The sequence below is a fragment of the Ascaphus truei genome, chromosome 5 (genome assembly GCF_040206685.1).
Source record: "Ascaphus truei isolate aAscTru1 chromosome 5, aAscTru1.hap1, whole genome shotgun sequence".
Taxonomy (NCBI): domain Eukaryota; kingdom Metazoa; phylum Chordata; class Amphibia; order Anura; family Ascaphidae; genus Ascaphus; species Ascaphus truei.
In genome coordinates, this window is record NC_134487.1 from 56,104,212 (window position 1) to 56,248,390 (window position 144,179).

The 144,179-nt window shown below is 43.0% G+C and overlaps 3 protein-coding genes across 3 annotated transcripts; all 3 read left to right on the plus strand.

Moving 5' to 3' along the window:
• The first annotated feature begins 25,182 nt into the window (after positions 1-25,182).
• On the plus strand, positions 25,183-64,890 carry TRABD (TraB domain containing). The gene is made up of 10 exons (XM_075599841.1): positions 25,183-25,456; positions 42,320-42,377; positions 43,748-43,826; positions 45,045-45,211; positions 46,670-46,810; positions 48,647-48,757; positions 53,122-53,261; positions 55,006-55,178; positions 56,686-56,797; positions 57,826-64,890. Exons 2-10 carry the CDS (start codon positions 42,354-42,356, stop codon positions 57,995-57,997), a joined length of 1,119 nt encoding a protein of 372 aa, XP_075455956.1. The 5' UTR covers positions 25,183-25,456; positions 42,320-42,353; the 3' UTR covers positions 57,998-64,890.
• A 9,659-nt stretch (positions 64,891-74,549) lies between these two features.
• On the plus strand, positions 74,550-110,135 carry SELENOO (selenoprotein O). The gene is made up of 9 exons (XM_075599844.1): positions 74,550-75,138; positions 87,413-87,616; positions 91,042-91,222; positions 93,142-93,272; positions 93,899-94,179; positions 96,774-96,918; positions 101,798-101,983; positions 102,715-102,871; positions 105,287-110,135. The coding sequence occupies exons 1-9, from the start codon at positions 74,585-74,587 to the stop codon at positions 105,479-105,481; spliced, it is 2,034 nt and encodes a 677-aa protein (XP_075455959.1). The 5' UTR covers positions 74,550-74,584; the 3' UTR covers positions 105,482-110,135.
• A 13,904-nt stretch (positions 110,136-124,039) lies between these two features.
• On the plus strand, positions 124,040-127,592 carry LOC142494379 (angiopoietin-related protein 5-like). The gene is made up of 6 exons (XM_075598927.1): positions 124,040-124,344; positions 125,350-125,374; positions 125,811-125,902; positions 126,052-126,172; positions 126,939-127,124; positions 127,216-127,592. Exons 1-6 carry the CDS (start codon positions 124,234-124,236, stop codon positions 127,509-127,511), a joined length of 831 nt encoding a protein of 276 aa, XP_075455042.1. The 5' UTR covers positions 124,040-124,233; the 3' UTR covers positions 127,512-127,592.
• The last annotated feature ends 16,587 nt before the right edge of the window (positions 127,593-144,179 follow it).

A 144,179-nucleotide genomic window follows, 5' to 3' on the forward strand; every position in this document is an offset into this window, starting at 1 on the left:
GAAACAGCCCACCAAAAAGGTCTTATAACATAAATTTATGGGGAACTGGAAAGGGCATCAGACGCCCCCACCCATGATTACATGCTACATTGGGCAGCAGAAGTGAATATAGTTATAGACCGAGAGGACTGGCAAAGTATTTGGGAAGCAGCCTCAGGAACTTCCATATGCACCACAATCAAGGAAAACATTTATAAAATACTGTTCCCCTGGTATCTTACTCCAGTCAGAATAAATCAAATCTACCCCCTGGCCTCCGATCTATGCTGGAGAGGCTGTGGACAAAAGGGAGACATGGCACACATTTGGTGGACATGTCCAGAAATTCAGAAATACTGGGAAACCATACAGTCTATAATTTAAGAGGTCACAGACCTCACCATACCCATTGATCCGCTGACCTACTTGTTGGCCAGGCCAATAGAGAATAGAAATTAATCTCCTTCATACTCACGGCGGCTAGATGTGCGGTGGCCGCCTCATAGAAGAAGGTGTCTCCCCCCCCCCCCCCAAGCAAACTGTCAAGAAAAGAATCCAAGAGGTAATGTTCATGGAGAAACTATCAGCCTTCTTGAAAAGGACAACGGTTTCCTTCTACAAAGTATGGGAGCCATGGTTGACTCGTACAGCAAATTAACCTTGCCTCAACCCCCCCCCCCCCACCACCACAATTAAGGATAATCGAGACAAAGGAGAGATTCCATACAGGAAACTGAGGAGGATGGGACATCCCCCACCCCCCACTCCTTTCTCCCCCCTTCTTTCCCCCTCTCTTTTTCTGTTTCCCCCCCCCCCCCTCGCTACCCCCTACGGCACGGGAAGAAGAGCCGGGGGAATGCGGAGACTATGTCAATAAAAAAAGAAAAAGCTTGTATTAGGCTAAGATATATTTGTCACACTGTATGCTGTATCAATGCCTAATAAAAAAATTTGAAACAAAAAGGACATCCCGAAAGATGTAATTGATAAAGTCCTGAAAAACCGCCGGGGCATTGCATAAGCCGATGGGCATCACAAGATATTCGTAGTGGCCGCTACGGGTGTTAAAGGCGGTCTTCCATTCGTCGCCCTCCCGGATGCGAATAAGATTATACGCCCCGCGAAGGTCAAGCTTGGAGAACAGGTTAGCACCTTGAAGTCTGTCGAAGAGTTCAGAGGTGAGTGGAAGTGGGTAACGGTTCTTCATCGTAATGCAGTTTAGTCCCCGGTAGTCTATACACGGTCTGAGAGTACCGTCCTTTTTCTTGACGAAAAAGAATCCAGACCATGCGGGCGAATTGGAGTGCCGTATAAAGCCCAGCTTCAGGTTCTCACGGATATATATTCGTTCATGGCTTCTGTCTCAGGTAGAGAGAGGAGGTAGGATTTGGATTTGGGCAATATGTATCAAGGTACCAAGTCTATCGGACAATCGTATGATCTGTGAGGAGATAGTAGCTCGGATTGAGTTTTGCTGAAGACATCCAGAAAATCAGCATACGGAGCGGGTAAAACTCCCTTAGGGTTGGATGTATTGGCTAGCAGTTGAGGTGGAAGTACAGCTGGTGGAGATGACTCCTCTGACCTTGACCTCCAGATAATGGGATCTTGGGATGTCCAGTTGATGTGAGGATTGTGCTTCTGCAACCATGGTAAGCCAAGGGTGACTGGTGTTCCGGGAGCATGGATTACATCAAAGGCCAGGGTCTCCTTGTGGGAATGGGAGGAAAGGGTGAGGGGGCAAGTCTCCAGGGAAATGTATGCCGGGATGAGCGGACAGCCGTCGATCCCGACCAAGGCAACGGGAGACTTCTTCCTAATGAGTGGAATCTGGTTCTGTTCAGAGAAGGTTTGGTCCACGAAATTTCCTCCTGCGCCGGAATCGATAAATGCCGCAGTGGAGGTGCGAAAGGTAGGACCAGAGAGGGAGATGGGAATGGTCAACTTTTTGGGAAGTTCCTTCCTGGAAAGGGGACAAGGAGATTTAGCACCCAGGGAGAGCCCCTTCGTACTCACTGGGTTTGGTCGTTTCCCGGGCGTAGTGGACATTCACGGACCAGATGCTCGGAGGATCCGCAGTAGTAACATAACCCGCCGGCTTGGCGAGCTAGTCGTATCAGTGCCCGGGACGCTGGACTCCAACTTGCATCGGCTCCGGAGCCTCCAGAGCAGGCAGCGGGGAGACGGCAAGTCCTGTGGTTGAAGAGAACCTGGGAAAAGGAGCGCAGCGATCTCAGCTTCCTCACACAGAGAAGCAGCCAATAGGAAAGGCTGTGGGAGAGGAATATTTAAGAGGGGCTGCAGCAGCATGTGGAGGCAGTCCTGGGGAGAGCCTGAGTGATCTCAGGATGTACTGGCTGACACAGAGAGAGACAGAGACAGAGAGATGGTCTGTTGGCGTGTGGGACAAACAACAACCAATCGGATTACTGGTGTCCTCAGTTACAGATAAGGGTACTGAAGGCTTTGCGAAGAACAGGCCTGCCACATGTTACACCCACAGTTTCTAAGAGCTACAACGTTGTACCAGCACCAACACAAGACCAAGTTACACCATGCGTGTTTTGTTTGTTTACTAGTCGATACATACAGTAGCACATCCAGTGCTTCTTAATATTAACTCTTTAGGCACCGCATACATGTCACGCATCCAGGGTTGCCGCCTTCTATTGAAGGCTAACGCAGAGACTTTTTGCAATAAAATTTTATTTTTTAAATTCATTTATTTTATTTATATATCTACTTCTCTTACCTTCTCCGGCGGCGGCATCTCCTCCTGCAAGGTCCCGTCAACATGGCTCATCACGCGTGACATCACGCCATACGGTTTCAAGTTGCCATGACAACGGGATGCCTCGTGGTGCCGCATTGTCACGAGACGTTCTGTTGTCATGGCAACACGACGCCATTTGATGTCGCGGAGCAATGTTGACGGGACCCTGCAGGGGGAGATGCCACCGGATAATGCCACCACCAAAGGTAATAGCAGAGGCCCCGATCCAATGGCTTGGATAAAGGATTTACTTAAATTACCCACTTATGAGAATAAACAGATAGTAATGACCTAAATAATTTATCATATTGGATGTAGCATTGGGGCTTCTTTGTCTAATGTCAAAATAATCCACCAGGTCAGACATGGTGTAAACACAATGGGTTTATAGATCTGGATAACATTTAATTAATTTATTCAATTTGATGCAGACGCTAGTGGACACAGTAGGAAGCGTACATAAATTAAGCTTTATAAACAAATCTCTATGTTGATTGAGTCTATAACTGTCAATGATCTAGTGAGAATATTGATCAATAGGGAGAATCAATCACCTTTTATTAACTGACCATTGAACTACTTGATGCTCTCTGTTATAGTTTATGGGGTCACAGGTCGCCGAGCACCTCCCTCCTTGGGTATATTCAGGGATGTCGCTAGTAACTATAGATAAGGATTCAGTGGTGAGTAAATCAATGGAAACACTGCCAGAGAATGATTTGTTGGATATTTGGAATCTATCAGCCCTCAAGGTTATTTCCTTTATCTATAGTCCCAGTCAGTTATGTCATACTTTACAATAAAGTATCAACATTTCAGTGTAGTAATTACACCTTCATCAGGACTTGAATTTACTTCACAGAAACGTTGATATTTTAGAGTAAAGATTTTTTTTTTGTATACAAGTCTGGTGGACCTTCCCCTATTAAAAGCCTGTCGATAATTTCAAAATAGGACGCTATATATTTAGGAAAGGGAAAAGGTGATATGGTAGACTTACAAATTACTCAGTGGTATAAAGGATTAATGAAGAATTTATGAAACAGACACAATAAATGATTGAAGGAGTAAAATAACAACCAACAATGAAGATGCAGAGGGTGATGACCAGCATGGAGAACAACAGATCTGTTGAGATAAGTAGACAACTAAAGATGTGTCATACGAGTGAGGACCAGCGGGTTTTAAGAAACATAGAAATTGATGGCAAATAACAAATTGATGACAATAACAGTTGGCCAGACTACTCATTTTCCTATCCTTTATATAAATTCAGACCCAATTAAATCTTTGAGTGTATTTCTTTCATATGTATTTCAAATGTATTCAAATTGGTGCATAGAAAAAATGACACAACGGTCAGGTAATTTATCAATTGCATACCTCCCCACCGACTCTTCTAGCATGTCGCAGTTTTCACCATTGTGTCCAGTATTTTTGGAGAAGCTACCTGGCAAGCCTAACAGGAAGGATCTTCTGCTGATCTGGGATTTATCACTCTGCTACATCCAAGAGACTTATTACAGGCTCCTACGATAGACGTACCCAGAACATGTTTCGTGCCACACGCTGGTCCTGGGGGAAGCTGGCTACCAATGCCAGGCAAATCATTTTTGCGTTCCAGTGTTTTAATAAAGAGGTATTTTATATTTTAATGAAACAAAGTGCGTGTCACTGCACTGGAGGCCCCAACAGGGAAGAGTGAAAGCATGGCTAAAATGCTTTTTTTGCAGTGTGTACGTTAGGACATACAGATGTAGCAGCACTTATTGCTTCCGGCACTGGAGCAAACTGCATGACGGCGATTTCCCAGCGCTGGAGGATTATTGCGGTGGGTGGTCCGATCTGGAAGCATGGACCTCCCACAGCGATGTTGCGGTAGACACTGCCTCCAGACCTGCAGCTTTTTGCTTTTTCAGCCACGGCTCAAGAAACAGCGAGTCCTGCTATATCTGTATCTATGCCATGAGTTCTCAAACTCTTTCTCTTATGAACCAACCTATGGACATATCACACAATCTGCTTAATATGTATAGCATTAAAGGCATAATCTTTACCAAACGTGTTATTTTTTTCTTGAAAATTACACCATTACTATGGTAGCTACAATAAATGAAACATTATAGTAACATGAGCGTCTATTCACACCTTTAAGTACTAGGAGTAATTTAGCATCATGTGAAATAAACAAATGCAGGGTAGACAGTGGAGCTAAAATTAATACTTCTCTCACGGCAGATGCTGATCCGTTCATTTAGAACAGAATTTATTACATGAAAGACAGGCAATGGTGTAATTAAAAAGTAGAGGAGTGATGTGTGCCTGATTTCAGGAAAGCCTCATTCTGTTAAATTATCGGGAATGCTCTTTGGAATTATGTACTATGTATCCTCTAAAATCAGAAATAATAAAAAAAAAATGTTTTTTTATTCAACTATACAACTCTATTTAGGTTGGACTCGATGGACATGTCTTTTTTCAACCTCATCACCTATGTAACTATGTAACTCTAACATGTTTAAATTCAGTGCCATTGTGCTTACTTACCTCCCTGGATATTGGACAACATTCACTACAGCGTTTTATGAACTTCTTGCTCAACAAATTACTGGAAGATGAGTCCTGGGATCTTAGAAGCTCAATTAAGCCTAAGAAGAATGATCATGGTAACCCATTAAAGATGTTGTTCTGGGAGGGAAGGGGAGAGGGAGCGTGGGTTCCGCTATGTGCTACCTCGGACAGGTAGGAGGAAGAAATTGTGCGGTCTGACTGCAAGTATGCTACAAAAGAAGATTTCATTTAGATTTCAACCAAAAAAGACATTAGCAACTTAATTGCACAAATAAAACACACTATTAGAAAAGATATTGTAGAAATAAAAACGACCTGACAACTGGGCGACCGAGTCACTGAACAAGAGAAGGGCAAGAAAGTCTTGTTAAACACGCAAGACAGATTTAGCAAACAACTCTCCACCCAACAGAAACAAATGCCGGAGCAACAATAAATCAGGTAGAAGACACAACCTCCACTTCAGAGGAGTCCCTGAAACAGTGCTGGCCCTAGATATTCTGCTATACCTGCAGAACGTCCTTGCCCCTATGGTGGAAAATATCCCGGTGAGGCCACTTTTAATCAATAGAGTGCACAAGACTCTTAAGCCGAAACCAAGTGGAACTGACCCACCCTCCGACCTCATAGTACAGATGCACTGTTTTAAAGGACAAAATGGAGGTAATGGGGAGAGCCAGAGAAATGGGTCAGGTCCGGTTCGAGGGACAGAAATTAAAATCTTCCAGGACCTTGCCTATTCTACCATGCAGTGCAGACTGGAGACGAGGGAAATCACAGAACACCTGCAGAAAGCCGGGATAAAATATAAGTCGGGCTTCCCCTTTAAACGAATAGCCATGCACCAAGGAAGGGATTGTGCGGGAGCCGTCGGAAGTGTCCCAGCTCTGAGAAAATCTTGATTTACCTGCTCCGACTACAGATTGTGGGCCAAGCAATGACAGACTGGGAGATGAACCTCCGCGCAGGTAGTGAAGGAGAGAGAAGGATCACACCTCGGCCCTCGGGACAGCAGTACAAGAACGGATGATTGAGGCCAGCACAAGTCCAGCCTGAGGGCAGATCGATAAGGCAGCTTCTTTTGCAGCTACATAACGATAAACAGTAGAACAATCATACATGTAATTATGGGACCCATGTAAAGCCTTTGTCAGACTGAGGAGAAGGAGAGGGCCAGCGGAGTCAGGAGCTACGTACCATAATGTATACTGCTTAGGCCCCCCCCAAGTCCTGTTCTGCCACGTAGTGCAATGTGGCCTGCGGCCCAATTACAAGTTGTTACCCACAACCTATATTGCACAAGCTGCAACTTAAAAACTCTCAATGTACTGTATAATTTACAGTTTACAGTTCATAGCTTAAGGTTTTAGTTTTATAATGTTTTACAGTGTCATATAATGCTTTATACTGTTCTAGAATGCTTTTTAACGTGTCATAAGATCCTATAACCGGACATAATGTGTTGAACTCAAATGCACAAGACCCTGGAGCTCCCCAACAGCTCAGGTAGAGCCTGGGCTAACCTGAATTTGCAGCACTTCGGTTGATAGAAGAATATCATGCAAATTATAATCACTTGTTAGATGTTAGATATAACATGATGTTCGGTGCATATAAAGCAGCTTCCAATCTATGGAGGTAGCCAGACAGGTGGGTGGCCAATTCCCCCTGAGATTAGCTACTTGGCATACGAACCAAGCATACAGGATATACCGAGTAGCTGACATAAGGCATGGGTAGCTTAAAATCCCAGAATGCGTGTAGGGGCTCGAGATGGGCAGTTGGCAACAGCCAATGTATTTTATGTTCTTATGTTCTGACCTTGCTGGTAGAAACGGGCAACCCAAGGCCACGCAAAGATTTAAAACTAACTTGAAATTGACCCCACCCAAGTTTGAGACTATTAAAGTTCAGGAGCAGGGGCGCGCGCGTGACATCACAGCGCATGCACGTCTGCTGAAGAGCTCCGTGCATGCCGCTGCCTGTAATTGATTAGAGACTCCGATTGGCACCTCATAACGTGGCCAAAACAGAGGCAGAGGACGGGGGAACAACTGGACATGTACCTCCGGAAGGACAAGCAGGTGAGCGCCCCGGATTTGTCCCGCTTTGGCCATAAACAGCCCACGATCCCAGCTGAAAAAACAAGATGGCGACGTGGAAGGCAGACGGGAGCGCGCATCACTGGGTCCTGGGAAGGAGCAGGGTGAAGAAGCCAGAGACACAATCATTACAAAGCAAGATTTAAAGGAGATGCAGTCCATGTTCCAGTCTGCTTTGGACAAAGCAGTGCAGGAATTTAAATCTGAAATATCTGCCCTGTCTAAAAGAATCACAGATCTGGAGGGTAAAATGGACGCCTCCCTGCAAAATCAAGTGAACACAGACGAAGAAGTCCTGAGGCTTCATGAGGAGGTAAGAGCCATGAGAGAGCTTGAAAATAGGGAGTGAAGGCAGACTCAGTGACTGCGGAGGCACTGCAGCCTTATCTTAAATGGCTGTTTCTGTCGATTGACCCCCAATTAGAAGACAGCGAACTGTTAATTGACAGAGCTCACCAAACGCTGGGTCCGAGATTTGACAACCCTAAAAGAAGCAGGGATGTGGTGCTGCGGCATCATCAATACGCAGCTAAAGACAAGATAATATAGGGGAGCAGAAACCGGGGTTCCAATCTACTTCGATAACTCCCCCATTCAGATTTTCCAGGATTTGTCAAGAATGACCATAGACAGGCGAAGAGGATTACGACCGGTAAAAGCGATTTTACAAGAAAAGGGAATTTGCTATCAGTGGGCCTTTCCGTTTTGCCTTATTGTTAACCAGTGAGGACGGTAGGCCTCGCTTCGCTACCCGGAGGAGTCTTCTACTTTATTTTCGTTGCTGGGTCTGAAGCCCAAGAGCAGACCGGATCAACAAGGCCAATCCCAGAATAATGGCTCAGATGAAAGGAGATCGGCTGAGGGAATGAGTGCCCGAGGAGCGAACAAATAAGACCAGCCCAGCAGGTGGGATGTCCCATGGGTGTTTTTCCCCTGGTCACCAGAGCCTAGAAGGGTCCATCGGAGCCCATGAGGGTTTATCCGACAGATGAGTCCACAACCCAGGATTACCAAAAAAGCCCACGTTGGAGCTGTTTTGTTTTTGTTGCTCTGTCCCTCTCTGTCTTCTGTCCTTTGATTTATAGGTCCGGCTATCGAGGCTTTGTGCCCACTGTCTAAGCAACGAGACCGACTCTGCGGAAGAGAGTGGACCCCTCCGAGTATAGAAGAGACTAAGATCTGTTTGGAGCAGGGGAAAGAACTTTCGTTAGCCCGGAAAAATTAACAATGACTGTTGTTTTAAGTAAGGTAAAACACAGGTGCAGTGAGGAGATGGAGACTTTAGTAGTGGTGGTGTGTGGGGGTGAGTAAGGAGTCCAACATGCCTGACATTAGGGCGACCCCAGTAGGGCCATATGCCCCCCAGGCCAATCCATGTAGGGACTGGCCCGCAAAATTGGGATGAGTGGCTGGTTACGCTCATCTTTTTTTCAGAGTTAATCTTTGTTTTTTTTGTTCTACAAGTTCCTGATTTGGGAAATCCCCCCCCCCCCCATCCTTGTTGTTTTTTGCCCTGTTCTGTTTTCCACAACCATCGAGATTTTTTGAGCACTTCTTTCACAATAGAGAGAGTACCGCGATATTGGAAATGACTAGTCAAATGCCTTTGAAGGTAGTATCTAAGAATGTTAAGGGCCTGAACAGTAATGGTAAACGTAGATTGGCCCTAAAAGAATTAAGGAGTCTGAAAGCAGATATTGTTTTTCTACAAGAAACGCATTTTGACACTCAGGATCCCCCAAACACTTTTAGCGGGGTGTACCCTATAGCACTCTATTCGTCTTTACAAGCAAAAGATGAGGGGTAGCGATTTTGATAAAGCATGGTATCCCGTCCCAGATATTGGAGATTAAGAGAGACCGAGAAGGGAGGTCCCTTGTGGTCCACGGTCTACTTTCAGGTCTACATATCACCTTAGTGAAGGCATATGCACATAATGAAGGACAAATTGATTTTTTTTAAAGTTAACACTGGAGTCTCTCGGAGCCATCCGAGAGCAGCCAATAATTTTAGGAAGAGATTTTAATATGTTCCCAGATCCAGATAAATCCACTCGTCCAGGGCAGTTACACTCTCCAAAGACTTATAGTGTATAAAGGAAATTTAGATTGTTAATTAAAGAGTTTGGTCTTATCGACGTCTGGCGGCACTCGCATAAAGGTCAGAGAGATTATTCTTTCTACTCAATCCCACATGACTCCCACTCTAGAATTGACAATATATTTGTAACCCCAAATATAGGCTTTATTACGTGGTTGGATCACGCCCCTGTGACGATTTTGTTTGACCCCCCATTTGCCAAGAGCCAATCATTCCACTGGAGAATGAATGACTCATTACTAAATTATCTGAAAATTAGCGCACAAATTGGAGACTCACTTAAAACTATTTTCAGATTAATAATGGCTCAGTAGAATTGACAGCAATATTATGGGAGGCGCATGAGGCTACAATTAGAGGACAGCTTATCTCAATTGCATCCTATAGAAAGAGAATAAAAGTGGAAAAACAAAAATATTTAAATGGAAAAAATTCTAATGTTCGAAAGTTCACATAAAAAAAACCCGTCGAGGAAAATGCATAAAATACGGAGCCAGGCATGGGAGGAGCTTAAGAGATTGCAATTGGAAGATGTAGAGAGGGCTCTTAAATGGACCAAACATTCTCTGATAAGGGAGATAAGGCAGACCGTTTATTGGCAAAAAAATCTCAGAGGGATCAGGGCGAGGGCTTCAGTCCCCGCTATTAGGATGAAAGGAGGAGGAGTCACATACAATCCCGCAAAGATTGCAGAGGAATTTTCTACATTTTATGCGAATCTCTATGATCTAGATAATCCAACCCCGAATGCAAAAATTCCTGGCTCGGTCCAAATCGAGAACTATTTGAGAGACTGTAATCTCCCAAAAAGGCAGAGGAGGATCATAAAATTTTAAATGCAAAAATATCTTAGGTCGAGCTTGGCAGGGCGGTTAGTTCTTTAAAGCCCTCAAAAGGTACCCGCCCCGGACGTTTTTTCAAATTTGTATTATAATTTTTTTTATAGGAATTCTAGGGCCTTGTCTGCTGGATTTATTTAATTATTTCCTCAACGGAAAACAAATCCCCCCGCAGATGACGAAGGCCAATATAGTGATGATCCCTAAAAAGGGAAAGGATCCTTTATGTTGTGGTAGCTACAGGCCAATCTCACTTCTTAATACGGATCTGAAAATGTATAGCAAAATGTTGGCAAACAGGTTGAATCCAATTCTTCCTAGATTAATACATTATGATCATGTGGGATTTGAGAGTGAACGCCAAGCGTCGGATAATACAAGAAAAAATATTAATGTTATTGACCAGATACATAGGTCTAAATTGAAGGCGGTGTTGCTGAGCCTGGATGCGGAGAAGGCGTTCGACAGGATAAGGTGGGATCTCCTGGAAAAAACGCTTGAGGCATAAGGATTTTCCAGGGTCTTTTTACAGGGAGTACGGGTACTCTATGAGTCGCCGACAGCCACTTTGAAGCTTTTTTTTGGGGGGGGGGGGGGGGGTGAGGGGAATCTGGAATCTGATAAAGAATGGTACAAGAGAGGGGTGTCCCATCTCTCCTCTTCTTTTTGCCTTAACAGTTGAGCCTCACGTGGCTACTATAAGAGCCTCCCCAAATATACAAGGGATCAAAATAAAAGAGGACTACTATAAAATGTCACTACTCGCAGATGATATTATTTTAACAATAGCCAATTCATTGACATCCCTCCTGAATTTAAAATCTTCCCTTCAGAGATTTGGTGACCTGTCTGGGTATAAAGTTAATATGGTAAAGCCGGAAGAGTTGATTTGGGAGTTTTTTGTTTATAAGATATTGTATAATATGTCATGTGATTGTTGATGCTTGTAAAGAATTTGGATTTAAAATGGTTGCTTCCCCCCACTTTTTCTTTTTTGTACCCTTTCTCCTCCCATTTATGTTTTAAAACTTTAATAAAAATAGAAGTTACATTTTTAAAAAAAAAAAAAATAAAAAAAAAATGCAGTAGCATATGTACGCTGATCTGGTTGATGTGATAACTAAACATGTCAATTAAGTTACTATCTTGAATGTAAAAGGAGCCAACTCAGTCAAAAACAGAGAAATAACTCTGACAGAGTATAGAAGAATGGAGGGTGTAGTATTAATCAGGAAACGCGCTCCAGGGTTCTCTGACCATAATTATAATCAAGCTTTTCTAAGCTCAGCAAGAGTAATCGGCGTCTGTATACTCAGTGAAAACCTGCCCTTCCTGGTTAAAGACTACAAGGTGGGCCCAGAGGGTCGGTATGGTATATAATACTCAAAAGCTCCCTAAGAATCATCACATATACCTTCGCTAACATATACGCCCCAAACCAGGGCCAGAATTAGTTTTTGGAGCGCATACTAACAATAGCGGATGAGTTTACGGAAGAGCACCTTGAGGTGGATAAGACTTTAATGTGACACAAAATCCAAGCCTAGACAGCTCGGCAGGGAAATCGACACTGTCCAAGCAACAAATGTGATCTATAAAGTTATACACCTCCATGAACTATTAGATATGTGGAGAATATTGAATCCAACAGGTAGGGACTACTCTTTCTACTCAAACCCCCATAGAAAATAGTATATTCTTCTATAAACCCTAATAGAGGAAACACACCTGGAATGGGTCAATGATATAAAAATAGTCCCTATTACATGGTCTGATCATGCTCCAAATGAGATGATGAAAAAAAAAAAAGGAGGGTTTTCTAAAGACAACTGGACATAGACGCTGAATAGAGGCAAAGAAAATCAAGCGCAAATACAGTTTTATATTAAACCCAGTGAACATACTAGTGATAAAAAAATTTATTTATACAACTGGAAATAGTGCTGCTCCAGAGGTGGACTCAATCCAAGTCCATGTAAGATACGCAGGAACAGAAGCGCAAATATATCTAGGTTTATGTGAAAAAACAAAAAAGGAAAACACATAGATCAATAGCGTTTTCAACATTAAGTATAAAAGTGATACGCTTTTCGCTCAACTAGAGCTTCCTCAGTGGTTAAATGTAAAATGAACCCCTGAGGAACCTCTAGCGGAGCGAAACACCTACGGTGAGCATTACAGCCTGTTTGAAGATCCCCAAGTATCTGAAGAATTACACACAAGTTGGTTACTCATCACAACCGCACTGCCTTTACCACTCGCGGAATATGTGAGTGAGATATTTATTATTTTTTCTTCACTTTTTTTAACTTATTTTTGAAAACGCTACTGCACTATGTTTTTTCCCCCCACATAAATCTGGATATATTTGCACTCCCGATCTTCTGTTCCTGGACATAGACGCTAAATGAAAATTTGTTCAGGATCCCCAGTCTTTCAGATAACATTAGGAACTCACTAATATACCATAGTTTTTCCGCCAATACCAGGCCAAATCTACCTCGCCGGCAATAAACTGGGAGGCGCACAAGTGTGTAATTACAGGGGAATTGATCAGACCTGCCTCATATAACAAGAAACAGAGAGCGCTAGAACTAGATAAACTAATCCCCAAAAAATTCAATGAAACATAAGAGACATCAGAGGGCAGAAGCAGGTCTGGAACTGGTACATCTCGGTGGACAGGTTAATTATTAAATCATATGACAGAGAAATCCATGCTCTGAACAAAGCAACTCGATTATGAAAAGGGGAACAGAACAGACAAATTATTGGCAAGGAGGTTGAGGAAAGTCCAAAATACATTCTGCATACGTAGGTTCACCGAGAATGAAACACGGGGGCACTACATTTGACCTCAAACAAAGAAAAGAGGAATTTAGAAAGTTGTTCTCTAATCTGTATAACCTACTTTCACAAACAGGGGACAATTTCCAAGAGAAGAGAACTTCCTATTTACAACAATTAAAAATGACTAAATTAGATTAAAAAGCAGCTGACTTGTTGGCCCAGCCAATATAGACGGAGGAGATATGTGAGGTCCTTAAGTCTATGACAATGGGCAAAAGCCCGATCCAGATGGTCTCTCCCTCAAAAACTATAAGGAGTACCCAGATATACTGAACACACATATGAGAGCGGTGTTCAATTCAACTAGATCTTGCCCCTCTCTGCTGACCCAAATGCTAGAAGCCAACGTCACGATCATCCACAAGCAGGATAATGATCCACTACAGTGCTCCAGTTATGGACCTATCTCGCTACTGAATGTAGACAAAGATACATGCCAAAATATTGGTAAACAGACTGAAAGTGCACACCACATCTTAGATCAAGTGGAATGTATTAGGAAGCTAATAAATATCAGGCACTATATCCAGAAGAAACGGATCCCCATACTATTGTTCTCTATATACGCTGAGAAAGTACTCGATAGAATTAAGTTGGGCTTATATGAACAGTGTCCTCGAACATGTAGGAGTTAGTTGTATACCAATCCAACAGCTATGGAAAAAAAAGAAAACCAGCGCCAAAAAATAAAATGTCAATAAATTCCAAACCATAAAGGTGAAGTCCAAATGGAAGTCCTTAGATGAACAAAGGAATTGTGCTGACGACTCTCCTCCCAGACCGTGCAATAGAGAAAAGAAAGAAAACAAAGAAAACAGATTATGGTGCAGTATGCCAAATACTGTTGACTTAAAACAGAACCAACTGACAACACATAACAGACATGACAGACAACACACCAACACTAGCAAGGCTGAAATATATAATAAAACTACTTTATTAACATAACTATGGTTGAGTTACGGAGGTGGAATATCCAGAGGGGTAAAACTGAAATCCTACTAACAAGACCCCGGTTGGGTAAAGGCAGTTTGCACAGAAATGATGGTAAAGTCCTCCAAAGATGGCGACCGGAGCTCCCTCACGGGCGTCCCCACGTGATGTGGGTGGAAGGTGAATCACTCGAACTGCAGGGCTTTCCGGCGGATATGACGTCACGCCCCTCACTGCTCCTATCGCGAACGCGATCTGATGCTCCCAATACGGGTATCCTCTCACGCTGCTCTGCTCTGCCCCTACAGCAGCAGTATGTGGGGAAAAGGGAACACTGCTCCATATTTGCTGTACCTGTCCAAATATTAGGCTCTTCTGGTCCAGTTGAAGAAAAGCAAAAAAAAAAAACCCTAATAGTGTAGTACAGCATTTAAGAATTTTAGTGATGCATAAAAAGCGGCGATATATGCACGTACAAAAAAAAATATTGCTACAAGCATGGAATAAATGAATAAATGGTTAATTTACTAGACAAAAAAAAAAACATGGTGGTATAAAAAAAACTGTATGGAAGTATTCTCCAAGAGCAGGCGGATCCTTGCACCGGCATCTGATCAGGATACAGTAATGTTAGAAAGCAGGTAAGGATTGAGTCCCAGGAGTAGTGCAGGATGCTGATCTCCTTTAGTCAAAACCTAGTGTTCAGGTCCCGAGAGAAGATATCACTTCACGCCGCTCACGCAGATGGAGACAGGTGGGTTCTCACACAACTCCGGGACGCTTAGAGCTGGGACCCGCTGCGCCCGGCGGCGCGGGTTGGCTGCACGGGCTTTCTCCACCAGCAGGGGAATCCTCCCTAGCCGGTCCCGGTCCCCCCTGGCTGCACAGCTCACTACACGCTGTGACGCGTCAGCCGCTAAGGGATACAAGAGAATTGTAATCCCCAGCTTCGACGTGTCACGTGGTGTGGCTGTGAGCCAATGAGGAGGGGAGGCTTCGGGAGGAGGAGAGGCTTCGGGGAGCGGGGAGGAGTGTGGAGTGCCTGCCTCTGTCTGTGTGTGTGTGTGTGTGTGTGTGTGTGTGTGTGTATGAGTGCCTGCCTGCCTGCGTGCGTGTGAGAGTGCCTGCGTGTGTGTATGAGTGCCTGCGTGTGTGTATGAGTGTGTGTGTTGCTTGTGATTACTACTCCAGCCCGAGCCCGTGGAGGGAGGGAGGGAGGGAGGGAGGGGGGAGAGTAGCGAGTCCTTCCGCTCAAGCCACGCCCCCCCTCCCGCCCACCTCCCGCTCCCTACCGACCGCGTATCGCGGTCTGTGTATGTCAGCGCCCCGCCTGTCTGCAGTACGGGAGCGCTGACGGAGGGAGCGGAGCCTTAGCCTTACAGATGACGTCAACTTCAAACCTCGTCCAAATGAGAGACGGGCAATTCTGGGCAATGTCACATACAAAAGTTATGACCTTCAGAACAGGCACAATGTTAAGAATGCACTCAAAAGGCAATAAAACACAAAATTAAATGCAACGTGTTTCGTAGCGTGACGCTACTTTATCAGAGACTAATTTGGTAATGGTAAAATGAACTATTTGAACCCATCCACGGATTGGTTGATAAATACAGGTGCAATCAATTGGAACTTCAAAACATACAAAAACATGAGAGAGAGAGAGAGAGAGAGAGAGAGAGAGAGAGAGAGAGAGAGAGAGAGAGAGAGAGAGAGAGAGAGAGAGAGAGAGAGAGAGAGAGAGAGAGAGAGAGAGAGAGAGAGAGAGAGAAAGAGAGAGAGAGAGAGAGAGAGAGAGAGAGAAAGAGAGAGAGAGAGAGAGAGAGAGCGCTATTGTGGTACACACACCTATCTTTGATTAATCCAAAAAATGGCATATACAGTACAACAGAATTGAGCAAGGAAGAGATAATTGATGTTTTAAGAGAATGCCACTGGCTTATTGACCATCAATGAATAGCTAATAAAGAGAAATAATGTCAGTCTTCATTTAGCCCTAAAGGGATTAGTGTTCTGAGTTGGAAAATCCAATAGAGCTCTTGTTTATAGACCTTTAATCTCTATCACTCCCTTCCCATCTATTTGAACTTCTCGGATACCTTTATATCTCAAAAGAGAAGGATATGGATTATGACAAGCTTTAAAGTGACGTGAAATACTATGCTTGTCAAAGCCAATCATGACGTTACAAACATGTTCAAGGATTCTTCTTCTTAAGTGCCTCTTGGTCCTCCCTATATATTGGAGGCCACAGAGGCATTCAAGAAGATAAACCACATCGTTCGTGGTACACGATTATATATATATATTTCTTGATATTAAACACTTCATGTGAAATGAAAGATGTAAAGGTGTTCATATCTGCATGAAGATATCTACAAGCCATCCATTCTGAACAGCAGCAGACCCTTTATCCACAAGGGAAGTTTTTTGTTTTTTCCAACACTAGCACCTGCCGCTCAATTTGTTAGAGCAGTGTTTCCCAACTCCAGTCCTCAAGGAACCCCAACAGGTCAGGTCTTTAGGATATCCCTGCTCCAGCACAGGTGGGTCAGTCAAAATGACTGAGCCGCTGATTGACCCACCTGTGCTGGAGAAGGGATATCCTTAAGACCTGACCTGTTGGGGTTCCATGAGGACTGGAGTTGGGAAACACTGTGTTACACTATTTTACACTCATACTTGCACTATTGTATCAAGTGCCCTATGCACGCTTATTTATAATTGTTTTTAATTAATTACTATTTCACTTGATATATTTAGAGCGTAACATTTGTTTTCTCACTTCTGGTCCAGTGTTGGATACTATCTATGGGATTACAAGGGTGAAGGTCCCGGAGGATCCGTGGTTAGTACTGCTCAAGAGAGACATAATCCCTAGTTAAAAGCTCAAGAAATCCTTGATCTTACACCTGCTGAATGCAGCAAGAGGGGTTATCCCTCTCTATTAGAAGCAAGCCACTACCACAAGCATAGAGGTGTGGCTGGCCCGAGTGTGGGACACCTGCACAAGGAGAGGCTCACCCATGTGTGGTTAGACACATTTGGAAAATATGAAAGTACTTGGGAACCATAGCATCGATGCGAGTGCTCACCTTGATACCGTGAAACCCGAGGGGCAATGATTAGCCGATAGTGGCACAGCACACACGGTCAAACGGCCGGAGGAGAAACGGAGAAAACAAATAAGGGAACTACTCCCCAGTCATGGGAACTGACATATTAAGAGTATGGAACCCCAAAAATAACACGAGACTGATGCAAGTTAAATAGTGTTTAATGTTCACACCAAGGTAATTAATGGAAAAACAAAAAAAAGGGTCTTTAAAGTCTGCAGAGCAAGATGCAAGGTAGTGGTAGGCAGGGAAAGACAAAGAGCAAGGGACAAGAGAATAGCCAGACTAGAAGGCGGGGTGGGGTTTATATACCCTAAACTAAAATGGCTGCTGACCTCATGGAAAATTCTAGTTCCTACTAGCCCTGGGCCTACACTTGATTCATCTGTGCACCCACATAAGTATACGGGGAGTATTGTGGGAGGGAAGCTTGAGAAACACACAAACAAAAATATATACAAAAATAATTAAACCTATACAGTAAGTAGACAGAGGCGAAAGACAGAAATAGAAGCGATCCTTGTATACCTGGCTCCCTTCCAGCCCCCTGACCAGAAAAAGCATTGTAGAAACGAGGCTGTCAGACTTTCTGCCAATAGGGTATAGATCGCAAACAATTTTACTTTCTCTGTAACAGTACAGGCACACACCCGTACAATATAATTTGGTGAAGTAATGCTCTGTGCTTATAGTTTATTTTATTTTGTTATATCTGCAAGTTAATGAGGTCTCTAACCCGGATGGGTGGGGACGACAACAGCATGTAATATGAAGAAGCTCTTTCTTTTTGTGGTATCTGGCTGTATTTCTGTATTTGTGCTTTTTTAATACTGTATTTGTTTTTTTGTATTAAAAATGCCTTCATAAACAAATAATTTACAAAAGATGTTGTTCCGCTTATAATTAAATAATTAATTAAAATAAAGTGTCATCATGTGTGTACAAAAATAGTGAAGGGTGAAAATCATCAAGAAACGCAAATCATGTGGAAAATAAAGAAAGACAACAAACTTATGGTGCAGTATTGTGTGAACTTTGTGTGATAAATGGCTGTGGTTAGGTGCTCAGAATACTCACAAACGTGAGAAGTACGCAGGCATATAAAGGTATCTTTAACCCATGGGATGAGGCCAATTAGTAGGATGGGAACCGCACTGCTAATCAGGTATACTGTAGCGCTCTGGTACACTTGCGTCCCCTTAGAAATAAAATGAACCGGACATAGTGCAGACTGTACATAGAATATTTATAAAAACAAGCAAAATCCAATCAACTCACATGGTGATGGAAAGAAACAAGCGTGTAGATCACAAAGTGGATCTCTGCAAGACCGGGAGAGTGGTATCTCTGCTTTTCCTCTGTTCAGCTATGCGTGTCACGGATGCGTCTCACCGAGGACCGGAAGTGACGTCATCCGCTCTCAGAGGTTCCAGTTTCGTCTCAGGGCATCACTCTACGCGTTTCACCTTGTAGGTTTCTTCAGGAGTGATTTTCCATAGTGTATGAGCAACTTATATACTCTAATCTCTACTCTCATAGGTGGGGAGTGAATTGGATAATGGAACACATTTAATTGAGATGGCCAAATGCTGCTGATATAGACAATTACTACATCTAGGTAAAAGCAATCAGTATATCTACATAGATGCAGGTGATACAAGTTAAAACATTTAATATATGAGTACTTGATTAAAAACATGTTTACACATAAGATATAAAAATGGCATTTAATAGCCATTGGTGGATAGCCTAAGCTGTAGGCAAAGTTAAATCTGTTGCATCTGAAATATGCACAGACCCAAAAATCCTAAGGATATGATGACATTTATTACTATCCCTAAAAAAGCTAAAATAAATAAATAAATAAAATACATAAAATATAATGACGCAAATTAAGTAGAAGGTTTAAATTTGGATTTTGATCTTAAACCATTTTTATAACATATATAAACATCATTATTACTATGGTTTTTGTCATATCCACTAATTATGTTTCATCTTTGTTCTTTCCATTAGATATTGTTCCTTCTACTTAATTTGCGTCATTATATTTTATGTATTTTATTTATTTTAGCTTTTTTAGGGATAGTAATAAATGTCATCATATCCTTAGGATTTTTGGGTCTGTGCATATGTCAGATGCAACAGATTTAACTTTGCCTACAGCTTAGGCTATCCACCAATGGCTATTAAATGCCATTTTTTTATCTTATGTGTAAACATGTTTTTAATCAAGTACTCATATATTAAATGTTTTAACTTGTATCACCTGCATCTATGTAGATATACTGATTGCTTTTACCTAGATGTAGTAATTGTCTATATCAGCAGCATTTGGCCATCTCAATTAAATGTGTTCCATTATCCAATTCACTCCCCACCTATGAGAGTAGAGATTAGAGTATATAAGTTGCTCATACACTATGGAAAATCACTCCTGAAGAAACCTACAAGGTGAAACGCGTAGAGTGATGCCCTGAGACTAAACTGGAACCTCTGAGAGCGGATGACGTCACTTCCGGTCCTCGGTGAGACGCATCCGTGACACGCATAGCTGAACAGAGGAAAAGCAGAGATACCACTCTCCCGGTCTTGCAGAGATCCACTTTGTGATCTACACGCTTGTTTCTTTCCATCACCATGTGAGTTGATTGGATTTTGCTTGTTTTTATAAATATTCTATGTACAGTCTGCACTATGTCCGGTTCATTTTATTTCTAAGGGGACGCAAGTGTACCAGAGCGCTACAGTATACCTGATTAGCAGTGCGGTTCCCATCCTACTAATTGGCCTCATCCCATGGGTTAAAGATACCTTTATATGCCTGCGTACTTCTCACGTTTGTGAGTATTCTGAGCACCTAACCACAGCCATTTATCACACAAAGTTCACACAATACTGCACCATAAGTTTGTTGTCTTTCTTTATTTTCCACATGATTTGCGCTTCTTGATGATTTTCACCCTTCACTTGCCTACGAGGATTGAAAGAGCAGTCCTGCATCAAGTCACAGCAGCATTGAATACACGTGGTTGTATAAGTATTACTGTTTATTTTCTTATCTATTTTTAACACTGTGGGTTTATTTGATGTTGATTTAAACCATATACACTGAGCGCCACATTTTGATAAGTTTATACACAATGTACAAAAATAGCACATGCCAAAATATATCAAGCCGAAGGTAGATTTTGATGTAAAATACAATATGGTTGAAATATAACTCGTTGTAAATACTCCCTGAATCTTTCATCTGTTCATGAAGTATTTATATCAAAGCATTTTAATATTTGATTTCAACTAAGGCCAGATTATGGTGCAGCCAAATTCACAAATCACTTGGGCTGCAGGAGTGTGCGTGGCGGCGCGCTCGTTCTCACGCAGTCGCACAGGGACAATAATCCCCACCTAATAGCTCAGTAGGAAACCATGTTGAAGAAATAATGGCTTTATGCTTCCGTTTCCTATATTTGATGCACAGTTATTGAGAAAAATTAGTTACTGCGGACCTGACTGCTCAATCCCACGTGCCAAAATGAAATGGTATTAGTTTTACTCTGGAGCAAAGGGACAGATTAATAGATATATGAACCGGTTAGTGAGATAAAATTCTCACTCGAGTCCATATAGCTTGCACTCTAAGTACATAGATATTGTAGGAGATATATAGTAATCTCAGAGAATATAAATATTCCCGCATAGAGAATATCTATTATATTATAATAATTCTCTTATGCACCACTGATTTATTAGTAAAAACAATAAAGTTTTATTATTACACATGAATATCGACGCTAAGTGAACTAGTATTTAGTGTTATTTAAAAGTCCCCAGTGGAGAGGCTACTGTGCGAATATGGATCTGAGCCAGATATAGGTCAAAGTAGCCTTTATAATGGTCCAACGGAACAGTATTCCTATCTTGGTAAATCTCCTCAGGGATAGGTAGTGTCCGTGGCACTCTAATATAAGGTAAGTGTTAACAGAGCAGTGATGAGCTATGAGTTTGGGATCATAATGTATCCCTGCTGAGCGTTCCATGCTGCAGCTCTCACTCACACATACACACAGTGTGTTCGTCGCTTCTATGACGTATCAAGTGCTCGTGCACGGCCCGCGTGTCTGTGCACGCATCTGCCGGCCGGAACGTGACGCGCGCGCTCCCGTGCACTGTTCCCTGTACCACAGCGTTCCAGACGCTAGCGCGGTCAATTTGAACCTTTTCTCCGGTTCGCAGCTATGGCTGCTCCCCCCTCCGCGTGTAGCGGGCTCCTGGGGTACTTTTACCGCAGCGTACCAGACGCTAATGCGGTGAGTCTGGGCCTCCACGGCTCTCAGCTGCAGCTGCTATGCACCCTTTCTGTTCACCTTCGTTTGGTACTGGGGCTTCCTTGCATGTAAGCTTCCACGCCCGCGGCTGCTCCCCACCCCACGGATGTAATGGGTTCCAGGGGCTCCCCCGACTCTAAGGGGTCTCCGTCTTGCCACCAGCAGGGCGCGTCGATCGGAGCTTCAGGGCAGAGAGGCTGAGACCCTGGATATCTGCACTAGGTGCAGTAGGTGAGTCCCTTACAAAATAAAAAATCCTACTCCTAGCTGTGAGGACAGGAAAAAGACTAATGTGCAGGTAGAGGGAGGGGCCTTATATGGCCTACCTGCAAAAGTCTACTTCCTGTCCTACCTAGAGTGAGAAGGGATTAACCCAATGGTGCCCACTGCCAGGGTGATCAGGAAATAAAACTTTGTTTTTACTAATAAATCAGTGGTACATAAAAGAATTATTATACTAATAGATATTCTCTATGCGGGAATATTTATATTCTCTGAGATTACTATATATCTTACATTATCTATGTACTTAGAGTGCAAGCTATAGGGACTCTTGAGTGAGAATCTTATCTCACTAACCGGTTCATATTACTGCGGACCTGGTAGATTTTTTTGATGTAAATAAAAAGATAAATGACACGTAGAGATACAGACTTTTAATCACCTCATAATATGGGGGGGTCCCATTGTGCTAAACGATGATGTTCCCAGCTCCAGGGAGCCCCGATTGAAAGTAAAATTGAATTTTATTTTGTTGTAGTTTCTTGCTGGGAAAAAAAAAACACATTACAAATATGCTGCCGGGGTCACCATTAGAAAGCAATAACGTTGCGGCTTCTGTTGGTAACCAGGCTTTTTGCTATGGCTGACCCGGCAGCCATATTGAATAATGATGTAATTAATACTTTTCTGGGAGATTTATGGGATCACTTAGCAGCTAGCCAAAGCCATGAATACCACCAGACAGCATAATCAAACTGCACAAATTGCTGCTTTGAATTAAATACAGCAGTTAATAACGAGGTTTTAGGACAAGTAAATATGGTTCTTGGTTTAAGTGTGAATTTCACATTCATCATGAGACTTAACCGTCACTTTTTATACAATTAATTAAGAACAGAGATCATGTCTGCAATGTAAATGAACCTTGTTACTCAACAGATCTGTAAGAAGATGTTAAACTGGCTAACGTATAAGATCCTTAGAATAACAAACATTGTTATTTTTATTTGCAGGCACTATTCTTTTGCGGGAGATCTCCGACTGTCCTAGATTACAGAGTTTTGATGTCGCTGCCCTCTTACCGACATGGGGTTGTGTGGGTTTGTGGGCCCTTTCTGCTGCACTGCACCTATATTCATTTCAGCAGAAAGGGAATTCTTTTATCTTGTTTGTAGAATATATTTACATCAGTATTACATAGTACGATGGGTGAATGACACAACAGGAAGTAAACAACCTGCTCAACTTGATTTTCAAATGTTACCGCTTTTACAACATCAATAAAAAAAATTCTACCAACAAATGCAGCGTAGGTGTTAGCTAAAGAACAAAAATCCAGTTTTAATATATGGAGAATTGTCACGATATATAAGATGACTTAACATTTTCAATGCCAAAGAGAACGGCAAAAAGATAGTTAAATTGTTTAACCCACTCAGTGGCCTATTTGATTTTAGATTACTTGCACAAGGAGTAAACCTTCTATGTCCATAATTATCTGGCCTGTGTTACCAGCACAACCGAGCACTAAACTTGTAGTAAGAAGGCTGGTAAGTGTCTGGAAGGTCTTGGAATATAAAACCCCACTTGAGAAAGAGGTTCTGCCTGAAGCAAGCAACTCATCCGTCCACCTTCACTTCCCGCTTGGACAAATCTTGCAAACCCACCCGAAGCTCGCCCTCACATATGCTGTAGCTGCAACAATCCAGGGACACAGATGTAGCTCCACACTAGAGATGGGCGATTTTATTTTTGCGGATTTGGATTCGTCTTGGCCGGTACCTTTGTTTTTTTAATCACGGACAATCCTCTGGTGGATTTTTAAGAATCGAATCAGCGGATTCCGGACTCTATTGGCAGATTTAAAAAAAAAAAAAAAAAAAACACCACCAACAGATTGCGGAATCCGTGGAGTGGATTCTTAAAAATACACCAACGGATTGTATCCACTGGCAGTTTAGTCCTGGATGGCAGGTCTGCACAAATAGGTCAATAAACTGTAGGAAGCATGGAAAGCTTGTTAGTTTGACCAAGTGGGTAATTGTATAGAGGACAAGTTGTTAAAGCTGTTTGTTTTTTTTGGGCTGGGGGGGTATTGCCATCCAAAAATAGTACTTCAGAGTATATAGAACTTGCACCTGAAGCTGCACTCTCAGATCAACCTTCAACTCTATTTTCAATATATTGCAGGTTGAGTTGACCCTGTAAATAATTCTCTGGATTTATGTCAGAAAATGTTGTCTCAAAAACAAATTACCTCCCCCCAAAATGACGAGAAACACAAAAACAATTGATCCCTCTCTGAATTGTAAGGGTTCACCTAGGATTATTAAACAATGAAATACATCACTGCCATTGGTTCATTTTCCTCCCACAGTAGGTTGGACTTCAATTTCAGTCAAATCCTTAGTAATGTGGGGCCCTGCTAACCAATTACAATATAATGGCAACCATCACACACAGTGTTGGGCTGCGGCCCCACTGGCACTAACCACACTTATGCTTGAGAGCGGTGACGTCACCAGCTTTCCAAGCATGAGCACCGACCGGGTGTCCTGTCTATTTTGCAAGCGCACGCTTGGGGGCATGTTGAGCACGCTTCAAACTCTTTTTTGTCTCCTCAAGCACTAAGCTTGGGAGATAGTGTATGCCCTCGCACCGCGTGAGCGGGACAATTTAAATTGCATTAACTAAACTTGGCAAGCGCCGCGCGCTGACCAAGCAGGGGTGCTCAACTCCAGTCCTTAAGGGGTCAGGATTTATGATATCCCAGCTTCAGCACAGGTGGTTCCAGGACTGGAAAGACAGCCACCTGTGCTGAAGCAGGAATACCTTGAAAACCTCACCTGTTGGTGGCCCTTGAGGACTGGAACTATAACAGGACAAATATGTGCAAATTCTAAAAATACAAAAAAGCAACTTCTGCTTAAATCATGCACCAACAATGACATGAGACACGCAGTGACTTTACACAGCACTTCCGTGACTGTATAATAAGAGTATCCACCGCTGCTGACACTGTGCTGTGACGCCCCGGGGATTTTTTCATGACACTCCGGTACTCGGCTTATTTGAAATCACGATGTATTCACGTGATAAAATATACATCATATAACGCAGCGCCGCTAAATACACACACCGGAGGAACCGGAGCACGCGTCGCACCCCAGCACTGCCCCGACCCGAGTGCCGTAACAATGACACACCCCTCCCTCCATCATCCCCGACGCGTTATCCTTTCCCCGCCCATTTACTCACCAGCAGGAGTTCTACCATCCGTCTTCTCATTGGCTCTAAAGTTCTGCTGACAACCCCGTCGGTGACTGGCGGGTAGAACACAGCTGAGACTGCGCTACTGGGAGATTCTGGGACTTGAAGTTTCCAGCGCACACATCCGCTCCGTACAAGCTGGGGGGATACGTTGATAGCCTGTGCGGTCAGCTTGTGGAACTACAAGTCCCGGCGTGCAGCGCGGCTGACTCTCCTGGTTCCCCTCCTGAGAGATGACTGGTGCAGCATGTGGTTCGGTGAATGTGCTGCAGTTCCAGCTGAGCTCTTGTTTCCGGGCACGGAGACACTGAGAGCTGCCAGGGAGGAACCCGGGGTGGGGGGAGCAGCACTTTCTGTCTTGTGACTGGATCTTGTGAGTCTTTTGCTACAAAATGTTTTCCAATGTGGTGCCCCCCTAGACACTCTTTATAGATCAGTGGTCAACTGGTCACTCATAGGCAGAGCTACTTTAACATTGAACCCCGGGCCACAGCCAGGTGCTCTGTGATTAGCAACTGGGAAGTTTTCCCTCTGTTCCTTATGGTTGCTGGTTGTAACCAGTGTCTTTGCAAACTGTTGCAGTTTATCTCACCAGCATTGGATGTTTATGATTAAATATTGTATTATTCAACAGTAACTATTTTTTAATACCAGGTAGAACAGGTTGTTGCTAAATGCCACATCAGTGTCGGGTTTAAATAATCATAGACTGTCCTGTCCATCTATTATTTAATATAGTGCTGCCAGTGTACACATTGCTGGGTATTGTTGATTTTAATGTGTCTACTGTAACAAGGAGCAGAGAGGGCAGTGCCTTGCTAATGTTCACAGTCTCCATCTGCCATTTAAATGGTAAGGTCTTTGGGACAGGGACTCCTTCGCCTATTGTTACTTTTACGTACGAAGCGCTTATTCCTATTGTGTTATATTATTATGTCAAGTGTATTACTGCTATGTACATGGATGGTGCTATATAAATAAAAATATACATACATATATTTCACATGTCACAGGCCAGTGTCTTAGTTCTACATCTATTCATGAAAAAGAATGGTAACAATATTGTTCCCTTATTTACTGCTGAACTTAAATGACCATGTTCCTTCTAAAATACAAAAATACCAGAACTTCTTGACATTTACCCCAGGGCAAATGTACACCTTATTTTAACTTTACTAGTAAGATATTTGAGAATAACAAGAAGTGTATCACTGCTGTCACCAGGTACACTGCATGCTGCAAAACAGCTGGAAAATCCAGCAAATATTCAGACCCCCTCAGCAAGCTGGTGTATCTGTATAAAGTGGCATTTGTATTAAAATAAGGTTAGAAAGACAGGTGCACTATTTCCAAAGTGACTCCATGTGATATTTTGCCAATTGCCCAATTTTCTGATTTTAATCCCTCTGGTTCACTTTGGTCCTGTATTTCAATGCAGTATTTTACGTTTCCTAAGTTAATAGTCCTAATCGGTTGCTGCATTCACTGTAGTTTTTTATCTGATCTTAGTGTTTATTATGCGGCTAAATAAGATTGTTATACCAAGATCAGCGTGAGACTTCTTCATAGCTATTGTTCTTTGCAAGCTTGTGAGTTGTCATGTCTCTCTGCTTTTTAGTGTCTGAAGTAGAGGTCTCCATAGCTTGTCTACAACTTGATTATATGGCTATAGAACTATGGTGGCATTAACCTACGCTTATCCAGGGCTAACTATAATGTACACAATTGTGTGGCCTCCGCCAGAAAACATATGGGTGACTGCCACAACGTTGTACTGGTAATTGTTACCAACTTAATGATTAACAGAAACTGCGGCTCCACATGTTAAAGATTAAACAAATACTGTGTGTGTGTGTGTGTGTGTGTGTGTGTGTGTGTATCTATATCGCATAAATATGTTGCTCAGACTTTTGACAGCAAAGAGGTTAATTTACTAGGCTCTTTACGCAAATAATTCTCATGTTCGGTTCAACAATATCAAGTTGTAAAGAATTCAGCCACCTCTGTGCTCGGCGCTTCTTTTGTATAGTTACTAACCTTCCTTTGTACATGGTGCAGACTGTAAGCCATCTACACAAACTACTGCAAAGAGATTCAATGAGGATGGAAATACCTATTAAACCCACCAGACACTTTTTGTTGTGTATCTCTTATGGGTAATACGCTCCTTTTTCTTCTTTGCAGTATGAGTTTACTGTACTGCTTGCACCTTTGCAGGTACAGGTTACATTTTTTATGTGCAAGGTAGCTGTTTTTTTATTTTTTTATTTTCCTATAAAGAAAATAATGCTTTATAACCTGCTGATTCATTTTAACGGAGTACTGAAAAGTAACGTCAAAAAATAAATAAAAACAGGATGCTGAGAATTGCTGAGGTGTTTCTCTGCAAAAACCTTTTAGGGGAGAGACAGCACTTTTAACTGGTAAAATGGCTTCCGACAGGATTAGTATGTATTTTGCATCATAAAGCAATGGCTTTTATAAGCTTTTGATATGTCTGACATGGATTTTATGCCCACAAAAGAATGCAGGATCAAATCTTTCTGTTAATCCTGATGGTGCCATATGTCTGGGGAACTAATTTTTAACAATAATGTTTCATATTTCACTCTATTGGTGAGGGGAAGAAATGACCGGTTACATTTTTTTTAGTTTACGCCAGTTAATGTGTTTTATACGGCAGTTAAATATTCTTTTTTTTTTTTTTTAATGTAATATTCCATCAGGAATCGTGTTGCTTATTGAATAGCAATACCAATGGTTGTACTTTAAAATGGTCATTTACTTTAGGGTTCATATACAGTCCTTATTCATTTTTTTTTCTTTTTAACCTGTAATATCTCAGTAATGGTTTTTGTTTTTCTGTCCTCGCTCCTGTCTAATCTCACAGGCATGTTTAAACTCTCCTTGACTTGCTGGCAGCAGAGATCTGGACCTCCCACTAGCCACTTTTGAGCTCATATTTGTGCCCTCTCCTTGAAGTGTATGTGGCATTTGTTAGCACAGCGAGCTGAGTTTCCTGAAGTGACGCTTCAGTGCCACAGGGGATTGCATTGCATTGGGTTCCAGGTCTCTGAGGCCCTTAAGTGGTAATGACTACAGCTGCTGTTTGTTGTCTAGTTTTGCGTTTTTCAAGCTCCTCTGTAGCACTAAGAAATGCAACACATTGCTGTTATTCCCTAGTCTAGGGAGGTGGGTGACACATTATTTCCACTTATTCAGCAACTCTGCCATGTATGTGAGACTTTGTATGAATGTACACACACAGTTGGTTCCGTATTCGTTCCCTTATAAAAGTTTTTTTTCTTCAAATTAGCTGCTGTAGACAAGTGATTGAGAATCAGATAATAGAATCCACATCCACAATAGTTCCCCGGCACAATGTGCGGCCTACAGGGGTCCTGCATTGCATACAGGGGTCCTGCATTGCATACAGGGGTCCTGCATTGCATACAGGGGTCCTGCATTGCATACAGGGGTCCTGCATTGCATACAGGGGTCCTGCATTGCATACAGGGGTCCTGCATTGCATACAGGGGTCCTGCATTGCATACAGGGGTCCTGCATTGCATACAGGGGTCCTGCATTGCATACAGGGGTCCTGCATTGCATACAGGGGTCCTGCATTGCATACAGGGGTCCTGCATTGCATACAGGGGTCCTGCATTGCATACAGGGGTCCTGCATTATAAACCCATGTTGGATGTGCACAACACAAATACATTGGTCTCCCCTCAATGAAAACAGACTTCAGAATGGAAGTAACATTATTTATGGCTGTGACTTTCAAGGAGTTAAGTGATTTCGGAGCAGTACGGCTACAAAATATAAAAATATCCAACCCTCTAACTATTTCACTGGAAAAGAAAAAAAGTTTGTGTGTCTAATCATCAACACACAGGATACCGCAATCAACTCTGTCAACAATCAATGATATCTATAACCAGTGTGTCCCCTGAATAAAACAACAGGACTGGTGGTGCTAACAGGGGAAAAAAAAATCCTATAAGAACTCAAAAGACAAAGAATCCCCCTAGGAAGCACTTGGATATATCAAATACAACGATAGAAGTGTTAAATATAACAAAATAATTTTAATTCAAATCAAAACACATCTAACATTAAATACTAAAATAATACACACAAAAACAGAGTAACCTCCTAAATATACTATACATTAGTGGACAAAAACTAAGGAAACTACAAAAAGCAATTAACTAGAAGTGGCACCAGAGTTAATTGAAAACTTAAGTACCCCAAGTGATCATGACCGACCGGTCATAGAAACTAAATACCCTGTTTCCTCGATTCTAAGACGCACCTTTTTTCGGATTTTCACGTCTGAAAAATCAGGGGTGCGTCTTAGATTCGATGTACTAAAAAAAAAAATCGTGTGTGCCGAGCACGCGCATGTTAAGTGAAACTTCTTTGACTTTTGTCACAGAAATTGTATTTGTGTTGGTGATGTTTTTAATTAAAAATCAAACAATTTCATTGACAAAACGCAAATAAATTTGACTTGGAACACGCGTGCTCGGCACATATCCCCTATATTAGCTATTTGCACTAACTGTGAATTCCTTGTGTGACAGTGTGTGTGGGTGGGTGGTCTGCGCTCCGTGTCCTTCTCCTCTGCTGCCCATGCGCGACACTGCCGAGCTCCAGAAGCCTCTGCGCATGCGCGCCGGAGAACTCTGCTTCTGCTTCTGAGCGATGCTAGCCGCTTCTGCGCATGCGTGGCATCCGTCAGCAGCGCCATCACTTCTGTGCATACGCGGCATATGTGAATGGCGCAAGACAGTATGGCTACTTCTGCGCATGCGTGGCTTGTTGAAGTTGAGGCGGTGTTCGCTGCTGCACATGCGCAGTATGCGCAAGCAATGCCAGCCGCTTTTGCGCATGCGTGGCATCCGTCAGCGGCGCCATCACTACTCCACATGCGCGGCATATGCGATCGGCGCCAGAAAGTTATGTGGCCGCGGACGAATGTGGACATGGAGGTAAGTGTTGGCCTCATCTGCCAGCACTGACGTCACTTGTGCCTTCAAACGGCCGTTAGGAGCTACGCCGGCGGCTATCGCCGCCGCATGTGACATATTTTATTACATTTTCACAGCTTACATATCAGCGGGCGTGTGGGGGGGGAGCGGCGGCCGTTAGGGGCGGTGCCGGCGGCGGCATGTGATTTTTAGGTTAGCAGGGCGGGTGGGAGCATGTCATTGTTGGGGTCAGGCTAAGCCAGAACACAGCCCGGCCTCAACTGCCAGCACTTAATTCATGACGTCACATCCGTTCCATTTTCTGTCTCCACAATGCATTTTTGTCCCATTACGAATGAGGTGCCACTAAAGAAGTTTCACTTCAAAAAAAGTGTCTACAGTACTAACCCCCTCTTCACTTACCATGTTTCAGGAGAGGTCCAATGTCCGTGAAGGACGAAGCGGGCGGCGGCAGGAGAGGTCCCACGTCTGCAGATGGTTGGAGATGGACAGCGGGCAGGAGTGCAGCTGCAGGATAGGTCCCAAGTCTGCAGGTGAATGAAGATGAGAAGGCAGCGGGCGGGCGGTGGTGGCAGGGGTGGGAGATCATAAGAGCAGGAGCAGAGCGGCATAGGGGAACGGCTTGGGAGGTGCACACTGCAACACCGGAAGTCAGACACCGGTTAACTTCCGGCGTTACAGTGTGCTTCTCCCAAGCTGTTCCCCTATGCTGCTATGCTTCTGCTCAGAACGCCTGCTATTATGATCTCCTGCCGCCGCCACCGCACACCCAGCCTCTGCCTTATCTTCATTCACCTGCAGACTTGGGACATGTCCTGCCGCCGCACTCCCGCCCGCTGTCCATCTTCAACCATCTGCAGACGTGGGACCTCTCCTGACGCCGCCGCCCGCGTCATCCTCCGCTGACATGGGACTTCTCCTGAAACATGGCAAGTCAAAAAGTTATTTTCCTCAATTTGTAAGGGCCAAATCGATGGTGCGTTTTACAATCGATGGCGTCTTACAATCGAGGAAATACGGTAGTCTCAACCACAGGAGATCATAATAGTAATGCTAATGAGGACTGACCAGATTTAGAAATGACATGAGTGGGTCAGCTGGGGAACTCCTCTTAACATGGACTTTTACACTTCTAAGGACGCTACCTTATTCTGAACCAGTTACCAGTAGGTCTTAATGAGAGTCTGGACACTAGACAATTGTCTAGTATCTGGTTTTTCTTTTTCAAATTTCTTTTTGTCCAGTTTCATCATTTCCCCCCTTTTTTTTTTAATAGTATTTTAAAACTTTTTTAATTGAGATTTGATGAGATTTCAGATTTATAATAGACTTTATTAATATTATATTATGTTCATTTAATATTTACATTTATTTCAATAGAATCTGGTCTTTTTGTTTTTTTTATTGTATATTGTTGTACCTTTTTTAAATAGGCTATACATGTGTATTTTTTTAAGTTATGATTGTTTGCAACACTTGTCCATTCTACTGCTTATTTTATTGTTTATTTTCTATGTTCTCTTGCTCATTTTTCACATTTGTGGAGTCGAATTATGACTGATTTGGGTCTATAAATATTCATGGCTACCTCCTTAGAACACACCTCTGATGAAGTCAGCGCATCAGCTGTCAAACCGCAATGGGCTTACGTCATCACGTGATCACCGATCAGCTGTGAAAGGATTCCCTTGGCTGTGGCTGTTTGTTCACTTCTACTGGTGACGAAATTGAGAGCTATATTGCGGGGAGAATAACCGTGAGGTCTGGCTATATGCTTATGGGCTATTGGCCGTTATTAACGTTGGGCTCCTGTACCATCCGGTTGGTGAACGAAGATAAAAAATACACTGTGCTTTTCCCGGATCAGTTCATTTTGGCCTCCTTGCTGTATATCTGAGGGGCTTAGCTGACTGGTTAATGTGTACGCTTTCCAGGATCATCTACCTCTGCTGCGAGATTGGTCCCATACTCATTTCTCCATGCAAGTGTTTTCTAAAACTACCACAGGACTGGTTACGTACTGACACTTTTCTATCAATATCCTCAGTAAGGATTGCACTAGCATTGTGCTACATAATATCTACTTGTATTGCATCTTTCCAGCCATCTATTTTTAGTGAATTTTTTTTTTCAATTTGACATGACTTATCCTCCTTTATTGGGTGTTCTTCAGTATTTGATCAGACAATTTATGATATCCTTTATATGCATTTTTATACATTGTATTTTATTATGTTTATTGCTTCCTATTTCACTTTTGTCATATTGATATAGGGACTTTGGTTTTCTCTGTATTTTTATTAAACTTGTCCATATTGAGATTTACTATTAGAGGATTGCGCTCCCTTTTTTTTCTTCACATTTATGGATTAGGTTTATCCGCATCAGAGCAGCATCCCTCTTTAGTACATGCTTCCCCCTTGATCACTACATGTTTATGTTTTATTCATTTGATTGGACACTTTATCACGTTTTTTATTCACATATATTTATTTGAGCGCTGGTTCCTATATACAGTTAGGTCCGGAAATAATTGGACACTGATACAAGTTTTGTTATTTCTTCTGGGTACCAAAATAAATTCAAGTTACAGTTAAATAATGAATATGGGCTTAAAGTGCAGTCTATCAGCTTTAATTTGACGGTATTCACATCCAAATTGGAGGAAGGGTTTAGAAATTACATCTCTTTAATATGTAGCCCCCTCTTTTTCAAGGGACCAAAAGTAATTGGACAATTGACTCAAAAGCTGTTTCATGGACAGGTGTGGGCTATTCCTTCGTTATTTCATACTCCATTAAGCAGGTAAAAGGTCTGGAGTTGATTCCAGGTGTGGCATTAGCATTTGGAAGCTGTTGCTGTGAATCCACAACATGCGGTCAAAGGAGCTCTCAATGTAAGTGAAACAGGGCATTCTTAGGCTGCAAAAAAAAAAATCCATCAGAGAGATAGTAGGAACATTTGGAGTGGCCAAATCAACAGTTTGGTACATTCTGAGAAAAAAAATAACGCACTGGTGAGCTCGGCAACACAAAAAGGCCTGGACGTCCACAGAAGACAACAGTGGTGGATGATCGTAGGATCCTTTCCATGGTAAAGAAAAACCCCTTCACAACATCCAGCCAAGTGAAAAACACTCTCCAGGAGGTAGGCATATCATTATCCAAGTCTACCTTAAAGAAAAAACTTCACTAGAGCAAATACAGAGGGTTCACCACAAGGTGCAAACCATTCACATGCCTCAAGAATAGAAAGGCCAGATTAGACTTTGCCAAACAATATCTAAAAAAGCCAGCCCAGTTCTGGAACAGCATTCTTGGGACAAATGAAACAAAGATCAACCTGTACCATAGAAAAAATGGGGAATGACCCCCAAAATATACCGAGGCTACTACCCAGGTTGTGATTATATCAGTCCATAGAGCAGGGAGAAAGACACCACAGCTTCTTAAAGCATTGCGGTCACAGCTCCTCCAATCAGCCAAACGCATTGAAAAAGTAAAAAACTTTATTGACTCAAACAGTGAACATCAGCAGAAAGATACTCTGACGCGTTTCGTCCAATGGTGGACTTTTTCCTTTTCCTTATCAACCTGTACCAGAATGATGGGAAGAAAAAAGTATGGAGATGGCTTGGAAAGGCTCATCATCCGAAGCATACCACATGTGTAAAACATGGTGGAGGCAGTGTGATGGCATGGGCATGCATGGCTTCCAATGACACTGGCCCACCATTAGGGTGTACCTTTATAGAGGTATATCACTTATTAATATTTTAGCGCTTCTCATACACCGTCTTTTTTTCTTCCAATAACACCTGGTCACTAGTGTTTATTGATGATGTGACAGAAGACAGAAGCAGCCGGATGAATTCTGAAGTGTATAGGGATATATTGTCTGCTCAGATTCGGCCAAATTCAGCGAAGTTGATTGGACGGCGCTTCACTTTACAGATGGACAATGACCCAAAACATACTGCGAAAGCAACCCAGGAGTTATTTAAGGCAAAGGGGAATATTCTGCAATGGCAGAGTCAATCACCTGATCTCAACCCGATCGAGCATGCATTTTACTTGCTGAAGACAAAACTTAAGGCAGAAAGACCCACAAACAAACAACTGAAGACAGCTGCAGTAAAGGCCTGGCAAAGCATCACAAAGGAGGAAACCCAGCTTTTGGTGATGTCCATGCGTTTCAGACTTCAAGCAGTCATTGCCTGCAAAGGATTCTTGACAAAGTATTAAAAATTAACATTTTATTTATGATTGTGTTAATTTGTCCAATTACATTTGAGCCCCTGAAATAAGGGGACTGTGTATGAAAATGGTAGCAATTCCTAAACGTTTCATACAATATTTTTGTTCAACCCCTTGAATTAAAGCTGAAAGTCTGCACTTCTATTGTATCTCAGTTGTTTCATTTCAAATCCTTTGTGGTGGCGTACAGAGCCAAAATTATGAAAATTGTGTCAGTGTCCAATTATTTCTGGACCTAACTGTGTGTGTGTGTGTTCTATATTGTAGCAATCTGTCACGACTCGCGAACTCCGTACACCCGCACATACTTCCGGCCCGACACCTGCTTGCAACCTTCTGTGCTGTCCTCCTCCGTCACGCGCCTCTCCCCGCACGCGCAGTGCGCTCCCCTCGGGAGCGTCGGTCCCCGCTGACGCGCTGCACAGGCGCAGACCACGCACCGTGGGATTGGAGAACAGAAGCGAGACGCGTCACCGGCGTGTGACGCGCACGCGCAACCGGCGTGTGACGCGCACGCGCAACGCCCCCGAGCAATGAGTCAAGAGGAACTCATTAATTCCAGTGCTGCCAGCTGTCTCTTACCTTCCGACCTATCCCTGCTCCTCGCGAGGGTTACGCCCCCGCTCCACCCCCTGGGGTGATTGGTCCTTACCTGCTACTTATGCTCAGCTGTGCCACTGGCACTTTGGCTGAGCATAGACTCTGTTACCTGGTGTTTGCCTCTGCCTCCCTTGTCTTGTTACCTTGCCCTAGTTCTGCTTACACGTGTACCGACTCTGCCTGCCTTTGGAACCCCGACCTTGGCTTGACCTTTGACCATCCGTATCTCTCCTGCCCTGACCCTTGGCTCTGGACTCCGACCATCCGCTCTTCTCCAGTTCTGACCTTGGCAATAGTACCTCACTCGCTCTGGACCTCTCCCGCATCGGACTCAGCAAGTATACGTTTACTCTCACTTCTCCTGCCCTAGACTCGGCCAGCAAGACTACTCTAAATTCCGGACGGGGTCCCCGTGTCTGTGACTGGTGGCTACTATCCCATCTCGGCACAGGGGTCTCGTCTAGTTTGTGGCGAGCACAGCGTAACACAATCAGGAGAACAAAAAATAAAAGCATGAAAATATGAACTATGGATGGCCATAAGAATGTCACATTTAGTTCAAGCTAATTTGCAACCTTATAATAAACTTTGTTTTTGGTGTGCAGTACAAGACTACAGGTTTTCGTGTGTGTGTGTATATGTATACACACACAAACGATGGAAAACCTGTAGTCCCCTAACCCTATTAGGGCTTCGTTATACTATATGCTTACATTGAAGGAGTTTATCCTAAACCTCAGTTTATTATGCCAAACAGGACTTGTTTTTTCTGATGCACTGGCTTTCTACACAACCTTGCAAATTAGCTTGAACTAAATGTGACATTCTTATGGCCATCCATGGTTAATATTTCATGCTTTTATTTCTTGTCCTCCTGATTGCTACAGTATAAAAAAAAACAGGAAGAGACAGGGAGTTCAGAAAAATACCCTGTGTGTGACTCAGACGTCTGTCAGATGGGTTCATTGTGTCCTGTAGAAATCCAGATTCTTTTATGCCCTGGTTAGCAGTACGTACTTTGCACTGAAGGGGTCACTTACTCTACGTCACGGGTGGCCAGCTCCAGTCCTGAAGGGCCACCAACAGGTCGGGTTTTAAGGATATCCCTGTTTCAGCACAGTTGGCTCAGTGGTTAATTAAGTCCCTTGGGCTGAAACAGAGAGATCCTTAAAACCTGGCCTGTTGGTGGCCCTTGAGGACTGGAGTTGGCCACAACTGCTCTGTCTGCTTTTATTGTTCATTGCTAAAGGGCCGTTCTATACAGGTTTTGGCCGTGTACGTGCCACATGCTTTTCCCTGTATATAGAGCCGGGAGGTGTGTGTGTGTGTGTGTGTGTGTGTGTGTGTGTGTGTGTGTGTGTGTGTGTGTGTGTGTGTGTGTGTGTGTGTGTGTGTGTGTGTGTGTGTGTGTGTGTGTGTGTGTGTGTGTGTGTGTGTGTGTGTGTGTGTGTGTGTGTGTGTGTGTTGGTGTTGTGTGATTGAAACAAGTCCTAAATTAGATTTATTTATTTTTTTAAAGAAAAAAAAAAAAGTTTCATATTTGACACACGCGCGCACACACACACACACACACACACACACACACACACACACACACACACACACACACACACACACACACACACACACACACACACACACACACACACACACACACACACACACACACACACACACACACACACACACCCATCCATACAAACACACATACAAACACACATCCATACACACATACATTTGAGCGCCGGTAGCAGCACAAAATCATCTTTTCCCCGTCTTCGCTGCTGTCGGCTCCCCGCTCCCTGCTGTGCGCGCACGCGGCGCCATTATAGAAAGGCTGACTGACGTCAGCCAACTAAAATTCCGCGCGCCCGGCAGTATATAACAGCCCAAATAGTGATCACAATCTGAGATCCCATTCAGACAGCCACTTCCCTGCCAGCGAGATAATCAGGATGGGCAGTATCCACGGATAGTGGCATCCTATGGAGAACATTTGTGTTTTCTAGTGACCTATTCCTGCATGGTTCATGGGGAGAAAAGTTTAAGCAGTCATTTTTTGCCTATCCCAGCTGTTATTGTGAAATCATTCTTGTAGCCGGGGCGTTCCTGAGGCATCAGCAATGCAGCCTTGTATGTATGTATGTATGTATGTATGTATATCTTTTTATTTATATAGCGCCATCCATGTACATAGCGCTTTACAGCAGTAATCACGTGACCTAATATAACACATAATGGGAATAAGCGCTTCAGACGTAACAATAGGAAAAGGAGTCCCTGGCCGACGAGTGTACAATGCAAGTGGGAACTTAGACAGGAGGGTGTTCTGGTAAGTGCGTCTGCAAGGGGTCAAGGTCAGTGCATATGAGATGTATAGCCTGAGATGTATCAGCCAGCTGGAGCTCTTAAGAGAGAAGAATTTTGTAAGTAATAGGAAGCCAGGAGAGTAAATTCTACAGTGATTCTAGCAGCAGCATTTAGAATAGATTGTAGGGGAGGCAGGAAGGCCGGACAGTAGAAGGTTACAATAGCCGAGATGGGAGAGAATGAGGGCCTGAGTTACAGTTTCAGCAGCAGAGCGACAAAAGAATGGGCGTATCTTTGCTATGCAGGAAAAATGACAGGTTTTAGCTACATTGTGAGAGGAGGATGTGAGGGAGGAGTCTAATGTGACACCTAGGCACCGTGCTAGTGGTTTATGATGTTGCTGCCAACTAGTAATGCAGAAGGGGGCAGTAGGGCCAGGCTTGAGAGGGTGTATGAGGAGCTCCGTCTTTGACATGCTAAATTTGAGTCGGGCAGAGGGCCACCCTAGATGATATAGCGGAGAGACATTCAGAGTCTTGTACCTCCTTGAGGAAAAGGGAAAATGGGAACAGATCTGATCAATCCTTTCAGTTCCAGATTAGCCCCGCTTGAAACGAGAGGGTTAAGATGCTTTTAGGATAGCAATGAGTGAACAAAAACGAAATACATCTATTTTATTTGTAATCTCACTAGCGGACAGACCTGCACATAATTATCAGATGTTTTAAAGAGTGTGAACATTGTCATAGTATTCCCACGGATATGGGATAGAAACAAAATGATGACTCTGATTCTTTGCGGTGGCATTTGGGTCTATGTGAACAATCTTTGTTTGTAAACCCGTGCATGAACGTTCATTCCTTCGGATCTAGAAAAACAGTGGCTGTGATTGTGCTGAGGGGAGAATAAACTGTGTTGCAAATCTGATACCATCCTCTCCTTGTGTAAAATAACTGGTAGTACACCGCTCACCAAATAGCAAATAATGTAACCGGTGCAAAGGGATAGTACTGACATCGCAAGTAAGCAGGAAGACAATAGGTAAATCTTCCACAGATCCCAGATAGCTGCACACAGGCTAATAGAATATATTGTACAGATAGAGTAGCTTGTATTGCTACAGGGGGTGGATTGAGGGGAGGGGGATCCTGGTAATTGTACCCAAAATTGGGATAGAACAATCACCTAAAATGCCCTATGGGCAAAACAATAAACTTTTATTAAACATCTATGTAGACGCACATTGTCACGACGCAAAAAGTGTAGTGAGTAATAAAAACAACTAAATTATCATTCCTCCGGTACTATTACACTAGTTGTATAATAGATACCCATTACACCCTCCCAGGGCTTTAGGTGATTCATCAGCATATATTGCTAGTTCTCAATTAGGCATATTTACCTCACCGCCCACTACCCCTATCGGAGCCACCTATGGAGGTATCTATTTAAGCAGTGGTATACCTCATATTAATCCTACCACCACCTCCTTATACATCCGTGCCTGTGTTTTAGTTGTTTTTATTACTCACTACACTTTTTGCGTCGTGACAATGTGCGTCTACATAGATGTTTAATAAAAGTTTATTGTTTTGCCCATAGGGCATTTTAGGTGATTGTTCTATCCCAATTTTGGGTACAATTACCAGGATCCCCCTCCCCTCAATCCACCCCCTGTAGCAATACAAGCTACTCTATCTGTACAATATATTCTATTAGCCTGTGTGCAGCTATCTGGGATCTGTGGAAGATTTACCTATTGTCTTCCTGCTTACTTGCGGCACCATCCTCTCCTTCCCAGCGGTTTCCTTAATTAAAGCAGCAATAGATACATTACAAAACAAATTCTCTCTTTAAAGATATCTTCCCCCTTTTTATATGTAAAGCGTGTGACACTGCATACGTCTACATTCTTACCCAAGCTGGCAATTGTGTGGTGCTCCTGTTATAAATCTGTAAAAATCCTGATTGTGTGCCTAACCTAATGGCCGACTTTCAGTTTCAATCAATCCTTCAGTCGGTGTAACTCAGCAGCTACAATGCATCCTAAGGTAACATTAGCTATTGTTACAGCTCAAGGTGTTGGGAACATTGCCACTTTCTTTCCTGTTTGTGATCATTTGTTGCCAAAGATCTTGCACTGCTGGGGAGGTGGGTGAAAACCTGCCATAGAAATCAAAGAATGCTTGAAAACTCATTAAAAATGGCATCAAGAGTTGGAAACAAAAAATACGCTGTCGCTATTTAATATTACAGAACTGATTTATTTTTTTAAACCTATATTTCACATGTTTTACGGCTTTAAATTAGTTTAGAATTGTAGACTGAGTTCACTCTGCCATCTGAGTTCATGTTTGACACCCACCATCAACTTATTTATGCAAAGAAACGGAATTTTCCTTCCTGTATCTCCGGGGGTTTCTCTGTATCGCTTCCCTTTGCAGTATTTACCGCATGGCGTACACCAGCAGACCTAAATAATCAATTCTATTGATTTGAGTCATTCCGATGGTATGTTCACTCTTAGTCGAGGTCACAACCCGCTGTTTTAGTAGTAACGATGTTTCCCCGGCTCCCATCTATCTTTCCATTTTTGGCGATGCTAAAATAAAATCATACACTATTCATTAATGTGCATTCGATTTCAGCCATTCCAGCTACCTCCTCATGCCCAGTTTCTCCCCGTTCATTTGTGATGTTATAACTATCTTTACTGTTTTGCTGGTTAATCCAGTCGGCAAAGATGATGTGTGGGTGGAGGAGGCTTGTAGCAAAAGGGATAGTTTGTTTCCCCATTATCTGTCTGGTTGAGCAAGAATTTAGGTTTCCCAGATATTCTTCACAAAACAGATGTGTAAAAAAAAAAAAAAAAAAGGTTACAGGGCAGTGAGTCTATAACCACCAGTACACCTCACGCTACAACTACATGAGGGCCCCGGGTATACAGCGGGTTCCGTTCCAGGGGCCCGCCAGAAAGCAAATCCGGCGATTTTCAGTTGTTTTTGCATGCGCAAATCAGCATTTTTGCTGTTCTGCGCATGCGCAAACTACGGTATGCGCGCGCAAACTACGGTCTGCGCATGCGCGCCGGGCGCAGCCACCTGTTCTGCGTATGCGCGATTCAAGAACCAAGATGTCGGCCCCCTTCTCAGTATCGGCGGATCGCAGAGAAGCGGGGCTCTGCTGTATGTTTAACATATTTATAAGTACATCAATAATCAATATCTCCATTTCCAGCCCTTCACTTAGAATGGTTTTCTCCATGTAAAAGTATGAACTTTCATTTTGTGTGTGTGTGTGTGTGTTAATGCAGCTAATGTTTTGTATATATTTAAGCAATAATCCCCGAAGAATAGGGCATTACTGGCCAAAAATGCCCTGACTGGAAGAGTTGAAGGCCAGAGGCGAAGCCGAGGGAGACTTTAACCCAGCCAGGGCATTATTGGCCAGTAATGCCCTGTTCTGAGGGGATTATTACTATTATAGGCTAAATGTAGGCTTATTTATTTTTTACATTTTTTTTCTTTTTCATAAAAAAATAGACAATTTTGTGGTCATATTGATTTTTATCAGCATGATCGTCTACATTATTATGCTTTTATTGCACATGTTTATTAAAATGAAATTGTACATACACACCCTCCCTCTATATACACACACTAAAGCCGCCCCTCTAAACAAACACTCTGCAACCCCCCTCTATAAACACAAGCACAATCTGCAGCCCCCCTCCTCTACACCCACAAAACACACTGCAGCCCTCCTCCACCCTCTATACTCACAAGACACACACACAGCAGCCCCCTCTACACCCACAGCACACACACACACTGCAGCCCCCCTGTAAACCCACAAAAGTGCATACACACACACACCAACAAAGCACAATCTGCAGCCCTCCTCCACCCTCTACACCCACTGAAGACACACACTGCAGGCCCCCTCTACACCACGCAGACACGCACGCAGATGCGCACACACCAACATACAGACTGCTGCCCCCCTCTACACTCGCAAAACACACACTAGCAGCCCCCCTCTACACCCACAAATACACAATAGCAGCTCCCTGTAAACCCACACACTGCAGACCCCCACACACACGCGCGCACACAACACTCTGCACCTCTCCTCCACCCACAAAACACACACTAGCAGCCCCCTGTAAACCCACACACTGCAGACACACACCAACAAAACACCCTGCAACCCTCCTCCACCCTCAAATCACACACTGAAGACACACACTGCAGCCCCCTCTACACCCACAAAACACACACAGCAGCCCCCCTATAAACCCACACAATGCAGACACACACACAACACTGCACCCCTCCTCCACCCACAAAACACACACACCCTGCAGCCCCGTCTACTCCCAGTGCCTTGCTGATGTCTCCTGTCCAATTACCTCCCCTGTCTGAGAGCTGGTCTCAGTCTTTGTGAATGAGAACTGAAAGCTGATTGGCTGAAAAACTTGGCAAGGTGCCAAAAATGCTGGGCCATTACTGATTGGTTAAAATTCCAGGCATTATTGAAATCCCTGCTTTCTGATAAAATTCTGGGCATTATCCAATCAGAGAGCAGGTATTTCAATAGTGCCTGGAATTTACCAGCTTTAGCCTATAATAATATATTGACAGGTATTTGGCAAGCCAATCTTTTCCAACTTTTTTTTTTGTGTGTGTGTAAGAAACCCTCTCATTATATTGTGAAATTCTGCAGAATCCCAACCCTCTCTTATAGCGCAGCTGAGATCAGATGCATTGTAAGGAACCCCCCAACCCGCTCTAATAGTGTCTGAAATCAGATGCATTGTAAATTCTTCTGTATTTGGGGGAATATGAACTGACAATTGCATGGAACCCCTTTTGAAATATACTGGGTTAATGCATCACATTGGTCCAGGATACTGCATGTTTCATTAAGTGTTTGTGTGTTTCCCATGACATCCTGTATTTAATATTACCGATCAGGTTTTGTGTCAGGAGTTGATCTCTGTTTTTCTTTTGGAGTAATAACAAATATGTGCTGTGTTTATTTATTTCTTTTTTCTTCCTTTTTGCGCAGATCCTGATTGGTGACACGGCACAGCACACTTGTAATGCAGGAGGGGCAACAGCAGGAGGTAGGTTATCACTGCGGTGCTCTTACATGTTAAATGCACTCGCATTACTGAAGAACCATGGGAACCGAACGTTTGTTCAGCAGACGTGCAGCCAAGGAGAATATTCCATTAAATTATCACATTACTCTCCTATTAATAATATTTTACTCTCATATGTTGCTACCACTGAATGCAAAAGTGAACATAGAACGTTGAAAGCACTATGAATTCCTGCCCTGAAAAGCTTACAATCTAATTATTGGTGTGTGAGGCAGTAGTGGTTCTTTAAAACTGAGATCTCTCGCATCAGAGGCAAAGGCTAAATCTGTGAGGCTGGATTTTGAAATACTTTTTCTTGTTCAACACCTCTTAACAAGATTTTAATGCTGTCTGCTCTGATTTTCCCATTTTGGCCACACTTCAGAGATACCAGCTTATTTTTTTAGGCTCTTGTAATGTAATGTACAAAATAAGTGCTAGTATCATTTCATATACAAGAATGTTTTGCTGCAGTGGAATGGTCTTTTGAATATTATACAGGCATACCCCGGTTTAAGAACACTCACTTTAAGTACACTCGCGAGTAAGTACATATCGCCCAATAGTCAAACGGCAGCTCGCGCATGCTCCTGTCAGCACGTCCTGAACAGCAATACCGGCTCCCTACCTGTACCGAAGCTGTGTGCAAGCAGGGAGACTATAGAGCCGGTTACAAATGCGTTATTTACATCAGTTATACACGTATATCATGTTTGCAGTACAGTACATGCATCAATAAGTGGGTAAAAGGGAGTGCTTCACTTTAAGTACATTTTCGCTTTACATACATGCTCCGGTCCCATTGCGTACGTTAATGCGGGGTATGCCTGTAAGTACCTAATAATATAATTTCTAAGTAGCAAAGAACTGTTTGTGCAATTACAATGTGTTTTAGTAACATTATAGGATATAAATGTCTTAACTATTTTATTTCTCTATAGAAAATATATAAGAATGGTTGCACCATATATTATATACCGTACCATTTTAATATTAAAATATCTAAGGAGAAATCAAATAAAGGGTTTTTAATGACCTGTTTCATAGTCAAATGTATTGGTCTTTGCTAACATGCAGTTTAATAGCTATTCCTCTGTCCATGCTGCTTGTATGAATTTTTATAGGTGCACTATAAATACGTATGTACAGTATGTTTTAATCATATACCTATTATTATGCATACAGCCTAAATGAACCCCAACAAAGTAATTGATATATTCCTTTTGTCTGGTTTGCACAACTTACCATGGTGAACAATGCAACACATTAAGATGCCATTTCTCTCGTAGTGTTAAGGTGTGTGTAGAACAGGTGGCCTTGTAGACAGATTTAGTAGTTTGTGCTGATTGCAGGTTGATGCGGGTCCAATGCCATCAACAGATGCTTCAGAGGATGGGCAGGCTGATTCCTCAGAAATACCACCCGACATCTGTAAGTAGTCCGAGAAACATGCTTCAGTACAGCTCCTTGAAGTGGGAAGCCATGACATGATCTGTGATTGATTGTTCCTTCAAGTCATTTGCTATCACTCATTTTCTGGCATAGCAGGTGCAGGACATTACATGATTGGGGCAATGCCTGGCATAGCAGGTGCAGGACATTACATGATTGGGGCAATGCCTGGCATAGCAGGTGCAGGACATTACATGACGTGGGGCAATGGCTGGCATAGCAGGTGCAGGACATTATATGATTGTGGCAATGCCTGGCATAGCAGGTGCAGGACATTACATGATTGGGGCAATGCCTGGCATAGCAGGTGCAGGACATTACATGATTGGGGCAATGCCTGGCATAGCAGGTGCAGGACATTACATGATTGGGGCAATGCCTGGCATAGCAGGTGCAGCACATTACATGATTGGGGCAATGCCTGGCATAGCAGGTGCAGCACATTTACTTGATTGGGGCATTGCCTGGCATTGCAGGTGCAGGACATTACATCACTGGGGCATTGTGGGTGTTTAACATTACATCAGAGTTATTGCATGACAACTTCCCTTTAAAATATAAGTAAAATATGACGGCCACAGAAATGTATGTATCTTTGACCTTACAACAAAATTTCCATTCTCTACTTTTCCACTGGTTGGTCTCAAATGTTTAGCGTTCTGCAGTATCTTTTGAATTGAAGGGTATTTATATTCCGCGGATGGAAACATTCCTTCTCCATCTCATGCTTTCCCCCCCAATCCCATATGAGGAAAAAATCATTGTTGGAGATACATTAACTTCCATTCAAGTGGATGAAAGTCAATAACTTCTAACTCCTCTCTGTGCTCTAATACTGAATTGAGTTGTATATGCCCAGACTAACCTCCTACAGTAAAATAAATTTCTCTGCTGTGTGTTCCAGCCTCTTATCACAAGTGGTTAAACGCTGCCATACACTACAGGATGTTTATTTTCAAGGGATGAAAAATGCCACGCTGTCTCCTTCTGCAACACACACATATTTACTCCGGTCTCTTGGCACTGGAATCAGTAATCACTTGGTGACTCTTCTGTCAGTAAATTAGGCTTCCTACAAAGAAGACGAAAAAAAGGGTTTTGGTGGAAAAATGTATTTCAGGTTCCTACTCCTTCAATGCCAGATGGGCTGGCAACATCCATAAAATAACCTTGTAATTACGTGTTTCTCCACTTAAGCCGATGCGGACGCCTTTAGAATCCTGTGGGAGATGAAAATGAAGAAAAGACAGACGAAGCCGTCCCTTCCAGACACTGTGACGGAGCTGGTCACAGAGGATGGAAGCAAAGTGTATATTGTAGGCACTGCCCACTTCAGTGATAGCAGCAAACAGGATGTAGTGAAGGTAAGAGGGGAATATATTTCCAGTTAAGGGACCAGGCAAATCCATGTCTCTTTCTTTCCCTTGTGTTAACCCCGTGAGTGGTATTCAAGAGGTATTGATTCTGTGCTTGATTGTAAGGAAGTTAATGGTAATACTTTTTTTTTTTTTTTTAAACATATTTGAAAAGTAATGAGGTATATTCAGTCAGAACAGAAAAAAAGTGACTTTAAAGGAGCCGAACCGCGTTTTATTTCGGCTCCGGAGACGCCCTGCTTCCCGCGATACTTGACTCCGTAGGGTGCGCCAGTAGAAGCCATTTCACGATGGACAATGTAACAGCTTAAATGTCCTGCGGGCCAATAGGCAGCCGTGACGTCATTCCTTGCAGCTTTCTATTGGCCCGCGGGAGCGGGGCATTTAAACTGAAAAGATATAAGCACTCCTTACGGAGGTAAAGATCTCGGGAAGCAGGGGGTCCGAGGAGCTGAAATCAATGCAGTTCATCTCCGGAGGCTCCCCGCTTAAAAAAAAAATCCATAGCCACGAGGACTCCTGCTTCATAACCATTTTTCTCTTGGAAAAGTAGTAGAAGTTGGTTTGGAATTTTAAAATGGGGGGAAAAAGTGGTAGAACGTAGTGCTACAAACTACTTTCACCTTCCAGCCATGGCTTTAACCCTTTCACTGGCGGATGAGCCAGCAGCGCACTCCTTCACAATGGCGACGAAACAGTCTCTGTGGCCCTCCATTTGTCGGAAAATTGCATTCACTTCCTTCGCTTTTCCCCATCGCTGGAACTTTCCACCCAGACATTGGGAATCATTTCCTTTTTTTCTTGTTTAGAACTCACCCAGGGGGAAAAGATGCTGCTGCTGCTATGTCAATTGAAGATTGGTGTGAACACCCCAATCCAGTAGGCATTGTCTACCTAGAGACTAAAACAGGGGTGGCCAACTCCAGTCCTCAAGGCCACCAACAAGTCAGGTTTTCCGGATATCCTTGCTGCAGTACAGGTGGCTCAGTCAAAATAACTGTGCCACCTGTGCTGAAGCAGGGATATCCCTAATATCTGGCCTGTTAGTGGCCCTTGAGCACTGGAGTTGGCCACCCCAGGACTAAACAAACATTTTTGGAACCCTAGAAAAACTTGGCCATGACCCCCAGTTGCCCACCCCTACAACAGACCGGAATGTACTTTCCTACTGGTTACTCCTACAGGTTGAGGTGCAGCAGGCAGACCTTAAAGTGTTTGTGTATCTGCTATGTACCTTAACTTTTTATTTTCTCTTCGGAGAATGAGTATGGGTATTGTTAAAGTGCATAGATCTACTCGTCTCAATGCATTTTAGCATGGTTTTATTTTCAGGTAGGTGTGTATCATGTTTCCTGCATAAATGGGGAATGCTGCCTTCACCTTGTTGTTCATAATAAAAACATGCTAAATGTATCCATGTAATATTTTGATCCAATATATTCCCAGACGATCCAGGAGGTGCAGCCAGACGTGGTAGTGGTTGAGCTCTGTCAGTACCGAGTGTCCATGTTAAAGATGGATGAAAAGACTTTGCTCAAAGAAGCCAAAGAAATAAACCTGGAAAAACTTCAACAAGCAATTAAACAGGTACAGTACACGTCTCCATAAACGTGGAGGTGATGTTTTGGCTCACTTCAGGCTCCAACTCTTGGCATTGTAATTAGTGACCGTGCCCATCAGAAAGTATGTTTTTGACCCAGAGGAAGGCAGAAAGCAGCCAGTAAATGCAGAACACAACCAAAATAAGTGTGGAAAGGATGAGTTGTGGATTCTCAATGGTTATGGGTTTCTTAAAAATTAACCTTATCTAATTAATCAACTCAAGAAGGTGTCAGTGGCTGAGTTAGAAAATTAATGGGTTAGAAGTGTGTGTGTGTGTGTGTGTGTGTGTGTGTGTGTGTGTGTGTGTGTGTGTGTGTGTGTGTGTGTGTGTGTGTGTGTGTGTGTGTGTGTGTGTGTGTGTGTGTGTGTGTGTGTGTGTGTGTGTGTGTGTGTGTGTTGCAAATGCACGCCGATAAAAGCAAACACGGGTCGTGGGTGAGCTCGATTATTGAAATATTCTGATCGTACAGGAGTGTCTCAAGAGATTCTGCAGGGGGAGGGCCCTTGCAGCCTTTTTATACACATGAGTTTTTGTCTAAATTAAAACAAGTTGGTAGGTAGAATGCAATATCTCCTCCTTATTCTAAACCAATCATTATAAAGGTCACTAAATAAGTAAAAACTGGGTTAAAACCTCTTGGTACAATGAACAAGGTATATTAGGATATATCTTTATCTCTAAGTCTGAATATGCTGCAGAATACATGCTTCCCCCTCATTTCTGGGCATTGAGCCATAGGCTGATTTTGTCCTTGAGTCTCCTGGTAGCCAAACTGATACAATTGCAACATACACATTCTTTCACACAAGAATGATTGCAGGAACACAGCAAGACAGAGACTTGTGAAGACAAACACAGACAAAATGGAGACACAATGGATTCTGCACACCACCAATAACCTCATCTCCAGAGACGACCCCCCCCCCCCCAGTCCATTTCATCAATATGGCATCCATTTCTACAGTATGTTCATTTCAACACTGTTAAATCAACAGGTTAGTTGAAGAAAGCTGCAAACCAGAGCCAATCACCTCTGGGTAGAACCTCTTTAGTTTTTGTTTTTTTAAAATAGGTGAAGCCCAGACACTTGGCCCCCTTATTTCTCATCCCTCCCACGGTTTACGTTATGATTCTGCCTAACCAATCTATATCATTTCTTTAAACAACATTTGCAGTGCAGAACTAAATCCATAAAGTCACACTCACAAGTCTGATGATGAACAGTACAGATTACTGGGAAAACATGCTGTGCCAAGGGGGCTTCCGAGGGTGTAAATTAAATCTGGGCACAGGCCTGTTAGGGGACATAAAGAGCAGCGGGCAGTTTCGGGAGTGTGAGCGGGGATCACTGGGCAGTGTTGCACCTTTTTACCCTTGGTGTTCGCGTGTTGTTACCTTCCCCTGAGCATCCATAGGTACAGATACAGTGAATACTGATACAAAACAGTGACTAGAATGCCAGACATTAACTTGGGAGATGGGGATTTTGTTGCAGAATTGTTGTTGTTTTTTAAGGTGTAAAGCTCCTATTGTACTGTGAAGCTGTTTGTCAGGGAAGCTTTAAGAGCCATTCACAAATGGGGGAATAATGCTTCCTTGACCAGCAGGAAACCACTTTGTGTTATTGATGACAGAGAAGCACTAAACAAGTACTGCTATCTCTGTAAGCGGGTTATAAGAATATGGCGCACATTCATCCAGTGCCAGTATGGGTTATTATTTGGTGGTATGAACAAGGGCCATGCATACTGTTTTTGTTCCTTGGTGTTTAAATTGCTATATACAATACTTCTAAAAGGGATTTCTCCTTCTCGTGGCAGAATGGAGTCATGTCGGGCCTCATGCAAATGCTTCTGCTGAAAGTGTCTGCTCACATCACAGAACAGCTGGGAATGGCCCCAGGAGGGGAATTCAGAGAGGCTTTCAAGGAGGTGAGAGTCCTGTTTGTTACTTACCACAGTATCTGCACAAATGCATTCACCCTAAAGGTACACTAGTAAAGGTCAGGCTGCTGATATCCCATAGTAATTGTGTATGGATGGTTTAGTTGAACAAAGCAATGCATTCCAGGCACCTTCCTCGGCAAAGGGGTCACAGGTGAATTGTAAGAAGCTTCTCTTTATGTATAGGTGTATATGTGACAAAACCCCCAAACAGCAAATACAAATTCAACTTGTGAGCACATTCACATGTCTCAGACAGGTCCACAACCTGCTTTTCCCCATTATCTCTTGGCATACAATGCTTTCACTGCAGAAAGGGATTCTGGGTACTGATACACAAATGAGCGCAGTGCGTCCCTTTTTGCTTCTGATCCATTGTAACATGGACCCCTATGAGCTTATGCCAGCCGTATTACATGGCCTTTTCAACACATGCTGGGTTAAAAAAGTGCGTAGCCCGTAAATCTAGTCAGACGGCTGTTTCAGCCTTTTGAGCTGAAGTAGATCTAGTTAGCTTAATTGTTAACCCCGTATGTTGGTGTGTACTGCAGTTTTCTGTGTCAACATTACCATTAAATCCAATAGAAAAGTATTCCAAGTTATTTTCTGCGGATTTCTGAAACTTTGTCAACTACAGAATGGAGGTATCAAGAACAAGCTACGGCTTTTAGGCGACCTTGTTTGGTAATTGTTGCCATAGACATATAGTACCCACATCGTGAGATACAGAATCCGCCATTAAGTCTTACTGATCTTTATACATCGGAGTAGGAAGATTGTATTTTTTCCAGTGATCTTCCAAAGTTTGAACGCTTCCAATGTGGATTGCTTTGGAATGACCCACACTGCTAGAGACTATCTGCTGTATATTCTGTACTGTTGTTAGGTTCACTTGCTCACATTTGAGCCATTTGTAATGAATTGTTGTCCCATAGCCTCCCAGTGCAGTTGTACTGCTTCTGTCATACATTCTTTTGTAACAAATTGATTTTATGTTCTGTACGTCTCTCGAGTGAGATGTTGCTCAATTTGTGGACATTGGAGATGAAATCGGGATCCCAGGTAATACCCCTGCCTACATAGTGATCACATACACATATATAAATGCAGCAGTGTATGCATAGTGATTACATACACATATATAAATGCAGCAGTGTATGCATAGTTATTACATAAACATATAAATGCAGCAGTGTATGCATAGTGATTACATAAACATATATAAATGCAGCAGTGTATGCATAGTGTTTGCAAAACCACAATAAAGGGAAATAAAGTACAAACGACAAGGTTAATAGCAGTCGGTGATAACGTAAGGCAAAGGGAGACACTCCTAAAGATCTTGCAATCTAAGAGATTTCTTCCTAATTGCACTTTGTGACCCCTAAGCAATGCATTGTTGGCCTCTACAGCTCATAATTGGAGTATGTATGGTATGTATGTACTGTATACATTTTAAGACTGCGTATATTTCTCAATTGACTATGAACTGGAACAATGCACTGAACTATTCAGTTTCCTAGCTCAAATATTTATACATTGTGAACAAACACCAGCTTCTCGCATATCTTCAGAATAAGTCAACAACCTACAAAATACATTCACTCCTCCTCCTTGTGACCTGTTCACTGGCAGTGGCGAGAGCAACACGGTGCAGAGATCTATAACCACAGAAATAGTTTTCAGTCTGCCCATTTTCATACGTATGTAAAGTCTCACCCCCTGCCTGGCACCTGTGTGTCTGTCACAAGTAGTGTTAACTTCATTACTGCCTCCTCCCCCTTTGTCAGGCTTAAAGGGACAATTAGCCACGGACGTTCAGCCGCTGAGGGACAGTTGGCCTCAGGCGTTTCGGCCTTGAGGTAGGTGTTACGATTCTCTGGGAAGGAGCGTTGGGGTTTTTAGGGCAATGGGTTCAGAAATGTTATGGTTATAGGTTAAGGTTTTTTTTTTAGGGATAGTGGTTATAGGTTTTTTTTTTTTTTTTTTTAGGATTACGTGCTCAGTTTTTTTTGTTTTAGGGTAAGGGGTTATGGCTAGGATTTTTAGGGTAAGGGGGTTATGGTTAGGGTTTTTAGGATAAGGGGTTAGGGTTTTAAGGTAAGGGGCGTTAAGGTAACAATTACATGTAGCGGCGAACTGTTCTGGCGAGGAAATTGTCGCGGCTAATTATCCTAGATGCCTTTTCGGAGGCTGTTCTATGAATCTACTACCCTTTCTACTTTAGAGTATTATGTCCTGTTCTAGTATTCCTCCCCAACTTCACTCTGAAATGGTAAAGGTGACTGTACCATTACTTACTTTATATCTAAGGCATATCCTGGCTTACCTCCGTAATACCATATTTTTTACCCCCCTACCACGTCCTATAGGGTATTCGAAGTAGGGACTCGCTGTCCTCTTATTTGTATGTCAGACTCTTATCCTCCTGTGCAATGAAGTTGTCTGTATGTGTTGATTACCCAGTACTGTATGCAGGACTCTGGCCTAAGAAATGAAACATTAACACATACTAACATGAAACATAAACTAACTTACGATATATTACTATAGAAAATAAACATAATCCACTTAGTTAAGCAACAACAATCAGCATATATACACATCTATTTAAGGTGCATAGATAAGATTTTAACATATAGGATACAAATATATAAATAAACCAATAACCATATAGTTTGATAAGATACTAAGGGGCTAATTCTATGTGCTCTGGCTGATAAGGATGTTTTTGGATGAAAATCCCAAGTGATATCAATTTTTTTGGGGGGGGGGGTAAAAAACTAGCTGCTTCAGAGCAAGATACATTTGAATTATAGTTGGGCGATACACATGGGTTTCAGAAAAAACGGGACCCATTTTAATTTTCATCCTCTTGCTGAAAAATCACTCACAGGTCTGTCTGTCCAAGTAGATTATTACACTTTAAGAATTATTTAATAAACTAATAAATATTCTTTGGAATTGGTGACTGCATGATGACCTCATCAAGTGCAGAGTTACAAGTGGTGCCGAGTAAAGAAGATAAGCACGTCAAAGTAATTGACCAAGCAAGAATTGAGGTCCTAAAGGCTTACATAAAATGTTTCCTGATCAGGGATGGTCGCTAGCACGCCTCAAAAAACAAATTTGTATCGTTCAGGAGTGGGAGCAGCTGGATCAACGTGTTTGCAATTAGACAGTGGCATTCTGGTCTTCAGGTGCGCATTTCAGCAGAAGGACATTTTTAAACACAAACTTCGAACCATACTTTTAACTCAAACTTTATAGTAATCTTTGTGTTTCAGATTTGATTACAACAGTTTTACACATTTACGAGATACGAAGGATAAACTCCTATTTCCTGTATGAACATGAACCTACCGCAGTGTATCTGCTACTTGTTGACATAATACAGCGACATCAATTTAGTTAACGTCAGTTGATTTGTCAACATTGTGCTTCTTACGTAGTGTTAATCTACATAAGAGACCTAACATTGTGGACATTTTCATGGGGGTTGAGCGAAGAATATATAAGATATAATGAAAAAACGAAAGTGGTCCATTTTTTCCTGCACGCGGTGTAAAACTAGGGTACAGCGTAGGATCGGCATTGATACTAATGTAATCATTGGTGAAAAACACCTTGCGTAATCAGCTACTGACATATATTTCATAAACACGCGCTTTACCAGAAAATAATTGATCCAAAATTGGTGGTAGGATGTTGTGGAATGTTTGCTGGTTAGAACATCTAAAAAAAAAAATGCTGATGCTTTATTTTTTTTCATTTATAAGAAGTGGGGGACACAAAATCTGATCTTTTTTTGTTCCCCTCTTCACATCGTTATTAGTTCTCCGGTGTGGGCTGTCTGTGCTGTTAACAACTGTATTTGACAGCATAAAGCGGGTTGGAACTACACACTGGCTTTCTTGCAATCCCTCTCTTAGGGAATCTGACAGTAGGTGGAAGTGTCCGCTACCTGCTAGACACAGGATAGGGTTCTGCTTTCCCAAACTGTGGACATGAACCCGGGGTCGGCGCGCATAAATTCGGCGCCTCAGGCGAGCGCAGAAAGCCACCACACCCAAGAGATTGCAGAGCCTTTTACCTTGTCCAGCCGGCATCTCCTCCTGCTACGTGGCGTCATGTTACGTCACATTGTCATGGCAACACCACGCCATGTGCTATCATGGCATCACGTTGCCATGATAACGTGACGCCATGTGATCGGAGAAGATGCCGGAGCACGCAGAGGCACCGATGGCACCACCATCAAGCTGTCCCTGCATGAACCTCCATCATTCTAGTAATGTAATACTATTGTTATTAACAAATCCGTAGAAGTAATGATTGTATTTTATTTGCAGGCCAGCAAAGTGCCTTTTTGCAAGTTTCACCTGGGGGACCGACCTATTCCTATAACGTTCAAGAGAGCCATCGCTGCACTTTCATTCTGGCAAAAGGCCAAGCTCGCCTGGGGCCTCTGCTTTTTATCTGACCCCATCAGGTATGCAACTATTCCAGCTTTCATAGCCCCGCTGTATGATATGTCTAGGACACCTGCTGAATTTGCCATTAACATGCTGGATCTTTGGCAGCGTGATGTATATTACAGTAATCACATTGTCCTGACATCAGGAAAGGAGGAGGATAACCCTTGTCTTCTGGTCAGAACAAGTTTCACTGAGCAACGTTTTGGATCAGCCCCGAGACACAAAGTAAACTGGTAGGATGTTCGGTGACCACCTAAAGGGCTGTTGGCATGTCAGTGAACATCATAATGGCTCTGTAAAGGTTGAACTGTTCTCTCCCTGAAAGTTCGTATATTCACTGAATTAAATAGCAATGCTGTTCAACCAGAAAACGATATTTTTTAGGCTGTGCGAATTGAACACGTTTGGAAACTTAATGCACCGAATCCCTCATATTTGTTCTCAAGCATTTAGTTTTATTTTTTCTTCAAATTGATTCAATTTTCTTACTCAGTTTACACACCACATTATTATATGAGCTTTTTATAAAAATATTTTCTGGTTTGCGTTCCAAATTTCTTTTACTTGTCTATTTTCACCATAATTAATTATACAGTGCGTTTGACATTTTCCCGATGCTTCCTGTATTATGGAGAAATATTGATAAACATTTTTCAATGACATTGCCACCGCTGGGATTTCTAAAAGCCACTTGGGAATTGCTGCAGCAATATTTCCTGAATTAAAGCAGCAATACTACTTTCAACCTTTTTAAAAATTATATCTATTATGTGACCATGTATAATTCCACATTCTTACCTAAGCTGCTATTCGTTTGGTGCTCCTGTTCTAAATCTGTACAAATCCTGATTGTGTGCCTAACCTAATGGCTGCCTTTCAGTTTTACTCAGTCATACAGTCAGTGTAACTCAGCAGCTACAATGTATCCTTATGTTACTAGGGTAACATCTATTGTTATAGTTTACAGCTGAAACTGATGCAAAGGTTGTGATCATTTGTTTCCAAACAGGAAGGAAAGTGTTGCAAAGATCTTGCACTGCCGGGGAAGCGTGCTAAAACCTGCTATAGAAATCAAAGGATTCTTTAAAAATATAAAAAATGGCATTAAGAGTTGAATAATAAAAAAAAAAAATTAAAAAGTCACTAATACTACAAAACTGATTTTATTTACAAAAAACATGAGATTTCACATTTTTCTTGCTGCTTTAAACCGGTCTGTCCTCACACATCATAACACAGAGGAAAGCGTCACCAAAGATGCGATATGGATATTCTTTTTAGTCTGCATCACAGATTTCATTTTGAAAGTATGAAATGTAATAAATGGTAAATAAGGGGTTACATGAGTGAGTGCTTCCACATTATTGTAACCTCAGAGTTACTTCAGAGAGAGAGAGAGAGAGAGAGAGAGAGAGAGAGAGAAATCTCACCTGAATAGCCATTGCATTCATGAAGCTGGGACACACTAAAGCATGGTGAGTGCCGTGTGATTATCCCCTGCAATGTACAGTCCGTGTCGGTGATAATGACATTGCAGTGACGCCATCATTAAGCTTATATTGATATTCTGAGTTGTGAAACCGCTTCACTGGTAGCGGAAGGCCGGCCCTTCTGCAGTGAATGGTTTCATAGTTGCTGCAGCCTGGACATATAGCGTTGCCAGGAACAAACACATAAAAAGTCAGCGGCAACATAAGATCTGTTTTCTTTGCTCATCCAGCGTTCTGTAACGCTGAACTCTTCCTTTTTTTCCCCCAGTAAGGATGACGTGGAGAAATGTAAGCAGAAGGACTTGCTGGAGCAGATGATGGCCGAAATGATTGGTGAATTTCCTGATCTCCACCGCACCATCGTCTCCGAAAGAGATATTTATCTCACCTACATGCTGAAGCAAGCGGCTAGGAGAACAGAACTACCTCGTGCCTCTGAAAGTAATTACTGTACCATCTAGCGAATGTGTCCTTCCTGTGTGAGCAGAGCATTACTGAACAGTTTCCCTATGTTGGCAAAAGCCAGTGCCCTCGAACAAACACTGTTTATTTAAATAGACCTCTGCTGCACAAGGAGTAATAGCGCAAGCACAATGCCAGACATCAGCCTGAAACATAGAAAATAACGGCAGATAAGAACTACTTGGCCCACCTAAGTCTACTTATTTTCCAATCTGCTTTTAGATCTCTTGGTTTCTTTCATGATGAGAATAGCCTGGCCCCACCACATTTCCCCTTGAACCTTTCACCGTCTTGTTCTAGCACTTATTTCTGTGAGATTTGCTTCACTCCTGTACCTTGTTGAAACACTTGATAGTTTTGAATACACTGTATGAGATCAAATGATATACTATCTCTTCTATACACATTTGGCTTGTATGGATAGATGGTTTTAAAACTAAAATGATATATTTGGTGTGCTGTAGGTACATGCTGCACACCTTAACGTGAAGAAAAAAAACATATAGAAATGAATCAAAGTGTGTGTGTGTGTGTGTGTGTGTGTGTGTGTGTGTGTGTGTGTGTGTGTGTGTGTGTGTGTGTGTGTGTGTGTGTGTGTGTGTGTGTGTGTGAACCCCCATCTACACACACACAGTAGAACACATTATTTGATTAATTTCTTTATTTTATTTTTTTTCTTCACATACGTATGGGTCATTAAGTTCAATCTCTTTTGGCCAGAAACACATTAAGGTAGATACATGGACCCTTTTCACACTAACAAATATATAATTTAATTTTTAAAACCATCTATCCATACAAGCCAAATGTACTGTCTTCTATAGAAGGAATAGTTGTAGTTTCCCTCGCACCTGGGGCCGTTTGTGACTATAAACTATATACCTGTACTGTACTTGCAACCATAAATTAGAAATTTAAGGATGTGACTATAATATAAGAAGTAGATCACCACATTTTAGATGACACTTAAGTGTCTTTTATATATAGCTTTTAAAATGTGTCCACGACAGCATAGCTCTGGACAGGTGTGTGTGTGTGTGTGTGTGTGTGTGTGTGTGTGTGTGTGTGTGTGTGTGTGTGTGTGTGTGTGTGTGTGTGTGTGTGTGTGTGTGTGTGTGTGTGTGTGTGTGTGTGTGTGTGTGTGTGTGTGTGTGTGTGTGTGTGTGTGTGTTACTCGTGTCTGCAAAAAAAATCTTTCTGCGCTTTATAAAAAAAAAAAACAAAAAAAATCCTATTTATTGTTAAAGTACAGTACATAGCGTTACGAGCTATAAAACCTGGTGGCTGAGAGCAGCAATCCCACGCTGGAATGCCCTTTGTAGAAAATGTGCCATTTTTTCTAGCCTAAGAAAGTGGTACTGCGTTTTTGTAAGTGCTTTAACCAAGGTATGTGTAGTTGTTCACTTTGTTCTAAAATGCTTTGTTTATTTTGCCAGTCACAAGGTGGTAAAAAGCAAGCTCACATCTCTCCTTCTCCTTTACTAAGATGAGCCTAGAAAAAGCATCCCGTCTGTTGTGGTTGGAGTGGTCGGGATGGGACATGTACCTGGAATAGAGAAGAACTGGGCAGGTGATGTGAACATCCACGAAATCATGAGGTAAGGCCTTCATTGGGCGGTCTATTTATCCAAGTATCTGCGTTGCAAAACAAGGGAGCAAAGAAAGCTTTAAAAATAACACGGTTCAGCATGACCCTCGCTCCAATGAGTAAAACACTCACTTGTTAGTAAAAATTATACACACATACACACACGTTTTGTGTATTTTTTTTGCTTTGTTTAGACATTCCTTCTCCTGCTTTCTTACCCTTCTCCCAAATGATCCAAAGTATAGCCTGCTAAGCATATTCTACGCCAGGGGGGCACAAACTTTTCAAGTAAGGACAAGGTAAGGCAAGTTGCAGAAGACCTCACGCAATCCCCTGGCATTTAATTTAAATGCATTGGGGATGAGCGCGGGGCCTCTGCAACCACTGCGTGTCCCCTCCCCTCCACCCCCCCTGGAAAATCTTGTGCACCCCTGTATCTAGGCAATAATGAATTGGCACTTGACAGATTGACAGATACATTGTAATACCTTAGAGACCAACACGAGCGCTCAACATACTGTAGATAAAATTGTTGTGTACACAGTTTGGAAACCTCACAGGTTCCTAAGTGCACTGATACCTATAAGGTTTTGAAAGGTTTGTACACTATATACTTTCATCTATTAAGAGGTCTCGTGTTGGTTCCCGAAAGGGTATCACTTCTTCCAACAAATCTACACTTCTCCAGGAACTGAACAGCTGCTAGAACTTCTACAACTGTCCTAAGTAATAAGGTGGTAACTGCTGCAAAACGGCATGCAGCCGCAACCCTGATTTCCCACTATTTATTGGACAAGGCCAGTGTGGCCGGAAACGCCCCGCCTAGGGGGAATAAATAAAGTGCACATCATATTTGTTATTTCTAGGTGCCTGCGAAAATTCCCCTTCCTAGTAACCGAGGGCTGCTTTGCATATCTGCTTCACAGCAACATTTATCTGTGCCCCTAAATGTATGAAGTAGAAGTCAATCTTGTTTATATTAAGTTTCAATTCTTAAACCACGGTTATGACACTAGGTTTGCATTTTGCCTTTTGCAGTGTGCCTCCCCCTTCAACGCTGAGCAAGATTATCACTTTCGTAGCAAAAGCAACTTTTTTCGGACTCGCGGGTTATGGCTGTTACCGTGTCGGTAAAAGTACTGTCCAGCTGATCCTCACCGTGCCAGCCACACAGTATTGCCTTCAAAAACTGAACCAAATACACCTTTGAAACAGGAGCGCGAAATCTGACCGGTCTCAAACACCCGTGTGGAATATGGAACACTGGCAGCACGAGGTCACCTCCCAGGGTTGGTACTGGAGCTGGTTTAGCGGGTACTGTTAAGAGGATCGCCCTTATGTTGCACCAGCCTAAATGTGCTCCTGCAGATTAGTTTTACTTACAAGCAGACCGCTGAAGAAGAAATAGCATTTTAGGAGTTGATAGACATAAACTTTAATATGACTTAATACTTTGTTTACGTCTTTGACCTAAGCAACCCAAAAGGTACCGAATTGTACGTTCTCTGATCTATGCTGCAGGAGCGCATGTGTAAGTGTTAAGGTATAATCATACCAAATGGTGCCAAGCACCAAAAAAAAACAAACTCTTATTTCTAGAAAATGGTTTCAAAGTTGTTGTTTTTATTAAAATATTTCTAGGTAGTGACATTTGTGCGGTTCACCACTATGCCACAATGTGTTGAAATATATATATTAAATAACGTTTCCAGTGCCACTTACTCTTCCAGTTTGATATAAATCCGCAAGTAATCTGCACTGCCTTTGGCCATCTGAGCCCCTGCACTTAACCATGTTCCTGTAGTGATCAGCCTGAACATGTTCCTACTGCCATGTTTTCTCCTCCTCTCGAACTAAATGTGAGCCCTGTGCTTGGAAGCGAAAGGGTTAAGGACGCCTCCTGTTATGTGGGCAAAAAATGTGATTTCTGCAAGCAGGTTCACAAACTCTGGGGTTGTTTTTATGTAAAGAATCTACTGTATATTGGCCCTGGACATTGTCACCACAGTCCAGATGGCCCAAATCAGTAATGTCTTGAACTTAAGTGGCCGAGTAAGTGGATCAACTTCTTGTAACAGCTTTACAAGAAAGAGAAATGTTTTCCTTAGAAAAATACAGCTGATTGTCACCTGTAACCTGATCAGTATCAGTTAGTCACCAATTATGCATCTGTACGCTTGGCTCAAAAGCTGTATGCTGAAGAAGTAAATAAACAGTGTCTGTCTAAAGCATTGACCATCGGCAAAGGCTGTGGATTGGTTCACGTATAATACTTCAAGATTGTTTGTACGACAATCCACTTGATGCCATTGGGGTCTTTAACGTATACATTATATAGCTCTTTGGTAAAAACTGGACTATGAAGTATACTTTAAAAATAAAGGCTGTTCTGAGATCATTTTTTTTTTTTTTAAATACCTAGAGAAAATAATTTTTTTTTTTTTACCCTGTTGATATGTCGCTGTTCTTTATCTCATAATGCTGTACTACCACCCTTCTTCCCACTGTCTCAATGGCAGCCCCCCGCTCTGTGACATTTGGTTAATAAAAAGACTGCTGCTACGTTTTTATATTGTTTTGCTGAGGTTATGCGAGTTGAGCTCGGTGAACCAAGTCGAGAAATGACCGGTGGCTGCCACCATGTTGAAAGGAAGTGATGCATTTTACATAATCCCAAGCACCATAAAATCCGAGAGCATGAGCGGCGGTGGAGAGGTGCAGTCGGGGTAATAGAATGGCAGAATAGAGTAGGAAGGAATATTATGAGCCCAGGATGTGTCCAACGCTCTCACAAGCTCGTACTCCTCCAATTTCTACTACTCTCCATAGTACCCACGCTCTCCCACCCCCTGTGGGGTAATACTTTCTCACAATCTTCCCACCTACCAAGTGGTGGCCCCCAATGGTCTCCTTCTTTTTGTTTGTTTGTTTGTTGTATAGAGCTTTCAGTCTTTTATAGTTTTCTTCTTCTTCTTCGTACACCTGAAGAAGCAGTTTTAGGTTTTGAAAGCGCTGCAAACTATAATTTCATTGATAAAGAACTCTACTGTTGGTCTGCTGAAAGGTATCAGCCTACAATGAATCTGCATTCTTTAGGACCTGCGGGTGAAAGCAGGGAGGAGGAGACGAGTTACATTATAAGATACGTCACCTTTTAGATACATCACAAAACAAATTCTCTTTTTAAGATGTTAATGCTAAACCTTTTCACTATTCAACAAAACTAAAGCTAGTTAGAATGGATTATTATTTTACTGAATAAACAAAGCAAAGTTTCCCAAGCGAGATACAAAGTAGCACTCTACCCACAAGTTTCTTAGTGCAAAGCTCTTCCATTTGTTAGGGCGCAGTGACAGCAGCAATACTACTACATCCCCCCTTTTTATTCCCTTTTTATATGTAAAGCGTGTGACTATGTATAATTCTACATCCTTACCTCTGCTGGCAATCTTTTGGTGCTCTTGTTTATAAATCTGTAAAAATCCTGATTGTGAGCCTAAAATAATGGCCACCTTTCAGTTTCAATCAATCCATCAGTCAGTGTAACTCAGCAGCTACAATGTATACTGATATTACTAAGGTAACATTGTCTATTTTTACAGTTTTACAGCTCAAACTGCTCGGAACATTGGCAACAAATTATCACAAGCAGGAAAGAGTTGCAAAGATCTTGCACTGGTTGGGGAGGTGGGCTGAAAGCTGCTATAGAAATCCAAGGATGCTTTAAAACTCATTAAATATGGTGGCAAGAGTTGAATCAAAAATAAATAAACAGTCCCCATTATTTAACACTTCAGAACTGATTTAAAAAAAAATAAGATTTCACGTTTTGCTGCTTTAAGAATGCCATGTTTTCAGGTCCCATACGGCCCCGATGAAAAGTTACATATGGCACCTGAAGCGCTGCATTCTTCACTGCGCTGTAATAAATGAGAGCTTGCACTAACACTTGTGAGTAGAGCGCTACTTTGTATCTCGCTTGGGAAACTGCTGTATTGTTTTTTTTTTCGGTTTATCTTGTGCTTGCCACAGTTTTCCTCCCCATCATATTTTTCTGATTTATTATTTTACACCATAGCTTTTTTTTGTTTTGTTTTTAAAACGCACTCGTTGTTGGCTAAGCTCCAAATTGACTTTTTTCTTTTAAAATTCTTCCTCCCAGTCCATGCCAATAGTGATTTGTAAAGTGAAATAAAGCTTCCTTAGAAATAACTGAATGTCGCACATGTGCCAACCCTGAAACTCCCCTCCTACACTATATACTATATAGCCTCTCCAGCTACAACCATCTCGAGTGCTTTGTTGATTGTCATTCAACATTAAAGAAACTGGAGGGGTAATAGATTAGGAAGGAGGTAAGAAAACTGCATATTTCTCTTAACCCCTTCTAAGGCAGAGAGGTATTAGATGATAAGGGGCTAAGCATACCTAAGAGGTCTATCAAGGCAATTTTGACGCAAAACCGGGGCACTTTCATCCTGCATAAAATATTTTGCACCTTGACGTGTGTTCGGAGGAGGAGTTGGAGGAGAAACATGGTGCACGTATGCGATGTCTGCGTCTCTTGTGCATCGTATTTTTATCTTTTTTGGCCAAAACAGCTGCCGTATCTGAAGTGACGCGAGTCTAAAATTTGACATCAGAAACTTCTTGCATATGATACAACTGCTCCTAAAAACTTAGCAGTGAGTCGAAACCTACTTTTCTCTACGTTGATGCTTAGACCTGTGTGTCTTGGATATTGCTTAAGTAAGGCTCATGCAGACCTGTAGGGATGTACCGGGTACTACCCGTTACCCGGCGGCTTTTCAGCTACCCGGAAATTACCCGGACCCGGCAGTTGGAAAGTGGTGCCGGGTATCCGGGTAATGTCAGGGTAGTTGAAAAGTATCTCTTACTTACCTGCTGGAAGCCCGCGGTGACATCTGAACAGGTAAGCAGAGGTGCGGGGGCGGTGGGGCAGCATCAGCGGTCAGTGTGGAGCCCGCGCGGGAGCTGCAGGACTCCAAACTGCACTGCGAGCTGGGACCATGTGACCGGAGCAGTAGAAGAAGCTGTCCAATAGGAAAGCTTCTTCTCCTTCTTCGGTCACATGGTCCCAGTGTGGCTGACTGACTCGCTGATTAAGGCTCAGGCTCACCGACTTTTAGCATTAGTGGTCTCGTAGACTCCTTAAAATGCATTTCTTGGCCAATAACTGCCAAATAGTACTGATTTTGGGTCCTTACGGCTTGCTTTTTACATAATAATAATGTATATTGATGCAACAATTTATTTTAGGGGCTACAATATTTTGACTTTATCCAAACAATGAATGGATTTTTTTTCATACAATAATAAACGTTGCTTTAATGTTAGCTACCCAAAGTCTTTCTGTTTGCAAAACAATTTCTAGTGCCTGCTCCCTCCTGTCCTAAAACCATTTTGCTATACTTTTTATGTGCATGGAAATGCTAATATTTGTATGTTCTATAATCTGCCTTTTTGTTGCATACCTAAAGATTTTAGATGTAACTTTTAAAGCTATTTCTAGCCTGTGTTGTTGAGTGTATTGAATGTTTCACTTTGACATTGGTTTTTCGTGTGCCTCAGGAATTTATTAATACAGTAAGAGAAGGGGAACCTCAGGGAGGGACCTTTTAATAAAATTACTGCATCGACTGTTTTTTTTTCCATACTACCAATAAAACAGTAGGTGCCAATATAAGATGTTCATATGCAATGTATTCATTTTTAAATCTGCAGCCCATCAACATGCACATACTTTTGTTGTGAAAGCCTTTCTTTGTTATGCAGACTATTTGATAGGTATTGTACATTTTTCTAAGAACCGCTTTAAAATGTTCTGCTTGTTGAAACTTTTGGAATTGCTGCAGCATCATTTTCGCCAGTTTAAGTACTGTGGCCCATATTTACGAAGCGGTGCTGTTCCATAAACCCGTTCCAGCGCTGGAGGACCCTGTATGGCTCATTCAAGTGATTTGGGGTGTACGGTCTCTTACGGCAGAGCACCACTTGGTAGATATGGCCTAATGTGTTGTATAGTCCTGGTAATTGCTGTGGTTTTGTTATTTTCCCCATTGGGCGTTTGAGTCAAAATTTTTGATGCATTAAATGCTTTCACTGCTACAGGGGCAGCAATGTGTTACAGGCCCACCTGGCAACAAAAGGGTTATTCCTATCTTAAGGGTTAAACACTTATTGAATTAAGAAACCAATACTGTATGAAAACAAATGGTGCAAAATGTGACACGGGTCAGTGTTTTTTCATTTCAGTTCCTAAAAGGGAATACACTGTTTATTCCTAACTTGTTCCAGTGCTCCGAACTCTTAGTAGTGTCAATTGGAATTGGCAGATTGCTTCATGTATCCTTCTCCCCCCTTGCAAGTATATTTTTACTTGCCAAACTGTTTAAGGGAATTCGCTGCAAATATGGTGTTTCTTCTCAGCCATGTATATTCGCGGCGTGGGTCTAAAATTGGTGTGCAACTCCACTCCTCAAGGGCCACCAACAGGTCGGGTGTTAAGGCTTCAGCACAGGTGGCTCAATCTGTGGCACAGTTGAAAACATGACCTGTTAGTGGCCCTTGAGGACTGGTGTTGTTCACCGCTGGTCTAAAAAAGTGACTTGCCTACTTTCCTGTGTCTGCAATACCACCATCCGCCACCGTACATTCAATTGCAAATTTTATACATTCGATCCGTGCAGAAGTTCCAGACTCTGAAATATGGGGAGAGACCTATATTAGTATAGTCCCAAGTGTGATATATATATATATATATTATATTTTTTTTTGAAGCAGAAAGTGGCACTGTGCTCATTTGCATGTCATTCCCCAGAATCCCTTGCTGCAGTGGAAGTGCTGGGTGATAATGGTGAAAGGCGGGGTTGCAGACCTGCCTAAGACATGCAGATGAGCATACAGTTGTATTTACAGTTGTATTTACATTTGTATATATTTATATATATATTCCTGAAACCTTGGAGGGCACACTTGAGATACATGGGAGATCTGCAAAGTATATTGCAATGACCGATGGTATTTAGCACAGCTGTCTTTCCACATGTTTCATCAGAGGTTCCAGGGGATATATAGAGCTCTTGAGACTATACTTATATAGGTCTCTCCTCTCCAACCCATATTTTAGGGACTGGAACTTCTGGGTGAATCGAATGTGTAAACATTAGAAAATCCACTGTCCTAAACATTCGCAGGCGGATGTTATAACTGTTCTGTAAAGGGAAAATGACGGTGTTTTTTTAAAGCATTTGCCCACATTATTAACTATCCAAAGCACCTAAGAATATCCATCTGCAAATTAACTCTTGTTCAAAACCTTGCAAACAATTTGTGGCCTTGAATTTTTTTGACACATTTGACCATCTCTAATTCTCATCAACATAAATAACTAACTTTTTCAGGCTAGCTTTATTCTGGAAGTATAATCTGTTTATTGACATTTTAAAATTTGATAAGAAAACATAATAAAATATTCCAGGCTGATAGCATTGCATTGATTTTGCACACGGTTTCCAAACCACCCAGAGATTTGCTTTTATTAGTTTTGTTCTGAATGTTTAAGAGGTTTTTTTTTTTTCTCTCCAAGAATTTGAAATCTTGCATTAATTTACAGTATGCTGGCATGATACGTCCCTTTAACTCTGAGAATTCTGGGTCGTTGATGCGTTTATTGTTCTACAGTTTAAAATCTAGAATTGCAAGCAAATGAATGACCATATGTATTACAACCCGTAGTTACTAATAAGGGTGATCTTTTGTGTAATTTAGTTGCTGGATTTGAATAAAATGCAGATATTCTTAAATTCCCCAGCTTGGCAAATGATGTGATTTTATACCATGCCTTCTGATTTTATTTCTCTTAGGATACATTGTTCTTTATTTTTTTTTAAATTACACTTTGGATGATCGTAACATTTGTTAAACCCATAGAAATGATGTCCCCGTCCTTCTTAATCTGTTAAACCATAATGTATGTTTTGTTTGCCCGAGTCTTATAAAAGGTCCAATAGCAGTGTGCCTTTTTAAAGTTTATGGGAAATATGTGATTTATATGATGACAATAAAGAATTTAACTACCTATTTGTGATGATGGTTTGTACAGTATTTGTGGGATCAACCATTCTTGCATACAAAACTTGTATCGGGGGATCATATGTACGTCCACATTTTACATACTGAACCACAGCTTGTCATGATCGTTCAACTGGTAATCTGTCCAGCACACTGGCACAAGAGTGGCCCCGTAGAGTAAAGATTAAGAAAGCCTTTATGTAGGTTTCCCTCGTGTTGGCAAACTACAGTTGTCCACAACTTCAATAGAGCTACTTACTGAGCTCCCTATGTTAACACATAGATGGATGTTGCTTTTAGCCTTTTCAGACTGAATATGCACAATACTGTAATACTTGGTTGGACTTCCCCATCAGACTTCTTGGAATCTAGATTTTAAAATGTGTTGAATTGAAGTAATGTCAGACAGCAGCGGGGAGTACTACCCACTAACTTGAGTGCAGAACTTTAAGGATGATTGGCTTCTAAAAGGCTTTTTGAAACACAAACGCCACAAACTTTACAGCCTACACTTAAATCCAGCTGAAGCGCCAACAATCTAGTAGTGTATTGATTGTTGGCGCTTCCACAATGTACAATAGTTACAGAACAGCACTCCAAAAAAGATAAGTTCAAACTGTGTGAATATATTATATATCACATGCATGCATGCAGTATGTGTACAAAGAAGCCCCAATGCACATCCAATGACATATTAATGGTGTGCACTCAGAGGTAAAAAAAATAACTAGTACAAAGATTCAGAGTGATTTTGTATGTGGTATTGAACCTAAAAATTAACTTAGACACAAACTGTACAAATCTAAAATCAGTAAAACCAGATGCCTGTATCTAGTAAGAGGGTTGGGGATAGGGAATATTAGCTCAGACCAGCAGTATTGTGTAAAGCTAGCTGATACGGAGTGAGAGTATCTTCATGTTTGGCACCTTCTATAGTGCCGCGCGCGCGGAATGTCAGTTGGCTGACGTCAGTCAGCCTTTCTATAGAAGGGCCGCGCGCACGTCAGGGAGAGGGGAGCCGACAGACAGCGGCGAAGATGAAGAAATTCATCTTTTCGCGCCGCTACCTGCGCTCAAGTGTGTGTGTGTGTGTGTGTGTGTGTGTGTGTGTGTGTGTGTGTGTGTGTGTGTGTGTGTGTGTGTGTCAAGGATTGTAAAACAAAAAAAAAAAATATTAAACTTTTTTTTTCTTTAAAAAAAAAAATCTATCTAGGACTTATTTTCACACAACCCATGCACACACATATACTCACACATATTCACTAACCTGCAGCTCCCAGCTCTATATACATGAAAAGCATGCGGCACGTGCACGCGCGTTCGCATTGGAACGCACGGCCGCATGCTGTACAGGCATACCCCGCATTAACGTACGCAATGGGTCCAGTGCATGTATGTAAAGTGAAAATGTACTTAAAGTGAAGCACTACCTTTTTCCCACTTATTGATGCATGTACTGTACTGCAATCGTCATATACGTGCATAACTGATGTAAATAACACATGTGTAACAGGCTCTATAGTCTCCCCGCTTGCGCACAGCTTCGGTACAGGTAGGGAGCCAGTATTGCTTTTCAAGACGTGCTGACAGGCGCATGCGAGAGCTGCCATTTGCCTATTGGGCGATATGTCCTTACTCGCGAGTGTACTTAAACCGGGGCATGCCTGTATAGAACAGCCCTTAGTGTGTTTCTTAATTGATGACCAATAGGCAAGTAAAGCATGCCTTATAATCGGCTGTATGAAGTAGGTAAATCAGAAATGACATGCTAGGTAAAAAAAAAAAAAAAAAGAAGTTTAGCATATCTACTCTATGATCAATAGTGATGGCACAGGTGAAGGTGACTTGTGACTTGCAACTGGCCCAGCCAAACAGAAGACTCTGAATCCACGTGTGTTGGTATATAGCTGTATCATCAGAAGAAAGGCCTGGTGGTAGACGGACATGACATCAGCAGCAGCCCGACGTGCATTTTGCTTACTAGCTATTTCAAGGGCGTGGCCTCAAGTGATGCATGCAGTTTCTTATATACCCCCGGTTATGTTACAATTGATCTTTTCCGATTGATGTGACAAGACCAACATTAAATAAAAAACAAAAGTATATACATGAGTCAATGATTCATTACATTTAATATCCTCACAAGAACCCAGTAAAATACAATTATCAATTTAAACTCTTCGAGGATACATTATCCAGAAGGAATATCCATCTGCTCTCACATAGTAACAACAGTTTATCATTTTCCCCTCTTCGAATACCCAAGGTAATTTTGTCAATGCCAAATGCACTTAAATCTTTGGAGGATCCATCATGGCAAGTTAAATGTCTCACAATACTAATACGTTGTTTGCCTTTAATTAGATAAGTTTTAGCATTTTTAATATCACCAACATGTTCTAATACTGTCTGTCCAAGTTGTAGCGTTGTCATGCCCACTTATCAAAGATTACATGTTCATCTTGGGCAATAAACAACATTGGCAGTGAGACAATTAATACATACCTTAATACAGTAGGCTGAATTACCTGAACTAATCAGTGAAATTCATGATTTTGCACAAACTGACAGACCTTACATGTTGCACATTTATAAGGGCCCAATGTCTTTTTCCCTCTTCGGGGGTTCTGTTAACATAATGACTCTGTACAAAAACATCTCTTAGATTCCTCAAACATCTAGGAGTCATTTGGACTCTATGACCTAAAGTTATACAGTATGTAGGTCATCAACTCATGAGAATGTGCCAATGGCATTGTATCAAACTAATAGAATCCCATTGGTTGTGAAATGTAACGGATAACCCCCATAGTATTATTCACCTGTCTCTTTCGGAAAAATAAAGACTCTCGTAAGGTATGTTATGATTCATTTTCAAAACACTGCTTTAATAAATCTGCAACTATAGCCGCTTTCCCGAAATAATGATTTAAGTTCCTCTGCTCTAGTAAACTCCAAATCATCAGAACAATTTCTTCTGACACAGAGGAACTGCCCTACCGAAATATTCTGAATAAATGATCGTGGATGATGGTTGGCAAAGTGTAAGAGGCTCTTAGTAGATGTTCGTTTACGGTTGATATCTGTTGCTATAATACCATTATCCTATTTTGACATCTTTAAATCAAGAAAACAAACTGATTCATGAGGGCACAATAGTCAAATGAATATTGTATGTATTGTTATTTTACTCATTGATGAATTCCTAACACTGACCAACTGTACGATCCTAAAGAATCAGGATATCTACAATATATTTTGGAAAGTTGTTTGCCTATTCGCTATGCATTTGGACACCTCCTTAAGATATCGTAACCAGATTTTGCATGATGGTTCCTGAGATCAAGGAGCAGGTTTTTGTTCGTTTGGCTACAATTGGATACATTCTATAAGTTATTACAATTTCTCAAACTAGTCAGCAACTGGGTGTTGTACCTGGTAGATTATGTATCTGACACGTGACATCATACTGGTGACATAATGCACATAGCCTGGTGGCAGATAAAGAGTCAGATAGCTATAAGGTTTAGAGAAAAATGAGAGAACATACACCGCTCAGCAAGGAATTAGCAAAATGGTAATGTAATTGTGCCCAAGCTGACCAGGATAGATGGACATGTAGTGCTATCTGATCAAATAAGGATATACTACACCTGGGGCAAGGGAAACTTATGAAGAGGTCACACATTCCACCAACAAAGAATTGTGCTAATGGTGCACATCCTGGGCTTTTAGAACATAACTTTTTATTCATATAAAATACAGGGTGGCAACAGACATAAACAGTAAATAGTGACAATTTTGAAAGTAAAAGGAGTCAAAAAGTTACATGCAGAGAAAGTGGTTGTAACACTGGGTTGTAGCCACTGTTGTTGTGAGAATAGACTAGTAGGTGGTAGTGCCTAATAGGAGTGAATAACTGTCACGCGCTCTGGCTTGCTCCGAATGATGAACACACTGGAAAAGTGTGCATGGGCTGAAGGTGAGGCATAAAGAGCATCATGGGACCACTAGGGAGGTTGGGGCTCAGGGGCAAAGAAAGCAATCTTACCCCTGGCAGCTCATCCGTCCTGGGTCCTGCAGCGTGCATCCGGCAGGTAAGTATGAGGAAATGAAGAGGAAAATTTGGTGCAACAGCAAACAACCAAATGACGTCAGATCCGCAGTTAAACACAGTAGCTTTATTGGTATGGACACACACAGGTAAAACAGCAGGCTGCAGCACAGCCTCCTCCTCTACGCGTTTCACGCCCTGCTGGCGCTTCGTCTAGGAGTGAGGAGAGTGACTGCAAGCCCAACATTTAAAATACAAACCCCGCGAAAAGGGACTTGATTAAAACTAATTCAGCTGTGTACCCCCACAGAAAACAAGTCTGTCTCAGTGATCACATAATTAGCATATATTGACCACATGTAGCTAGACTAAACAATTATTATTCCATTTTTACATATGTTACATTCAAGGAACATATTTTGGAAATCTCTGGATGGTACTAATTGCTGAAAAAACATATAAAGAGTTAATAAACGTTGCAACATAGAATCGTGAAACATAGTCTTTGATTAATTGTACTCTTAAAATTGTATGGTACTCTATTGCACAAGACTTCTAATGACAACTGTCAGCATGTAATAATGTGTTCGTAGCATTTTCTTTACAGAATATGTCCGATTGAATGCATTTGGAGTTATCCACATACAATTTAAGATCCAAAAATGGTATCTTATTTATATGATAATTATATGTGAGCTTCAGGTTCAATTGATTATCTGACAGGTAAACAAAGAATTTGAGCAACCCGACTTCCCCACCACTCCAGACCATCAACAGGTCATCAATATAGCGTTTGTAAAACGCTATATTGTGCCTAAAAGGATTATTATCTCCAAACACGTGGGAGGCCTCCCACCAACCCATAAAAAGGTTGGCATAGGATGGGGCAAAGGATGTCCCCATGGCAGTCCCACGTGTTTGGAGATAAAATTGCTGATTGAACGTGAAGTAATTATGCGTGAGGGAAAAACGGATACTATCCAGAATAAAAACAATATGTGCAGGGGATAAATTGGATTGTGATTCTAGAAAAAACCTGGTGGCTGTAATGCCGTGCTCGTGATGTATGACGTTGTAGAGGGAGGCTACATCGAGAGTGACCCATAAATAAGATGTATCCCAAGTGAAAGGTGCAAGAAGTGATAAAATGTGTTTGGTGTCCATAACATAAGAAGGTGAATTGTGCACTAATGGTTGAAGGAAGTGGTCAATGTATTGTGAGAGATGTTCACCCAGGGAGCCAATACTAGAAATAATGGGTCTACCTGGGGGTGCAATGTGTGTCTTGTGTCTCAGACGATTTTATATTAGTTTTGCTACGGAGGCTGCACAGAGAGAGACGGGGGCCAGCTTCATACGGTTCCCGCAGTAACGCGAATACCCGGAAGTACAGGAGCTTCGGAGCTACTGAGTGTTCAGTCCCAGTGCGCGGGACGCATCATTCTGACCGAGAGACTCCTTCCCCTTCTTCTTAGCAGCTTGCCGCAACACTGTGAAGCCCCGCCGATTTGTACGGACTGCATTTTATTTATATGTAAGTAACCTATTGCTTGTTTACTTACTATTTAGGGTGACCGTTCGTCCCGTTTTTGCCGGGACAGTCCCGGTTTTTGCTGGGCTGTCCCGGTTGCCCGTCCGTCCCGGGAATGTCCCGGTTTTTCTCCCTGGTGCGCGGGGGGAGTCGGCGACGGTGCGTGGGGGGAGCGAGCAGCGGCGCCGAGGAGGAGGAGGATGCGGCAGCCGGGTAATATTTTTTTCATGTTAGAATGCCGGGGGGGGGGGGGGGTGGCTGGGCTTAGAGAGAAGAAGCAGGGGATTGGTTGGAGGTCAGAGGATCTCGGGGGCAGGGCTTAGTACCGGGCCGGATGGAGTGAGCTGCTTCTCAGTGAGAGAGAGGTAGTGTGTGTGTGTGTCCTGTCTGTATCGTGTGTGTGTGTGCTGTCTGTCTGTGTGTCTCCTGTCTGTGTGTGTCTCCTGTCTGTGTGTGTGTGTCATAGGAGGAGCTGAGGGGAAGGTATGAGGAGGGGGAGATATGAGGAGCTGAGGGAAAGGTATGAGGAGGGGGAGATATGAGGAGCTGAGGGAAAGGTATGAGGAGGGGGAGATATGAGGAGCTGAGGGAAAGGTATGAGGAGGGGGAGATATGAGGCGCTGAGGGGAAGGTATGAGGAGGGGAAGGTATGAGGGGGGGAGATATGAGGAGGGGGAGATATGGGGAGGGGGAGATATGAGGAGCTGAGGGGAAGGTATGAGGAGGGGATGGGGAGGTATGGGGAAGGTATAAGGAGGGATGGGGAAGGTATGAGGAGGTTTGGGGGAGGGGAAGGTATGAGGAGGGGGGGAGGTATGGGGAGGGCGAGATATGAGGAGCTAGGGGAAGGTATGAGGAGGGGGAGATATGAGGAGCTAGGGGAAGATATGAGGAGCTGAGGGGAAGGTATGGGGAGGGGAAGAGGAGGTATGGGGAGGGATGGGGCAGGTATGAGGGATGGGGCAGGTATGAGGAGGGGAGATATAAGGAGGGGGGGAGAGGGTAGGTATGAGGAAAGGAAGGGGAGGGAGAGGTATGAGGAGAGGAGGTATATGGGGAGGAGAAGAGGGGGAAGTATGAGGGGGCAGGTATGGGGAGAGGAGGGGGAAGTATGAGGAGGGGGGTATGTGTGTGTTTGTCACTGTGTGTGTGTCACTGTGTGTGCACGTATATTGGGGAGGGAGGTTGAGTGGGGAGGGGAGAAAAATACATGGGGGTGGGGGTGTAAGAGAGAGGGGGGGGAGGAATGGGTGAGAGGGGGGGGGAAAGGAATGGGTGACTGGGGAGTGTGAGGTGGGGTGAGAGTGAGGAGGTGTGTGAGAAGGGGGGTTCTCGCAAGGCTGCCGAAACGTGGGTAGAGGGCCCCGGTGAAAATGTTCTTCCTGGGCCCCAGGAAAGCTGTCTGCGGCCCTGCATGGCAGTGATGTCACTGACTGCCAAGAGGAGAGCAAGAGACCCTATTTTGCAAAGTGTAAGGTCAGGAAGGTCACATTTTTAAAAGTCTTAATTTTAATTAATGCCTAAATTTTTTTATTTAATTTTAATTTGTTAATTATTTTAATTAATGACTTCATTATTTATATACACACAAACACACACTGCAGGGCCCACCTCCTATACACAGACACACACTGCAGCCCCCACTAACGGGACGCATTATGGTGCCGAGGCATCATGTGATGCCACATTGTCATGGCAACATGTCACCGCCTGACGGCAGTGTCTCGTTGTCATGGCAACGGGGTGCGTCACGTGATGTAATTTGTTTTATAAATATTTTTTTATTGTGTCCCGGTTTTTCATTTTGAAAATCTGGTCACCCTATTACTATTGTAATACATATGTAGCCAGGGTCCCTCTGGTCCCCCTGTCTGCAGGTTTCTTTCCCCCTTGTGTGTGTGCTGCTGCGGGGGCGAGCGCGTTCCCGGGGGCTCCCGGTGGCAGCTGCGGCAGGACGCCGCCATGTTTAATGTGTTCGCGCATGTGTGGAGGCTTGCGCGTAAGCAGAGCAATCGCGGCGGCCATGTTGAGGTTGGCGCGGGAGTTCGCACCTGTGCCGTGCAATGCGCAGAGGTTGGCAAGCATAGAGGTGGCCATTACATGTGTGCAAGAGCTCTTGGAAGTTGCTCATGCTCAGTTAAGAGTAGCGGCGGCCATTAAAGCTTCAGACATGCGCAGTAAAGATCGCGCACGCGGTCCCCATAGGAAAGAGCTGTACCAAGAACTACAATTCCCAGCAGCCTCTGGGGACTGCACTTTCACCCTGGTCCCAGGCAGCATTGAAGCCGATAGAGCTGGCAGCTTCTCATGCTGCAAAGTTGCAACAATGTTGTGTGCAGACATGGTTTTGTCAGTTGGATCCAGGAAGAGATTGGGGAAGGTAGTGTACACAGCTGCAGTGCTCTGCTGTACTAGGCCCCAGACACCCCAGGCCAAGGTAGGCCCCACTTTCCACTAGGTTAGTGGGTAAGTTCATAGGGAAGGCCCCTTTGGTAGGGACCCTGCCCTCATCTGAGTCTTGTCAGTGACACAGCTGCAGTGCTGTGGGCTCTGACAAGAAGAGACAGTGTGGCTTGCAGTGCAGCCCCAGCAGTTAGTTTGGCAGTTTCAGGGAAGGCCCCTTTCAGTGCAAGGGGTTGCTTTCTATAGTACCCAGTTCTATGTGATATCACCGGTGCCAGTTGCACTCAGTGATCGCGGCCTGCGTCTGGGCTCAGACAGGCTCTGCAGCATGAGACTTTCCAAAGATGGATCACTCCATGAGGGAGCCACCCACCGCCAGGCAGAGTTGCCGGACGTCACATCGCAGAGCGGCGGATCCTTTGTGAAGAATCTGCAGCCTCAGGTGCTGGAGCACTGGGCAGGTACAGTCAGTCATCAAGTGCACCAACTTTACCAACAGTCACACACTTGGGGTATTGTGGGACTATTGATATAACGTGTGGGGTACAAAGCCCTGCGTGGTGACCGGGTAGTTGTGCCTATTAGTGTAATAGAGGAACACTGTCAATGTCATATTGTTGAAGTATGTTGTGTTGTGTTATTTGCCATATAGTAAACCCTTTTAGCCATAACCTTTGGTGTGGGCTGGTTACTTTATGGATGTTTCTATGTGAGGGTCACTCTACACTCCTAGAATCTCACATAGGTGGAGGCGCTGACAAGAAACGTTCCAGAGGATTCACCCCAGGCTCTCACTAGCGGAGGCTCAGACCTCCTGTGAGCCTGACAGGTATACTGCACCACACCTGGTAACATATAGGTTCCTCCTCACATACACTCTGTATGCGATTGGGTGGGGGAATACCCGTTACACATACCTTCTTGACCTCGGTGCGCTCTTAAGCTCCTTTCTTTTGACATTAAGAATAATAGAGAACACATTATTTTCCAAAAATAATGTCAATATATAAAGCTACTGAACTCGTCACAGGTATGCTGGCCAAACTCTTCCTAAAATTGTATAATTTCTCTCTGATAAAAAAACAACACATCTCGTCCTAATGCAAGCCCATGGAATATCAGATCGCCCACATGCCCTGGCGCCGCTGCCCAGGACAGACATGGTCACGTGCAAGCTACCGACAACCCCTTCATAGAAGAGCGGTCTGCAACACCTTGCTCTGGCAGGTTAGGTTTTAACCCCCAAATATTAGACGCTCTGCAGGTTGCAGCACAGTGCTCTGCTGGGACTCTTGGATTATTAACCCTGTTGCTGGGAGACAAGATGGCACCATGGTCTCTTTGCCCTGCTTAACCCTTTTGCTGCCAGAGGGGCCAGCAACGCATTGCAAAGCAACGGGTTAACCGCCTCTGGGTTTTTTTTTAATGCACTAAAAAGAAACAGCTGCCAGAAGGTCCTGCGATGTATTGCTTTACATTTAAGGGGCTTAAATAAGTCTGATTTGGGTTAATAGTCAAAAAATTCTCGAAATTTCCCTTGGCCCACTGGAGAGAGTGCAGTCCTATGCCCAATGCCCACACAGGCTGTCAGGCCTGGCGCGCCCCCCCGTGGCCTAACGTCTCACTACGTCACAATCCGAAGGGGGCGCGCCAGCAAGGCCCAGTCACGTGCTCGGCGCGCGCACGCTTCACTTCGCCTGTGTTGTTGTTTGTGGATGGCGGCGAGTCTGGCACGCGCCTGTCAACGGCTACAGCGCGTGCGGCCGAACACTCCGCGTGGAGGAATACGCGGGGCCGCCGGGAGGAGCCCGCGGCAGGATCCTGCCCCAACGGGGCAACATCTCGCCATGGAGCGTCACGACCGCTTCCCGGCGCTGGCGTTCGATAACCTGGCGCTGCGCTCCTTGCCTGTGGAGCCGGGAGCTGGGAGCGAGGAGGAGGCGACGAGGCCCAGACAGGTCTCCGGGGCCTGCTTCTCCAGAGCCCGACCCACCCCCGTGGTAAAGCCGCGCGTGGTGGCGCTGTCTGGGCCCGCGCTGGCGCTGCTCGGGCTGCCGCCGCAGCTCGGGGAAGCGGCCGAGTACCTGAGCGGGAACCGGCTGCCGCGGGGCTCGGAGCCGGCCTCTCACTGCTACTGCGGGCACCAGTTCGGCAGCTTTGCCGGGCAGCTCGGGGACGGGGCGGCCATGTACCTGGGGGAGGTGCTGAACCCGGCCGGGGAGAGGTGGGAGATGCAGCTGAAGGGAGCCGGACTTACACCCTACTCCAGGCAAGTCACTGAGAGTGTGCGTGTGTAACTTTATTTATGTGCAGCAAACACAATCTTGACGGTAGGAAAGGAAATCCCTGCCAAGCAGAGCTTACACTTGGTATATTGGGAGACTTGCAGAGAAGGAGTAAGGGCAGTATACATGGGCTATGCCAGGTACAAACATTTGTAAAGAATTGAACCATCAAAAAACACCTCTAAAACTGCTAAAAGCAGAGCTATGGTTGTGTTTTGTTTCTCCAGCAAGTGATTTCAATTGGGGAAGGGGTGGGGGGTGTTTTCTTAACTCTTGGCCCGCCCTGTCCGTATCAGAGAGCCAATCACAATACAGTGAGGGCAGGCGTCAGACATAAGGGAGGAAACGGCAATCCCTTGTCTTGTTTACATAATTACTTATGGTTCTGGTTTCTAAAATAAGTATCTGCTAGATTTGGGTACACAAGGAATAAATCACTCATGTAACCCCTTAAACATGTCACTGTTGTTGGTATATTTTGGCCCTAGGCCGAATTGCCCCTTGAAGTTAGTACGATAACGAGACCTTCATGCAACTTCTTATTTATAAAATGTTTTGAAAGGGAAAGATTCACCAGGCGCTCCTGTAGGTTTACGTGCAATAGTAAATGCCGTACAGCACTAAAATAAATACAATGTATAAAATATAAAGCAAAAATATACAGACGGTGGTAGATTGCGGATCGACCCTCATTGGTGATCCTCTATTCGTAATGATTTGGAGAAATCAGTGAGCGCAGAACACCGGTGTGAACATAAAAGACACAAAACATAAAAAATAGTGCAACTCTGTGGATGATAACTCTCAACAGGTAAGTGAGAGAAAAAGAGCATACATAAGTGCAGACCTGAAGATAGCAGAGAACTGCAAGCCACACTGTATATGGCGAGGCACTGTGCCTATGAGTTATAACGCAACAGAAAACAGATGTGTGTGTATATGTAGATACATATACAGTGTTCGACAAATCACCCAAAAATCTACTCGCCCAACCAAAAAATATACTCACCACCCAGTCCCGCCCCCAACCCCGCTTTAAAATAAAATATATAAATAAAATACATTTAATAAATTCCTAGTCAGAACAACATTCGTTTTAGACAAATGTATTTATTACATTATACTACAGTTAGTCCTTGTTACGTGTGTGTGTGTGTGTGTGTGTGTGTGTGTGTGTGTGTGTCGTATCTAGAAATAAAAGCCAGATGTGAATGACTAGTTTCCTGAACCCCTTAACCAGTGTCTGGACGTCCCCGCTTCACAATATCTAAAGCAGCAATCCCGCCTGGGATCTTACCTGATCCGCAGCCCCTCAATGTCCAGGCACGCTCATTCCCGCAATGTTATAAGTTGGAGGGGATGTGTTCCCTACCTGTCTTCTGGGTTAGGGGGGATTCCGATGACTTCCGTGTGAAGCTTGAGTCAGATCTGGAAGAAAGCAGTATAAGTTATTTTGGTGTAGTATAGGACAGTTAAGATATATAGGGTAAATAAGATATCCAGATACAGAGAGGGAGAGGAAGAGAGGGAGGGAGAGGAAGAGAGGGAGAGGAAGAGAGGGAGGGAGAGGAAGAGAGGGAGGGAGAGGAAGAGAGGGAGGGAGAGAGAGAGAAAAAAAAGAGACAGGAGGGAGAGAGGAAGAAAGAGAGAGAGGAGAGAGAAAAAAGAGAGGAGGGAGAGAGAAAGAGACAGGAGGGAGAGAGAAAAAGAGACAGAGGAGGGAGAGAGAAAAAGAGACAGAGGAGGGAGAGAGAAAAAGAGACAGAGGAGGGAGAGAGAAAAAGAGACAGAGGAGGGAGAGAGAAAAAGAGACAGAGGAGGGAGAGAGAAAAAGAGACAGAGGAGGGAGAGAGAAAAAGAGACAGAGGAGGGAGAGAGAAAAAGAGACAGAGGAGGGAGAGAGAAAAAGAGACAGAGGAGGGAGAGAGAAAAAGAGACAGGAGAGAGAAGGAGACAGAGGGGGGAGAGAAAGAGAGAGGGGAGAAAGAGACCAGAGAGAGGGGAGACGGGGGAGACCAGAGAGCGGAGACGGGGGGAGACCAGAAAGAGGGGAGACGGGGGGGAGACCAGAGAGAGGGGAGACGGGGGGAGACCAGAGAGAGGGGGGCAAGGGTGACTGACTGACCAAGACAGGGGTGACTGACTGACCGGGACAGGGGTGACTGACTGACCGGGGCAGGGATGACTGACTGACCGGGGCAGGGGTGACTGACTGACCGGGGCAAGTGACTGATTGGGGGGGGGGTACCTCTGGTGTCACACACATACTCCCATTCACACATACACATTCTCCCATATATATACACACACACACCCATATATACACACACTCCCATATATACACACACACACACACACTCCCATATATACACACACTCCCACATATATACACACACTCCCACATATATACACACACTCCCACATATATACACACACTCCCACATATATACACACACTCCCACATATATACACACACTCCCACATATATACACACACTCCCACATATACACACACACTCCCACATATACACACACACTCCCACATATACACACACACTCCCACATATACACACACACTCCCACATATACACACACACTCCCACATATACACACACACACACTCCCACATATACACACACACACTCCCACATATACACACACACACTCCCACATATACACACACACTCCCACATATACACACACACTCCCACATATACACACACACTCCCACATATACACACACACTCCCACATATACACACACACTCCCACATATACACACACACTCCCACATATACACACACACACTCCCACATATACACACACACACTCCCACATATACACACACACACACTCCCACATATACACACACACACACACTCCCACATATACACACACACACACTCCCACATATACACACACACACTCCCACATATACACACACACACTCCCACATATACACACACACACTCCCACATATACACACACACTCCCACATATACACACACACACTCCCACATATACACACACACACTCCCACATATATACACACACACACTCCCACACTCCCACATATATACACACACACACACACACTCCCACATATATACACACACACACACACTCCCACATATACACACACACACACACACTCCCACATATACACACACACACACACTCCCACATATACATACACACACACACACACACACACACACACACTCTCTCTCCCCCCTACACACACACTCCTCTCCCCCCCCCCCCCCCCCCCCACTACTCACCGTGGATCGCTGTGGTCTCCGGTCTCTGTGACAGCCAAGGAAGCGGCAGGCCGGGTGTCGCCCTCGGCCTCGGCGGCTGTCGCTGCGGGTCACCGGGTGGCAGTGAGGGATCCGGACACAGGGGAGAGAGGAGTGGGGAGGGCTAGTGATGCGGCTGGTCACCGGAGGCCGGGGACACGGAGTTGGAGGTGAGATCGGGAGTGGGGAGATTTGGGGTGTCGGGGGGAGATTGGGGTGTCGGGGGGAGATTGGGGTGTCGGGGGGGGGGGCACGGAGGCCGGGAGAGATTGGGGTGAGGGGGGTCACGGAGGCCGGGAGAGATTGGGGTGAGGGGGGGTCACGCAGGCCGGGAGAGATTGGGGTGAGGGGGGTCACTGAGGCCGGGAGAGATTGGGGGGGGGGGGGGGCGGATGGCCCGATGGGAGGGGGGGGCGGATGGCCCGATGGGAGGGGGGGCGACAGATGGAAACGGGGCCTGAGGGAGACAGGCGTGGAAGGGGCTGGCTGCCGGAAAGGGGGGGAGTGGAAGCGCTGAGGACGGAAAGTTGCTGAGAGAGCCGGAGGCGGGGTGTAATCTCCCCCAACAACATGAACCTGCCTCCGGCTTTTTTTTTTATTTTTTCTCCTGCGCGAGCGGGGGAAAAACAGCAGCGCGAGCGCGGGAAATTTTAAAAACACACGTGTGCTGCTTGGGCCAATATTTACTCGCCCGGGGGTTAAATCCACACGCCCCGGGCGTGTAAATGTATATAATTGTCGAACACTGTACATATATATTTAAGCACTTAGGCACTAAAATATTAATGTTCTAGACACAGCATAAATAAAAGCTATGACCAGAATGGTAAGGAAAACAGTTGATTATATTGGCATAAACAAAAATATGGCAGGCAATGGGAACTCACGAGAAAGCCCCATGCACGGGCATAGAATGTGGCACACGCAATGCTGTCCGGTAGTGGAGTGAGGGAACCAGATGGTGACTTGCTATCACGGAGGGTCCGCTGCGCCGGCGTCTCCGGTGTGCACGCCACTGGACTTCCGGGTTCCCCTTTCTCACAGAGTTGCGGAGCCTCACGTGCCTTCTCTACAGACCTCGGAGGCGACTGCTATTCGCCGGCTGTCTCATATGACGTGGCACAACCAATCCCAGCACTGTCTGATCCGTGTATGTCCAATCAGCTTACTGCATAGCTTGTCCTCGGTACTCACCCTATGTACTCACTAACCAATAAAATAATCCATACTATTGTGCTGCAACTTACTAAAAACTAAAAAATACATCTAACTTTATTCCAAAAACAACAACATACTATAAAACACATTTAAACCTAACCCAGACAGATGGTTCCTAGGAACAAAGAAAATAATAAATATTAAAATTCACTCAAAGACATTGTTTATCTTTTATCTAATCAGAAGAAGAGGAGAAAAACAGTAACAAGAGGCTCATCTCACAGTAGGGTAACCAATCAGAAAATTCTTATTAATAGACAGTTAAAAAGTGTATATAAAAGAAGAAAAATTAATTTGTAGCATAAAATTAATAAAAATATATGTATACATATAACAATAAAACTGACTATATATAAAAATGCAGTAATATCTATATGTATATTAAGACCATGAGGTTCAAGTGTCTTTCATTTGCGTTATGCATCTTTAAAAAATGTTTGGGGACACTGTGTAAGCAATTTTTTCTTGATATTACCTATGTGTTCAAGAACACGGACTCTAAGTGGTCTAATAGTTTTTTTTTTTTTTAAAGATGCATAACGCAAACCCAATCGGTCTGAAATATAGGGCAATTGAGTGCGTCGATAAGCACTGGAGAGGGGAAGATAGAGATAGGAGACTCATCCAGAGAGAGAGTTTCTGAATCTTTAAATTAAAGACACTTGAACCTCATGGTCTTGATATAGATATTACTGCATTTTTATAGTCACTTTATGTGTATACATATACATTTTTATTTATTTTATAGCCAAGCAAGTTTGATTTGCGCTCTCGCCGGTGCGTCACGTGAGCGGCTCGCCCAATGGGGGCGAACCAGTTCCATGCCGTCATGGCTGTGCCCCCAGGCGCGCAGCTAGCCGGCCACGCTGTCCGCGATGAAACACATTGATGCAATGTGTGTGGCCAGCGTGAGCAAGCGCATGCGGAGCGCTTACCTTCTTGGAGAGACAACCAAATTTGATTTGGCTGCTCGCTGATGCGTCACGTGTGCGGTTCGCCCAATGAGAGCGAACCAGCTCCATGACAAAGGCCGCGTCCCCTGACACGCCCCTTCAAACGCGCAGCTGGCTGGCCATGAAACGCCTGACATCATGGCGCTCGAGCGCTAGCGAGAGCTCTCCCACCCTGGCTGCAGCCACGACACTGCCGCGGAGTGTGCTTGGAGAGATCACTTCAGTGATTCCCAGCATCCCCGCCAAGCGCGTTCAGTGGCAGCGTGGACGCAGCCATAGGCCGAGTTCAGGGTTGATGCTGCGCAAGCGTGCACACGTCCATCACACTTTTGAGTTGTTCGGTGGGAGTTTTCAAACTGGAAACTCCACCAGCGGCAAAGTACAGCGTTGACGCTGCTACTTTTTGCCACTACAACCCAAAATGATATTTCAGGCTACAGTCGCGTCACGTGAGCTGGTTCGCTGAACCAGCTCCGTGACACGTTCGTTCCGCCCCCGCCATGCCCCCAAATGCCACGACCCAACTCCTGCAACCAAGGCACAGATCGCTGGGCTGCAGGAGCGTGTGGCGGAGCCACGCACGGACGCTCGGGGCCGTAGCATCCACCCTGAACTTGGCCTTCGTGTGCACAGCACTTTCTAATCTCCAAAAGTACAGGTCTCTTTGTTAAACTGTAAGGTCTCGGGGTCTCTTCTTTCCTGTCTAGTTACAGACAAAATTGATTTATTGGGCTACATAAAACGGATACAATCCACAAACAAAAGAGATAACCTCCTCCCACGCGTTTCAACCGACTCCTTGAGAAAGACCAACTCAGTTGAAACGTGTGGGAGGAGGTTATCTCTTTTGTTTGTGGATTGTATCCGTTTTATGTAGGCCAATAAATCAATTTTAACTTTCCATACTGGTGAGTTTTGATTGGGGTCAGGAGCGGCAGGACTGCCGATCATTTTTTTTACTTCTGTGCTACCACGATCGGACGGACGCCGAGGAGGGACACCATACACCCGCTCAGGGTGGGACGCTGAGCCAGGAGGCAGGGAGACTGGTAGTAATCGTGAGTACAAGTGTTACTCCATACCAGTTTATCACTAAGGAATCGGGACATTTGCAGCCACAATTTCATTATTCATTGATGTGGGTCTGCATCCATTTCCATCCCCGCACTTACCTCCACATCAGGCTTATAACCTATATCACATAGGCTTGTATTGCACATCTTACCAGTTTGCCCTGGAGCTAACAGACGGATTCTTCCATTTGTACTTTCAGACAAGACCTTGATACTACATTTGAAGACACCTAGGAGGTTTTTGAAAGCTCTGTACACTATACTTTCGTTAATAACCCTCCCCACCCCCCAATGTTGGTTTGTTAAAGCAGCAGTACTGGTGACACGTATTTTTAAAATTGGTTTGAAGCAGAGGGTCTCTGGAGCTGAACCGTGTTAATTTCAGCTCCGCGGACCCCCGGCTTCCTGAGATACTTACTTCAGAATGGGGTGCTGGTATCTCTGCGCATTTCAAAGCTCCCACGCCATGTGGGCCAATAGGAAGTCACAGGGAATGATGTCACAGCTTCCTATTGGACCACAGGATGCGGCCATTAAGATAACCCTGTCTGGGCTACAACCCCCTTCTAAGTTGAGTATCTCCGGAAGCAGACAGTGCTCAAAGCTAAAATTAACACGGTTCAGCTTCGGTGACCCCCGTGCTGTGTGTGTGTGTGTGTGTGTGTGTGTGTGTGTGTGTGTGTGTCTCTGTCTGTCTGTCGCCAAGCGATCTACAGAACAATGCTGTGATGTTTTGAAAGCTCAGTACATACTACTATATCTATGAAAAGGTGTCTTGTTGGGCCAAATAATTGGGTTTATCTCACAGGGACAAAGGTTAATTTACTGAGGTGATTGGTTTAATAGGGTAAAAGTAAGGCAATGCTGCCTTTTTAAATAAAATTAAAACATTTTTACAGATGAAGTGGGTAGGAGTGATGATGAAGCCTTCTGGTTTTGCACACTAACTTAATATCTTGACAATGCTGAACAAGTGAGCAAGCAAAAATTGATGAGCTTAAAAGTGTGAGACGTGGCCGTGCAAACTGAAGGAAGCAGCTGCTAAAGATTCAGGGTGGTTGCTGGATAAAGACAACTGTGAAAGCTACAAAGTGATTTAAAAAAAAGTATCTGTCGTAATTAACATTCTTTTGTAACGTCCCAACATATTCTGCAGTACAATGAAGGTAGAAACTTACAATTACGGTCTGCAGTTGCGTGCCCCACAATGCTTTGCTGCAAGCCACAATTTTTCGCAACTTGAAGGAGCAGTTGCCCCTACTGTTTTGTTTTCCCCCTACATGTATGGGAATCACATGGGTCTCTAGAGCTGAACCGCATTAACTTCAACTCCAGGGACCTCCTGGTTCTGAAAGATACTTACTGGGAAAGGTGCCCGGTAAGGGTAAACAAAATAGATATTTAATCTCCCACTTCACACACATTCATTGTGGCTTTCTATTGTCCTGTGTGACTCAAGAGATTTAAACCTCTATGAAGTACTTGTGGCACCGTCCCTGATAAGTGTCTCGGGAAGATGGCATCCCAAAGCTGAAACGAATGCGATTCACCTCCTGAGACCCCCCTGCTTTCTGTACATGCCCAGAGGGAACTGATGCTTTTAACAATTGAAAATGGTTTGTGTCAATAAAATAATAATGTAGGGTTATGGTAAATGAAAACCCCAAACCTGTATTTTCAGCAGTCACAAGCATTGCTGTTTAAAAGTGCATTCCCATGTAGCCAGCCAAAGTTCCTTAGCATATCTAACTGTACTAAAGGCAAATATCTGACTGCTTTTTGTTTCTTTGAAAATGTATCAAACATTGCATTTCTTAGAGGCTTCTGGATGGGGGAAGAGTTTGTCATTCATGGATTGACTTTAATTTATCCAGGCCTATAGGTAGAATGACGAATTACATAGAGTCCGGCGACTCCTGAGTGCCACGAATCTCTGGCACTTAACTGTTGTGATCGCTCCTAGAGCCTGAATGCCACTTCTATCACAGCGGTCAACCCAAGCTGTCCCTAGAAAATGAGCACATGACCATGACCTGTGTTGTCATATGGGTGCTCTACCGTAAAGGTTAATTCAGCATTTTTCTTGCCGGAGGACTGGTAACTATAGAATGTGGAATATCTTTTTAATGGATGAGGTAAATGTGTTTTCTACTAAGTTCTCCCGGAAGCGTTGGTAATATCTGCTGTGTACCGTTTTCTGCGTTTGCTTTGTTTATCTGTTAGGTAGAACTTCTCATTTTGATAAGCACAGGAGGTGTTACTTTGTGTTATGAGCATATTCTGAATACCCTGCTTTATATTATATTGGGTATAAGTTGCTATGTGGTTCTTGTTTGATCGGGTAGTATCTGTCACAATGTTGATTGTAGGTGCGGTGGTAATGAAGCACATACAGTACGCCACTAGTTTTGCATGTCTTGGGAGCAGATTTACAAACAGAAGCCGTTTATTAGCACATCAGAGGAAGTACAGTAACTTCTCTTTAGAGTTGATTTGTGTTGGAGAGCTGACACAGATGGTCAGATAGTCAACTGACAAGTCGATTTGGCATTTCTGAGAACAAAATGGGCTAGTCTACCTAACATATTTAAAGATTCAGGTAGGAAACCTCATCCCAGATGGGAGCAGCTAATTAACACACCAGAATTGAGAGTTCTCAATTAAGGAGATAAAGTGACAAACTGGAGTAAGTAAACAAAACCTTCACCGTAATCTTGAGTAAGAAAACCTGTGCCGTTTAAACATCTGTACACTACAATTTCAACTGTGAAGAACCCTAGGGCCGCGGGCATGGTCAGCGCTTAGCCGCTGACCCGTGCTCACGCTTGCCAGTGAGCCCCTGCAGCCGCAATGAGAGCGGCTTTAGCAGGGGCTTGCCGAGGCGTAGCACGTAAAAAAAAATTGTTTGTGCGCTGAGGGGAGCGGAGGGCCGGTCACATGAGCGGTTCGCCCAATGAGGGCGAACCAACTCCATGACGTCACTGGCCCGCCCCCAGACACGCCCCCGGATGGCGCGCGTAGTAAGGCCAGGGACAGCACCCACTTTCCCTCAGCCTCCGCACGGCTGGAGTCTCTATGGACTCAGCCTAATGTCGGTCAGCTAAATTGTATCATGACCTACAATGAAAAGGACTTGTGATGTTTTGATAACTCGGCACATACGACTAAATCTTTGCAAAAGTTTCTTGTTGGACCATTAAAGGGGTTTTATCCCCACGTAGGTCCAAGGTGAATTAATTACACTGTTAGATTTTTTTAATAGGTTAAAAATAAGTCGTACAGAAATCGTTCACGGCTGATTCAAACTTTGGCCAATGTTCGCCCATCTCTACTGATGAGACCATAAGTATGAGGCGCCTGGCTGTACAAACTGTTTTTATTAAATCTCTTTTAAACCTTGACACTTGCCTTCAGAAATCATGTGTGCCTAACATGGCTGCCTTCCACTTTCAATCAATTCTTCAGTCAGTGTAACTCAGCAACTACAATGTTTTCTTATATTACTAAGGTAACATTGAATATTGTTATAGTTTACAGCAGCGGTGCGCGAACTGGGGGGCGGGACCCAAGGGGGGGGCACGAGATTACCGGCGGGGGGGCGTTGGTTTTACAGAGGCCCCGCGCGCTTCCCGAAGGCACTTAAATTAAGTGCTGGGGGAGCTGCGGGGCCTCTGTAAACCATACTCGCCTTGATTCAGCCGGCATCTGGAGATGCGTCACCATGGCAACGCGGCGTCCAATGACGCCCAGACGCCGGGAATCAAGGTAGGGAGGTGGTGTGCGCGGAGAGGAGGACATTCGGCAGGGGGCACAGGGAAAAAAAATTGCTCCCCCTTGGTTTACAGCTGAAACTGCTGGGAATATTGGCAACATACTATCACAAACAGGAAAGTGTAGCAAAGATCTTGCACTTGGTGGGCTAAAACCTATAGAAATCAGTTGATGCTCAGTATATTAAAACGCATTAAGAGTTGAATTTAAAGAAAAACATAAAATCAGTGACGTATCTAATACTATAGAACTGATTTATAGTATGGCAAAAAAAAGTATAGATTTATGAGCTCACATTTTGAAATAGGCATAATAAATACCGGTCTCGCTGCATCTTAATAGCAGAATGAGCTGGGCCTTTTGGGTGGGTCATTTTGAGAATGGCAGACTCGGTGTTCTTGTTTTGTATACTAGTCCTGCAATAGCTGACATGCATTACAGTTGCATGTGCCCAGTGTTTAAAGCAGCAATACGTGAAAAATACTGTGTTTTCTTTAAATCAGGTCTGTAGCATTTGAATGATCATCCTTTGATTGCAATAGCAACTATTTAGAAAGTCATATCCACTTCCTCTTTTGAATCAGGCTCTAACACACCTTTTTGAGCTCTGTCCCAAATGAATCTGTTGCTGTGTTCCAAACGGACTGTCTATGACTGAAAACTGTAACAATAATGTGTTAGGCCTGTAATATAGTGCGCTTCTGTGCGCACACGCATCGATGATAATTGCCTGTGTGAGCCTGACGTTGATACTTGACATGCGCACGGCCGTGAGCGTCGGTGCGGCAGATCTGAGGAAATACACATGTGACGCTGTGAGACAATCACAGTCCGGCCTAACGCTGTGGCGTCATAGCCACGCGTGTCACCGCTTGCCCTATAGACACTAAATGTGTGAGCCACGCGAACGCGCATGCACCCGCGCATACTATATTACAAGCCTTACACTTAGAAGTATAAGGCCTGGGACATAGAGGATTAAACAGCGCTGAGCCGCGCTCCTGCTCTGCCTCGCCTGCTCCAAAATGGAGCTTTTTCCTGTCTTTGCAGGCGGGGCGGAGGCGTGTCAGGAGGCGGAGCAGGAGGCGGATCTAGTCCCCCGCTCCCCCCTCCGCTTCCCCGAGCGGCAAATTTCAAACTTCCCTGTCTGTTCCAAGTTTCTCAGCCTCCGCACGCATCAGCGCGCATGCGGAGGGGGAAATTATAGCCGCGCTGATGACAGATGCAGGGGCTTTGTGCATCTGCTCAGCGCAGCTCAGCCCGCCTCAGCGAGCTTCAATTCACTATGTCCCAGGCCTAATGTTACATATCAGCTGCAGCACAAAGTCAGAAGGCGGCCATTTCGTTAGACACACAATCTCGATTTTTACAGATTTAAAAGAAGAGCACCAAATGATTGCCAGCTTCGTTAAGTATGTAAAATTATCCATTGTAAAATTATACATTGTCCCATGCTTTACATATAAAAAGGGGGAAAGTAGAATTGCTGCTTTAAGATCTGCTTTATATCTCGGCACTGATCACTATAACGCTAGTATAGTCACCTAGTTGACGAGAGCAGTTTGCATGGCATTTAACAGATGATCTGCTTTTTAGTTGGTTTTCTAGGTCCCTCTCTTTAGTAGTTCTAGTACAGCTGTAGCTATGTTGGTCTTAAATTATTACATGCTTTGCAGTATATTATATACTTTCATTGCACCAAGATGGAAATAATATAAAGGAGTTCTTACACGAGCTTTATGACTAGAAAAGCTATCCGCATTATGTGCAGAAGAGATGTGAGGAAGGGTCCTTCCAGTGTTTTGATACTATTTGTTCATACTTTGGACAAGCTTCTTGGTTCCAGAGATATTGTGGGGAGTGGTGGAAATATTGTGCTTTAATAATCCTAAAGTTTTATATGTGCCTTTTATTAACGTTCTAAAACAAATGATTTTACATTGCAGACAAGCTGACGGGCGCAAGGTCTTGCGATCGAGTATAAGAGAATTTCTCTGCAGTGAAGCCATGTTTCACCTCGGAATACAAACCACACGGGCTGGTTCATGTGTGACATCAGACTCCACCGTCGTCCGAGACATATTTTACGACGGACACCCGAAGCAAGAAAAGTGCACTGTTGTTTTACGTATTGCTCCCACGTTTCTAAGGTCATTTTAATATTCTAACTAAAAATGTTATGTAGGTAAATGATTTTCTTCTATATTTCTCATTATAGGTATGTCAGATACAGATTAAAGATGTTATGTTTGTTTATACACTAGTCTACAGTAATCAGATCATGAACATGCATTCAGGGATCATCTGAACTCATGAGATTCTAAGCAAACTTACATGTTCTGAACACTTATCGAATGAATGAATACAAGTTTATGATGCGTATCGTTGTACATATTGTACATAGGTTTAGGAAGGTGACAAGATCTGTTCAAATTGTTATCGGCAATCAGTGTAGTCAAATTCTATAGTTTTTTATCAAGCAAGATGCATTGAGATATCACAATACTGGAATAGAAATCCTGATTTAGCAGCCTCTAAATTTGAAACACGTTCCACACAACCTTATTTGAAATATGTTCCTTAAATCGGCAAATATATAAAAAAAAAATACAGCAATGTAAATTTATCAAGAGACAATATATTTGCCGATGGTTTGAATCTCTGAGAAATCCTTTATCTTATGTAAAGCAGCAGAAAACAAACCGGAGAACCAAGTTCATAACACCTATTTTTTTGTTATGTGGCAGTGAGGAGTTCTACTTGTCATCTATAATATTGTAATTATCGTATTCATTAGATGTCCTATGTTAGAGGGGAGCGATCCATTGCAGGGACACACTAATCTTTTACCTGACGTCCTAGAGGGAACACTTCTGTCTGCATTGAGACATACTCTATGCCAGGGGTGAGCAAACTTTTTATGCCGAGCCCCCCTTTTCATCCATGAAATTTCTCGGGGCCCCCCTGCCTGATGTAATCAAAATCACATGACGTCAGCGCACGTGAGCTGGTTCAGCTATTGAGGGCGAACCAGCTTTGTAACGCCCCCGCCACGCGTCTACAAAAAAGTATTTATAGCACAAATTACATAACTTAAAAATAAATATTATAATATTTGTCTAATAGCGTTCCCATTTCTGCTGTATTATTAATCTCTCTCTTCCCGCCACATTAGAACACCTCAGGACCTCTCTAACCTCTTCCAGTCTCTCCCTGTATTTCTCACTCCCCCTCCAGTCCCTCTCTATTCCTCCCCTCAGTGTCTCCCCCTCCCCCCCCACTCTCTTTCCCTCCCCCCAGTGTGTGTCTCTTTCTCCCTCCCCCCATTGTCTCTCACTCTCTCCCCTCTTCCAGTCTCACACTCCTCTTCCAGTCTCTCCAACTCCCTGTATTTCTCACTCCCCCTCCAGTCCCTCTCTATCCCTCCCCTCAGTGTCTCCCCCCACTCTCTTTCCCTCCCCCTGTGTGTCTCTCTCTCTTTCTCCCTCCCCCTAGTGTCTCCCTCCCTCCATTGTCTCTCACTCTCCTTCCAGCCATTGCCTCTCCCTCCCCCCAGTGTCTCTCTTGCACTCTCCAACCAGCTATTGTTTCTCCCTCCACCCGGTGTCTCTCTCGCACTCTCCCTCCAGCCATTGTGTGTCTCTCTCCCTCCTGCCAGTGTCTCCCTCCCTCCCACCAATGTCTCTCTCATCCCCATCCCCATGTAGCTCTTTCACCCCCCCTCCCCATGTCACACTCACTCTCACCCCCCTCCCCATCTCACACTCACCCCCCTCATGTCACTCACACCCTCCCCATGCCTCAGTCTCACACTCACTCCCCCATGTCCCAGTCTCACACTCACTCCCCCATGTCCCAGTCTCACTCTCCCACCCCCCCATTTCCCAGTCTCACTCCCCCCCCCCATGTCCCAGTCTCACTCCCCCCATGTCCCAGTCTCACTCCCCCCCATATGTCCCAGTCTCACTCCCCCCCCCATGTCCCAGTCTCACTCCCCCCCCCATGTCCCAGTCTCACTCCCCCCCCATGTCCCAGTCTCACTCCCCCCCCATGTCCCAGTCTCACTCCCCCCCCCATGTCCCAGTCTCACTCCCCCCCCCATGTGCCAGTCTCACTCACCCCCCCCCATGTCCCAGTCTCACTCCCCTCCCCCATGTCCCAGTCTCACCCCCCCCCCATGTCCCAGTCTCACTCCCCCCCCCCATGTCCCAGTCTCACTCCCCCCCCCCCATGTCCCAGTCTCACTCCCCCCCCCCCCCATGTTCCAGTCTCACTCCCCCCCCCATGTTCCAGTCTCACTCCCCCCCCCCCAGTTCCAGTCTCACTCCCCCCCCCCATGTTCCAGTCTCACTCCCCCCCCCATGTTCCAGTCTCACTCCCCCCCCCCATGTTCCAGTCTCACTCCCCCCCCCCATGTTCCAGTCTCACTCCCCCCCCCATGTTCCAGTCTCACTCCCCCCCCCATGTTCCAGTCTCACTCCCCCCCCCCCATGTTCCAGTCTCACTCCCCCCCCCCATGTTCCAGTCTCACTCCCCCCCCCCCATGTTCCAGTCTCACTCCCCCCCCCATGTTCCAGTCTCACTCCCCCCCCATGTTCCAGTCTCACTCCCCCCCCCCCCATGTTTCAGTCTCACTCACCCCCTCTCCCCATGTCACACGCTGATGCAGGAAGCAACGAGATGCTGCTGTGTACTGTAGCACAGCGCAGCGCCACCTAATGGGCAAAAGAAAAATTGCAGCTGCAGACGGCTTTTTTCCCTCTGCTCCTGGCAAAATCGCCGCTGCTTCCTGCGCCCCCCCTAAACAATCTTGCGCCCCCCCAGGGGGGCGAGCCCCCCAGTTTGCGCACCGCTGCTCTATGCTACCAGAAGCTTCAGATGCTCACCAGGATTTTCACCCACGGTGATATTAACTTAATGACGCTCTCTCTTACTGTCTTAACAGGCTCATTTATGATTAAAAAAATAAATATGCAGTGATTTTTTTTTTCTGTGCAATATTTTGAAGTTGTCTCATTGGTAAAATATTACTCTTTGTGTATCTGGTCTATGAATAGTTTTGTGTTTATATACAATTTTGGTGTCTGTGTTTCCTTATTGGACAGTGGGGGAACAATTGTTCCCCAGTTGTTCTGGTTGCTATGCATTTAAGTGTCATATACTCCCAACTATTTTATATGTGGTGTCCTCCTTTTTATGGGTTTGATATGTTTTTTTTTTTTAGGATGTGTGACATTTGTGTGTTGTTTTTATTTTATTTAATATCTTTAATACATTTATAATATTTTTACGAGTGCACCAATGTGGGATCGTGTCTTCTGCCCTCATCTCTTTTTAGGAATATGTTTTTAGATATTCTGTTAATCGTGATCCCGGGAGGCACAATGGTTGCATGTAGATATTTTGCATTAAACCACAATATTCCATTCATTCTAATAGAATTGAGTGTGTTGGAAATATTGTGTTGAATATTTAAAACCTTCATTACTGTGACAAACACTCCAATACTTATCCAGCATGTGCTAAGTGCTAAATAGGTTAATGAGAAATCATATCTCTGTTTTCTTTTGAACAGGTTTGGATCTTTTGAGATTTTTAAGCCAACAGACGAATACACTAGCCGCAGAGGTCCTAGTGTCAATAGAAATGATATCCGGATACAAATGCTTGATTATGTGATTGGCACATTCTATCCAGACATACAGCAAACACATGCTGATAACAATGTAGACCGGAATGCTGCTTTCTTCAGAGAGGTAGGGACTGCTCCATCTAGCCGAGATGGGTCCATGCCCTGATTTTATCCTGTAACTAAAACAGCAGTGGTTTGGTTAAAATCACAAGATAGAAAGCATTAATTGTTTCCATTTGTAAGTTTTATATGAAAAATAACATACATACTCATTGTTAATGTAACTATATAAAGTGAATTTATAACTACTTCTTTAACGGGCAGTCACTTTTCCAGGATTTTGTGGACGATTTCTATTTATCACATTAGTTTTGCACATCTTCAATGGTTAATTATTGTGTCACTTTCCAATTTTTTACATTGTCACTTTATTTGTCATTTTTCAGATTATTATTCATCACTATCACATTACATTCACAGTTGAGATTTACAATAGAGGTTAGAGATTGGTGCTGATTATCTGTTCTTTTATTTTTATATTACATATGCTAGATTCCTTTTAAAACCTTCCAAAATGTTTTAGCTGTGTTACCATAAATGATTTATATTCCTGGACATACATGGACATGTTTGTCAAACACATCACGCATTTATTTTTATTTATTTTTAATCTAAAATATGCCCTTTTTATAAAAATGAGCACATCCATTTTCCCAATGTCAAAGAACATGTAACAGTGGTGAAGAAGCACATGGGTATGTGATCTTAAAAGCAGCAACTCCTCCTCCTCACAGAACCACTTTTTTCTTAATTTTTTTTTTTTTTTTTTTTACAAAGTTGGAAAGCAGGGGGTCCTGTCTGCTGAACCACATTAATTTCAGTTCCCGCGATACATACTGGGAATGGTGTTACCGGTACGTCCTGTGATTGACGTTTTTTTAAAAATGCCCAGTATTATGCAGGCCCGTGACGTTGGATGTCGTCACTGCTTCCTACTGGCCCACGTAACGCGGGAGATTTTAAACTGCCGTTTTGTTTTCCCTAAAGTGTACTGGAGCATCGTTACGTTTACCAGTAAGTGTCTAGGGAACAAGCGGGTCCGCAGATCTGAGATTAACATGTCTCAGCTCCAGAAACCTCCTGCTTCCTACCTACTTTAAAAAAAAAGAGAGAGATTTTTACATGCCCTTTATATTACTAATATATCATGTATGACTAGTAGCCATTAAATTGTTGAAATTATTGATCAACTGCATTCTTTTTATAGAACTCTTTTCTAATCATAGTTTGTTTTTACAGTAAACTTGACCTTTTTAAATAGTATTTCGGCCAGTTTTATTGGCAAGTAACAGTTTACTCAATGCTTTTATGAGCCATCTATTGCTGTATTGGTTAAATATTGTATTTTGCATTTTACGTCATATATATTTGTCAAAAAAATCCTTCTGTCTGGAAAAGACCTGTTACAATTTACATGTTTTTTTAGTTGTTTAAAACCTTAATTACTGAGCTTTTTTTGACAGCAACTTTGAACATTGCATGCTTTGCTTGTGACTATGTATACGAAAATGAACCAAACTGAGTCACTAATGGTACACTTGAAAATACAGACTATTCTGTGGAAGAATGCTGGAGATCATCGCTGTGGCTTCCTACTGACGCCGCAAAAAGAATTGAGTGTTCATTATAATGTACAATAACAACAAATGTTTTTTTTTTTTTTTTTTTTTTTGTGATTCATATTGAGCAGTTCAAAAGCAGGGAAACATAAAGAGCTACAATGATTGCTAAACTGGCAAGACCCCTATTCAATATACTGTGAAGATGTCTTCCCATGTTGGAAGAGTGGTCGAGTTAAATTAAATGAACTGTACTATTGTTTTCTCTAGTACTGTATGTGGAAAATGGTCACAGCATGGTAAATAAAGGCTCACTTTAGATCTATGATTTTTTTCTTCAGAATGTGCTTTTAATCATTTCTTTTGCATGTCTCTGTCCTGGGTTCAATTACTACTTCATGTGCATGTGGCTTTTTTCTTCCAGATAACACTAAGAACGGCTAGGCTTGTTGCTGAATGGCAATGTGTCGGTTTCTGCCATGGGGTACTTAATACTGATAATATGAGCATCGTCGGGCTTACTATTGATTATGGACCTTTTGGGTTCATGGACAGGTCAGTACCAAACCTCAGCATATGCTTTCATTTTTCTACAGTTTGTTCTGTACTACTGTAGAGGACTCAACAGCTAAATGGTTCACAACCAATGCTTTCATAAAGTCTTGGGTGCACCATTATATAGTATAAGAAGAGTATACTCTGTATATCCGGCTTTTTTTTTTTTTTTTTAAATGCAGTTAACCCTCCTCTGGCAAAGTAGAGTTGATGTCCTATTCTAATAGTCATTAATGCAATTTCAAGCTCTTGGCTTGATAAGTGGACAGTTCTTTCTCAGTGGCTTTTTTTTAGTCATTTGCATGCATACTCAATGCAAAATATAATTAGCCATACCTGTATGTCCTATAGGCTTTAAACTGAATACTATCTTATGCAATGTACTGATGGGACATCTGTCATTGGCCACAGTAATTACAGAATGTCACAATAAGAGGAGATTATTTATTAAACTGCAATAATTCCGATTGGAGCACTGCCACCTGTCAAGTCATTCTTTTTGCCATGAATAAGAGACAGTAGAGTTATGACCAGGATACAGATGGCCAAGTTGACATTGTAGGTGAACTGTTTGTGTTTGTAGAATGAATATTCCGTAGCTGATTTTTTTTGTGTGTATGCTGCAGATATGATCCTGATCACATTTGCAATGGGTCGGATAACATGGGACGCTATGCCTATAACAAGCAGCCAGAAATCTGTAAGTGGAATATGGGGAAACTTGCTGAGGCCCTCGTTCCAGAGCTGCCCATACAGAAAAGTCAAAGTATTATCGATGAGGAGTATGATGCAGAATTCCAAAAGCACTACATGCAAAACATGAGACACAAGCTGGGTCTTATCCAGCTGCAACTTGACGAGGACAATAAACTTGTCGCAGATTTTCTAGAAACCATGCATCTTACAGGTAACACCAAAGAAACATGTAAAGTTTCTAAGATTTTCACCTTCCAATTGTATAAATGCACAGAAAACTACAAATACTGTATAACGTGTCAGTCTGTGAGTACATATACATACACGTGTGTGTGTGACACACAAACCGTTTTCAGGAAAAAAGTGGCCGCTTTAATTTTTTCATTTGATATATTTCTCGCTTAATCCCCATACAGCTGAGTTCCTCTCAGAAGTATACTGTAAAAGAAAAGGTGTGTTTTTGTTTTTTAAGGCAGGGGTGCGCTAACTGGGGGGTGCTCTTTCCCAAGGCATTTAAATGAAATTCTGGGGTACCGCGCAAGGCCTCTGTAATTTCCTTTACCGTGATTCAGCCAGCAACGTGGCGTTATTTGACGCCAGCACTAAGCTTAGGAGGGTGTGGGGGGAACAGGCAGGGGGGCGCAGCACCAGAAGTTTGCGCACCTCTGCTTTAAGGCATGAAATATAGGGGTTCCCCCCTGGAGCTCATCCATGTTCTACTCAGCTCAGGGGCCCCGTGGTTCCCAAGTGCACTTACCGGGGTCACTACCCCTCCAGAGGAAACGAAATGGCCGTTTAAATTAACCGCCGTGTTAAATAGTTTAAAACTATGTTTTATTACTGGAAATCTACGATGGGTAACATAGCAAGAAATTTCTGTGTACTTATATCGTACCAACTGCTTCAAATTTAGGCTGGATACATTTGATTACGTTTTGAGTAAATACAATTGATTTACAGCCTCCTATTCAGAGATCATTTGTACATTAAGACGAAGGAACATTTTCACACTTTCAAACCATGATTTAAAAATACTTAAAACATTTTTAGGGTGTCAATCAACCACAGTATTTTTAATTTGCATATTGCTACTTAGTTAAATTTGTTTCTACATGGGACAGCATCTTTGCGGGCTAAGTACCTAACCAGTGATGTAATTTTATAGTACAGCTCTATTTAAATATTTGAAGCACGTGGTCAGGAAAAGTTAGCTTCATTACCACAAAGTTGTGCGGAAACGCAAATATGTTTCTTACTGTCAGACTATTATCAGCCAGTTTGAGAGTGCTATTAAACTGGTTGTGGCATCTTGAAGTGATTTGAATATCAAGTTCATCAGTGTGAGTTAATACCTAAGGCTAAGGTCCCGTTGCACGCGTCCGCACGGCTGGCTTGCTTGCCGGCGGCGCGTGCAACTCGCTGTACCGCGATCTGCGGTCTACAGGCTACTTTTATCGGAGCGGGGGGGCGTGGCCAAACGGGTCGGGGGGGGCGGCCATGACGTGAGGGGGCGCGGCCATGACGTGAGGGGCCGGAGCGGGAGGTGGGCGGGAGTGGGAGGATTGACAGGGAGGGGGGGCGTGGCTTGAGCGGAGGGACCCGCTACTCTTCCCCTCCCTCCACGGGCTGCAGGTAAGTAAAAAAAACACACACACGCAGGCACTCATACATACATACATACACACACACACACAGGCAGGCACTCACGCACTCATACACACACACACACACACACACAGACAGAGACAGGCACGCACGCACTCATACACACACACACAGACAGAGACAGGCACGCACACAGACAGGCACACACATACACACACACAGGCAGGCACGCACGCACTCAGACACACACACAGAGAGGCACTCACGCTGCTTTCACTCCACACTCCTCCCCGCTCCCCGAAGCCTCTCCTCCTCCCGAAGCCTCCCCTCCCCATTGGCTCACAGCCACACCACGTGACGCGTCAACGCTAGGGAACACCATTCTGTGGTGTCTCCTAGTGGCTGACGCGCCACAGCGTGTAGTCAGCTGTGCAGCCAGTGGGGACCGGGACCGGCTCGCGAGGATTCCCCTGCTGGTGGGGAACTCGCTACATTGCCGCCCGCGCCAACGAGCGCAGCGGGTCCCAGGCCTTAATGGTAGTACTTTTAATGTGATGTTTGGCAACATTTGCTGAATTAGGCCTCGGGCATGGTCAGCGCTCATGCGCTGAGCCGTGCTGCTGCTCGGCACTGAGCCCCTGCAGCCGCAATGAGAGCGGCATTAGCAGGGGCTCGCGCACGCGTCAGCACGCTTGGGGAAGCGTGTGTCTGACGGAGTCTTGAGATTTTCTTGCTTGCCGGAGCGCAGGGCCGGTCACGTGAGCGGTTCGCCCAATGAGGGCGAACCAGCTCTGTGACGTCACTGGCCCGCCCCCGACATGCCCCCTGACGGCGCGCTGTGTAAGGCCAGGGAAAGCAGCGCTAGTGTTGGGGCACTATGTCCCAGGCCTTAAGCTATCCGCATGCATTGTGGTAAGCTGTTTTGGAAGCCGTTTAATGCCATGAAATATCATCACTCCATCAGATTTAGTTTCATCAATTCCAAAGTTGGTACTCAAGATCTGTTTTGTTATTTCTCATCTTGCCTTTAGGAATATATGTATTTTTTTTTTGTACCACTTTATTCTAGGCCGTATGATTTTAAACTCTTGGTCTATAGTTGGGACAGGGGAGATAAACCGAATGTAGAGTGTTTTTTATATTTTATGGTCTTCAACCAAAGGTATTTAGTGCTGTCTTTGCTTATTTTTATATCTGTAGGCTCTGACTTCACAAATACTTTCAGAGTGCTCAGCAAATTCTCAGGAAAATCAGACGACATAGAAGACTTCTTGGAGACCATTGTTGAGCAGTGTGCTTCCATGGAAGAATTGAAAGTTGCTTCCAGGCCCAAAATGGATCCAAGGTATACATAGAATACACATTATTCTCTCCACTGAGAAAGACAAACTGATGCAGGAAAGAAAAGAGGGAAAGAAGTGTGTTCAATATTGCTCAGGGAAATGGGCACTATAAATGGGAAATATTTAAGTTCATAAGGGATTCTATTCCTCCCCCCCCCCCCCCCGCGTGCCATTTCAAAGTTGTTAAATTATCTTTTCTTCCTCATATTTACGATTTTAACATGTTTAACCAGATATGCTTTTAAATGTTGTCTATACAGATAACAAAACAGGAGGGGTGAAAAGGATACAAGGGAACAAACACTAGGAAATTGGCTAAATAACAAAATAAGAAAAAAAGCAAACCTCCGGTTTAGAATATTAGAGAATTGAGATTACTAAGGCTTTACATGTGCATTATTAATAACTTATAATAAAGCCATGTTTATGTTTCCTGATTGTTACATTGGTATTTTGTCCTTTTGGCATAACCATTGTACTGAGTGATCAGAAGAACTGAACAGCAAATTCAGCTACTTTGACTGAACAAAGGCAGAGGGATGTAATTCTGTGCAAGAAGTTAGATAATAATCCTTCAGTTATACACTGTAGGATACAAAAGCAAAATGACATGTGCAAGGTTGGAATAATTTTATCTTGCACATTTGTAAGTTAACCCAGGGATTTAAATGATCTCAGCCATGATGTGTAATATGAGGTAATTCAAATTAATTTGTACTCAATCCCTTAATATAACAGGCCCTGTGTAATTAAAAAAACAAATACAGGGCTAGCAATCAAATATAAATGAACAGGTTTAAAGTAATAACAATAGTCATAGAAATTAGTCCTCTGTTGACAAGATCTTGGAAGTGATGAAACCCAGACAAGGGTTACATGACTGAGGGCTATAATCATCAATGGCAAAAGGTCTCTGTGACTGAGGAGTAGTTGAGATCTCCCTCCTGCCCAGTTGAGACAGGGCTCTAAGCCGACAGGATATCTTAGCAGGGAACAGATTCAAACTTTGCCTTCCGACTCTGTGGTTTGTCTGCTGTGTTCCTCTCCGAAGTATACTGTAAAAGAAAAGGTGTGATTTCTGTTACATTTTCTTTGTTAGGATTTTCTGGCTCTAATATTATTGGTTGGGGTTTCTGAAATTCGCTCAAAAGAGCTCTGGTAGAGTCAAATTTGCGATTAAACCATGACCGTGTTTCTCTAAATTCTTCCTTTGTGATTTGAGCCACATTATTTCCAGCTAAGGGCTTTCTGTCAGTTATTAGTTCACTTTGTGCCCCCAATTCTCTCACTCCTGTACTCCGTTATGTCGAGACATGTTTGCCAGTCACGATAGAAACACTGTGCACAGAACTTGGAAAAGTAGCTTAAATATTATTTGTGTTCCCAAAACAAGTCTGTCAGTGGTAGGTGTTAGTGTGCTGATATTATATTATCAACTGTCTGATGTGAGGTGTAGTGATATAGTGATCCTTAAGACATCTGGAAGCCAGACCAGACATGTCGCACTGTCTGCAGTAGCGCATATTTCTCAAGCAGGGCGCAAGTCCACAAAGACCGCAGCCAGGACCTAGGGTACAAGCAGTCTGAGAATTTCCAGCACAAAGAAGAATGTCTGATATTTGAGGAAGGACTGCAGCCTCAAGCTGATGCACATATAGCAGTCAGAAAGAACACACTAGCACACAGGCCGTAGCCGTAATATAAATTTCATGACATACAAGGGGAGATCCATAATGTATTGTATTATCCTCCTTAGATTGTAAGCTCTTTGGGGCAGGGATTTCCTTTCCTATTGTCTGATTTTGCAGAACTTATGGTATTATTATAATTCCCTGTACTGTATCCTTTGTGAAGCGCTGAGTAGATTTTTGGTGCTATATAAATAAAGACATACAATACAATAATAGACCATACAGGTCTCAAAAGAGAGCTCTTAGCTTGGCTTACAATCCACAATAAGTAAAACCAACAATTTGAGTTGGTAGAAGGCTGGCTGTGGATCAAGAACGGTCAGGCAGAGAGCTCTGGTGTTAAACTGCTATCTTGAAGGAATGCCTCCTGGAGGTTGAAAAAATACACATCTCCAAGTTCAACGTATGCTAAATTTAGACCACAGATATTTATCCTATATTTGTATTTACAGTATTTTGATGCAGAGGATAGCAAACTGAAAACCCCAGTGGAACATCCAATGCCGTTTCATAAAGAGAGAAATAAATTCCTTCCTGACTCCAAATAATGGCAATCAGATTTTCCCCCTGGTTCAACATTCTTCCCATGTTGACTTATTTGGTATATCCCTGGAGTCTTTCCTTAAAATAAATATCTTCAAAAAAAAAGGTTGGGCATCTTTTATCAGCCATCACAAACTCCATGTGTAATGAATGCCACATTTAACTGCTCTTATTTTAAAGCAGGGGTGCGCAAACTTTTCCAACTACCCGTTCACGGCCTCTTCTCCCCCCCCCCCCCCCCCACCTTGTTTCCGGTGTTTTGAAGTCACATTGCCATGGCAACACGTCGCCGGAGACTAGGTAAGGGAACTTGGAGACCTCACGCGCGATCCCTGGTATTTAATTTAAATGCTTTGGGTGAAGAGCGTCGGGCTACTGTAAGCGCTGCGTCCTCTTCCCCCCCCTGAAAATCTCACACACCCCAGTTTGCGTACCCCTGCTGTAAAGAACCCTTTCCTTTGTTGCTTGTGAAATCTCCTTTGCTCCAACCTTAAGGGATGGCCTTTGTACTGCCCGTGGGATGAATAGTTCTTTTGAAAGCTCCTTGTATTTTCCCTGAATATATCTGTATATAGTGATCATAATCCCCTTTTAGAGACCTCCTTTTCTAATCTAAATACATATAATTTAGCTAGCCTCTCCTCATAAATCAGATTATCCATCCCCTTTATTAATTTGGTGGCTCTTCTCTGCACTTTTTCTAGTTCCATAATGTCTTTTCATAATGTCATAATGAGTGGTGCCCAAAATTGTACTCCATATTCAAGGCGTGGTCTTACTAATGCTTTATAAAAGGACATAATTATGTTTACTTCCCTTCCATCCATTCGCCGTTTAATGCAAGATAAGATCTTATTTACCTTTGCAACTACTGCATGACTGGGCACTATTGCAAAGTTTGCTGTGTACAAGCATTCCTAAATCCTTCATCAAGGATTCTCCTAATTTATCCCCATTTAATTTGTAAATTGCCTTTTTATTCTTGTTTCCCAAAGGCATAACCTTACATTTATCTGTATTAAATCTCATCAGACATATATATATACCTGTCCAAGTTTCCAGTCTATCCACGTCCATCTTGAGAGAAATTACATCTTGCCCTGATTTTACTGCCTTACACAATTTTGTGTCATCAGCAAAGATGGAGACTTTTCTCTTTATGCCAACATTAAGGTCATTGATAAACGAGTTGGAAAGCATGGCTCCAAGTACCGATCCTTGAGGTATTCGACTCACAACTTTAGTCCAACCTGAAAATGTTCCATTTATGACAACTCTGTCTATCCTATAACTTGTTTTCAATCCAGATGCAAATATTTTTACCGAGTTTAATTTCCTTTATTTTGTACGCTAACCTTTTGTGCGGCACTGTATGAAAAACCTTTGCAAAATCTATGTAAACCCATGATCTTTCATATGCTAATGCAATTCTCTAGCTGCTGATGGACTGGATGATGGATCATGGTGATGGACTGCACTGTGCAGTAGATGTTAAGTTTGTTTATAGAAGATTCATTACACCAACCCTGTGGTGTAGCAGCTACAGAATTGCACTAGCATATGAAAGATCATGGGTTCGATTCCTGCATGGTATGGTATAATATATAAATAATTTTATTTATTTTATAAATTATACCATACCATGCATGGGAGAGTGTACGTAAGTTCCGCGCACGTGGACGCAGCCTGATGAAGCAGGGAGAGGAGAGAGCTGCAGATGCTGGGTAAGTCCTCAGGGAACCCCTGATTGCGGTGGCCATTTTGCGATCCCGGTTATAACGCGGTCTCATTATGTGGACCCGAGGACCATGTTATAACGGGGAACAGCTGTATTGTTTCTGTATTGGAATTATAAAAAATAAGTGTGTGTGTATGTGTGTGTGTGTGTATATATATATATACACATATATATATATTATATATTATATATATGATATATATATATTTTCTCTCACACTCACAAGGGGGGAAAAGCACACATATAAGAGAAAACAAGCATAGAAATAGACACCCTGTAACCGGCTGGAAGCTCCACAGTTAGCTGGAGGACAAACTCGGTGAATAAGAATCTGCAGCAACAGCAGGGAACCAGCGGTCCTTAAACCTTGCCAACATCAAATTAGAACGAATAGAGTTCTCATATGTGTCCATAAACTCACACACAACCTGGCAAGGTATTTGGCGTACGCATTGAAAGGGTGTCCCAGTGTATTAAGTCTTGTGCCCGGCGTTGCGTGTCAAGGCTGCTTAGTGACGCAGATAGCCTTGCACGTTTCGTCAGCAAACAGCTGACTTCATCATGTGGGTACTAATTGGATTTTTATCACTATGGTTACTGATGACCATTTACGGGCGCCACTGAATTTTTGAAATATAGGAATTTTTATAGCTTTATGTAGTTAAGGGTTGAGTTTCCTTTTTTCAAGTAACACAAATGATCCCGCGGACATTAGTGATTCTAAGAGCATAATTTGTCATGTGATCCCCTCTGCATTAATATTGAAATGCTTGGGTGTGCAAGAATGGTACTTGCATAAATACAGATTTTCTATTTCGATAATCCAGATATAATGTGACACATTGGATAAAATTAAATCTGATTTGTATTACATTTACAAATGAAAACATTGTTTTTTGTGTTTTCTAGACAACTTTCAATGATGCTAATGTTGGCACAGAGCAACCCTCAGTTATTTGCATTGATTGGCACTAAAGCCAACATAAACAAGGAACTTGAACGTATAGAACTTTATACCAAGCTGCAAGAGTCCACTACAGATGATCTACTCAAGAAAAATAAAAAGCTCTGGAAAGAATGGCTTCAGAAGTACAGGTAAACATTGACACACAATTATGGATTCAAATGTTTGCACCATATTAATAAAGTCTTTCAATCGGCAACCAGAAAAGCTAGATTAAAATAAAAATTTCATATTGGTACCGGATCCTTAAACACTCATTTCAGTATCATTATGCCATTTTCCATTTCTAGAATATTGAGATCCAAAAAAACAGGGTCTTGCTGTCATCAAGTGAGCGTTTGCAACACAGTGGAAGCTGCGAACAATTGCCTCTAGAGAACATTGGCACTATTAAGTCTTCTATAGAAAGTCTTTACAATCTGAGAAACGTACGGCCTTACTGTATTAATTAAAATATGAACCACATAATGTTTGGTGAATCTTTGCAAACGAATAATGATACAGTACCTGATATGTTGAGAAGAACATTTGTCTTTTCAGTTAAATGATGATGCTAATAATTTGTTTTAATGTTACATTTTCACACTGCCTATTTCTTATTCTACAATATAGGATATATCTATATGTTTATGCATGTTTATGCATTTCTTTTCGTGCTTAACCTTTGGAGGTTTAATGTTCTGTCAGATTGCAGTTTGTGAGTTGTCCAATTATAAGTTGTCCAAGTACCATTGTTTGGTACCTTTGTCCAATTTAGAACTATCTATGAATGTCTGCCTAAAAATTATGTTAACTGTGAAAACCATGAAAGTTTCGTTTTGGGGGAGCTGCATGTTCACAATTAATTGTGTTGTGTTTTCAGTGTCCGGTTGGAGAAAGAGAGGGAGAGCATTGGAGATAGTGATGAATTGCTTGCAGAGCGTGTGAAAGTCATGGATTCTAACAATCCAGTATACATCCTGAGAAATTACATTGCTCAGAATGCCATAGATGCAGCAGAAAAGGGAGACTTTACTGAGGTACAGTATAAAGCTGTTTTACTAATATTTAATTAGTACAAAATAACAGACTAGTTGATTTTGCAACATTTAATGCGCCACTCATTGAAGTCTTAGGCTGCGTTTATAGCAGACGTGCAACGGAGCGCATGGCGTCGCGCCTGTCTCTCGAGTGATCCCTGTACTGTTATCCGAGGCGACGGGGAAACGTGGCTGTGACGTCACGAGGCTGGTTCGCCCTCATTGGCTGAACCGCTCACGTGATGCGGCCGTCACGCTCACTATAATCGCGACTTTACAATAGTTTTCCAATACCTTTTTTTTTTTTTTTAGGAAATCTAGGCATTTTCTTTAAAGTAGCTCTATTGTTAATGTCTTCTTCAGTGGTGGGTTTTTCAACCAGATATTGAAATGTATTTATAATCCCAAATTGTGAAGCCATCTGTACAAATGGTTGAAAATATACATGCATTGAATTTGTAATGTGAAAGCACTTAAACATGCATCAGTGGGACCGTGTACCTTCAGTAATGAGTGCCAGTGCTCTTGTGAGAAGGATAACAATTGGTAAAAACTTTACCCAATAACTTCTCCTGTATCCTCAATTGTTAGCTCTGTTACACTGGTTTACTAGCTAATGCCAGAATGTTGTCTCCACTTTACTTTTTTATTATTATTTATTAAAAACAGAGATATTCCAGAGACGAGGAGACAAAAGCTTTTATAGCATAGGTAGGGATATCCAAATACGACTTATCAGCATTTCATTGTAAAACATGCAAGAGAACTAGAGGAATATCTGTAGCAAAAACGTTGAAATATTTGGTATATGTAATCTATTACTCGCTTCCAGAATTCTTGTATTTTAGAGTAAGTCAACAACACATGGAAAAATTGCAGAAGCTACACCACATTTAGGACCATTTCTCTCTTTCGAGACTGTGGCTAGAATATTTAGTGCTTCATATGCCCTGTGTAAAATTTTACATGTCTCACTCTCCAGTAAAAAGACTGCATTTAAAAGTATTCTTGAGGCCTTTGGTTATGGATCAAAACTAATCGTTTCTGGTTATCAGTTGTCTTCTTGGTCAGGGTGTAAATAGCTCATCATGCATTTTAGGTGCTATTAGCCTATGTATTTTGTTTATACTGAAAATTTGATTCCTTCCTGCTTTTAAAGCGTAGTTTAACAGATTACATTTAAATCCCTGTGACATTTGTATAATTTACTCCATCTTTTTATCAGTCCAATACTGCCTTTATTTTCCTTAATATGGGTGTGAAAGTGAGGATAAATGTTTTATATTGTTGGGAATATATATTGCCAGATATTTGATATAACCTAAGGCGCATCTAAAGGGAAACCAATCATCAGTACATGGTTTTGATGGAGCATGGCATACTACGAGTGCTTCTGACATGCCATAGTTTATAGTGTGGCACCGATCAGCAGCCCCGCACTCCGGCAGCATCAGTGACCCCTCCCCCCCAGTCCAGCACCGATGACCACAAGCAGCCCCGCATCCAGCAGCATCACTGACTCCCCCCCCCCCTTCCCCCCAAGCCCAGCACAATCCCCATCAGCAGCTCTGCACTCCGGCAGCCTCACTGACCCCCCCTTCCCCCCCAGCCCGGCACCAGGCAGCCCCACGATGCTTCAGCAGCTGACACAGGAGGTGGGGGGGGGGGGAGAGGGGGGTGGAGGGTGTGCAGTGTGCTGTGAGGGTGCAGTGTGCTGTGAGAGGGTGCAGTGTGTATCCAGACTGCTCAGATAAGGCAGACGGATATAATCAACGTTATTGCACCGGCTATTGTACGATATGGCGTGTCTGCTGGTGAGTTTTAACACGCTGTGATTTGCAATTTGATGGAGCTGCGAATAGCAAAATGCTCATATTGTGTGGTGTAGTACTACATCTGTACTGTTAGTCTGCAAGTAATTTGGGGATCTATGGAGACAATGCAAGGTAATCTTTCATAACGATTGGTCCTGTTAATTATTTTTGTTGAGATTTAAAATTTTTCACAATAGGGTTATATTAATTAACAAAGGAACACTTTGATTCAGTCGTAAGACTGAAATTGAGGAAATGTACTATGGTTTGATGTCTTTTACTTGGAGGTCAATCACTACTTTTGGTAGTGTTCTGTTCATAATAGTATGATCTCCTGCCTAATAAAACTGATATTCTAAATGTAATGTAAAATCATGTGCTCTCAACTGATAGCAATCATCACAAAGCAAGCTCTGCCTCTAAGAGGCGGGTGTCTTTCTGACCAGAAGGGTCAGAGTTGTTGTTCTCCGTAACCACAGTTGACTCCTGAATCGGTTTAATTTTCATCAAAGATGCCATTATGAACTATTCTTTTATGGTTAAAACCGTTATTTTAATTGAATTACAGATACTTATGGATTATCTGAAATTATTTTCCTAGGTGCGGCGTGTATTGAAGATGTTGGAAAACCCATACCAGGGAGAAGAATATTTCAAGGAGATTCAGGATGAGCAATCGGAGGAAGAAGCTTTGGCTGCTTCAGCTGCCTGCAGTTCCTCAAATATGTCCAATATTCCCTACAGTAGCAAACCTCCACTTTGGGCTACAGAACTCTGTGTTACATGATCTTCATAACTTCCTTGTTCTTTCTTTATAGCTAAAGAACATGAATGTTCTTTGGCAGTTAAACGATCAACAAGGCAAGTAGTATTACTGCAAGTACTGTATGGTTGCTGAAACTGTTCATTTGGATGTTTATGAAAATGCATCTATACACACTTTATAATAGAATAAATCAAGTACAAACACTGCTTACATCAGTTTAATTTGAATTGAAATATATACTGTGACAAGAAGCTGGATCTAGATGTAATAAGCCATCCAAACGTAATTTGTTTGCGCATGACGGCACAAATACAAAATCAGAATTCTGATATATTTTTGCCTGATGTTCACCTAATAGTACTTGCAGAAATAAGTTATTAATTTCAAAGTTGCATGATTAAGCTTCTTGCTTTGAATATGCAAATATAGGCTCTGGTATTCCTTACAAAACTATAGCCATTAATTGTTAATTTACGCTGAATATTTTCATCAATAAAGGCTGAATCAGTTATACTCCTTCACTACAGAAGGGATAAAATAATGTGTGTTAATAAACATGGCTTTCTCCAGATAATAAAATAGGCTAGGCGCCAATTTATCAAAGAGAAGCTTAATAGCTTAGATACACTAAGCTTAGAAAAGCAATGCTTGGATAAGGCCTAAATTAATCTGTTGACGGCAAGAATACTCAGGTATAGAGTTTGTCTTTTATATGAGGATGGATTATGTACAATCATGTTCAGGGTTACAAGAAAAAAGTGAAGATTATTGAACAGATATATATAGATATTGATAACATTTAGCTGCTAAGCCAGTTAGAATGTCTGCCAATCTAATTGCTAGATATCTAAACATTAACCATTGTATATTGATTTATATGCAACAGTTTAACTAGTTGGATAAGGTTCTAAAAGTGCAGAGAAGGTTTTACTTCAGATAAGCAGAAAACACTTTCTGTACATCTTTATTTGATCAGAAAACAGTGTAAAGCAGGAGTGGCTAACTCCAGTCCCGAAAGGCCACCAATGGGTCAGGTTTTAAGAATATCCCTGCTTCAGAACATATGGCTCAATTAGTGGACCAGTTGTTGATGGAGCCACCTTTGCTGAAGCAGGGATAGCCTTAAAACCTGACCTGTTGGTGGCTCTTGAGGACTGGAGTTGGTCACTCCTGGTGTAAACTATAGTATACTGTTCTCAAAAGAATGCTGACCATCACGGGGAAGATTGTATGAAATGGTACAAATAGCAAGTGGTTTAATTAGAATGTCTAAAGTTGAGCTTCTTGCAGGGTTTTATACAAAAGTTTATAATCTTAGTTTATAGTACAATTGAGTGGCCAGTTATGGCTTACTAAAAATCAGCATCTCTGCTTTACTTTAACACCTTCAGTGACCTATAGACATACCGCATAAATCATGAAGGGCGGGACCCTGGAGGCCCTTACGATGTACGCTGTACGTCATGTGGTTTTGCATGGTTTATAGGGGGCCATTGCAACCACAGGAGGGGCCTTGCCCCTTATGTTTACAACAGCGGAAGCAAAAAGAGATCACGTGAGCCCTTAGGCTAAGGCCCCGGTCTCTCCGCTGTAACGCGCGCCCGCGCTTTTGCCGGCACGTTCAGCCGATTCCCCGGTCTGCAGCTCACTGCAGGAGGAGAGACCGGGGGAGGGCGTGGCCCTCGTTGGCTGAACCACCGGGGGGCGTGCCAAATCGCTCGACGCGAGAATTGAGAGCAGGAGTAGCTCTCGCGCGAGCGCTGCGGCCCCCCCTCGCAGCGGGCCCGGCGCCATTGCGGGGAGGGCTCTCGTGCTCGCGGCGGACGCTGTAGTAGGCAGCGGGGGCAAGGCCTTAGAGTGCTCGTGATTGCTACTGCCGGATCACGTAAGCCCTTACAGTGGTCGTGATTGCTACTGCCGGAGGGTACGTGACCATGGAGCTGGCAGAACTATCTGGCCCCGAACGGGTTAATTACACTTGGCAGAGGGTAAAAGTAACTAATATTAGATCATTTACTATTTTTCCAATGTACTGGTTTGCAAAAAGAAAATGCTTGATTAAAAATACATTGTAAATCAATTAATGACTCAATTGTGAACCCTCAGAGTTCTATATATCTGTTTTGCACTCTTTACTTTGAGGATGTAGATTTATTTCTTTTTTTTTTTTTTTTCTTTTACTGAAATTGTTGTCTATGCATATAGTAGCCGTTCAGCAAATACTTCCAGCCATATCTGTATAGGAACTACTGAGTAAGTTCTCCCCCTCCCCCCAGTTCAATATGGTGAGAAATTGTTTTAACAATGCATAAATAAAAATATATGTATTATTAATATTGAATAGGTGCCTGAGATCTGTCCTGGACAAGCATATAATGCAAATATACAGAATAGTTGGGCCAAATGGCATTTTAGTGCCATCATTTTCCACCGTTAAAAAGTTTTTGTTTATTGGGAGAGATGGCTTCTGTACCTTTTTAAAACTGCTTCTCGTGCTTTCGTAGGCCTAGATTCACTTAAATTCTGTTAAATCAGGGCAAATAACATGAGATTACCAAAAACAGGTAACGTCTTATTTACAAAGAATAATTATACGTAAAAATTACAGGTGTAATTGAGCTCAATAGAATAGGGTTAAAGTTACTTTATTGTAGAATAATGCTGCATTATCTTCAATTAACGTGACAGGCGTAACATGTTTGAGCTAAAAGATTGAACTAAATAAGCCATAGTTATTAGGAGAAAATTAGAGGTTTAAACTGGTAAGTATCTCTGAACAGGATGGTTCACAGAGCAGAGCTCCTGTTTTCCAACCCAACAAAAAAAATGTCAAAATAGTACTTTTGCTGGGGAGAATTGGGAAATAACTCTAAATCATACCTAAAACTCTGGTCTTACTCCCATCCAGACCTGGAAAAAGTACTTTTGTGCGTAACAACAGAGTTGGGTAAGACTTAAATAGCATAGCGTTATTTTCCAATTTTAATGGAATGAGTGAATATGGGAATAAATATAATTTAGGCTGTGATGAGCTTATGTGCATATCATTTACAATAATGGCTGTTATAATTAAAGCCATGCTTTCCACAGGAGTACATCCTGGTTAACGTTCTATCATTTTTTTTAGTGACTACTGCGTTATGATTATAGGTTGTCAACTTTGGTTAACAATAACTATTGTAGGCTAAAGGAGTTTAGTGAATTTGGGCCTGTAGGCATATTTTCTTAGTTCCTTTTCATTCCTGAGATGGTGAACTCAGAAAAGCATGGATTAAGAAGGCTCTCATTGATGTCTGCTGGAACACACCTAAAAACTTCAGATAGCTTAGTTTACAGAATGTATATCAAAACAACCTAATTTCTATGAAGATGGGAGACAATAAAAGCCATGCAGGATAGTGAGGCTGCTACATGCTATTGATTTAGCTCCCTTTTGTTTTGGAGAGGATTGGTACTTTAAAGAACATGGTGTGTTCAGCACAAACTGCTTAATTAGCATAAATTAATTTACATTATAACATTGTGTTCTCTTCCATGAATTGTATATAAATTAATCAAAAACACTAATTCCCAAACTAATCATGTCACAATTTTGTCAAGCTGCAGTCTAATCAATTGATGCACAGCTGTATGCTATTTGGATAGAAACATAGAATTTGCTGTCATATAAAAAAACACTTGGCCCACTTAGGCGCTGACCCGCGCTCACGCTTGGCAGTGAGCCCCTGCAACCGCAATGATAGCGGCTTTATCAAGGGCTCGCGCAAGCTTCCGCAGGCGTGCGGAAGCGTAGCCGGCAATTTGTTTTTAGTTTAAGCGCTCACGGGAGCGCAGGGCCGGTCACGTGAGCGGTTCGTCCAATGAGGGCGAACCAGCTCCGTGACGTCACTGGCCCACGCCCGGACGGCGCTTTCCCTCAGCCTCCGCGCGCCTCCGCACGGCTGAAGTCTCTATGGACTTAGCCTTAGTCTGTCCATTTTCCAATCTGCTGTAAAACCTCAGACCCTATTTGTTCCTTTGCTTTCTTTCGGATTTAGAGTAGACCTTTCCAAGCATGTTTGAATTCCCTTTGTGTATTAGCCCCTACCACGTCTGTTTGGGAGGAAAATCCACAAATCTACCACCCTATCTGTGAAGAAGTACGTCCTCACATTTCCCTTTAAAAATATTTGTGTAATTTTTTTTACTATACATCCAAAACACTGGAATGCAGTGCTATAACAGGCAAGATCTCCACTATTCTCTATTTCTGTGTTTATCGAAAGACAATGCTATTTGAATGTACTTTTTATGTTGGCCTTCTGTGCTGTCCCTGAAGTTCTTATGAGATTCTGTTGGTATTTTAGTTCAGGCATTCAGGTCTGAAAAAGTGTGTGTCTGGAAAGATCGAGAGGTGACAAACTCGGAAAAGCCCATGAGTACAGTAGAATGACGCTTGTGGTGTTTCCAGTGCTGGGCTCCACCGATGGACAAGTATTTTTTGAGCCGTGTGTGTATATGCAGTGAGTTAAGTGAACAAGACATTGCACTAATCTTTATGGAAGTGCTGTATTTTTTTTAAAGTAATTTACATTTGTGTATATGTATATACTGTACTCAGTAAAAACCTGTATGTGTAATATTACACATCTAACTGCAGTAGGTGTTGCCTTTAAATTTAAACTGAATAAAAATATTACATTCACTTGCTTTGTTTTACTTTGAAGCAATGATTGCATATAGCAATATTTGATGGGCATTTCCACAGTAGATCCAACCGTGCATTGATTAATACAAAGATGGAAAAACATTGACTCAACAATATGACTTTCCAACTTTGTTTTTTCTTTTAATTTTTATATGTAAAGCATGTGACAATGTATAATTATAGATTTTTACATTTTATACAATTATACATTTTTACATTCTATTCCAACCCGCCCCAAGCGTCTGTATCCCACAGAAACTAATGCCCGTGAAAACAAGGGTACTGTGAAAGCTGGGGACACTGCTCATCTGCAAAACAAGATGGCAAAGTTTGAACCACCTGAGCAAATTGTGCGCGCATGCAAGCGTCAATACAATGCCGTTGCACTACCACAGTCTACTTTCCACAAGGCATGAAATGGAAGGACCAAGTTGCCATGGAGAAGCACAGTAAGAATCCAGTCGTACTGCAGTGCCCATGGGGTTCAAAGTGGATTCCTTGCCATGAGAGCAGCCGCTGTAAAGATACAGTCTCGGATGAGAAAGGGACGGAAGTTTGGTCGTAAGACGAGAAAGACCTCACAGATTGTCCAGCGACACTCCCACCGGAGTAAGTTAAGGAATCAAGAAACAGAGGCCCAAGCCTACGAGTCTACCGATTGTAATAAAGAGGCGCCATGGGGTGCACTTGGGGTTAATAAGAATCCAGCCTAAGTTGAAGTACTGAAAATAAATGGTGTGGAACCAAATACAGAACTTCTATTTTTAACCTGTATTAGGTTGAGCGTTGATATTTGTTTTTGCTCTATTAACCTACCAGCTTTTGATTTCACTTTACGCTCCTCCCTCTCCTCTCCGTTCTGCTCCAGACCCTGACAACCTGGTCAGGAACTACAATTCTGCCTTATCCTCCTCTCTTGATCTACATGCCCTGCTTTCTCTCTGCCGTCCTCGCCCTTCTAATCCCAGACCCTGGCTAAATTCCCACACGCTGCGTTCCTCTGAATGCCTCTGGAGGAAATATCACTCTCGCAGACTTCATTCACTACAAATGTATGTTGTCATGTTTCAACTCTGCCCTCTCTAAGGCTAAACAAACCTACTTCACTAATCGACACGCACAAGTCTAACCCACGCCGATTCTTCTCTGTCTTTGACTCTCTACTCAAACCACCCACAGCTGCCTCTTCTTTTTCCTCCATCTCACCTCAGGACTTTGCCGACTATGTTAAGGTAAAGGTGGAATCCATACATCAGAACATCCCCTCTGTTTCCTCCTCCCATCCTACACTTCTTCCTAACTCCTCCTGCCTTCCTTGTCTCTTTTTCTGCTGTCTCAGAGGAGGATATGTCACTGCTGAACTCCTCCCTCTACAACTTGCCCTCTTGACCCTATTCCCTCCCATCTCCTAAAACCTCTTGCTCCTACTTTAACCCCTACGCTCACACGCATTTTTAACTCCTCCCTCTACTCGGGTACCTTTCCCTCCTTCAAACATGCAACAGTTATACCATTACTCAAAAACAGCAAGCTTGACCCTACCTGTCTTTCTAACTATCGACCTGTGTTCCTCCTGCCTTTTGCCTCTAAACTCCTCTAACGTCTTCTATTCTCCCGCTTGCTCCACTTTCTCAACGCCTATTCTCTCCTAGACCCTCTACAATCTGGCTTCTGCACTGCTCACTGCACTGAAACGGCCCTCACTAAAATAACTAATGACTTCCATGCTGCCAAAGACCGAGGTCATTACACTCTGCTCATATTACTTGACCTCTCTGCAGCATTTGACACCATGAACCACCCTCTTCTGCTTAACATTCTCTATACTCTTGGTATTCGGAACAAAGCTCGATCCTGGATCTCCTCTTACCTCTCCCATCGTAATTTCAGTGTCTCTTTTGTTAACACCTCTATCAATCTTTCTGTTGGGGTACCCCAAGGCTCTGTCCTGGGACCTCTTTTCTCTGTACACTCTCTAGGTGACCTAATCACATCTCGGGTTTAAATACCACCTTTATGCTGACGACACACATTTACTTTTCATCCCCTGACCTTACTCTTGCTCTACAGACAACTTTCTGAATGTCTCTCTGCGATATCATCCTGGATGGCCCTCCACCAACTTAAACTTAACATGGCAAAAACAGAGCTCTTCATACTTCCTCCCAAACCTGGCCCTACGACCTCCTTCCACGTTACTGTTGGAAGTACTATCATTCACCCAGTAGCCCAAGCACGCTGCCTAGGGGTCACACGCAACTCCTCTCTCACATTCTCTTCTCACATTCAAAAAGTATCTAAAACCTGTAGTTTTTTCCTTCGCAATATTACAAAGATACGCCCTTTCCTCTGTTGCTCGATTGCTAAAACTGACTCAGGCCCTTATTCTCTCCTGTCTCGATTACTGTAACCTCCTGCTGTCCGGCCTTCCTGCCTCTCACTTGTCTCCCCTACAATCTATCCTAAACGCTGCTGCCAGAATCACTACTCTTTCCTAAATCTGTCTCAGCATCTCCCCTGCTGAAATCACTCTCCTGGCTTCCTATCAAATCCTGCATCTCGCACTCCATTCTCACTTTTAAAGCTTTACACTCTTCTGCCCCCCCTACATCTAAGCCCTAATTTCTCAATATGCACCATTGCGTTCTGCTCAAGGATGCCGTCTCTCTACCGCCATTGTATCTAAAGCCTCCCGTCTTAAACCTTTCTCACTGACTGCCCCACACCTCTGAAATGCCCTTCCACTCAATACCTGACTAGCACCCTCTCTATCCGCCTTTAAAAGCCACCTTAAGACACACTTTCTTAAAGAAGCATATGAATAGCACCGTGGATAATACTAGACACCATGATACATAAAGCTTGGCATCCTGCAGATGCACTTACCAGAATGCCCTCCTACTGTCTCTGTACATCCTACCTACCAATTAGATTGTAAGCACTTCGGAGCAGGGACTGCTGTTCCGAAATGTTACTTTTATGTCTGAAGCACTTATTACAATGATCTGTTATTTGTATTATTTGTTATTTATATGATTGTCACGTGTATTACTACTGTGAAGCACTAGATAAATAAAGACATACAATACAATCTACTCCTTTCCAAATATCACAGTTCTCAGTCAGTAGGGAGACACCAACTAGATAAACATGGGAACGAGTTGTCCATTTAAGGTTTTGACCAAAGGTTGCCAAGATAATTTTGGATGTACATCTATTTAGACTTGCTGTGTGAATGATTAAGCAGGAGACTATCTCCTCCTTTGGATGTTCTGCTCAATTGTTCACTTGTGACCTTTCTACTTAATCAGGGAACCCTTTCAGGCTTGTTCGATTTGTTCAGTCTACAGCTGAGATAATACCTTCAACAATTGTGATTGTCTCCTAACAGATATCGGTAATACATTGTTTTCCCCATACAAATATTTACATTCCCTCAACTGTTTGTTTCCCTTGATTAGGGAAGAAACCTTCCCCAATGTTAATTTGGCCCATAGGAAACCATTTCATCAAAGTTTGATTTTCACTCAACCTTTGCATGTTTCACTGCATTCTTGGCGTAGCTCACCAATGTTCATATGAACATGAAGTACAATTTTTTGGGTTGGTGAAAGTTCTAAGGTTGGACAATTTTCTGCTTTGCACACACTTTTTTTGTTAAAAATTTTCCTAAATATTCATATTCACCTCTGCCTGTCTTACTCGTGGCAAGTGCAGAGTCCGTGCAATTTGTATTGATTCCCTTTTTGTAAAAACCCTGGTTTGCATGAAGGCTACAATCTAACAAATATACTGCATTTTAGTAATTTTCTGCTACATTAGACAAAAATAGATATTGAATTACGCTAAAAGGGGAAAACCTTTAAGGGATAAACGTTTTGGGTCCTCAAGGTGCAGGGTGAAAGTTGACCTACCCTTCAAGACCTGTCTCCTAGGCTTCTTGTACTAGATAAACTAGAATTAATAGGAGAGCACACAGAACTCCCTCTATTCCCTCGGAGATTATGTTCACTGTACCACCAAGGTGGGTCCGCAGTGAATGACGTCACCTGGAGCGGCTGCCCTCATCGCTGCACCAGGGGACACGGCATTCATAATATTAAAACCTAGCCACCTTTGCTTGTGCATGACCTAGTGCAGTATAACATTTTAAAATCCCTGCATTGTGTATTACATTGAAACACATTTAGGAATAAATTACTATTACAGGGTATTATCAGCCTGAATAAAAAATGTGGTTTCTCAATGTGATTATCTCATAGAGGAATTAAATGCAATTTGGTCTAGCTGGGAAACTTAGTAACATGATCCTGTAGTTCCTGTCAGATATGTCTGTGGCTATCCATGCAATGCAGATGTTACTATGACATAATAAATCAACCATCATTAGGGATGAACATTCAGTGATCCAATAAGAACATCCTTGTCTTTATCTCATGGATAGACTTTCCTTCAAGTTAAGTTTCCTAAATGCCTTTAATGGCTGCACAACTCCTGCAGATTAAAAAGATTACATCTAAAATCCATTATGGGTTTTATAAAAAGGATTTGTGGCATTACCAAGTGTCTCCCTTTCATTTTAGGGATTTATTTGAAATAGTATACAGTAGTTGAAAGTTAAGCATTGTTGTGAAGAATAAATCGTTTATGTAATTTAGTGTGCTTGATATCTTTCTATGAAAACAATCTCTAACACTAGAGTATTTGAGGAGTGCAGCGCAGGGTTACAGTCACTATATTGGTCCCGAAGAAATATAGGTTTGTGTTTTTTGTTGTTGTTTTTTTTCACTTTTAATAGCCCAATTGGAGAGTTTGTTATTGAACCATATTGAAAGAGCCAATGTATTGGTATGTATACAATAGTAAAAGTAACTGATGCTAAATTAAGTGTGTGGGCCGAGCATGCGCATTTTAAGTGAATCTTCTTTGTGTTTTGTCACAGAAATTGTATTTGTGATGATGCTGTTTTTTTTTTTAATTAAAAATCAACACAATTTCTGTGACAAAACACAAAGAAGTTTCACTTAGAACGCACATGCTCTGCACACAACCCCTGTTTTAGCTATTTGCACTTCTATATTTATACTAACTGTGAAGTGTGTGTCTGACTGACTGTGACTGTGTGTGATTCCGTGTCTGTGCGCGTGACTCTGGGTGGGGGACTGACTGTGTGTGTGTGTGTGTGTGTCTGATTGTGTGGGTGACTGTATAGAGGGGGCACACCTGTGCAGCAGAGAGATTGGAAGGGGTCCAGACGGCTGATTATGGAATTTGCGGCTGATTTCTGGGGTCCTGCACAAGCGCGTAGTGGTGGGCGGGCCTGCATGCGCACGGCATGAGCCACACCTGCACATACTCGCCGTGCTGGCTGCGTATGGTGTTGGCCTCGCCTGTGCAGGGCATTGGACACGCTAGCTGTATTGCGAATATGGGGAGGCAACTTGGGTTCTGCGCATGCGCGCGTGGCTCACAACCTCTTCTTCTGCGCATGCGTATAGTGTTAACCTCGGTGCGGCCTGGAATGGTGTTTTTTGTGCATGTGCAATGGACATGCGCTCGTTAGAAGCTTGAAGTCACCCGCGTAACAGTTTTTCGTTACAAGGTAAGGATTTTTTCCCATGAAAACTCTATAGGTGCCAGCAAAGAAGTTTCACTTCAAAAGTCAAGCAGTTCAGTACGTGGCAATATCTGAGTACTGTCCTAAATAAAAGTTATAGTCTATTGTGTGGCATCAGATCCATACAGTTCAGGGCATGTTCTGAGTGTACAGTGTATATAGCTGAATAGTGCAACTATTGCAGAAGATGTATTGGTGCTGGGGAGGTCTATTGGACCAACATGAGGAAATCTTTGGAGAAGTTATTCATAACCTTTCAAGACCACAACAGTCTCAGTGCCACACACTACAAACTTTGCAAACATATATGCCAAGATCCCACAGCAAGTCAAAAACACTGCTTTTGTTGTTTAAAAAAAAAAAAAGGTGCCGCTACTCATAATAAAAAAAGTTTGTAATAAAAATGAAAAATCCATAATAATACAAACAGATGCCGTTCGTTCCATTTTTTCCTGTCACTTCACTTGGGCTCGCTTTTTTATTCCTGGGAGGTGAAAAGAAACGGGATATATTTTTCATTTTCAAAGTTGGGCAAATTTATTAACAAAAAAAAATACTTTAAGACTTTTTATCAGAAAAACAAACCTGTTCATAAAAAAAATGGAGAAAAAAAAGTCCTGTAAACAGTACAAAACGCCTCGGGTGCTAATATAAGACCAAAGTGGCCTAAAGCATTCCAGATCACATGAGTCATAAGTAAATACAGAAATTAGTACAAAAACCTCAAATGAAAATAATTATTTAACGTCCCACAGTCAGTCACAGACTCAAATAAAAATGGAGGTGTTGCTTTCTCACCACAGAGAATGAATCCCAAAACACACACACACACACACACCCTCGCTAAGAATTTTACCTGGTGGGCGATAGGGCTGCTCCGGTCCCACCTGGAAAAAAGTTGCAAATATGATTCAAAGAAAGTTTTTAGATAAAAGTTGCGATCCACTGTTGGTAGATCAGACATTGAAGATAGCACAAACATTGGATCAGAATATTAGGATTAACTCTATTATGGATAATAGAAAAATGAAAGAGAAAGGTGAAACAGGATTCAAAATTCCCTTTATCACTAAATATAATTCCATGACAGGAAATATTAGAGGTACTGTATCTTGCAGAAACACTGGAACAACTTCAATGTGACCCCATATAGACCTGACATGGTCTTCAACAGAGCACATGATTTAAAGACTTATTGGATTTAAGGACTTTAAAGAACTATACAGCCCAAAGTGAGATAAAATCAAAATAAACATTAGACATAACTAGTTGCCTACCTAATAGACTGAAGGGCATATTCTGTTGTGGTAGCTGCAACATATATAAAAATACGGACACAAATAATATATATTTTTTACTTGACTAAGGAGGAAAAACAATTTGATATAAAACCGTTTATTTATTGTTCATCGACCCATGTAGTCTATCTTTTGGAATGCACCTGTGGTGTCAAATATGTGGGACAAACTAAAAGGAAAGAAAAGGTCAGAATCCCAGAACATGCTCTTAATATAAAAAGGATTATGAATTACATAGCGAGTCCCATCACTTAAAAAAAAAAATTGATATGAGGGATGCTGGGGAGATATACAGTATGATGATGCGGGGTGCTGGGGGAGATATGATGATTATGATGATGAGGGGGAGTGTTTGGGGAGATATGTGATGATGATCGGAGGGTCTACACCCAGAACGTGTTCCAAATTTAAACATGGGTGTTTTGGTGACTTTTTTCTGATTTTATGTATTTTTTATCAGAGTGCAATGATTTAATTACTTAGAGCGCGTACTCATTTTTTCTTATTTAAATAATAAGCATGGCAAAATGTCCCAAAATAACATTTCTGCTATTTATTTTTCTGCACAGTAGCAAAGCAGCCTGAGACTGCATTTGCATTTCTATGAATAAGTGTATGTGGACCTTATTTAATAACGTCATAATTAGCACGTGCTAAACTGCTTGCACAGTTTAGTGACAGAGGTCACCCATCTACAAAACTGGAGCAAAAATACTGCATCAGACTCTCTGTATGGAGGCAAAAACACAACAACATTGGTCTCAATAGGAATGTTTTCCTTAGTAAATGTGTTGCTCTTTTTTGCTCCAGTTTTGCAGTTAGGAGACTTTAATACATAACCCCCTGTGACTGCTCATCTAGAAATGTATTTCTTAGGACAGTGGGTTAGTTTATCTATGCCTCCCGGCTGCAAGACTGAGGTAAAACAATTTCACCAACTTTACCAATGAAAACATTCCTATTTTAATCGATGGTATTCTGTTAATATGGTGCAGTATCTTTGCACCACTTCTGCCCCAGATTTGCAGCTTGAATGATTCCAAGTATATTCTATACATTTAATCTGTTTGTTCACGTAAAACATTTTATGAACTACTGTAGCTGATGTGTGAAGGTAACATCTTCTCTACTCAGAAATGCATTTGTTCTCTCTCCATTTACATTTCTACCATTAGTGATTTTTCCTTATATTATTCTGATGTGGATTCAGAACTTTGTATTATGAGATGCGATATTTGTTCTGTCTCCAGCTCTGTGTTTTTTGCTCCTGCAGTTCCTTAGCAACCTTTGCTCCAGTCCCTCCCCTTCTATGTATCTCTGTACTAGAGCTATCCATCTGCCAGTTGCCCTGGGGTCTTGTTTGTTTCAAACTCTCCTCCTGCTTCTGGGGAGTGTCTCCTGTTTTATCCTCATGGTCAGTGCTGCAGGTTGTATTTCCAGCTCTGCAGTCTGTGGCCTTGTCTCACCCCTTACGTTCCTAGGGATTGCATTGTTTTTTGCACACCTTATTTTGTGCATTTTGGAATGTTTTCCCTTCATTCCTGTTCGTGGTCCCATAACAAAATATAATCAGAAATTCAAAGAAGACTCCATCTTTGCCTGAATGAAGGGGATGAGTTTGGCTGCCTATCAAAGCATACTGAGCCTCAAGAAGCCTAGGTCAACATTATATACATACAGAACAGGCTCAAAAGTTAAAAAAAAGAGTAAGTGCCACAGAGAGAAATGAAAACCATATGTAGCAGGGATCCCCCTTCTAACCTCATGGGGGAGAGAACAGCTATGTAGTAAGGAGAAGAAACAGTATTGTGTCGGCCATGTTATGGTTGGCTTGGCCCTTCAGACTGTGTAATGTGTATTGCGGCGGCCATCTTGGGGTTGGTGCGACCAGAAGGAAGAGTCATTGAAAGACAGGATTTCCTCTGCGGTACAGGGGTGACCTTAGCAGGGTATCTGGAGCCATGGAGGAGGAAGGTAGTGTCCGGGTAGCCTGTTAAGCTCACAGACTAGGCCCAAAGCCTGCCCTTAGGTCCAAGGTATTTCCCCCTCACAGTAGAGAAGTGTCTCGCAAGGCTGGCCCTATGACTTGGTAGCTCCCGGTAGATAGGGAACACAGCAGAGCAGATCGGAACGCAGAGGGTGGCGTTCCCTAGCGGCCTGTGTCATCAGCCAGCAGCCTGACATAAGGTGTGAGGGGCTTGTTGTTGGAGACCCCGCAGCGAGGAACCCTGATGCTATTCTTGTCTTCGCTTGGAAGTGTGGCCTGGTTGGACCTAAATCCAGAGAGGTATTGTGCACCAACGCAAGGGAGAGGGTAGCGCTGCCCTCACACACACATTGGAAGGGGTCACTTGCTGGACACTGGGTTACAGGTGCCCAAGCACCCTAGGTACTATTGGGGCTAGCTACCCCAGGACTATATTACTGTTACCCCTGTTATTATTGTGCATTGCGTTGTGAGTATTATTTGAGGCCTTTGGAGGGATCACAGTAAAGGAGTTATATTATACCTGGTTGTGATTGTGTTATTGGGGTATACCCTAAAAGTATACGACTTCCTATGAGGAGCCATTCTGCTACGCAGGATCCTCATAGGTGGAGGCGCTGCACCATAGAGATATAGAGAACACACAGTCACCCCAGGCTCCCTATGAGCAGAGGCCCAGGTAGCACCAGTACCGTAATTACCGCTGTTTCCCATAGGGATAGGGGAAAGGGTGTTACACATATAAAGGTTTATTTAACCAAACAGGAAGTAATTTATAAAGCTATCAGGAGTGTCATAGATATTACAATTATGCAAATTTAAGAGATTCACAGGAAATGATTTTAATGCGACACAAATTAGCCCAAAAGGACATTTCTAGATTGTACGCTCTCACAAGCAGGACCCTCCATTACCTTCTGTATCTGTTTGTGCTTATTCGGCATGTCATTGTACCGCACTGCGGAGAATGTTGGCACATTACAAATAAACAATAATAATTACAATCTGCAGAATATTTTGGGTATTGATAACTAATCTTTATGCGGGAACTGATGTAACCTTTTTATTTTAGCAGGAACTTACAAAGCAATACTTTGCATGTTGCTTAAGTGATGAGGAGGTTAAATTTGCACGGCAATCTTGAAAATACCATCATTTTGCTAACACTTTCATCCTGGGAGATGGTAATGGGTATTGCTAAATGATAACATCCTATAATCTGTATGACTTAACGTAGTCTCCACCTCTAACGATGGGGCTATTTAATGGGAGGACATTAAGGGTTTGACATGTGAAGCTCCAGCTTGTATCGTGGTGGCTGACAGGTATGGAACTGCTCTCTGTTTCGTTTCTCTGTGGGTGTTATCCTTCTCTTTGTTTTTCTCTCTGTGCCATACATTTTATTTTATAGGGCTTTGTAAAGAATTACACAGGCTGTGCTGAAAAAGCTGTGCACTACAGCAGGCGTGAGCTTATAGGGAACCGTGTTAAAATGAATAAGACGCAAAAGGTGACACGGTGTTATCTCTGCAGCATTTGACACCACGGACCACCCTCTTCTCCTTCACATTCTCCATACTCGTGGTATTCGTAACAAAGCTCTATCCTGGATCTCCTCCTACCTCTCCCATCGTACTTCCAGTGTCTCTTTTGCTAACACCTCCTCCTCAAACAATTTAGGCTGTCCCTTTAAACAGCAGTTTAAGGCAAAACATATATACAAAAGAAACAAAGCACCTATCCCTTGTAAGGGCTAACTTACTTCCCCAGTCTCTATCTGCAAGACTGGGAGGAAAATCCCCTTACCAGCCTACCAGCCTATCACCCCAACGTCTCAAGTGGTACCTCAAAGCAAGTGGCCCTTCAGGTCAGTGGTGTCCAGGAGTCTTGATCTCACCACAGCCTTGGTGCTCAAGACAGTATCTCCTCTGTCAGCACAGTTGCGAGTGGGCTAAGCAGTCTCTGGAATGTGGTATATGTGGTGCTCAGAATCAGACCGGTAACTTCTGTAACATAATTGTGATTGAGACCATAAGCTTGGTGGTCTGGCGACGACGGAGTGCCCCTCAATAAGGCAATAATGCGTAATAGCTGTAGGGGAAGTGACAAGTGGAGTCAGTTGGGACAGCCACTATGATGTACACAATAAACACCCTAGCAGTATATAATTGAAGGAACTATGTCCATTGAATAGCAGGGTTTAGATAAGGCACATTGGCACTTTACCTGCACATCCGGGGGGGGCACTCTCAGGATCAGTAGCGTGCAGTCCATCAGATAAGGAGTCCAGAAGGATAGTTGGTAAAGATAGAGCACAGCTGCAGACGCCCTGCAATGTGAGGCAGGGAAAACAAAGCCAGGCCACTCCGCAATAGTAACAAAAAGTGTATTAAGCAAGCAAACACATACAGGGAACAAAAATAGAACAGATAGAACGCACCTACGCGTTTCGTACAATAGTTCTTGATAAAGTACTATTGTACGAAACGCGTAGGTGCGTTCTATCTGTTCTATTTTTGTTCCCTGTATGTGTTTGCTTGCTTAATACACTTTTTGTTACTATTGCGGAGTGGCCTGGCTTTGTTTTCCCTGCCTCACATTGCAGGGCGTCTGCAGCTGTGCTCTATCTTTACCAACTATCCTTCTAAGCAGTCTCTGGGTCTGTTTCTAGTACATTTTTTTTTTTACCCTTTTCTGATTATCAAGGTGGAGTTGGTTAATTGACTAGCTGCAATTAACCAGGTCTCTGCTGAATTTCTCAGACCACTACAGTCTTTTATTTAAAGAGGTATACTTCCCTGTTACAGTGACCTAATCACATCTCTTAGGTTCAAATATCACCTCTATGCTGATGACACACAAATTTTCTTTTCAACCCCTGACTTTACACCTGCAGTACAGACCAAAGTTTCTGAATGTCTCTCCGCTATATCATCCTGGATTGCCCTCTGCCGCCGGCCTTAAAGCTGCAGTTCAAGCAATATCCTGCATGTGTTTTTTTTTTTTTAATAAATCAGTTCTGTAGTAAGAAAAATACTTTTAGCATTTTCTGTTTTAAAAAAAACAACTTTGAAAGACCAATTTTCTTGTATTCTATTTGTAAAAGCATGCTTGTTGCTATAGCAACCATTTACGTTCCCCATATTTAAAGATGTCACCAAACTTTGCTGATCAATAGATGGAGAACGAATTGACCGGCAGCTATGCAGTTCTTTAGGTTAGTAGAGATTGCCCACATGAAACTATTGAAGTAAAAAAAAAACCTAAAAAATGGGAGCTTGAACTGCAGCTTTAAACTTAACATGTCAAAAATGAAGCTCCTCATACTTCCTCCCAAACCTGGTCTTACTACCTCCTTCCACATTACTGTTGGAAGCACTATCATACACCCAGTATCACAAAGACGCTGCCTAGGGGTCACACTCGACTCCTCTCTCACATTCTCCTCTCACATTCAAAAGGTAGCTAAATCCTGTTATTTTTTCCTCTGCAATATTACAAAGATACGCCCTTTCCTCTGTTGCTCTACTGCTAAAACTCTGACTCAGGCCCTCATTCTCTCCCGTCTCGACTACTGTAACCTCTTGCTTCCTGGCCTCATTGCCTCTCACCTGCCTCCCCTACAATCTATCCTAAACACTGCTGCCAGAAGCACTCTACTCTTTCCTAATTCTATCTCAGCGTCTCCTCTGCTGAAATCACTCTCCTGGCTTCCTATCAAATGCCGTATCACACACTCAATTCCCCTCCTCACTTTTAAAGCTTTACATTCCTCTGCCCCAACTATAGATGACCAACCACCCAGCCTAATTGAATTGCAGATTAAGTAGTATAATAAGTACATATACACCGGTGCATAGGGGCACAGAGAACCTATAATGCATAAAGTGTAAAGTCGGAAACTGGGTCTCGAGTGACGCCACGACGGTGGTGTCAATGTGGGAGGCGGCGCACACCAGGAAGCAGCGTGCAGTGTGCAGCAACTGATACAGCTGTATAGCGATGGCTTGTGGCTTTAGTTAAGGCTTATTTCAACCTTTTATTTCTCATTATTATTGAGCTGGTTTCATGCATGATAAAGTGCCTTGTGCATGAAATGCGTAGGTGCGTTCGTGTAGTCCTATTTTTGCTGCACCACCATGCAATAAACCTGACCTGTTGCAAGATTGGAGTGTTCACCTGTATCATTTGTTCCGGTCCCATGCTGATTTGGAATTCGTGGCTGTGCTTTACATCAACATCTCCCTATTTGCTGAAGACATGTTGGAGACATGTGAATATGTTCAAAAGTGATATTTTTATTTTCTGTAAAGAATTACATTAACACAATAGTGCAATGAATCTGAACAGAATAACCTAATCAGTAGTTTCCAAGGCATGTTAATTACCAGTGCTCGGTTGGTAAATTTTCTGCGTTTGCTTCCTAAGTTATTGAAGCCCAATGAAGTGCAGCTCCCCGAGTGGAGGTTTAGATGTACAATGTTGTTTGTAGCAGTGTAAGAGCCTATATAAGTGCAGGGGTTCAATCATGAAGAGCTTTTGCAATAAAATGTGGTTCTGCAATGACCTGTTAAAATAAAAAGTCGCCTTATGAGTGAGGATCCTTTGTGTCTGTAGCCAGGGCCGGCGTGATGGCAGTGCAGTCGGTGCCACTGTACTAGGCCCCACGCTCTTCACCACAACAACTAAACTGACTGGCGGGGTGAGAGTGCGCGGCCTCTGTAACTCTCTTACCGTCTCCTCCTGGCATCTCCCCCTGCATGGTCCCATCATTATGGCTCTGCGATGTCAAATGGCGTCGCATTGCCATGACAACAGGACGCCCTGTGGCTTCGTCTTGCCATGACAACCTGACGCCGAATGTCGCTGCGACCTTATGTGGCGTCCCATGGTCATGGCAACGAGACACCATTTGACTTTGCGGAGCCATAATGATAGGACCTTACAGGGGGGGATGCCGGGTAGAGATAAGATGCTGGGAGAAGATGCCGCCAGCCGCCAGATGCCGGCGGAGAAGGTAAGAGCCGAGCCCCGCAAACATCCCTGCCGGCCCTGCCTGCAGCACATTCCTCTGTGTGCAGAGAGTGACATGTGGGATGTCTTTACATATGGTCTGTATGTAGTCCCTGGTTTTGTACAGAATCTATATTAACAAAAAGTTTTCCTGAAGTGAGTGAATAAATAAGAGGCACAATGTACATTGACATATTTTCTTGTGTTCTCAGGAAAATGAACATGTTTCACTTCAAGCTCTTCGGCTGCACGCTGTTCTTGAGTCTTTATTTTCAACATGTTAGACCACAGGTAAGTGCATGAAATCTAATGTCAGTGAAAGACTTTCAAACAGAAATATATGTATGGGAGGAGTAACATGTATCTGTGGTGTAACTCAGTACAGTATGTAAAGCATATTGCTGCATTGTTCTTACAATGTTATCAAGCTTTAGTCTTTTGAAAATGAATATAGCATCTCAAAATGTATTTCTAGTAAAATAATCAATGCAAACGAAGATCATCTGTTTATTTTGTACACATACCACTTTCCCATATTCAATCTGTCATCTATCCAGCCTCCTACCCTTTTTTATTCCTTTTTTGCCTCCCATACACACTTTCATCTAACTAGTAGGATTTTGGGATGTCTATTTACCTGGCAGCCTGCTCTATACCCCCCCCCCCCTTATTTAGTCAGCAATTATTTTCTCTTAGATTACTAGGATTTAGACAGTGAGGGTTGGGCAGTCATGTTAGGGTTAGGCTGGAACAGTATATAAGGGTTAGGCTGCCAGGTTAGGGTTACCGTCAGGTTGAACAAGTCTTTAATTTAACCTACTGACAGTTAAGTCAGCTCAAGTCCCTTTTTATTCAGCAACCATTAATTAAGGCTGATCACGTGCCTTATTAACCTGGCTCGACAGGTAACTAGCATCTACTTTTTTAGTTTTTTTTAATATCACAACAATCCCTGTGGGAATAGCCCATGTATCAGTCTTTGTTTGTTTAAACCCCTTAAATAATGACTGGATATTCTCTTGCTGTATGTAGGGAGAAAGTTGCCCCTCACATCTTACCTTCAGCACAGTTAGTCCAGTAGAGTCCATTACTGTGCTTATTGCTTCACATTTGCAGTAAGGCTGATCTATATATTGGTGTGTACGTCCTCTTAGCCCCTTGAGTGCTGGGCATCTGGTTAACATTGCACTTCATTAGCTGGATGTGCCAGAGGGACACGTTTGTAGTATTAGATATGAAGATCATCCAGAAATGTTTGTATGCAAATGAAATAATACACTATTTTCATTCTGACAGGTTACTGTTGTCTCAAAATCTCAAGGTAAAATGCATTTTTAATCGCTTTTTTTATTTATTTTTATAAATCTTATACCTTTTCTCAGCAATCTCGGTAACTCCTGTCTGCAAATCTTTGCATAGTCGCCCACCCGGAACATACTGCAGGGTATTATAATGTTAAAGACTAATATTTTATTCTGATATTGCTCAAGTGTTTATTAGGATGTTCCATGACAGACACAATGAGTCCCGACCTCGAAGATCTTTGAATCTCAATATGATGAGGATGTTACATAACACCACAAGGAAGTGATTTGTTCTCTCACTGAAAAGACTCCACTACAGCACACATTTACCCCATATTATAAATATGCTTCATATGGAATCCAAAACCTGACTTTATCACTGACCCACCCCTAAGCTTGGACTTTTTTTTACCTGTGCATAGCAAGATCACAGGAAGTAGTTTTGTTCTGCAGGATACGACTGTTCACACATCTGGACAAGAAACAAGGGATCTGCCAGTGGGATTTACACAATAAAACCAGTGGGAACCAGCACATCTTTTCAGGTAGGGTTATCTCTCTGAAGTTAAATAGTTATTTCAGCAGCCTACAGCACAAAGACTTAACTAGTACATGCAGAAGAGATGTTAAGTGAAGACTGTCACTGTAAAGTGTTGTGTTAAAGTGAGGAGATGTCTATATGATTCACCTGCAGGTATTCTGTGAGATGGAATCTACAGGCGGCTGGACACTGATACAGAATCACGATGGACAAGATGGAATTTCCTTCGATAGAACGTGGGCCGAGTACAAACTGGGATTTGGAAATATTGAACGTAAGAACTCTTTAGGATTCCTTAATTTGGTTTACACTCACATTACCAATGACAGTTGCTTATGTGAGATGTAAATAATTGTTGCTGTGGGGCCTTCACTTGTTAAAATATGATTAAACATCACAGCTTAAAGTGATAAAGATTCTACATAATTACAGCTATTCTAATTTAAGGGTTATACTTCAGAAACATCAATGTAGCCAATTCTGGACTTGATTAATTACAGCACATTTGTATGAAACTAATTCATAGTGGGAAATTAATTATTGCTCAGTTGTAATTAAATTGATTTAATAGTTTTTGAACAATATTAAAGAAAGCTTTAAATCACAGATGAAGGTTGTAAGCTGTTACACTAAACTTATTTTCCTTCCACCTCTCATTTGTTTCCTTGTTCAGTGATTTTTTTTAATTGTGAGGGAATGTATGGGCCAATAACTCCAGATTATTTGAGGATCATACAATACATTGCAAAATATTCTGCTGTAGAATGTTTAGCAGCAGAGAGTAATATCCCTAAGAATTCATCCACTTGATTCTTTGGAGCAGAGGTCCCCAACTCCAGTCCTCAAGGACCACTAACAGTGCAGTTTTTACAGATACCCCTGCTAGAGCACAGGTGGTTCAGTCAAAATGATTGGGCCACCTGTGCTAATGAGAGGCTATCCTTAAATCCTGCACTGTTAGCGGTCCTTGAGGACTGGAGTTGGGGACCTCTGCTTTGGTGAATACATTTGGCAGAATGACTTTATATTTTCTGTTGAAGGTGAACACTGGCTGGGGCTCGATAACATTAATGCGCTGACCAACCAGGGCTGCATGATCTCTGAACTGCGCATCAGCCTTGGGGACTTTGGTGGAGCTGAAGCCGTCGCACAGTACAGCTCCTTCAGAGTTGATGATGAAACTAACTTCTACAAGCTCCAAGTGGGAAACTATTCTGGCAACGCAGGTATGTGCTGAGCAGCAGAATTAATACTTGACATTATCTTGTATGTAAATCATTTGAATCTCCTTAGTCACAGAGGTGATTCTGATTGCAGGAGATGCGTTTAGAGGAAAAGACAGTGACACCAACGAGGATGGCAGCTTTTTCAGCACAAAGGACAAGGACAATGACAACTGTTCTCCATGTCAGATGGGAGACATCATGTACTACAGCTGCAGCAAGGATGAATTTAGCTCTGGATGGTGGTTTAACCGCTGTGGGATGGCTAATCTGAATGGTCAATGGCACCCACAGGGACAAAATGTAGGATGGTCTTCTGCAGTGTCTTGGCCAACATGGCGAGACCAGCAGTCACTGAAGTTTAGCAAGATGTATTTGAGACTCCATTAGTAAAGATTGCTTTATTTCAAATGAAATCAAAAAAATGTGATGTAATGCTGATTTTATTCAATTATATAAAGATTCCTTGGGTTTCTGTGACCTTCTTTAAAACAGTTTTACAGCTTCTTTGTACCTGTATTCTTTTGTTTATCTGAGCTTTGCAGGTGTTCTGTAAGGCTGCGCTTATCGTGCCGGCGATGGTGACAGCAACGTCGCGTCAAAAACAAATGCATTGCCGCCATCGCGTGCTCTAATAGTAAGCGGGACGTGACGTGACGGAAGGACGGCTTGGTCGTGATCACTGGAAGCCATCTCAATTTGATTTTTCCAGAGACCGCAGCCTGACGTCACAGTCGCCGTCGCCGGCACTGTAATCGAGGCCTAAGAATTAAGTTCACATTTAAAGGGGCTGTTCCCTCTACATGTCTTTATTTTTTTAAATGTTTCGTTATCATACTGTAAAGTAGGTTGTGTGTTTTCAACTTTCAACTCTGAGTATTCTCTCACTACAAAATTAGCCCCAAACTTTTATTATTATGGCTGCTAAGCCCCTCTCATTCTCATCAGTAGATGACAAAGTACCCTAAAGTGTCATATTGGAACAGGAAGAGCCCACCGGGGCAAACTAATTGTAGGGGATCACCACGGGGGCATAATGTGAAAAAATATGTACATGGTGTTCAGAAAAAACAGGACCCCTTTTATTTTTCATCGTATCTTGCAGAGAAATCACTACATTTTCATGAAATGAGCTATTATATATCTGTCACTGTAGATTATTACATTTAAGAATTATTTGATCATCTAATTCTTTGCAATTGGTGACATCATGATGACCTCATTAAGTGCACAGTTACAGAATGGTGTTTGGCAAAGAAGATAAGCACGTTATAAAGTGTTTGAGACACAGCAAGGATTATGGTCCAAGACACCTATATAAAATGTTTTCTGATAAAGGATAGTCGCTAGGAGGACTGAAAAAACGAATTGGTAAAGTAACGTATCGTTCAGGAGTGGGAGAAGCTCAATCAACGCTTATGAAATCACACAGTGGCGTTCTCGTCTTCGGGCGTGTGCTCCAGCAGAAGGACATTTTGAACACCCACTCAAACTTTATCGTAATCTTAGTGTTTCAGATAAACCTACCGCAGTGTACTGTATCTAGTATTTGTTGACATATACTACAGAAGAAAAGTCCACAGCACTCGTATTCCAAGTTAAAAATGACTGACAAATGAAAAACTTACATTTATTCCATAATGTTTTCATCAAATTAGATTTATTTACATTAGAAAAGAGGCATCTAAGAGGGGATATCTAACTCTATACAAATATATTTGGGGTCAATACAAGGAGCTTTAAAAAGAACTATTCATCCCACGGGCAGTACAAATGACTCGGGTCATACCTTAAGGTTGGAGGAAAGGAGATTTCACAAGCAACACAGGAAAGGGTTCTTTACAGTAAGGGCAGTTAAAATGTGGAATTCATTACCCATGGAGACTGTGATGGCAGATAAAATAGATATGTTCAAAAAAAGGTTAGACATCTTTTTAAAAAGGAAAGGTATACAGGGATATACCAAATAAGAATAAATAGGAAATATGTTGATCCAGGGGGAAATCTGATGGCCATTATTTGGAGTCAGTAAGGAATTTCTTTTTCTCCTTGTGAGACATGACTGGATGATGTTTAATTGAGCGTTTGTTTGCCTTCCTATGGATCAATAAACTGTACATAAAAATGTAGGATACATATTGTCTAAATGTAGCATACTGTAGGGTGAACTTGATGGACATATGTCTTTTTTCAATCTCATCTACTATGTAACTATGTAAAATACAGCACCACATTTATTAATGAAAATAAAATTCCATTATTTTCTAATGTACCATGCTGTTTTGCAGCTGAGAAATATGTTGTATTAGGCTCCCTAATTTATTCAGAGCTCTGGCTGCATGCAGAAAGAATATATTTAAAAAAAGCAACAACAAAAAAGTTAAGTCATCAAGTTATTATAAGATATACTAAATATTAACCTCAAAATACTACACAGGTGGCACCATACTCCAGCTGGCTTGCATTTCTTTTCCCCTGCGATGTCTCCACTATGCTGACGGAATTGTGGGCATCAGGGTACATTTTTACACATATTCTGGTCAAGCCCCATGATCAAACGGGTTCTGGAAAAAGATCAAAACGTTTATACTTCAGGCTGCAGAACAGTGGCGACACATTGGGATGTTGGATCAGTGTTGATCAGCAGACCCACATACAATTTTTTCTTTTAGAAATGTCTTGATTAAGCACATCCTGTCAGCAGACCATAATGCTATCGCTAGCCTATGGAAGCAAGCAACAGTTCAGTCAATAAGCATAGTTAAAAACAAGATATGGCACATCATGATCATGGAAAAACTCACAAGCCTACTTGATGACAAACACGCTACATTTTTGAGAATATGCGAGCAGTGGTTGCCCCAAACGAGTCAGATTGACCTTTATTTTTTATTGGATATTAAGTCTGGCAACCTGCTCAGATTCTGTTTCCCATTAGATGGTGGTGCTGCTGATCTTAACTGAAACAAAGAGTCTAAGGGGAATTCAATATTCAATTCGATACTGACACTCCTCCCCCTACCCCAATGATTGTACATAATGGGTGGACTCTGGCTTATTACTCCATCCAAAAGGGGGGTGTAGGAGATGTGTTCAGAGGTACGCAATGGAGACTGTTTTTAAGGTGAAATTAAAATTAGGCTTTATTGCGCCTGTTGCTTTAACACAGAAAAACATATGAAAATAAGCCAAACAAAAAACCTATCTCCGCTTTGGAGACTATCTACACATGTAGCTCAGCCCTCTCTGACTGGGTTGGTTAGCTAAGCTATTTACCAGCCCCAAAATATAAACATATATACAGATATATAACAGTTCCAAAAGAAAGTCTTATCTGTTCTCCTGAAGCTGTATGGGAAGTCCTCTCTGCTCTCCTGGGTAAGCACCTTTGTGTGCTACAGCAGCAGCAGGTTTTGAGGTCTGGTCCCCTTGTCTTGCGATCAGCATACAGTCCAGTCCTTCTGCAGCTCAAGACAGCCGTTCCTCTGGTCAGTACCCCCCCACCCCCCCGCCAATTGGGAGACTCAGGAATCTCTGCTCTGTCTCCTAGTTCAGCTCAGATGTGAGCTAAGGAGTCTTACTTCCTGTCTAAAAGGCAGGCTTTTTCTAACACCTCTAATCAGCCAGGTGCTGGTCAATTAACCAGCACACTGCTGGATTAGAGGCAAGTTTTCTGAACAGGGTAAGTCCCCTGTTACAGGGGATATATAGCTTTGCCCAGCTCACTTCCTGCCTAACCCTGGAAAAAGCACAGTTTGTGTGAAACACGTGTTGGGTCCGTGTGAGGAGCAAATCACTGGCTGTTTTCCACACAGATGAGAGAGACATCTTTCAGCTACACATTGCTGAGCAGACACAGGACTAAGGCCGCGTCCAAGCAGCTTGCGCATGCAACTGAGCGCCATGACGCCACGCTCACATATAGCAGGGGCGATTCTTGGCCTGTAGGTAGACGCGACAGGGAGGCGTTTCAGGGGGCGTGGCTGTGACGTCACGGAGCTGGTTTGCCCTCATTGGGTGAACCGCTCACGTGACCCAGCCGTCGCGTGGCAAAGACAAAAAAAGTTTTACTCCGCAAGCAGCTCCCCGCCCAACGCTCACGTGCGAGCGTGCGCTATACACGATCACAATACCCTAATGTGATTCATCGCGCAGCTCTCTCCCGCGCGCGCACAAGCAGCATGGATGCAGCCTTAGTACCAAACACCAGCATGATGGCTATCACTGAGAGAATTGGGCAAGTTACGAGAATAGGTCCCATTGGGTCTGGTGTAACTGTGTGTTGTGTTAATTCATGTCTAAAGAGCCCTTTCTGATCAGATTGGCATGCTCTGCTATTCTCTCAGTCGTTGAATCTGTGTAGAAAATGCTTTTTTAGAAGAGTTTTCACTCCAGTTCTGCCAACATGCATATTATTTACGAGAACTGCAAGTCTCATTCAGTAGCTCCGTTATCAAAACTGCTTCTAAAAACTCAAATGTTTGTTCTCAAGGGTGGCGAGATAACCACAATAGACATGGTTTTGCATCATTACAAGTCACAAAAGCAATTTCTGGAATGCAGAACATGAACAGACTTACTTTATATGTGTTATTAAGTTTTCTATATTCATTTTATCCATTTTATACTAAAGTTTAACTCACGATGTACATTGTACTAATAATTTGGTCCCCTATAGAAATATCAATACCCCACAAAACAGTGCATAGAAACTATTATCCCCACTAATTATGACTAATAATACAAATAAGATCATTGATTATTTGCATGAATAATAAATAACAGCAATTAATATTATAAAAAAATTAATAATAAATAACAGCAATTACTGTTATCATTAATCATAATACATAACAGCAATCAATATTTAAAATATTTATCTTGTATAGCACTGACCGCGTATGCAGTGCTGTACATATCATTTTTTCTGCACCATAGCGGTGGTCATTTTTAAAATGTATTTAATAAAACAAATAATATGAGAAAAACATAGTATCCTTCATCGGCTACTCCACAATCTGGGCTCGTAGCCCATATTCTAATCTAACCTTGGATTTGGTCGTACTCAAATGTTTAAAAAAAACATATTTTCTTTTTCTTTTCTACAAACTTAATAAAATCTTTCTTACACTGTGAAACTAACATTACAAAATATTATTTATAAAATGTTTTACCAGGAAGTAATACATTGAGAGTTACCTCTCTCGTTTTCAAGTATGTCCTGGGCAAAGAGTTATGATGACAAATACATGGTTACAAATACATAGCTACATTAAGTGAGCAGGGTTATACATTATATACAAGACATTGCATGCACAGTTAGAGATAATATATATTATAGGCGTATGTAACAGTTACAGACCAGATTAAAATGTGAGACAGCTTTAGTTTTGAAAGAACTTAGACTGGTGGCGGCTGTGAGAGTCTCCGGTAGATTGTTCCAGTTTTGGGGTGCACGGTAAGAGAAGGAGGAGCGGCCGGATACTTTGCTGAACCTTGGGACCATGATTTGAAGGAAAGACAGGAAAGATGAACTTTGCGCCCAGACACAAGTGATGGCCAATCTAGTTCATCATTTGAAATAGAGTGTGGGGAAGCACAATGGCCAAACACCCCATTTACAAATCCAAAATGGATTCTAACAGACATAATGCATTCTGAATCACAGCGAATTGTGATTTGTGTGTTGCTGAATGAATATAGTTAATTCATGTTTTGGTGTTGGCAGGGTATTTATGAGTGTGATTTGCCTTCTGGAACTCTTTCAGCCTCCTGATTCATTCTTCTCCACGGTAAGTATGACATGGATGAAAGTAGACATGACGTTTGGTAAATGGACTGTTATTTCCTGTCCTGTAATTTTATGGACAATGAGCGATGTTTGTGTTTTCATTGTTTATATGTGTGAAAGTATAGCTTGTTACTTTTTTAAGGAGAATAAAATGTATGTGTAGTGTTTTTTTGACTGTATGCTACACTAATGGCTTAGAATGTATCATGCACGTACATATAACTAATTTTAATTTTGTACTACGTGTAAATATGATTAAACCTGTTAAGAAATGTCCCCCCAAAAATATAAGTGAGACTTTTTTTTTAACTTTCTAGCAGTAAAACATAAAAACTGTCATATGTAACAACAGGCAATGTAAGAACAGGCAGCACAGTAACTTAACTTTCACCTTGCTTGTTGACGTCAACTTCCTCACTGCCTAGCTCGGCGTTATGAGGCCAATGTTGAAGGGGAGGGTAGGGAAGTGGACAGGTGCATGACCTCAGAGCCTTACTGTATTAGGCTTGTTTCATAGTAGCCACGTCCGTGCATGTGCGCGAGTGCTACAGCTCGTGCACGTGAAACACACGTTTTGTGTGTATAGAGTTCAGAGCTGTGAGCGACAGATGGGCGTGGCTATGATGTGCATGGGTAGGCATGGACATGACGTCACACCCTGATTCACACACACACGCACGCACGCACAAACACACACACACACACACACACTCTGACTTGTGGCTGAATGCAACATTTTGTATCCAATCTCCAAGATATTCTAGGGATATTTATAATAAAATTCTCAGAGTGAGTTCATTCAAGATCAGACCATGAAATGGTCACGTAGTTTCAGAACTAACAACTATTATTGTTTATTTATTTATAAAATATTTTACCAGGAAGTAATACATTGAGAGTTACCTTTCATTTTCAAGTATGTCCTGGGCATAGAAATTTAACAAGGCTAAATGTAATATCTCTTCCGATCACAAGAAATCTGTAACTGCAGTATGTGTAGGGCAAACACTAGCACTTTGAATTCAGACAAATCATGTTAGCTTTCCTCATCAAGTGAGTAATCTGTGACTCTGATATTTACTTTTCTAACATTGGCTTACTAATACTCATAACTGGGCCCAGGGCCGCAAACAGGGAGGGACAGCCGGTGCTGGCATCCCGGGCCCTGTGAGTCAGGGGGCTCAGCTGCCTGGGTTCCCTGCGCGGGCGTGCCCTTTTTATTTTTAAAAAAAGTAAAAAAATGGCGGCGACCCCGCCGTGCGCATGCGCAGGGCCGAGGACTCGGCACACATGCGCAGGGAAAGCAGGATGTCTGGGCACTGCCTGTTTGCCCGCTACCCCCCTGATCCTCCTCCACTCACAAAGTGGGACAGAGGGGAAGCGCACCAACCCAGCTAACCCCGTGCGCGTGCCAACACAGCTTCCCTGCGCACCCGCCTCCAGTCGTGGAATCTGCAGTCTCGCCCTCCCCCCCCCCAGCCGGCCACCTCCCGCGCCCCCCACCCAACCGCCCACCTCCTGCTCCCCCCTCCCCCACCCCCCTCCAGCCACCCACCTCCCGCACCCACAAGCCTACCTCCGGCCCCAGACGGGTACCGCGTGGATATCGGGGGCAGGGGGGGAAACGTCTGGCTGGGCAGGAAGCAGCACCCACCCATCAAGGTCAGTCACTCACCCACCCACCCAGGCAGTAACCCACCCTGGCGTCCCGGGTCCCGTGAGTCAGGGGGCCCAGCCGTCTGGGTCCCTTGTGCGTCTGGTCCCGTTTTATTAAAAAAAAAATGGCAGCGACCCCCTGTGCGCATGTGCAGGGCAGAGGACCCGGCACGCATGCGCAGGGAAAGCAGGATGTCCCCCCACACTATCCCGCTCCCAATGTGGGATGGAGGGGAAGCGCCATGGCAGGCCCGTCAGCGCCAACTCAGCTTCCCCCGCGCACGCGCACCAACCCAGCTTCTCCCGCGCACCCGCCTCCAGTCGCGGAACCCGCAGTCTCGGCCCCTCCCCCCAAGGGGGAGGAACCAGGTCCTATTCATACTGGCGGAGTAGCCCTGTAACATAGGGTACCACTACTTAAGGGCTTCCCCGTACTGATACTCTGGATTTGGGCTACTGGACCTAGTATAGATCTATGAGGACACTCCAGACATAGCTGATTGTTGGGATAGCAGGATTCTCTAAAAGACCTAAATGACCCAGGGGCTTTAACCACACATCAGACCAACCATTTCTTCCCCCAAAATCCCAGTCCCTTAAATCAGTTGACAAACCAGGCGACAGATAATCACGGAGAAAATGGGATAATACAAAGAAATGGGGACATTGGTCACAGCACAGTCCTGAACAGGGGTGACATGGGCAGGGACATGGGTGGGTAAGGCCGGTGAATGGGGCCTAGTGATGTCCTTGGCCAGTCCAGTGGAAGCAGGCTTGGGCTTTCCGCGCCCCCAAGGGGATGGTATATGGGCAGCAACAGGGGTCTGGTGACTCCTTCCTCTGGATCGGGCCTGGGTAGTGTAGTGTCAGTGAGAAAATGTCCCGCACTCACCACAGAAGGTCCAGGTTATGGCTCCGCAGCGGCAGTAGACACCATCTTGTCGACGTCATCTGGACGAGCCAATCTTGCGGGATCTCCAGCCAGGCACTGGTCCGGCGGCGTGGGTGATGTCATGTCCGGCAGCGCCGGAAGTGCATCACTCCATGGCACACTGAACAAGGCCCCCCTGGCTCCTCATCCAGGTAGGCCGCAGCAGGACCCTGCGTGAAGTAAGAGACAGGAGCCTCACCCATCCTCAGGTAGAGAGCATCTTCCGGTTCCACAGGATTCACCGTGGGCGGTTTCTTCCCAGCTCCGGCATCTTCCTCGGGCGTGGGGCTCCTCCGGGGCTGCGGAAGCACCATTCCATTATTATATGGAACCCTTAAGACAATGCTTGCGGTTTTACACATACCTTTTAAATCCCAAGGATCTTCAGCCTGATTGCCAGGAAGTTCCGAGGGTTTCTTGACGATGTCCTCCATCAGGGTTCTGGACATCCTTCTCTTCTTTTCTTCTGTCAGAAGGCCCGCAAGAAAGCCCAAGGCTTTGGTTTTCGACTGGAGCCTACTCACTCAGGTTGTTTTCTCTCTGAAGAGAGACGGCGACTAGCCGTGCATTACTGCATCTCCGCATCTCCTCTGCACACACAAACACAAAGTGCTATGTGTAAAGTGGGTGCACTGCTACAGCGACCATAGTGAATGAGGGAAGAAATTCTGTAGAATCAAGGGTCAAATGCTGGGAACTTTCCCACGTATCATTGTGTAGCTGGTTAGGGAATAACCTTATACTAAATGACTTGCCTAGGCGCCACAGCTGTCTAATAAATTATAAAGTATAATTCAGTGAATAAAATGATGTTACCCGACAGGGTACTTCTCAAACCTTCCAGGGAAATATGCTCGGATTTCCCACAAGTACAGTCGTGATTGGTTGTGGAAAGTGAGCGACCCAGTCAGGAAAAACACATGTGAATAAAAAACATATATAAAAAACAAATTAATGTGCAGTATTGTGATTCATTACTAAATAAATGTGCAAAGATCTTGGCTCTAAGGGAGAACCTACTTACAACACAGTGAAGGGTAAGTTAACTTATTTCAGATACTTATAGACGATGAAATGATTTGTGAGGTTTTCTTTGTGTAGGACTTTTTCTCCCCTCTTGAACTTCCCTTCAGAGGGTTACTCCAGGAAAGGTGTAGCTCAATTTCCCATGGTATGCATGTAAGAGAGGAGCAGAAAAAAACGGCCAATAGTATAGGTTGCAGAGAACAAAGTTTTATAGGCAATGAGATCGTAGGACATGTACTCACATTCAGTACACTGATATCATGCACATAAAGGTTTCTTTTGCGCTGTGTGCGCCCGCTGTGATGTCTCCCTGTCCTCCTCTGTTCTTAGTGCTGCCGTCGCCAATGGCGTCTGACGTCACTTCCGGATGGTATCTGGTCGCATCCGTTGGTAGTGGACTGCGAGGCGCCGAACGGGGAATCACTGGGGAGTGCAGACGTCTAGGGTCTTTTGGTCTTCGCTTACAGTCAGCTGCAGCTTTGACTGGATAAGCTCTGGATCAGGCTCTACGCGTTTCGCTGCGTCATACAGCTTCGTCAGGAGCGTCCTGACGAAGCTGTATGACGCAGCGAAACGCGTAGAGCCTGATCCAGAGCTTATCCAGTCAAAGCTGCAGCTGACTGTAAGCGAAGACCAAAAGACCCTAGACGTCTGCACTCCCCAGTGATTCCCCGTTCGGCGCCTCGCAGTCCACTACCAACGGATGCGACCAGATACCATCCGGAAGTGACGTCAGACGCCATTGGCGACGGCAGCACTAAGAACAGAGGAGGACAGGGAGACATCACAGCGGGCGCACACAGCGCAAAAGAAACCTTTATGTGCATGATATCAGTGTACTGAATGTGAGTACATGTCCTACGATCTCATTGCCTATAAAACTTTGTTCTCTGCAACCTATACTATTGGCCGTTTTTTTCTGCTCCTCTCTTACATGCATACCATGGGAAATTGAGCTACACCTTTCCTGGAGTAACCCTCTGAAGGGAAGTTCAAGAGGGGAGAAAAAGTCCTACACAAAGAAAACCTCACAAATCATTTCATCGTCTATAAGTATCTGAAATAAGTTAACTTACCCTTCACTAGGGAATAACCTTGACAACTGTGAGCCTCACATGGACGGTACTGTACTAAGAACCCCCCGCCCCCCTCCTCTGTGACTTCTCCTGCCGGGGTGCATGGATCCAAGAAATCTTGGGCTCATCCCACCTCTCGATCAGGCCAGAGGACCAAATGTGTGCCACTGTACATCCTATTTCTGCACCATAGGTAGGATAGACACTACATTTGATCTTAGTCAAAAGGCCGAGATCGCTGTTTCAACCTTTTGTGCCTAATCAGTGGGAGGTTGGTTGTACTGGCTTTGCAATTTAAGACTTGGGTAGGTTTACACCACACATTATTGAGGTTATGGTGGGTGAAAAAGGTAACTGAAATACCTCCACTGTATAGCATAAAGTAAATAAAAATATTACGTGTGGGCACATTCACATGTCTTAGACAGGTTTGCAACCCTGCTTTTCACCATTATCACCTAGTATACAGTGCTTCCACTACAGTAAGAGATTCTGGGAAATGACATGCAAATGAGCACACAGTGTCACCGTTTGCCTTAAATCCATTAATACATGGAACCCTCACGCTAATGCTTGCTGTATTAAACACATCTTGGGATTATATATATATAAAAATAATCAGAAACAGGGCACACACACAACAACAAATAAAGGTAAAGGGAGGATGCATACGGTCCAAAAAGATACAGAAAAAGGAAAAAAGGGACAGGCACTCCTATATGCAAAAAAGTGAAATGTTTTGACTCAACAGTGGAGACCGAAACGTTGTCTATAAATTTCACTTTTTTGCATATAGGCGTGCCTGTCCCTTTATTTAGGTAAATACAACAACACATGACATATTACACCATGTCATGATTTATTTAACAAAAATAAAGCCAAAATGGAGAAGCCATGTGTGAAAAACTAAGTACACCTTATGTTTCAATAGCTTGTAGAACCACCTTTAGCAGCAATAACTTGAAGTAATCGTTTTCTGTATGACTTTATCAGTCTCTCACATTGTTGTAGAGGAATTTTGGCCCACTCTTCTTTACAACGTTGCTTCCGTTCATTGAGGTTTGTGGGCATTTGTTTATGCACAGCTCTCTTAAGGTCCAGCCACAGCATTTCAATCGGGTTGAGGTCTGGACTTTGACTGGGCCATTGCAACACCTTGATTCTTTTCTTTTTTGGCCATTCTGTTGTAGATTTGCTGGTGTGCTTGGGATCATTGTCCTGTTGCATGACCCAATTTCGGCCAAGCTTTAGCTGTCGGACAGATGGCCTCACATTTGACTCTAGAATACTTTGGTATACAGAGAAGTTCATGGTCGACTCAATGACTGCAAGGTTCCCAGGTCCTGTGGCTGCAAAACAAGCCCAAATCATCACCCCTCCACCACCGTGCTTGACAGTTGGTATGAGGTGTTTGTGCTGATATGCTGTGTTTGGTTTTCGCCAAACATGGCGCTGTGCATTATGGTCAAACATCTCCACTTTGCTCTCGTCTGTCCATAGAACATTGTTCCAGAAGTCTTGTGGTTTGTTCAGATGCAACTTTGCAAACCTAAGCCGTGCTGCTATGTTCTTTTTAGAGAGAAGAGACTGTCTCCTGGCAACCCTACCAAACAAACCATACTTGTTCAGTCTTTTTCTAATTGTACTGTCATGAACTTTAACATTTAACATGCTAACTGAGGCCTGTAGAGTCTGAGATGTAACTCTTGTTTTTTTTGCAATTTCTCTGAGCATTGCACGGTCTGACCTTGGGGTGAATTTGCTGGGACGTCCACTCCTGGGAAGATTTGGCAATTGTCTCGAATGTTTTCCACTTTTGAATAATCTTTCTCACTGTAGAATGATGGACTTTAAATTGTTTGGAAATGGCCTTATAACCCTTCCTAGATTGATGGGCAGCAATAATTGCTTCTCTAAGATCATTGCTGATGTTTTTCCTCCTTGGCATTGTATTAACACACACCTGAATGCTCCAGACCAGCAAACTGCTAAAACTTCAGCTTTTAGAGAGGTGGTCACACTTGCTGATGATCAATTAATCAAGGGCATTTGATTAGCAGCACCTGTCTGCTACTTAGCATCTTAATTCATATGGAAGCAGTAAGGGTGTACTTAGTTTTTCACACATTGCTTCTCCATTTTGGCTTTATTTTTTTTAAATAAATCATAACACAGTGTAATATGTCATGTGTTGTTGTTCAACTGAGGTTGTATTTACCTAATTTTAAGACCTGCTAAGGAACAGATGATTGTTATTATGTCCTGATATATAAAACCATGGAATTCAAAGAGGGTGTACTTTCTTTTTCACACAACTGTATATATACACACACATACAAAAACAGAAGGAAGCACAAGCTCCGTAGCATGACTTTGTGTGAAAAAGGGGATATACTAAAAAGAAAGAGAAGCCCAGTCTTTAGGACCTGCACTTACAAGAGGGAAAAAACAAACAGCATGTTAGAGAAAATCTCTGTGTGGGAGACGTCACCAGACGGGAATGGGAGTCCAAAGCCATGCAGCTGGGCACTTGGGGACCAGACTGTAACGATCGTCAGCTCCCACCAGGAAGGTTAATGGAATGTGGCTGTGTGAAACGGCTCCCCTAGTCCTACATCATGCGGCAGTGTGTTGGAAATCCTTGTGGTTGTGGTTAGCTATACCACTAAAGAAGCTGCAGTGTGCTCCAAGGGATTCACTTGCTAGAAATGGGATTTTCTTCTCTTCTAAACCTTTTTGTGGAATTGGTTGAACTTTTGGGGACTTATTTCACTATCACTGAATATTGTGTTTATCACTGTAATTTTCAAGGTATTGTGATTTTTCTATTATTATTTAATTTTCACAAGTCACATTATTTATAATATCATCGCCATTATAAATCACACATTTTATCACCCTCACATATAGTCATACTCATACACTAGTAGCCATTTTAGCACTACTATTTGTTTGTTCGGTTTTCAATATATCTCCTGGCTTCCGATCAAATCCGCATCTCACACTCCATTCTTCTCCTCACTTTTAAAGCTTTACACTCTTCTGCCCCTCCTTACATCTCAGCCCTAATTTCTCGCTATGCACCATCCCGACTCTTGCGTTCTGCTCAAGGATGTCTTCTTTCTACCCCCCTTGTATCTAAAGCCCTCTCCCGCCTTAAACCTTTTTTACTGACTACCCCACACCTCTGGAATGCCCTTCCCCTCAGTACCCGACTAGCACCCTCTCTATCCACCTTTAAGACCCACCTTAAGACACACTTGCTTAAAGAAGCATATGAATAGCACTGTGGATATTCTGAACACATGATACATAAAGCTTGGCCCCCTGCAGAAGCACTTACCAGAACTCCCTTCTACGGTCTCTGTACGTTCTCCCTACCTACCAATTAGACTGTAAGCTCCTCGGGGCAGGGACTCCTCTTCCTTAATGTTACTTTTATGTCTGAAGCACTTATTCCCATGACCTGTTATTTATATTATCTGTTATTTATTTGATTACCACATGTATTACTACTGTGAAGCGCTATGTACATTAATGGCGCTATATAAATAAAGACATACAATACAATACAATACAATATATATATATATATATATATATATATATATATATATATATATATATATATATATTCATGTATATATTCATGTAGAGGTATCAGTACCGTGTTAGCCGAGCTTCAATAATCAAAACATAAATAGATGATACCGTTCTGTGGCTAACGAAATGTTTAGCTTCATTTGAGTGCGGTACAATGTGGTATCTTCCATATTTTCATGTAGAGGTATCAGTACCGTGTTAGCCGAGCTTCAATAATCTAGTACCGTGTTAGCCGAGCTTCAATAATTATTATTGAAGCTTGGCTAACACGGTACTGATACCTCTACATGAAAATATGGAAGATACCACATTGTACCGCACTCAAATGAAGCTAAAGGATTTATTGAAAAAACAGGCACAACTAGACAGCGATATCATCTTCCTCAGCACATTTCGTTAGCCACAGAACGGTATCTTCTATTTATTTTTTGATTATATATATATATATATATATATATATATATATATAGATGTAGCCAGGACCCCTTTTCGCTACCAGCTGTGCTGGGGGTGAGAGATACTACACCTAGGGAACGCTCCAATAATGGAGGTTCCGCGTGGAGGAAGCCGCCATGTTAGGGTTGGCACCGGCGCCGACATGGCCGACAGGAGGTTGCGCATGCGCACACGAGGGAGGACAAAGCCCGCGAACAAGGGGAACAAAGCCCGCGAAGGAGGAGAGCTCGGATAGGCGGGGAGCCAGGGAACTACGGGTCCCAGCAGCCCCGCGGGTCCCCGTGACGCGCACGGACCAATCAAGCACTAGGAAGGGAGGAAAAGGAAGTGGTTGCGCGCAGGCTTAGGCAGAGCTGGCTGACGGAGGACAGAGACGGAGCTCTGGTGTGGGGAGGCAGGCAGCTCCCTACCAAGGCGGATGCCCCAGGCCCAGTTAGGCCCTGAGCCCCAGTAGTGTGCAGCGGAGCTAGGGACTGGCCATAGACAGGTTCCGGATCCCCTAAATAATTACGAACTTGCTATCAGGACAGTCCTAAGTCAGCGGGAGGCCTGGGCTCAGGCCCAGCTATCAGGTTGCCGCGTGTCGGGGTGGGACCGCCCCAGACACCTACGGGTGACATCCTCTACGCCCACGCTGATCCTTTGTGAAGATTGTTGCAGACCCAGGTACTGGAGTGCCCGGCAGGTAAACTTCAAGTGCACCAACGGTACCATCTATCATTCAGGACACGGTGGCTGCGCAGTCACATACACATACATTCACAGTCTCACTTGAGGGTGGGGGACTTATTCCACGAGGGAACTGGACACGGGGTGGGATCACCCGGTGGAGGGACTGGGAGAGTGTGCGTTCGGAAGAACGCCGAGTATAGTGTCTCCTCTAGGGAGGGACACCTGTTGATTTATGCTGTTGATTGCTGCAAGTAAAGTTGATCAGTTAAGGTTCACTGCTGTTGTGTGTGTTACTGTATATAAGTCCTACGAAGACCTACTTCCCCTCGGGTGGAAGCTGTCGCAGGTGGAGGCGCTGCACCAAGTTATAAGTATTGCGCGTACCCCAGGCTCTCTGTGGCAGAGGCTCAGGCCCTGTGAGCCTACAGGTTATACAGCATATAGTAGTGGTCTGTGTTCGATAGGAACCAGGGCTACATATATATATACACATATTTGAGTGTCTGCAATAGACAGCTTAATGTGATTTCTTTGGCGTGACTTTCACTGCTCGATGCAGCAACTATGGACTCTTTCAAAACCTCTATGAGCAAGCATTGGAATATAACTACTGAGGACTGACTCCCTCTCCGCTATTTAGCTACAGCTGAGTATTATCTCCCTTGCTGTTTGGCATCATCTGTCCTCGTGGTTTCTTGCACTCCTGTGTATTCATATTACTTTTTAGCATTGGCACCCTGCTATTTCATCTAATTATGTTCCTGCTTGCTCATGTGCTAGTACTATAGTCATTCCATGCTTTTTTGCTGCATCAGTATTTATTATCTACTTTTTGGATATGCTGTTCAGGGTATGAGTTTTATTATTTTCCTTTTTTTCTCCCCTGTGTTTTTCCCTTGGCTATAGGTTACAATTTTGCCTATACACATTTTGTTGTATATAAGGTTATTGATTGCATACTTTTCCTCCTGCCTTTAGTTACACTTTATATTTTGTAGCAAGGTAGTTTTGCTTTAAGGGTTATATATTTTTTCTACTTTTGTCCCATTCAGCTGTTTTGTGTCAATTTATATCATATTTTTTATTATTTAGACACATTCTAGTTTTTGGTTCAATCTACAGCATATTTCTTTTAGTTAGTCACTGCCCATATATTTGTAGCTGTCATTAGCATGTTCATGTTTTTAAGTTAGTGTGTCTTGCTGTTACATTAATAAAATCTTGTTCACTTTTCTACTTTGGCAGAGCATCCGGGTCTTTTTTGCTATATTCTATTTGTTTATTTTGGTGGTTTATTTTAGAGTGCTATTTTAGGGGATTGTCTTTGTCCTTTTCTATTGTGTGTTTTATATTTATATCTATCCCCCAGCACCATCAGGTTACCCTTATTATATTTCTCTATTCCTGACCTTTTGGGTGTATATTTCTTTATACTCAATCAGTCAGTGTTATTTAGGGTCTGATTTAACCACTTATATTTAGTGTAGAGCAACATACCTTTTTGTGTGTTTGATATATATATACACATACACAGGGCCGCCAACAGAAATCATGGGGCCCGGGACAAATAGCAGGCCCCCCCCCCCCCCCCGAAACCATAGCGCACCTACCACGAAAAAATATCTTTTAGCGCGCCACTTATACTTAACTGCTTTCTTATTGTGATACAGAAAAAAACATTACAATGCAACCTATTTATTTTTATATTTTCAACAAAAGACATGTGACTGCCTGCCTGGGTGGGTGAGTGAGTGGGTGAATAACAGTAGAATGACAGTTGGGTGAATGACGGTGTGTGGGTGAGTGAATGATGGTGGGTGGGGGAATGATGGTGGGTGGGTGGGTGG

Excerpts from the sequence above, each read along its gene's own strand:
- TRABD (XM_075599841.1), top strand. The coding sequence starts at position 42,354 with ATGCAGGAGGGGCAACAGCAGGAG. Across the intron at positions 46,811-48,646 it reads TTCAACAAGCAATTAAACAG|AATGGAGTCATGTCGGGCCT; the intron begins GTACAGTACACG and ends TTCTCGTGGCAG. Across the intron at positions 48,758-53,121 it reads TCAGAGAGGCTTTCAAGGAG|GCCAGCAAAGTGCCTTTTTG; the intron begins GTGAGAGTCCTG and ends TTTTATTTGCAG.
- LOC142494379 (XM_075598927.1), top strand. The coding sequence starts at position 124,234 with ATGTACATTGACATATTTTCTTGTGTTCTCAGGAAAATGAACATGTTT. Across the intron at positions 125,375-125,810 it reads TGTTGTCTCAAAATCTCAAG|GATACGACTGTTCACACATC; the intron begins GTAAAATGCATT and ends TTTGTTCTGCAG. Across the intron at positions 125,903-126,051 it reads GAACCAGCACATCTTTTCAG|GTATTCTGTGAGATGGAATC; the intron begins GTAGGGTTATCT and ends ATTCACCTGCAG.